This window comes from Neofelis nebulosa, chromosome 4, assembly GCF_028018385.1.
Source record: "Neofelis nebulosa isolate mNeoNeb1 chromosome 4, mNeoNeb1.pri, whole genome shotgun sequence".
Lineage (NCBI taxonomy): Eukaryota > Metazoa > Chordata > Mammalia > Carnivora > Felidae > Neofelis > Neofelis nebulosa.
The window spans coordinates 164,529,840-164,648,005 of record NC_080785.1 but is presented as its reverse complement, the minus strand read 5'-3'; the positions used below and the strand labels follow the sequence as shown (position 1 = coordinate 164,648,005).

The 118,166-nt window shown below is 51.4% G+C and overlaps 6 protein-coding genes across 17 annotated transcripts; 2 read left to right on the top strand and 4 right to left on the bottom strand.

Moving 5' to 3' along the window:
- The first annotated feature begins 394 nt into the window (after positions 1-394).
- ZNF414 (zinc finger protein 414) lies at positions 395-4,190 on the top strand. 3 transcript variants are annotated; one of them, XM_058728212.1, is made up of 8 exons: positions 395-546; positions 1,270-1,582; positions 1,914-2,021; positions 2,146-2,251; positions 2,798-3,141; positions 3,222-3,272; positions 3,725-3,898; positions 3,992-4,190. In XM_058728212.1, exons 1-8 carry the CDS (start codon positions 544-546, stop codon positions 4,063-4,065), a joined length of 1,173 nt encoding a protein of 390 aa, XP_058584195.1. In that variant the 5' UTR covers positions 395-543; the 3' UTR covers positions 4,066-4,190. The 3 variants fall into 3 exon arrangements, with proteins under 3 accessions (XP_058584195.1, XP_058584193.1, XP_058584194.1); XM_058728210.1 differs by having other exon boundaries at positions 3,222-3,282; XM_058728211.1 differs by lacking the exon at positions 395-546 and adding an exon at positions 737-947 and having other exon boundaries at positions 3,222-3,282.
- Positions 4,191-7,760: 3,570 nt separating this feature from the next.
- PRAM1 (PML-RARA regulated adaptor molecule 1) lies at positions 7,761-15,937 on the top strand. 3 transcript variants are annotated; one of them, XR_009261148.1, is made up of 10 exons: positions 7,761-8,298; positions 10,595-12,089; positions 12,184-12,250; positions 12,324-12,400; positions 14,817-14,871; positions 14,988-15,096; positions 15,211-15,373; positions 15,451-15,484; positions 15,579-15,664; positions 15,752-15,937. XR_009261148.1 is itself a non-coding variant. In XM_058728200.1 (10 exons), the coding sequence occupies exons 1-10, from the start codon at positions 8,296-8,298 to the stop codon at positions 15,610-15,612; spliced, it is 1,887 nt and encodes a 628-aa protein (XP_058584183.1). In that variant the 5' UTR covers positions 7,761-8,295; the 3' UTR covers positions 15,613-15,937. The 3 variants fall into 3 exon arrangements, 2 of the variants coding, with proteins under 2 accessions (XP_058584183.1, XP_058584182.1); XM_058728200.1 differs by having other exon boundaries at positions 10,595-11,011; positions 11,162-12,089; positions 15,579-15,937; XM_058728199.1 differs by having other exon boundaries at positions 7,762-8,298; positions 15,579-15,613.
- Positions 15,938-16,964: 1,027 nt separating this feature from the next.
- On the bottom strand, positions 16,965-57,248 carry HNRNPM (heterogeneous nuclear ribonucleoprotein M). 8 transcript variants are annotated; one of them, XM_058728209.1, is made up of 17 exons: positions 57,087-57,248; positions 47,276-47,445; positions 40,181-40,233; positions 39,260-39,267; positions 39,081-39,174; positions 37,704-37,742; positions 37,551-37,586; positions 36,148-36,301; positions 35,278-35,327; positions 34,380-34,440; positions 31,563-31,664; positions 30,265-30,309; positions 29,729-29,806; positions 22,523-22,576; positions 19,716-20,518; positions 19,071-19,122; positions 16,965-17,390 (listed from the first exon to the last, which is right to left on the bottom strand). In XM_058728209.1, exons 1-17 carry the CDS (start codon positions 57,197-57,199, stop codon positions 17,227-17,229), a joined length of 2,076 nt encoding a protein of 691 aa, XP_058584192.1. In that variant the 5' UTR covers positions 57,200-57,248; the 3' UTR covers positions 16,965-17,226. The 8 variants fall into 8 exon arrangements, with proteins under 8 accessions (XP_058584192.1, XP_058584191.1, XP_058584185.1 ...); XM_058728208.1 differs by having other exon boundaries at positions 37,551-37,742; XM_058728202.1 differs by lacking the exons at positions 39,260-39,267; positions 40,181-40,233; positions 47,276-47,445; positions 57,087-57,248 and adding an exon at positions 26,137-26,235.
- Positions 57,249-61,054: 3,806 nt separating this feature from the next.
- On the bottom strand, positions 61,055-73,283 carry MARCHF2 (membrane associated ring-CH-type finger 2). The gene is made up of 5 exons (XM_058728198.1): positions 73,127-73,283; positions 70,121-70,348; positions 65,079-65,274; positions 63,547-63,756; positions 61,055-61,648 (listed from the first exon to the last, which is right to left on the bottom strand). Exons 2-5 carry the CDS (start codon positions 70,294-70,296, stop codon positions 61,490-61,492), a joined length of 741 nt encoding a protein of 246 aa, XP_058584181.1. The 5' UTR covers positions 70,297-70,348; positions 73,127-73,283; the 3' UTR covers positions 61,055-61,489.
- Positions 73,284-81,319: 8,036 nt separating this feature from the next.
- RAB11B (RAB11B, member RAS oncogene family) lies at positions 81,320-92,058 on the bottom strand. The gene is made up of 5 exons (XM_058728197.1): positions 91,913-92,058; positions 84,469-84,664; positions 83,417-83,610; positions 83,009-83,089; positions 81,320-82,343 (listed from the first exon to the last, which is right to left on the bottom strand). The coding sequence occupies exons 1-5, from the start codon at positions 91,950-91,952 to the stop codon at positions 82,198-82,200; spliced, it is 657 nt and encodes a 218-aa protein (XP_058584180.1). The 5' UTR covers positions 91,953-92,058; the 3' UTR covers positions 81,320-82,197.
- A 7,013-nt stretch (positions 92,059-99,071) lies between these two features.
- ANGPTL4 (angiopoietin like 4) lies at positions 99,072-105,660 on the bottom strand. Its single transcript, XM_058728196.1, has 7 exons — positions 105,150-105,660; positions 104,843-104,953; positions 104,579-104,696; positions 101,957-102,070; positions 101,493-101,588; positions 101,115-101,396; positions 99,072-99,735 (listed from the first exon to the last, which is right to left on the bottom strand). The coding sequence occupies exons 1-7, from the start codon at positions 105,489-105,491 to the stop codon at positions 99,554-99,556; spliced, it is 1,245 nt and encodes a 414-aa protein (XP_058584179.1). The 5' UTR covers positions 105,492-105,660; the 3' UTR covers positions 99,072-99,553.
- Positions 105,661-118,166: the final 12,506 nt, after the last annotated feature.

The following is a 118,166-nucleotide window of genomic DNA, read 5'->3' as shown; positions in this document are numbered from 1 at the left end:
CCTGTCCTGAGGTCAGGTTTCTTGCCCTTGGCTTGTTTCTTGCCCTTGGCTATCACAAGGGGCCCATTTCAACTTCAGAAGTAAGTTCATTGACAATTTTGACGATCATTGGCAATTTCCCTCTAAAGAGGCAGCCCAATCATCACGACCTCTTCAAACAGAAGAACGGCTGTGTGCCCCCTTTCGAGAGCTGGTGACGGGAAGGGAGGGGATAAAGATACCCATTTTGCAAAGGAGAACAGAGGTTCCGAATGATTTTAAGCCAGGATCCCTGGGCACAGACTTTTAAAGGGGAACTCTTTGATAGGCCCGGGCTTGCAAACCCGTAGCGAGCGCCGCCTATACGGCTCCCCAGGAGGACCCAGATCCCAGGCTCCGCCCCCTCGGGGGGCGTCTTGCGCAGGGCCTGCCCCGCTCTCGCGAGAGCTGACAGGCGGAAAATGGCGCCGACGTGAGCGCGAGCCCGCGGCCGTCCAGGGAGTCGCCACAGCCTCAGCCGGAGCCGCCGGAGTCGCAGGAACAAGAGGCTGAGCCGGGTCGAGGATGGTGAGCGCGGCGCCGGGGGTTCGGGCGCGACGAACCAGCGGGTACTGGCGGGGCGCGGCCCTGTCGCATGCGCACCGTCCGGTCGACCCCGCCCCCACATCCGGGCACTCTCCCGCCGCTGGCTGTCACTTGGGGAAGCACCCCACCCCTGCTTCCTGGCCTGGCTTCGACTGGGCCACGCCTACAGCGCTTGGGCTCCGCCCCTGGTCCTTTTACATCCGGGTCTTAGCACCCCCAGGTTCGACTGCACAGCTGGAGCCGGGAGGGTGTATATTTCCGTCCTCACACGATCCCCTGGACCACTCCTGGCCCCTCCAGCATGTTCCTAGCGGCGCCCTATTCAGAGCCCCGTCTGTATAATCTTCGTCCCGCCCGCTCCCTGTAGGCCACGCCTCTGCTGTGTAAGGGACATCCCACCGGCCCTAGTTTGGGTCGAGGGACTTCTTTCACATGAGTAATTGTTGACATACCCCTTTCTGCGATTGGGTCACCTTCCAGTTCCCTCTCAGAGGGTGGAACGCAGGAGGCTCAATCCACTCTTTCCCTCCTGCCCTCCCTTGATGATGATTCCCTAGGATGGGGGCTGACCATCCAGGTGATGTCTCCAGGGCATTCGCTACTTCACAAATGTCCAGCGGTCTTGGCGGGGCGGGAGGGGTGACCCTGGCTGATCCAGGCCAACGTGGGCCCAGAGGGGTTCTCCCTGCTTTTTCCTTCCACTAGGAGGAGGAACCCTCGGGGCCCAGCCCGGACATGCCGGCCACTGCAGAGTCCAGCTTCAGTGAGACTGACAAGGAGGTGTTGTCCCCAGTCGCGGCTGCCGCAGCCCCCCCCTCTTCCATGGGGGAGGACCCAGGCCCTGACCGGGCAGCCACACCCCCAGTGTGGGACCGCGGAGGGCCTGGAGGGTCCCAGCAGGGTGCTCCTTCAGCCCCAGACAGTGGCCAGCCTGGCCCTGGATCTGGCCTTGGCCCAACCAGCACAGTCTCGGGGACCAGCGAGGACCTGAGGCCTCCCAGACGACGCCAACAACCAGGTGATCTGTGATGGAACCTTCTGCGGGGGGGGGGGGGGGGGGATTACAGGCCTTGGAATAATGGAGAGGAGTACAGAGTATCTCCAGACTTGGGGCTCATCTAGAGGGAATCACCATTGAGCACCAAGTGCGCCCCAGGCTGTGGCTACAGTGATGAGCCACGCCAGCTCAGCCCCTGCCCTCCGGTAGTTCAGTCTGGTGGGGGAAGCAGAGGGTAAAGGCCTTGATAGGAAACCAGTAGCGTCATTCCAGCCTCTCTGGGGCAGAACTCCGGACAGCGTGGATGGGGGAAGGGTGAGTGACACCCCCTCCACTTCTGTGCATCCTTCAGGGAAGCAGATACCCTGCTCCAGCCCTGGATGCTGTCTCAGTTTCCCCAGTGTTCGAGACCTGGCACAGCATCTGCGTACCCACTGCCCACCCACACAGTCCCTGGAAGGTAGGGCCAGAGCAGGTGGTGGGGAGGCAGTTGGGGTGGAAGGCAGGTGGAAGGCAGGCAGAGCCTCCAGGCCAGGCTTGGCCACCGGTCTCCACTCCTGTGTCCTTCATCCGTGCCCCGCCAGGCAAGCTCTTCCGCTGTTCTGCCCTGAGCTGCACCGAGACCTTCCCCACCATGCAGGAACTGGTGGCACATGGCAAGCTGCACTACAAACCCAATCGCTACTTCAAGTGAGACCCTGACCATCTCGACTTCCACCTGTGCTCCGTGACCAGGCCCCAGGCAGCTTCTCCCACCCCTGGTTTGATTGCCACCACCTGGGGTCCAGGCCTTTGTCCCTTTCTAGTCAAGGGGGTTGGTCCCGGCAGCGGGCGCAGCCTCGAGCAAGGCCTGCCCTTACCTGCGCTAAAGGGACTGGTTGCTGGAGCGAGTCCCAGAGACGCGGAGGCCCGAGCTCGGAAAGGGGCGGAGCATACGTGCTGTGTCTCCGCCCAGTCCCTCCTTCCCTGCCTGGAGGAAAACCGGCCACCTAAGTCAAAATTGAGACCTCCTATCTCGTTTTCCCAGGGCAAGGACTCGGAGGGGTCTGGAAGGGTCGCGGCCACACTGGGGGGCGCTTAGAGCAAGCTTCTCCCCCGCAAGTGGGGGATACGTGATTTGGGCTTTATGCTCCCTTCCTTACTTCCCGACCTCGCGCGGCGGCCCCCCAGGTAGTATCGGATAGGCCCTACCCTTGTCCCCCAGGAGACCCAGCCCAGCCTTGTGCCTGCCCCCAGGTGTGAGAACTGCCTCCTGCGCTTCCGCACGCACCGCTCGCTCTTCAAGCATCTGCATGTTTGCGCCGAGCATGCGCAGAGCCCAGCCCCGCCGCCACCCCCCGCCCTCGACAAGGAGCCCCCGGCGCCCGAACGTCCCCAGGAGTCAGACGCTGCGTCCGCGCCGGGCCTGCCGTTCCCGCTGCTCGAGCCCTTCACGACCCCCGCCCCTGCCCCCACCGGGCCCTTCCTGCCCTACTTGAACCCCGCGCCCTTTGGCCTAACCCCCCCGCGCCTGCGCCCCTTCCTGGCTGCGGCGCCCGGGCCGCCCGCCTCCAGCGCCGCAGTCTGGAAAAAGAGCCAAGGTGAGTGTGGGAACAGGGCCGCCTGAAGGGTGAACTGAGCTCGCGCGGACTTCTGACCTTGACCCGCCCGTTTACCTCAGGTGCCGGCGGCAGCCCGCGAAGACCCCAGGGCGGCTCCGACGCACCCTCAGGTGCGTGCAGGTGACCACCAGGGACGGGTGGAGGGGAATTTCTGTCCTGCGCCCTGCCAGGCCCAGGGGATGCTGGGAGGCAGCGTTGCCCACCCCTTCCCAGGTGGCCACAACTGCTACCCACGAAATACAAGATTTTGCCTTAAAAATTATTGGCCCCCGAGCCTTCGTCTGCGCCGGCGTTTCCGTGTAAAACCCGCGCCCGGTTCACGAGTCCTTCCCCCTGCGGTGGCTCCAAGGGGTAGGAGCGGGGGATTCGGATACAAGTTTAGTGTCCCCAGTTACGGAGGGGTGGGACGCGATCCGGGGAAGTGGATCGGCCAGACCAAACCCGCCCGTGCACGGGAGCCGATGGGGAGGCGGGGAAAGATCTGACCCGCACTCGTCCTCGTCCGCCATCCTTGGGGGTGGAAGGGTCTTCCGGGACTGACGGGGGCCCCGCCTGCCCGCAGGGCACGCGGCCCCGAGCCGCATCGTGTGGGAGCACACGCGCGGCCGCTACTCGTGCATGCAGTGCGCCTTCTCCACGGCCTCGCGGCCCGCCATGACACTGCACCTGGAGGACCACCGCCCCATCGCCCCCGCGGCCCCGGCGCCCGGGCAGCCGCGCCCCGACGCGCCGCCGGGTAAGGCCGAGGAGCGCGCGGGTGGGGAGGGCGGGGGCCCCGAGGCGAGGGGCGGGGCCGAGGCTCAGGCGCCCCCTCCTCTGCCCCACCCAGACCCGGCCCCGCTTGCACCCAAGGTGTCTCCGCTGCTGGCAGAGGGGGAGTGTCCGGTTTTCTCGCCGTTCTGAATCCGGCCGCGGGCGGGGGGCGGGGGGGAGGGGGGCTCAACTGTGGGTGTGGGTAGTTTTGTCGTTTTCGCGGGGCCTAAGATGGAGAGGGTGGGGGGGACAATAAAGGAGACGCGATGAGCCAGCCTGTGCTGTGTCTGGGTCCCTTGCCCCTCCCAATGCACAGTCTGGCAGCCCTGGAATGCTCATACCTTGGGAGGGGACAAGCTTCCCCTCAACCTCACCTCAACACCGGGACCCGGGTCAGTGCTACCCTGTCCAGCAGCAGTTAGGACTGCCAGTGTCCTGTCTTGTCCCACCATTTCCAGAAACCAGATGGGATGGAAATCCCACGTTTATTTTTTTTTTTTTTATTTTAAAAAAAATTTTTTTTTTTTTTCAACGTTTATTTTATTTTTTGGGACAGAGAGAGACAGAGCATGAACGGGGGAGGGACAGAGAGAGGGAGACACAGAATCGGAAACAGGCTCCAGGCTCTGAGCCATCAGCCCAGAGCCTGACGCGGGGCTCGAACTCACAGACCGTGAGATCGTGACCTGGCTGAAGTCGGACGCTTAACCGACTGCGCCACCCAGGCGCCCCAATCCCACGTTTATTTAAAAGTCCCAGGAATCAGTGGGGTAGGACAGGCTGGGAGGCAGGGCCTGGCCCAGCTGGAGCCACTCGCCAATCCTGAGGCTGGTGTGGACTCACAGGTGACAGGGCCCCCAGGGCTGGTTACTCAGGCAGGCTAGGCTCGGGTTTTGTCTTGGTCACTGTCCTGGGGACCCTCCTCTTTGGCTCTCTGCTTTCACCTCTCCCCCTAGGCCAGCTCTGAAGAGGAAGGTGGGTCAGAGCCAGCCCCGGGGGGCCTGGCTCCTCCCTCTTCACCACTTCCCTTTCAGTCTTCCAACCACAGGGATTTTCCCTTCCTTCCTGGGAAGTCAGTCCTGGGTCCGCGTTCAAACTCTGGGGCCACACTGCTGTCCCGGCCCTGTAGTCACCAAAACCCAGCGGGCCGAGCCTCCTGAATGTGAAAGCCTTCTGCGTTGTTGACAGCCACCCTTCAGAGGCTAGTTTTCCCTCCTGCGTCTTGCCTCCCTCCCGGCTCCACGGACCCCTAGCCCAGGCCTCAACCCTTTCCCTTCCTCAGGCACCTGAAGCAACAACCCTCCTGCCCTCCCCAACCCCCCAACAATCTGATCACCTCTGGAAACGGGGGTTTCTTCTGATGCCCACCCGGTACCCTTCCGTGGCTCCCCGCGGCTCTCTGGATGGAGACCGTGTTCTCCTAATAGCCCACAAGGCCCATCTTGAACCTCCCCATGCCCTCCCTCACCACCCTCCTCTTCCCCCTTATCCTCTCCTCCCGGGGAGCATAGCCCTTCCGTGAACAAGACCGCCCCAGCCTCCTTGCAGGTGAACAGCCCCAAACTCTAGAGAGGCCCTTCATCCTCTCCTGAAGGCAGGTGTGGGGGGTGCTCTGAGTGCCCTTAGGATCGGCCCACCTGCACCCAGGGGCCCGCCTGCCCACCTACCTGCCTGCCTTTGTGGCCACCCGAGATGTCACGGTGGGCTTCAGGGCTGTGATGCCCTTAATGGGGTTGTAGCTGAGACTCAGCTGGCTTAGGCCAGGTGTCTGTCCACCAGCACCTCCAGGCCCAGGCTGAGGCAGGTATCACCGAGCACCAGCTGTGGGGCCAGGTGGGCCATCGGGGGATCCTGGGGCTCCAGGCCCCCTCAGAGCTCTCCTCTTCTCCGCCATGAGCCTTGGAACCAGGACTCTGACCCTGGAGAAGATTCAACCTCCCCACCTCTTAGTTTGTTAGTCCTTAAGATGGGTGTCACGATGCTTGCTCACTCCCTGGCATCCTTGTGAAGATTCAGAGGGACCAGGTGAGGGGGGACACTTGGGAAATGTTTCTGAGTGATTTACATCCCTCTGCCCACCAAGCCCATGCGTCCAAACTGATTCCACAGATGGTTCCCCCTCCCCCAACCACAAAATGCCTGACAGCTGAGTCCTCGTGGGGCCCGGGCTCCGCCCAGCAGAGGGCACCCAGGAGTGTCCATCTGAAGGGACCGGGAAGGACAGCAAGTGCGTCCCTGCAGGCGTCCACTTGGCCTGGCTGCCCCCGCCGCGGGGACAGGTTGGTAAGAGACTGCGGGTCACGTGGAAACACTGAGCCTCTGCAGGCGGCTTATGTCAGCCGTGAGGCCGGCCAGGTACCCGCCCACCGCCCGGCAGTTGTCAACCATGCTCCGTCACCAGACTGAGAGGGGAAATGAAGGCTCCTGGGCACGCGTCCCGGAGCCCTGCCTCTGACACGGATCCAAACACCCCCATCCCGGGCCCCTGGCTCCTCCGAGCGCCCCGTGGCCCCAGGATGGGCCGCCCACATGCTCAGTCCTCTTCCACTGCGTGCACTGGGACCACGTGCGGCTCAGCCTGGCCTCCACCGCCGTGTCCATCCCCTACTCCACCCCCACCTCCGGCCAGGGCAGCCAGGTGCACGGCTGAACGTTGCCCACTCCGCCCCCGTCCCTGCCCCCGTGCCGTGAGCTCGGAACCGGTACCCTTCCTAAACCAGGGTTCCAGACGCTGGTCCCAGCAGACACCTCCCCACCCCCACAACTCCCCAAGGCGGACTGAGGCCCGCGTGTTCACTTCGGGGGTTGGTCCCCGCAGCTCCATTTGTGGACCCGCCTGTCCAAGTTCATGGCTTCGCTGTGCAGACCAGCCTACGGCCACCGGAAAGGCTCCAAACACCAAGGGTAGTTGGGGGAATGCCCATAAGGGGGGCTGTGGGAAAATAGGGCTCTCCAGGGTGGAGCCCTCCCAACTGCAAAATCCAGAGTCCCCACGGAGTGGCTGGCCCTGGAGCCTGGGGAGTCACCAGATTGTCACCAGTGTCCAGTCCTTTGGCTTTGCCCTGGATTGGGCACCTACTGTGTGTTTCTGGCCAATAATCGCTTTTTCTTTCATTCATTCGTTTCCCTCTCTCACCAAACACTGGGAGTGTCGGTCACCCGGAGACCCAGGGAGGACCCACATCTCATCACCCCTGATCCCCCAGGACTCCTGAGGGGACCCACATCTGGGAATGTGACCTAGGGTGCATGTCTGCCTGTGCAGTGGTGAGGATGGGCGGGCACAGAGGCTCCAGAATCCTCAAGCTGTGCATCTTAGGCACGAACGGAGTCCTTTCCGACCGTGCGGCCGGTGGCCTCCACGGCAGGGCGGCCACTGAACGGCTCCAGCTGGGAATGCAGCCCCCTCAAGACAAGCCTCCCGTGTCCTCCTACACCCTCGCTACTCTGGGACATCACCTAGGGTGTCTAGGAATCTGAGGCTCCACCACAGACCCGGGGCAGAACCTGCACTTTAATGGGGTCTCAGGGTGACCCGTGGGCACATTAGAATCCCCCTCGGAGTGTTTAAGAAACCCCCAGGCGCAGGCCAATTAAGTCAGAATCTCCAGGAGCTTCCTTCCATCTTTCTGTAAAAGCCATTCCCGTGTATTGACAAACAGAATCAGGGCTCTGCACTCTCCCAGGAGGGATCTTCTCCCCTGGTCTGCACGCCTGACCCTGACAAGCGCTGGCTTTGCTCCTCCCTTCACCCCCTCTTCACTGGTCTCCCCGCTGTCTCCATGTTCTTCCCACCCTCTTCTGGACACCTAGGGTGTCCGGGCCGGGCCCCCTGTCCACCACGGCGTCCATGGCCCATGTGACAGACAGCTGCCCCTACAATAGGGAAGTCCTGCTCAGAGCTGAGAATCCGTGGGGAAGTGTGGAAATGAGGCAGGCGGATGAGGCAACAAGAGCCGGCAGAAGGACCTCCCTCATCACGCTCCCCCAACTCCTCGGTCTCCCGGCCCAGAGCTGACCATGCCCCTTACCCACCGAGAACTCGCCCTCCCGAGGAGTCCTCCCTGGAGACCAGCAGTCAGCCAGCCCCCAGAACTACAGAGAGTCAAGAAACTAGTGACCGTGTTGGGCATGTGCTGACGGCCGATGCCCAAAGCATGGAGAGACAGCAGCGGGCAGGACGGGAACTCAAATGCCAGACAGGATCTGGGGGCAGGCAGGGGCTGTCTCCGCCTCCTTTCCTTCCTCCTCTGTCCTCCCCACCCCGCCATCAGCCCCCACCCCCGTGGGGCCCATGGAGCAGAAGCCACAGTCACTTCCTGAAGGCAGCGGCCCAGCTCAGGTCCCACTCGCCCTGTGGCCCATCACCCGCCTGTAGCCATGGTGAGTGAACCCCCATCCCTAGAAGAGACCCCCCCCCGCCCCGCCACTGGCCACAGGCAAGGGGTGCTGTGGTTGGAGACTGGAGGGCATATTCCAAGAGGTGAGTGGTAGAGGGGCTAGGAAAGCCACCCAGGTAAACAGCAATGACCATCTCAGAGGCCCAGAGGCGGGAAGCAGCCGGGACTCACTGCTGGGACAGCCGGGGCTCCAAGGGGCCTATGGCCCAGGCTGAGGTTTCGACTTTAACAGGAGGAACAGGTCAGCATGAAAAGCAGCCTGGTAACAGGAGACCAGCGTGAACACAGGGGCTTCCTACGGGTGACAAAGTGGGTCACGTACCCACTGCCCACCCTGCACCCCAGCAGTCACCCAAGTTATGACCCGCTGATGCCGATTTCTCTGGTCCTGTGGGTCACCCAGGGAATCCTTGGCCCCACCCTCTCCCGGAGGGGGGCTTTAATAGAGGTACTTCAGGCCCCGGGGCGGGAGTCACTACCTTTCCTCGTTCTCGGGATAGGGAAAGTGAGGCACAGACAAGAGAGCAAAGTCCACACGGTTCTGCCCTGCCCCCACCCCCACTCCCCAATCTCCTAGGCCCCGGGTGAAGCCAGGATTGGGGGCCTGCAGCAGGGCCACCTCTGGTCAGAGCCGGCCTGGCCTGTCCGCCTGTGTCTGTGACAGAGGGTACAGGGCCGGTCAGACTAGGTGTGCCAAGGTGCACGTGCCCGTGCTGCCGCGTGGGCCTGCCTGCCGGTCAACTGTGAGTGCCCTGACCGTCAGCAAAGGGTGTGTGGGACTGTGACCCTCAGCCCACATCTGCCGCCGGGCCTCTGTGTCTCTTTCTTCACGAGGCTTGTGACAGACTGGACGTGGCTGAGTATATGCCTTTGTGTATATTTATTTCTGCTGAGCCCCCACAGTGTGCCAGGCACTGGAAGGAGAGCAACGAATGAGCCAAGTCCCTGACCTGCCACGGGGTCTGGGGAGGGTAGAGCGAACAAAAAAACAGTAGTCAGGGCACATTTATGAAACAGTGTCAAATAAACTCTGTGATACTTTGCAGCAAGTACTAAAAGTAAAATGCAGGTCAGGGGGACGGGGAGGACCGGGAGGAGAGGGGGAATCGATTTTTTTAAAATATGGGTGGTCTAGGAGGAAGGCCTCTCTAATGAGGAAATATGAGAGATGTGGTGCCCGGGGGGCTCAGTCGGCTGAGCATCCAACCTCGTCTGGTTCGTGAGTTTGAGCCACGCATCGGGCTCTCTGCTGTCGGCACACAGCCTGCTTCAGATCCTCTGTCCCTCTCTCTCTCTCTGCCTTTCTCTCTCAAAAATAAACATTTTTTTTTTTAATTTTTTTTTTCAACGTTTATTTTATTTTTTGGGACAGAGAGAGACAGAGCATGAACGGGGGAGGGACAGAGAGAGAGGGAGACACAGAATCGGAAACAGGCTCCAGGCTCTGAGCCGTCAGCACAGAGCCCGATACGGGGCTTGAACTCACAGACCGCGAGATCGTGACCTGGCTGAAGTCGGACGCTTAACCGACTGCGCCACCCAGGCGCCCCAAAAATAAACATTTTTTAAAAAAAGAAGAGAAATTATCACGAGCAGAGACCTGGAGGTGGAAGAGGCGAGAAGCAGGCCATGGGGAGAAGTGTCACGGGCAAGGGGGCAGGACAAAGGCCCAAGACACTGGGGGACGGGAGGCGGGAGGGCGAGGGGGACGAGGAGGTGGCCAGGCGAGGAAGGATCCAGGTAGGAGAGGCCAATGGATGGTTCAGGGCCTTCATGAGGTCTTTGGCTTTTACCATGGGGAAATAAAGGAACATTGCTGGATTTTGAGCAGAGGGGATTCCTCTGGTTGCTGTGGGGGCAGGGCCTGGCCAGAGATGAGACTGGGGGGCGGTGGGGGGGGGGGGCAGGAGACCCAGGAGGAGGGCCTGGGTTCCTCCCGCCCGCATGACAGTGGTACAGGCAGTGACAAGTGGCTGCATTCTGGATGTATTCTGAAATTAAAACAGAAGGGACTAGGAACGGGGTATCTCAAGGACACCTGCAAGGCACCACCAACTGAGGGGGGACCGGGGGAGCAGCAGGCTGTGAGGGAGCAGCAGGAGCCTGGGTCCTGATGGGGGTGCGCCTGGGGGCACATATGCAGTGCCTAAGTGGTCAGGGCTCCGGGGAGCCTGGAGACAAATGTGGGAGTCCTCAGCCAACACTGGAGAGAGCCAAGGACACAGGGGAAGAGAAGTCGGCAGAGAGTCCCTGCCTGACTCTGGCTCCATGTTCCTTAGGGGAGCCATCAGGACTTCCGGAGCCTTCAAGCAAAGTTCCAGGCCTCTCAGCTCGAGACCAGTGAACTCCCCAAAAAACCCCTGAAGCCTGAGTTCCACAAACCCCTAAAGAAGCTTCCAACAGCTGAGCTAAGCGAGCACCCCAAAAAGCCCCCGCAGCCCGAGTTCAATGCAGTGCCCAGGAAGCCTTCGCAGCCCAGTTTCGCTGATCTGCCCAGGAAGCCCTCCAAACCCGAGTTCAGTGAACCCTCCAAGAAGTTCCCGCAGCTCGGGGCCCCTCAAAAGGCCTTGCCCCCCCCAGAGCCCAAATCCAGCGCCTTCCCCAAAAAGCTACAGCAGCCTGAGCCCAACGAGGCCACCCCAGACCCCTCACAGCCCAACTTCAGTACCCTCCCCAAGAAGCCCCCGCAGCCTCAGGTCGGTGAGCTTCCTAAGAAGTGCCTGCCGCAGCCTGAGTTCAGTGAGGTCCCTCAGACACCCCCTTGGAAGGTGGAGACCAGTGGGCCCCACCCCCACCCCTCAAAGCCTGACGTCAGTACCCTCCCCAAGAAGCCCCCACAGCCTGAGTCCGGTGGGCACCCCAAAAAGCCCCCGCAGCCTCAGGTCGGTGAGCTCCCTAAGAAGTGCCTGCCGCAGCCTGAGTTCAGTGAGGTCCCTCAGACACCCCCTTGGAAGGTGGAGACCAGTGGGCCCCACCCCCACCCCTCAAAGCCTGACGTCAGTACCCTCCCCAAGAAGCCCCCACAGCCTGAGTCCGGTGGGCACCCCAAAAAGCCCCCGCAGCCTCAGGTCGGTGAGCTCCCTAAGAAGTGCCTGCCGCAGCCTGAGTTCAGTGAGGTCCCTCAGACACCCCCCTGGAAGGCTGAGTCCAGTGAGCCCCACCCCCACCCATCACAGCCAGACTTCAGTACGAAACCCAAGAAGATCCCAGCCCCTCAGCTGAGTGACCTCCCCAAGAAGCTCCTGCACCCTGATTTTGGAGACCTCACCAGGAGGTCCTCAGAGCCGGAAGTCAGTGTGGTTCCCAAGAGGCCACGGCAGTCCGAATTCAAAGCACCTTCCAAGAAGCCCCTGCAGCCCGAGCCGGGGGGCCTACCCAGGGTGGCCTCAGAGCCTGAGTTTGGCCTACTCCCCAGCAAGTTCCTGCAGCCTGAGTGCCAGGGGCCCCCCCGCAAGTTCTCACAGCCCGAGCCCAGTGCTCTGCCCAAGAAGCGCCCGCATGCCGAGTTCTTTGGTGATCTTCCCAGAAAGCCCCCTCTCCCTGGCTCTGTTTCGGAGAGCTCGCTCCCCACTGCTGTCGCGGGCCCCGGCCCCAGGCTCCCACTCAGTCTCACTCACAGTGGACGGTCGAGGCTGGGCCTCAAGCAGGGCCACCCGCCCCGGCGGAGGCCTCTGCCCCCTGCCAGCAGCCTGGGACCCCCTCCAGCCAAGCCCCCGCTGCCCCCAGGCCCCAGGGACGTTCAGAGCTTCCGGAGAGCCGCAGCTGCAGCCACAGGTGGGTCCACAGGTGGGTCGCGGCAGCCCAGGCAGAAAGCCGGGGAGAGGCTCCCGCCAGGGCCCGCCTCCCTCCCGCTCTCCTCCCCCCACAGCTCTGAGGAGGGCTCGTTCCGCTGCTGCCATCCACTTCCAGGAGCAACAGACGAAAGACATCCCGCAGTGAGTGTGGGGGGCAAGCGGCCCCGGCACAGGCCCGAGGCCGCAAGAGGCCCTCATCTCAGTATCTCTGCAGGGACCAGGATGAGATCTACGAGCTGTATGACGACGTGGGGCCCACAGACCACTCCGGCCCCAGCGGCGAGGGCAGAGGTTTGTGGGTGGTGGGGCCTAGCCCTCAGCCAGACCCTCCGCCCAGGCACCTGACCATCCATCGCCAGGGCATATTCTGCCGCGCTGCTGGCTGAAGCCAAGTTACCACCCATCTCCCTGGCAACACTGAGGGAGAAAGCAGAGAGCAGGAAAGGCCCTCCGGAAAGGTCGGACCAGCCTCTGGTGGGCGGAGCAGCCAGTGGGTATGGTGTTGGCCAGGAGTGCGGCCCCGGGGCGGTGGCAGAAGGGGCGAAAGAGCCGCGGAAGACTGCGAACGAGGACTTGGTGGTGTGTGAGCCACCAGGCGGGTGAGAGCGAGCCCACGACGCGGATGAGGCCCGCGTTTCGAGCCCAACGCCTGGGTGCAGAGCCAAGGCACCCTGAGCTGGGGACAAGGGGTCAGGTTCCACACAGACCTGTTGTGTCGGAGGTGCTTGCGGGACTCGGGCCTGAACTCGGGTACGGGCTGGAGACGGAGACACCTGAGCCTGTGGTCCTCGACACTCTGTGCTCCGGGGTCCCAAAGGCCCCCTTTTCTCCCTTCTCCCCAGTCTCTGCTCCGAGAGAGCAGGAGGACAGCGGAGCCGACCCAACGTGTCCAGTCCACTGCAGGGTCAATGCCTTCACCAATTTCGAGTGGGGGGGAAAAAAGCGGCTCCCGTGCAGGCACCCTACGTGCACGTCACTGACCCTGCACGACCTCCCACCCACCCCCAAGGCCACATCATGCCCGTTCTACAGATGTGGAAGCCTGACCCAACTAACTTGCCCCAGCTCATTGTCAGTACAGAGGAGCCCAGGTCCTGTGGTCCCGGTTCCCCCGCCCCACCTTTGGAAGGGCTTCCTACAGGGCAACTTTTTATTAGGGGTGCCTTTGGGACGCGCCCGCTTCCTCCCCACCAGCCCCCGCACCAGGTCTGCTGCCTGCACTCCTCCTTCCCGAGCCCCTCCTGCTTCTTCTCCTGGGCTTTCCTCAGGGGCTGCTTGCAACACCCCTCTGTTAGCAGAGCTTCCTGGCAGGGCCCCTCCTGTTTCCGCTCCAGTGAGCCTCCCGTGGCTGGGGTTTGGGGGCCGCTCTTCGGGACAGGGACATGGGGAGAGAGGGGGTGACTCTGGTAACTGTCCAGCAGCCTTGCAGGCATGGCCCGCCCCCCTCCCCAGCCCCAAACCGGCCAGGCACATCCCCAACTCTGCTCACCATCCCTGCCAGTGGACAACTGTCTCTCCCCATTCCGGGTCAGTCGTTCTTTGCGATTCCAATCAAATACACTTCCCAAATCTTTCCCTTCTCAGACACTGTCGGGGGGCGGGGGGGGGGGGGGGGGGGCGACTCACTGTTAGTACCGGTTGTTCCAAAGGCTACTAGCCTCCCACTCTGCCTCACTCTGGAGCGGTGGCGGCCCTCCTCCAGAGGCTCCTCGCACACCAGGGGGCTTCCCTGGAAGGCGCTGGGGCCAGACCTAGGTGGTCCCAGGACCTGAAGGGGCCATCCTCAGAGCCCGCCTTACTTGTGTGGCCTGATTTGGGTCCCACTGCCAGGGAGCTTGGGCTACAGGTGTGCCAGGAGGGTAGGGGCCCCGGAGTGCCTCCGGGAGGAGTGGGAGCAGCGGGAGGGAGTGTCCTGGGTAAGACTATGGATGGCACCATCCGAGCACCAGGCTAAGGAGGCTGGAGTCTGAAGTGAAAAGGCGGGGGCTTCAGGTTCTGGATCCTTCACTCAACTGGTACTCACGAGGCTCTCGCTGTAAGCCAAACCCTCAGTCAGCAGGCTCCTGCCTGGAAGGCTGGTAGTTTGCCAGGAAGTCAACCCTGACCTGGGAGACTCACAGTATACAGTCTCAGCAGCAGCCAGGCCAGTCCAAGAACCCCACCCCACCAGCCCCTTCGCAGATGCCCACTTCATTTGCTCAAGGATATGCTTTCACCTTATGTTTGACCCAAATCCCATGACAATTCCCAGAAGCCAGCCTACCCTAGGAGACAGACATGAAATAGCCTTAAAAGCCCACAGACAAATCCTCCCTCTACCATTTACCAGCTGGATGACCCGGGGGCAGACCGCTTTTACCCCTCTCTGAGCCCTGATTTCCCTCCTCAGCAAGCTGGGAATGACTGTATTCTCCGCTACGAGGAAGGTTGTCATGAGGGTTGGAAGGAGTTACTGTGGTGAACGATTTCAGCCTTGCCGATCATGCAGTAACAGTTACGAAAATGAAAAGCAATGCACTAGAACTCACAGCCCAGGAGAAAGACCTGGGGAGAAGATGGGGCCGGTGGGCAGGGTGAGGGTTGGGAGGGGACTGACGTCCTGAGAACTGACACAGGGAAGTCTCCGTTCCCAATCAAGCCACCAGGGTTGAAAGGGAGGCCTAGCCCAAGAGTCCCTACCCTAACTCAGTGTTCTCCCCGCTCCCAGATGGGGTGCCATCTACCCAGCAACCCCCCAGGCCGCCACAAGACCCAGAGCTCAGGTACCACAGGGCAAAGGGTGTGTGTAGAACGGGGTGGGGCCGAGGTCTGGGAGGTCAGGAAGGGGACGGGGGTGGGGTGGGGGGCACATCTTGCTCAGGACCCTCCAATTCCTCAGGAAGGAGAAGGCCCCCCAGCCCCAGCAGTTGCCACCTGCAGACCTTAAGTCTCTGAAGCAGATCCGGAAGGCAGAGAAAGCCGAGAGGGAGTTCCGGAAGAAGTTCAAGGTGTGAACACCACAACTCTGTGAACAGGAGCCCTGGGAGATCTGGCACAGCCCTAGGTGACCAAAGCCCTGGGGTGACAGCACAAAACAAAAGCTCTAACTTCTCCCTCCCCAGTTTGAGGGAGAGATAGTGATTCAGACAAGGATGATGATCGATCCCAACGCCAAGACGCGTCGCGGGGGTGGCAAGTACCTGGGGATCCGGCGTGGGGAGATCCTAGAGGTGATCGAGTTCACCAACAAGGATGAGATGCTGTGCCGGGACACCAAGGGCAAATGTAAGTCAGGCCAGAAAGTCCTAGGGAAACGGGCCACCACCAGAGCCGGGAGCTCACCTATTCCACTCTTTTTGCAGATGGCTACGTGCCCAGAACAGCTCTACTGCCCCTGTGAGTACTGACTGGCCCTGGCTGGGGGTGGGGGGTAGGCGGCTGGTCAACGGGCTGAGGTGACCCTTACTGACCGAGCTGTACTTTCCGCCAGGGAAACGGAGGTGTATGACGATGTTGGCTTCTAGGGTATGTAGGTGCTCTAGGTGGGCTGGAAGGGATCACGGTGCCTGGAAGGAGGTAACCCCTCCCACACCCCGTTTCCCCAGGGGCTGCTATCTTCTTGGGGGGGGGGGGCAATGGAAGTCACCCTCCCTTCCTTGGCAGACCCTCTGGAGAGCCATCCATTCCCCAGGGGACAGTAAGGCCCACAGGTGTGGGTACCCAGGACAACCTGCCCGCCCAGCCACCTGCTAACCCAGGAGCCTTGGATCCCAGCTTGGCAGTCACAGAACCATCCAGGCTCGTGCCTGACTGCATACATGAACCACATAAAGCTCCTATTTAAAGCGATCCCTGCTTCTTGTCTTTTCTTTCTGCCCTGACTGGCACCCAATGGAGACATGATCTCCTTGGGGGTCTGTGAAGTCGACCCTGTACCCCCACCGTCTCACCCATCAGGGATAAACACCAGGAGAAGTGTGACGAGGAGGTGACAGCAAGGGTAGGACGCCACATCCAAACACAACAAGCAGTGGCTGCAGCTCCACGCGGGCTGCCAACAGCTGTCTAGCCCAAGTGGACCTATGTGTGAGGTCACATCCTGGTGGACGGGGGAGGGGTGACCCAGTTCTGACAGAGCCCAGGTATCACGCTCCGCCTGAGCTGCTACAGGACTAAACATGCTCAGAAACTCACACCCTGCCTGGTCTGTGGTAGCTAAGAAACGCTGCCTTGGACTGAACGTATACACCCCCCCAAACACACAAAAATTTCCACGTTGAAAGCCTAATGCCTAATGTGATGGTATTTGGGGGGGTGAGTGGAATTGGTGTCTTTATAAAAGAGGAATGAGAAGCCCTCTGTCCCTTCCCACCATGTTGAGATTATAGCTACAAAGTGTCGTCTATGAACCACGATCAGGTACCCTCACCAGACATGGAATCTGTTGGGTGTTTTGATCTTGGACTTCCCAGTCTCCAGGACTGCAGGAAATAAACGTCTGTGTTTAAGCCACCCAGTTTATGGTACCTTTGTTATAGCGCCCGAAGTAGACTACGACAAAAGCCAAACTGGAAATGAGCCTGACACGATGTCTACGCCCCAAAGAGTAACTGTAAGCAAGGAGGGGGGATGGCGGCTTTCAGAACCACTAACATCCAAGTGCATGCCAGCACTGGAGAATCCAAGTCCGCTCAGTTTCCAGAGAGTTCTCCTGAAGTGGCTGAGGCCCATGTCCTCCCCCCATCGGCGTCCACACACACAGCAAGGATGGGGATGCGACCCCCAGTGGCCAGAGCTCCAAGGGTAGAAGGAAGACTGGTTCTAGCTCCCCAAACCTCAGGTGGAGGCCCCACAACACACACGCAAAAAGCAAGCGTCTTTTCAGGAACTGGTATTTATTATCAAAGTCATATTCGATGTCAACAAGATGCCACAACTACAAAAAAAATTGCGCACATTGCAATCTCAATGCAAACAGTCAAATGGAACCCCAGTCATTAAAAAAGTAATTCAAATTACCCCAAAAAGCAACTGAATTTTTTAAACATCTTTATACATCCAGCCAACAAATTAAAATGGTTAACAAGAAAAAATACAAATTCAGAGGTCTGGTATCGATGTTTAAAAAAGGCAACTGCTTAAGCATTTCTATCAATTCGAACATCAATCTCTCGGCCACTCAGCTTCATCCCATTCATCATCCGGCAGGCTCTCTCAGCCACCTCTGGCGACTCAAACTTAACCACACCGCACCCCTTGGACTTCCCGTTCTCCATCTTGATGTCGGCATACAGCACGTGGCCTGGGCACAGGGAGGGAAGAAGAGACCACAACTCATCAGGCAAACCCAGAGCTCAGCCTCAGTCTGGGCTCCACTCAGTCCAGATCACCTGTTGGATTTCGGTGGACAGAGTCAAAAGGGAGAGCGCCCTGGCACATGAATGCTCAGAACGCAGCAGCCGGAACCCAGAGACGATGGCCCTCAAGCCACGTTGCCATTCTTCTGCCAAAGGACAATAATCGGACCGGCCCGTGACAAGACCTCCTGGCAGCTTCACACGCGCATACCCTTACGCTCGAGAAAGTTAAGAGGGGGGCCGTGTGCAGCCAACTTTATAGGTGAATTTTGCAGAGGCTTGGGCTTCAGGACCCCACGCCACATTTGCAAGGCCATCATGATACAATGGACACTCTGTACTGTTCAGATATAAGCTGCATCCTAATTAGGAAGTGGGTTGCACATATTTATTCATGCACTGATTAAGCATCCAGGTATGTGTCAGGCACCATGAAACAAGTCTGTAAGAGGGAAGAGCAAAGGACAGGACCATGCAGCCTGTGCTAAGGGAACAACGTTTCTAGAGCCATTAACTCAGCCTGAGGGAAGGTCAACATCTCCAGGGCTTCTCAGCAGAAAGTTCTGAAAGACCTTCACCAGAAGGAAGGCTCTTGCCATCCCAGCTCGAAAATAAAGCACTTCTGAAAAATGGCACTTGCAACTCAGGGTTCAGGAACAGGAAGGAGAAAGGAGATGAAAGAGGAGGGACTAAGTTGCAAAGGGGCTGGTGAGTTTCTCTTTTGGCAGCCGGGTCCAGTCTGATCCAGTCTGACTGGACCAGCAGCATGATCCAGTCTGACTTTTCAGACTGCCTACTGTACAATGTGGAAACTGAGGAGTGGGGAGAGGGCACGAGGGGGTGCTATGGCTCAACAGGTGCCCCAAGAGAAGAACCAGGAGCAGCAGCAAAGTGGTGCAATCTGAGCCAACACTGAAACAGGAAATGAGTAAAGACGCTGAGGAAGCCTTGACCCAGCAAACCGCCCAGACTCCTGGCTTAGGCCTGGGGCTCCCACTTGACAGGGTTAAAAAACCAGAGGTGATGTGAGTGAGGAGCAGGGGTTCACCCGGTGACAACTTCACTTCCTTTTGGCCACAAAGCGAACCAAATGGTGGCCTGGTGTGCCGGGAAACCAGAGCCCCTAGGCCTCATTCACACACACACACACACACACACACACACACACACACACACACACACACACACACTCTCACCCCTGGGAACTCCTGGGCAAGTGCTCTCTGAGGCATGAACCAACAGTGCTGAGGTAGAAAGCAACCTCAGATCAGTATTTGTTTTATTCAGCTTTGTCACTTAGAAGCCATGTGACTTTGGGAACGTGACTGCCTGACTCATCTGTAAAATGGGGACATCACCTCCTTTCAAAAACCATAGAAGAATGAGGTTGAAATGAGAACACAGGTGAGAAGTGTCTGACACATAAAAGGAAACCCAACAGCTGGCTTGACTATCTGCACAGGCAGAAAAATGGCAAGTCCCATCAGTCGCGAGTCATGGCAAGTGGCAGTGAAGACCAGGATGGGAGCTTTGCTTCACCCCTCAAATGCATCACTAACAAGCCAAGACTTCGGAGGCCACACAACACACGGAAGCACCTAGAAAGCCTTTTCTCAAACACTTACCACATTCGTTGAATTTGTCTTTTAGCATCTTCCATGTAAAATCAAATGGGAGCTAAAGGGAAAAGGAGAAACTGATGAGTGACACACCCTAATGCATAAACCTCAGGGTCTCTTGGGGGCGGGGGGAGTGGTTCTTGCTGCACCAAGAAACATCTCAAACTGAGACGATCAGCAGAGAACAAAACAAGCCTGCCTGGAATGAGGTTCTAAACCAGCACACCAAGTACACTTCCTTGTTCAACGTGCAGAAAATGCAGTCGCCTATGGTGAGCGGCCCACAGACCACTCGACAGTAGCTGAAGGTGGCCAATCTGGTAGGAAGAGAATTTAGATACAGCCCTTTATCCCTCGGTCTGCCACGCCCGGGTACAGCGGCCCTTCAAGCCAAGGGAATCAAGCAGCTAGGGTTCCTGAGCTCACGGTCGGTTCCACCCAGCAGTCCGAGAAGCCCCGGCTCCTGCTGCACATATACCGCGTGCTCTTACGTTCTGCCCTGATCCTACCAGCACCAAACTCTGGGACAGTGGCAAGGTGGCCTTCTGTGCTGCTACTCTGCTCCCCTTCTGGGGGCAACCCCCTGACTTCGACCCGCCCCCTCCCTCTCTGTGCGTACCACCACCAAGAATCTGCCCAAGAGCCACTTACATTTCTCACAAATATCTGGCAGGCCTTCCTGGCCACCCCAGGAGCATGGCCTCCAGCTCCGCCAAAGGAACCTGCGAAGCTTCCTCCAAAGTTGCCTCGCTCCATCTCGATGGCGCGGTCAAAGCTGGCACCGCCACCGCCACCCATGGCCAGGCCCATGCGCTCAATGCCAGCGCCTAGGGCCGGACCCATGGCAGGACCCATGCGCTCCAGGCTGTTGGCGCCCATGCGCTCCAGGCCCATGCGCTCGAGACTGTTGGCGCCCATTCGCTCCAGGCCCATGCGCTCCAGGTTGTTGGCGCCCATGCGCTCCAGGCCGGTGGCCATGCGATCCATCACAGGGCCCATGCGCTCCAGGCCAGCCCCCATGCCTGCGGGCACCATGCGCTCCATGCTGAGGCCCATGCGCTCGATGGCAGGGCCCATCCGCTCCACACCAGAGCCCATGCGCTCAATGGTCTGGCCCACGCGGTCGATGGGCGCGGCCATGCGCTCGAGGCCAAAGCCCATGCCGGCACCCATGCGCTCCACTCCGGAGCCGATGCGCTCCATGGTCTGGCCCATGCGCTCGATGCTGGAGGCCATGTGGTCGAGGCCCAGTGGGCCCATACGCTCGATGCCCGAGCCCATGCGCTCAACTGAGCCCATGCGGTCCATGACCAGGCCCATGCGCTCAATTTCGGAGCCCACTCGATCCATGCCATGGCCCAGGCCTGCGCCCATGCGCTCCATGCCGGCACCCCCAATGCGGTCAATGCCAGGGCCCATCCTCTCGATCCCAGGGACACTGCCTCCACCTCCACCTGAAACAAGGACACAAAACACAGGCAAATATCAGGGACTTGCACGCTATGTGCACCCACCACGCCAGAAAGGTGACCTGGGTACAGAGACCGGGGCACTCCACAAACTCAACCACAGTTCAGGAATTAAGTCCCACGACAATTTATCATGAGACACCCCTCAAATGTGGACAACTGTTAAGGCAGGGTAGCGAGGACACCATTCTTCCTATTTCTGTGCCACAGCTGAAATGTCCATAATAAAATTTAAAAAGGGAAAAAAATCCACCCTGGAGCACCTGTGTCAAAAAATGTTCTCCAGGTTACTTCGGAAGTTCTAGAACTCGTAAACTAGCTCTGTGAGCCACGGTGGTCAATTTCAGAGAACCTGAGCTCTTCCCACCACCAGACACTGAGAAATGCTCTCAAGGGAGGAAGCTCCAAAACCCCCCCTCAGTCAGCCAGTGTAATGGATTTACTTGAATTGTATGGGACAATTCAAATCCCTCACAACCTTTATCCTCTCCCAGCTCATCCCTCTCCCAGATGCATGCTGGTGGCCAGTCTGGCTGAATTTCCTTAGCACCTCTAGGCATAAAGAAGCTAGTAAATAAACGGCCACATAATTACTAAGAGATAAAGAAAACAAATACCAGTATAGATCCTCTATGTCTAGACGAACAGACACCCACTTCCGGGGAACCTTACTCTGTGAGGAAAACCACTGAATGACTTATGTGTAACTACTCTGCTGGCTTTCAAGGAAAGAAGTCGATGGCACTCCAGAGTGGATTCTACAAACAGCCTAAGGTCAGTTCTCAGTGCCATGGTTCAGCTGGACACATGCTGGCAGGTCCCTGCCAGCAGGACCCTGTGACGGCTGATAACTCTGGACAAGGAGGGTCTGGCATCACCACCAAGGCCACTGCCCACCACTTTTCCACATGCAGAGCCTAAGGATCCCCCCTCACCTCACCACCACCAGCACCACCTGCCTGTGATGAAGGGCAGCTGAGCCCACAGCCAGCCAATTACTGATCCGAGCAGCCCGGTGCAACATGTAAATCAAGAGGAAACTCAGTTTCTATAAGTGAGTCTCTAACGGACAGAGTGACCTCACGTCACTCCACTTCTCCATGCCCGTTTCCTTAGTAACAGTTAATAACAGCACACCGAGTGGCAAAACATAAACACGGTTTTACAAATACTGATTTCCAAAGCAGAAATTTCTTAGGAACTATTTTTTTTTAAAAAGTAAGATAACTAGAAAGGGTAGGCAGCATGCTCAAGAGGATCAGAAATCAGGCTGACTCCCCGGATGCCAACAGTAGCAGAGAACTAGGAAAAAACGGTGCCCACGTGGAGTTCTAGAATCAGCACACCACAGAAATAACCAGCAAGTGGAGTAACCAAGGAAATGTCAAAACACTCAGAGCCATGGGCGGGGGAAATCAAGCTGAAAAAGTACATTTAGTTTTAACTACCCATTAAAAAAAAGCACATTAATGGAAGCATATATTCCAAAATGCTTACAATACTCATCACAGGGCAGTGAAATTGCAGAGATTTACTTTCTTTATAATTTTTTGAATCTTAGTAAGAGTACATATAAATACTTTAGTAATTATTTGTTAGGTATGGAAGTAGTATAGTAGGCTTTTATAATTAAGTATTTACTTTTAGGAATTTGTAATTTTATAGTATTTAAAACCCCCAAATTACACGGACATTATAACGACAATGGCCAATGCTTACATAGCAGTTAGTAGGCACACTTTTCTATGCATTAATTCATTTACTCTGCACAACAACCCTATGAGGTAGGTACCATTATATTCCCATTTTACAGTATGCAAAACAGAGGTTCAGTAACTTGCCAAATGTCACACAGCTAGGAAGAGACAGAGCTGGTTCCCACCCAGGCAGTCTATTTTAGAGCCCGTGCTTTTCACCACTACACTCTACTATCCCCGTTAATAACAGCCTATTCTAAAAATCAAAACATCAAAACTAAGCGTTTCCTACCTCCTCCCTGCTTTGCAATGATCTCTCCTCTCTTCAGTGCATTACTTAGGATTTCTAAGGAAATCAGGAAGAAAAAAAAATTAGCCAAATTTCTCTATGGTAACAGAAACTTGTTTATTACAGATTCCAGAGTAAGAATATTACTAATTTAAAAATAAAACAAGGGACAGGGGAAGGGGTTAAGAAATACACACACAGAGACAAGATCATTTTACTGGAAAACTGTTAAGTCCTTGATGATGGGTCATGATATTAGGATCCCATGTAGCTCCAGAGTCTGAGGCCCAGTTGGCAACACCATCTGGGAATGCATCCAGCAGAGCTAAGGAAGACCAGGGTGCACCAATGAACTGAAACTGAGGAAGTCAGAGCAAGAATGGGGCCAGCAGCAGTTTTCTAAAGCAGTCCAGACCCTCAGCGCTCACACTGAAGCCTGCGCTCATCCTCCCAGATCCAACCAACACCTCATGGTTGTCCTTTAGAGCAAACTAAAGCTGTAGTTACTTACACTCGCTGCCCAAACCCTGAAACGCAGCCGCAACTGCCCGCAGCACTGAAGCGTCACCTCATTAAGTCGTGCAGGGACTCCAGCAAGCTGAGCCCACCAGCCCCACCTGGAAGGAGCTGGGGGTGATGCTGACTAAAGTGACACAGCTTCAGGAAAATAAAACCCCCAACACATCCAAAACTCATCCAACACCTCGTCCAAAGGAGAAAACACTGTCGCCTGCTTGCCAACAATTCATCCGAACCTCTTTAAAGTCTGTCTGCGCATCTCATTTTAGGCCCATGACCGCAGAGAGTAACCCTGAGCCCACAGCTGTTTCTGGTGCTACCTGCTAAAGGAAGGACACAGGGAAGCACACACCTCCAGCCTGCAAGAAACAACACACCTCCAGCCTGCAAGCACAGGGCTCACTTATTCTTCCGTGACACCTGTGATCCTGCTCAGCATACCCAGGCCTAGGTTCACCTTCCGAAAACGGCACTTAGATCAAACTATTCCTGCACACATCCTTCACAATCAGCCCACCACTGTTAAAGAGAAAGGAAAAATTCTTTTCATGGGCAAAGACCTCCCTGTCCTATAACTTGAACCTGTTCTCTCCACCCCAGGTAGACCCTCACCTCCAAACCTCTGCATCTGATGCTGTCAGCCCTCTTTATCTGCCAGCACACCCTCTACCTATGCTGAACCCTCTCAAGACACCCAGCCCCTCCAGCTTAAACCACATCTCCTGCACTCATCTTTTTGTATTCCTGCTTGGATCCCATGCTCTCTGAACAGAGCACTTCTATCAACCACCGAGAGCAGTGCTTTTTCAAATCTTAACACAGAGAGAAAATGATCACCTTTGGGTGGTGCTCACATGGCTGCCAAGGGCCAAGGAACCAACATTTCCACTGGCACCCTCACTAGGCCTCTTCTACCAGAGGGGCCTCTGGTGCTGCCCTGAGCCACTGGGCATCACCTCCACAGCTGCCATCACCTCCTTCGAGATCAAGAAACACACAACTATCTCCCTGTACCACCAAGTACAGTGGCCTGCAGAAACCAGGGCAAAGATCTACTGCCTTGATAGAAGGGACAATGAATGGGGAGGCCCTACAGAAAATACCACCAAAATTATTCCACTTGCGGGGGGGGGGGGGGGGGGAATCAAGAACTGAATATAAAAAAAAAAAAATCATAGTCTGAAAACCCAACTTAAACTTATTTGGTACAAAGACGCTTTTACTCAAGTGGGTCTGACCACAAGGAGCAACAGAAATTCCAGAACAAAGCCCTCTGCTCCTGCCCCTGTCACTGTGCAAGGCCTCAGCACACAGAGACAAGGGAGGGATGGCAAAGTAGCAGGAGACAGCAAGGCCTACAAGGTGACACTTCTATTCAGGTCAGGACAGAAGACTCTCCTGCTGCCACGAGAAGTAACGACCTCACCAGATCCACCTCCTGCACCTCTGCGAGAAACGAGGTGAAGGCTGCCAGCCTCATCACGGAGGTGAGAGGCACCACAGAGGGGCAAAGGATTAAAGGCTCAGGGCAGGAACAAGTGCCTGTGGGAGCAAAGCCATGTGCCATCTTGTTCTTCTCACCTCAGTATCCACAAATCGCTACTTGCAGCCAAAGGACTGTAAGTTTTCACATGTTTTTTAAACTACCCAGCCATTCTTGGGGAACCTGGGTGGCTCAGTCGGTTAAGTGTCCAACTTCAGCTCAGGTCATGATCTCGTGGTTGGTGAGTTCAAGCCCTGCATCGGGCTCTGTGCCGACAGCTCAGAGCCTGGAGCCTGTTTCAGATTCTGTGTCTCCCTCTCTCTCTGCCCCTCCCCCGTTCACACTCTCACTCTCTCTCTCTCAAAAATAAATGTCAAAAAAAAAAAATTATTTTTTAATAAAAAAATAAATAAAAACAAAACACCCGGCCATTCCATGACACAAAAAGCAAAGCCAGTCAGACAGTAAGAAACTTTTAACTGACCTAGTCGCATACAGATTATGAATTCATCCCCCAAGTTCTACAAATTTGAAATAATCTAGAATAAAGTTATAGACAGTCATATCAAACATACAAAAAAAAAAAAGTAAATCGTCACTACCCGCCTGGTAAGACACAAGAAAGTCAGTCCTTCCAGCTACTTCACATGCGGGGAGGGAAAAAGAAATAGAAGTCTCCCTAAACTCAGAGTAAAAGGAAAACAGTTTCTAATAGTTCCTGGTTTCCATGGAGAACACAAACACAAAGAGGACGGGAGTCCTAGAGATAATCCACAGAAGAATCTTGTCTCACTGATGAACTGGATGATGAATCTTTCTACAGCCTTCATAAATTCTAAGAATACAACTAACACAAATAAGACAAAAAGGAACCTAAAACCTCACACCTAACTCAATGGGTCCCCTAAAGACAGAGGCTGAGCCCTCTGCGGCAGCCACCTAGCAGCCTCACATCTGCACAGAATGAGAAGCAGGTAAAGATGGGGGAGGAGCGCGGACCGATGCTCCAACTCTGCTTGGACAGAAACAAACTTAGTGCAGAAATGGACAATCTCTTTGCGTCATACTAACAAAGAACTAAGCTGACAGATTCTCAGAAACATCTAAACTCAAAACAGCAGGGAAGGGAGAGACACTCCGGGCAATGCAACCAAAACTGAAACGAAAGTTTCTCTGCACTTAGGCCCAATACTCCAGGCCTTCCAGCACCAGAACACTTCTCTAGTTCCCTGAGGCCTCTTGTAAAGGCACCAGCAATCACACCACACCGTCCGCTAACCAGAGCACCATGGCGCCCTGGACAAGGGGACTCACACCCCGCTCGGCAGGACCTCAGAAGCCACTACCACCGCACTAGATAGCCAGCGTTGTGTAAATGCAGCAGCTCTAACTCCCTCGGCAAGCAAACACCTTATACCGATGCAGCCAAAGAAGCCATTTGAAAAGACTATAAAGGAAACTGGTGCTACTGATACGAATAAAAAATTTAAGGACCAAAAGCTTTTACCTAAGTCCAGAAAACAATGTTTTAAAAGACGATGGAAAGATAGCAGACTCTGCTTAAGAAAGAACCTCTGAGTTGAGCATGAGCCCCGCTCACGTGGGGCCTTCTTACCCATGCCTCTGCCATGGGGCTGTCCAGAGCTTCGCAACATTCCCATCTTGTTTCTGGCAAAGTCTCTCTCAAATCCTCCACCCAAGCCACGCTTCATCTCTGTGGAAGAAATCATTACCCTAGGCCTTTCCAGGAATCCCTCTGTGCTTCAGGCATGAATAAAACAAATTACAGGCACACAGCAGCCAGCACCAAGTCAGCACGCTTACTTTTTCTAGGAGAAACTATCACTCATCCCTTATTCCTTACAAAGGTCCTCTCACCTCAAGTGAGTCCCTGCAAACCACCTACCTTCAATCCACCAAAGACTAACTGATGACTTTCATTACAGTCACACGGTGGCTACACCAAGCCACTACAGCAATGGGCTGCATCCACGCTGTATCACAGGAAGCAGCAGCTCCAGCTCTCGGTTACTTCCCAAGCCCCTGCCCCACCCACAGCGTTCCGGGGGGCGCCAGCAGTCCGCGGAATCTGCCCAACAGCCTGCACACCTCTATCACCCCCCACCATCATGGCCCTTTTACACAGAAACTAAGGCTCAAATGACTTGGTAACCTGACCAAGGCCACCGGCCTGCTATGGGATGAGGCAAAGGCTGGAACCTATAAACCCAATGCAAAAACCCAAACTCTCCTAACACAACCACATCCAAGGAGAATCCAGAAACATCCCTGCAGTATAACATGCTTTCTCCAGGATCAACCGTAGTGGTCTCCTCTACAGAAGGACACTGGTAACTTCATTACTTTTTTCTACATTCACAGCAAGAGTTACGTTTTGCAATGCCTTAAAAAAAAAAAAAAAAAAACACAACAGGGGCACCTGGGTGGCTCAGTCGGTTAAGCGTTCGACTTCGGCTCAGATCATAATCTCACAGTTCATGAGTTCAAGAGTTCAAGCCCCGCATCAGGCTCTGTGCTGACAGCTCAGAGCCTGGAGCCTGCTTCGGATTCTGTGTCTCCCTCTCTCTCTGTCCTTCCCCCGCTCACTCTCTCTCAAAAAAGGAATAAATGTTAAAAAAAAAAAAAAAAAAAAAAAAAATTTTTAATTTAAAATAAAACAAAGGTCTTGGGACTCCTGGGTGGCTCAGTCAGTTAAGCATCCAACTCCAGGTTTCAGCTCAGGTCATGATCCCACAGTTCGTGAGATCGAGCCCTGCATCCAGCTCTGTGCTGACAGCATGGTGCCTGCTTGGGATTCTCCTTCTCTCTGTCTCAAATAGATAAACGTTAAAAATTAAAAACAAAACAAAACAAAACAAAAAACAAACCTAATTAATCTTGCTCCTTAGAAATCAGGCAAACAATCGCCTTCAATTGTGCAACTGCCAAAATTGGTTATATGCAGCTCAAGCCCTTATACTTTCAATGAAATAAGTCTACTGAGGATGTGGAAGCAGGCTAGCATTATGAATTAGAAATGCCTCATTCAGCAATGGCAGACGTGCTATTCATAGTGTGAATAGACCGAACTGAAGGTCACAGGTTGGTGGCATGCCATCTGCTGAAAAGGTAACTGACTTGTGTGAGCTTGCATGTGGCAGGCACAGCAGAGGTCCCACACTGGCACCGTAACAGACAGAGCTGGGCTGCACTCCTTTAATCCCTATCATAAGGGCATGAAGACAGCAGCACTCTGCCCCCTGGAGGTAAGGCAGTCACGTGCAGGCAGTGATATGACAACAGCCTCAGAAGTCATCTTCCCAACTGTCAGCAGTCTCTGCAGTTCAGGGAACTCCCAGTGAATTCCAATGTAATCCCCCCAAAATGGAAGTGTTTTCGTTGTCAAGTATTGCATCAAATCATTGTTTGGGATTTGGGTTTTTAACCTGTAATTCCTAAGCATCCATTCTATTAGGACTTGACGTCTACTTTGACTGATAAGAAATCAGAATCTCAGGGCCAGTCTGATATCAGCACCTGTGACCAGAACAGATGGATTATAGTCGCCAATTAAATATTAAACCCAAAACATCTTTATCCATTTCCCTCTGTGATTACGTTGACTCACTCAAATCCCAGAACACAGCTCAAGTGGAAGAAGTCCCTGTTCTCTGCTGTCGAGGATGACATGGAAGGACTGAGTATCTGTATGTGAGAACATCTAAGAGCACTGCATCACAACACATCCTCCACTGTTGCTCCCCACGAGAATCTGCACTCGGAACCCTTTGATCACCAGGCTCAGAACTGTGGCTGCTGCCTTCCACCTGCCAGGTTACCAAGGACTTTGCCCACACAGCTCAGCACAGCCCCAGCTCACTTCCGTCCGTCCGCCTCTAAGTCACATCACTCCACTCCTCAGAGCAACAATGTTACCTCCTTCCTGAAGACTCATCTGTTTTGAGCAAACACTAATTTACCAAGCCAGACTCCTCCAACTCTTTTTATTAAAATTCCCATACACATTATGAACTATAGGCTGGCTTGAAAGCACCCTGCAAACTCAGGCCTTTGTCCCTTCATTCCTGACTACTGGTGAGGACTTCCCTACATCTTTTTACCGTTATCTAGAACAAGACAACCCCATGGAGAAGGACAGTTTATTCATGAGAAATATCTTTCTTTCCAGTTTGATAGTTAGTAAGGTCCATCCTAGTAAGACTCTCAGTTGCTCTAATTCAAACTTCACATTAAATGACACTGCAGGTCAGAAAAGAAACATTTACATGCAAATCTTCAATGACCTTCCTCCTCAGGGAAGTTTACGTGTATAAGGGAAGCCTCATCCCCACAGGTGGGGGTAAAAGAGTCCACCAAGCCCTAGAGAATTTCAGAAAGACAGACTGTGGGGCTTCTCAAGGCACACTCTGCAGGCCCACTGAGGAGGGGCTGACGCCCACGCGGAAGGCGGTTCTGAAGGGCAGGATCCGCCAGATACCGGGACCCATCTCCCAATATCACTAGCCATGTGACCTTAGGCAAGTCACTCTCCGGGCCTCAGTTTCTGATGAAATGGTGATAAAAGTACCTACAAATCATGTGGTTCTTGCAAGGACTGAACAAAACACACGGTTACAATGATAATTAATACCACTGAATTTCTGTTAAGGGGTCGAAAGGGACAGAAGATCTGAAAATACACCAAAATTCTCACTATGGAAATGCTGAGCTCAATCACTGTCTCTGCTCACAACTCCAAGTTCTCAGAGCAGATGCTCATGAACTGACGCAGTCCAGCAGTCCAGGAGAGAGATGAACTTGATCAAAAACTCCAAAGAAACTAAAACTAATCCCTCACACTTGAAGATGATTTTAAAGTGTGCAAAACATAACCATAAATGTGTCTACAGGATGCCTGCTAGTGCTGGAGGCAATAAAAAAGCTCTAGAATTTTCTGGGTTAATTACTGGGGAGATTCAGAACACAGTTCAGTGGCTGAGGGGATTAACACTTACCTACCGGCAAGTCTAGCTTCTGAAATACAAACTTATGATTTCAAATAAGGCAATTCAAAGACACTGGATTCATCAAGAAAAGTGGAAGGGGCAAATCTTATTCATTAAAAATGGGTGTGCTGCCTCACAGTCGCCCAGGAGACAACAACCAGCAGAGGGCAGGTGCACGCAGGAAGGAAACCCAAGTCTTACCATTTATTCTGCCCATGTTCATCCCAGAGCCAAATCGACCCATGTTTTCCATACCGCCACCAAAAGGTCCCTCCATTCCTGCAAGAGATATCCACATTTGAGCACCATCCCAATGAGACCGCTTACACTCATCAGGAAAAGAAAGATGTTTTCATGAGTTTCACTTTGGGTGTTTTCTGCCAGGAACTTCCTTACCAAGTGTAAGGACTTTGGGGGAAAAAATGCTAGTGCCCTTGCCTGGAAATCACCACCTTCAAAACGCTAATCTGATCCACCCCCTCAACAGACAAGTAAAAAGAGGCCCAGAGAGATGGAGTGATTTGCCCAAGGTCACAGAGCTAGTTAGTGAGAAAGCCAGACCAAAAGCCAAGATACCCACTAGGAAAGACTGACAGGTAAAATTAATTTCTGGACTCAAACTTTTAGAAAACCGAAAGTGAGAATTCATGCAAGGCTTAAGGAAAAAGAAAGAGGAAAGGTGAGAGAAAACCATACCTAAAAGTGATTACATTTGTACTTCATTTTAAATCTCTTACCTCCCATTTTATTTATGCCAAATCCTATGCCTTCCATTCCCATTCCTTAAAAAGAAAAAGTCAATGCAAACTAAAATTATGTCAAAGTAGTAAGTAACGTTTGAACTTAAAAAGCACAGGAAATTCCAAACCATCAAATGAACAAAAAATATCCCTGATTAGGAGTATATTTTAGTTGTCAAGGAAAAGGGGGAAAGCGGTTCTACCATCTCCCCTGTCACACTATCACATTCTAACTAAAAAAACGTTAGTCTTTAACAAAATAATCACGTGACTCAAAATTCTGTAGGGTCCACATACAGTTTTAACAACTACCCAAATCAGACCACGTTAAACATGATATATAACTAACCAGGTACAAAGTGGAGAGCACTTTTTTATAAGCTTATTTTAGGGAACATAAGTAGATTTAAAAACCCCCTTCAAAGATAAAATTCTCTAAATAAAAAGCAGTTCCTAAAAACACCAGACTTTCTTCTTGGTGCCAGGGGAGTGGCCGTCAGACTGGCAGGGCCAGCTGAGGTGACGGCTGAGGGGCTGAGGTCAGCCCAGAGTTTAATCTGGGAGGGAGACAAGGGATACGCAGAACTGACAGAAGTGGAGTGAAGGGGCGTCCAGGCTGCAATTCAAAGGATTTCAAGAAAGACAGCCGTTAAGTCTGTGGTCATAAAAATGAAATCGTTCTTAATAGTATATAAACACCTCACTGCACAGAATGAAAATGCTGAACAGCAAAATATAAAGTATATTCTCCACAAAGTTTTTATTCATTAGCTATTTATCATCCTGAACAAAGACAACACTCAACACGATGTCTTTGTGGCCTGTGACAGCTACGCTGTCATGCAATGAGGCCCTCCTGTGCTTTTTTGTATCCGCCAATGCCCCCACCCCTACAAGCCACTATCACCATCAGGCAAGAGCCTAAGGGTGTCTGGGTAACAGACTGCGGCAGTGCTGTAGTCCCAGGTCAGGAGATCTACAGTGTGTCACTAACTGATAATGTGACCTTGAGCAAGACCAACTCTCTGGCCTGCCTCCTTTTATCGAATAGCGGAACTACCTCAGCTCAGAAGGTCATGCAAGGACAAAATGCAGAAGTATAACTTTAGAAAAGAGGATTCAATTCAGTAAAAACACAAAATACTGCTTTTATCAAAATAAATGAGAGAGGAGTAAGGAAGAAATTCTGCCCCAATTAAATCTTTATTCCATCTGAAGTACTCAACATCCAATGATCCCAATAATTTGAAAAACTAACTTCCCCAGAAATCTCCAAAGCACACTGTAGTTCTCACCTGCGGGTCCTATGTTTCCCATGCCAATGCCTTTATTCAGGTGATTGGCATCGATCGGCTGTCCTCCTGGGCCCAACCCCATGCCAATACCACCAAGCCCATCTGAAAGGAAAAGAGAAAGTCGGAAGTGTAGATTCCACTTAGAAAACCATGACCTTCCAAAGCAAAAAGAGTCTTTGTTTATACTGTGTTGTAAATGTCACACTCCATTCCAATCCACCCACCTCCAAGAGCAAACCCAGGGCTTTTGGGAGCTATCCCTTTCAAGGCGTAACTTTTCATATGCAATTGCAGAAAAGCAATTGAGAATTACAGAGAATTATGAACTCAAATGTAAGAATCACAGACACTTACTCATTTCCCCAAATCTCAAACTGAGAAATGTTTAATTAAAACAGGCAATTAAGGGGACACCTGGGTGGCTCAGTCAGTTAAGCGTCTGACCTTTAGCTCAGGTCATAATCCCACGGTTTTTGAGTTTGAGCCCCAAATCAGGCTCTCTGCTGTCAGCATGGAGCCCGCTTCAGACCCTCTGTCTCCCCTTCTCTCTGTCCCTCCCCCTCTCATGCTCTCTCTCAAAAATAAACATTTTTTAAAAGGTTAAAAAGGAGGGGCGCCTGGGTGGCTCAGCCGGTTAAGCATCCGACTCTTGGTTTCAGCTCAGGTCTTGGTCTCAACATTTCATGGGTTCGAGCCCTGCATCAGGCTCCGTGCTGACAGTGCAGAGCCTGCTTGGGATTCTCTCCCTCCCTCTCTGCCTGTCCCCTGCTGGCTCTCTCCCAAAATGAATAAATTTAAACAAACAAATAAATAAGGCAATTAAGGACATCGGGTGGCCAGCAGTGCAAATGTGCCCAATCACCACCTCACAACCTGGTAGCCCAAAGGACTTTCCCCAAGAAAAAACAATGGAATAAACCAGCCAGTTAATACACTGGGCATACACTATTCTGACTCTACAGGTGGTTGTAGCAACAATGAAACTACTGTTCTCTTCTGCCCAGAAAGCTTCCTAACCTGTGGATCAATACCCAGTCCGCTCTCAACTCCATGCCCACACACACAAGCAGGGATGTAAGAATACAGACTGGTCTCAAAAGAGCAAACAAGACCAGACAGTGCAAGACACTTGCGGTGCTCTGAGTGACCTTGGCCTGACGCTTAAACCAAGACCAGGTTTTAAATGGTAACCAAGTTCATTAAAAGTAGTAATAATACCTTAAAAAGAACCTTGATACCAGTTCCCAGATATTTAATCTGTTTTAACAGACTAGTGTTTTTAAACTGCATAGAAACAGCAAGCGAGAGATCACCAAGGTTACTTACTCCCTAAGGGACTGAAGATTTTGAAGTCAACCCTCTGAAATGTGTTGGGAGACCAAGAGTCATGGATAATGGGCTCCCTGGGGCCCAATGTGTGCCAGCCAAGGCTCTCAAACAGCCCTCATCCCACTTCCTCTAGGCACAAACGTCAGTAAGAGCCATCACTCTGATCCTGAGTGATCATGGCAAGTGACCACATTGATTAGGGCAAGGATATGTGGTACTTCTCTAAAAAATATTAAATTTTCAACTAAGCCATCTATTCTTGAAGCCTCTGACCTCCCCTCGAAATCTGCCTCATTTATGCTTCCAATAATGTTAAACCACAAAGGCACTCCTGTTAGTGTTCTTGTCTAGGCTCTCATTCAATCTATCTGATGCTGGGCCTTAGGCCTGAGTCCCCACTCCAGACCAGAGACACTCCCTGGCCCTCCAAACAGACACCCACCCCAACTGCCTCATCTGCTAGGAAGTTCTCCCAACACAGCACAAGCAAGCCCCTCCCCTCCCACTGCCACCTAACTCCCATGCTTCCTACGGACTCCCCAGCCCTTCTTGCTGCTGGAGGCCAGCACTCTCACTGCTGCCTATGCCCAGGCTCCGCACAGCCCTGTGGGCTTGTCAGAAAGAGGGCCTAAGGCTTCACTAATATGCACCACTTCCATCTTTGAGGTGACTGGTCACCTAGTCTTCCCTGTCACGGGACAGACCTTCACCTGGATGTTTCACGTGACCCCATATAAAAATATGGACCACCGTACTTCACATAAGATGCCCCCATTCAAAGTGTACAGTTCAGTGATTTTTCGTACATACAACTATCACCATCATCTAATTCCAAAACACTGTCATCACCCCAAAAACAACTCTCCACTTACCCCTCTCCCCTGGCAACCACTAATCTACTTTCTGTAGGTGGATTTGTCTTTTTTTGGACATTTCCTACAGATGGAATCAAGGTGCATCCACGCCGTGGCAGGTATCAGTACTTCGTTCCTTTTTATGGCTGAGTAATACTCCATCATATAAATTTACCACTTCTATCCATTTATCAACTGAAATCACGGCGCTAGGAACACCCACATGAACGTTTATGGAGACACAGTTTTCAGTTCTTCGACGTATACCTAAGAGTAGAACCACGCTGAGCCACACTGTGCTAACCAATCTCTTCTGATCCCACGGGCAACCTGATTTTAATTCCTTTCCAGTTTCTGGTTCTTCCTTCCACAGGACACTTTCAAAACACCCAACTACATCTTAGAGGATGTAGTCTGCCTCACCACAGAGTAACCCTAACCACCCTTCCTAAGTTGTGAATCTCTCTGCTCGTACTGCACCCTGAAGAATCTACAGGGGGAAAAAAATTACCACAAACCCCTTTTTGAACCTTTCCCTCAAGAATGATCAAGAGCACTGCAGAATCACATGGCACAAGCTCAAGGGTAAGTGTACTGATCAAATTCGAAAACTAAGCCATACTGAGACACTTACGGGGAAGTTGCTGTGGACGCTCAGGAGGGAAAAAATCTCCCTTTGGTAAGGCCCTCTCATCCTGAAAGAGAAAGTGAGTAAATCTCAGTATTAAAGCACAGCTTACAACAACAACAGATGGAAACAACTCCCAATGACAGAGAACTAGCTAAATTATGATCCACCCATGCCACGAAATAACATACAAGTACAAAAAGAAATACAGAGTACTTGCACCCTTATGTAAAAAGGAGGACAAAAATATGTATCCACATTACTAGGGGGGATGAAAGGGACCTGGGCACAAAGTAAGGGAAAGACTCTCACGCTGTATCTTCATGCTTTTTAAGCCATGTAAAGCAATAATCTATTCAAAAAACTAAACTGAATGCTTAAAGTAGCTAAAATATCCCTTTACAGTTCCCTTTATTTTCTTCTTGAATCTGAGCCCTCACCAGATTGCCCTCAGCATATTCTAGTCATGCTTGTATTAATTCACTATTATCCTGGCACAGCCAAAGCAGGGATAATGTTTATAAGGAAGCGCTTCAACAGAACCTGAAAGGCTGTGTGAATCAAAGACTTAATTACATTCACAACAGATAAAATGCTAAACACTATAATGAGATACCCTGAAGAGTAGAACCCCATGTACATAACCGTTCTTTGAACTTGATCACTTGCTTGAGCAGGGTACTCAACTGATCTCCTGACCATGTCAGTTAACAGGCAACTGTGCAAAAGGGAAATATATCTGAAGAGCTGTGTTTCTGCCATAGATTTGCTCAACATACTGCAACTTTTTTAACGTAGACTGATCCATAAATATAGTATAATAGCTATGTACACTCTTAATATTCCCATATTACTGCTAGACTTATTTGAATATATTATGGAGAAAGAGATCCTATTAACTTACCATTTTCACGTGCATTGGTCTATCAAACAGCAGTTGACCATTAAACATAGCTGATATTACAATTAAGGCTACTTCTCGCAATTCTAAAAACATGCACAGGAGAAAAACACAGAAGAGAAAAATGCTCCAACTGCTACCAGCCCCTCTAAGTAGTGAATTTATGAGCAATTTTGGTTCTTCATTAAACTTTTAAAATCTTTGTTTCTACATGAACCATAAAAGCAACAATAAATAAAGCTCAAGGGACGGGGAAGGAAGTGTCAGCTTACTCCTTAGGTGTAGAGCTCCACTCATAGAACCCCACACTTCTCACTAAACCGTCCTCTTAGGTACTGGCGTCAGTTTTTTGTATGAGTCCAATGGGCCAAGTACCATATATTTTTTCAAGTACCATGTTTTCTGGGTAAGACACACAGTAAAAGTCTTGTCCAAGTTTAATGACTGTGTTCATGTGTGGCATTCTCTGCTGTGACTACAAAGATAAAACTCCAGGGTAACCAGCTTAGGATCAGAGAGAGAAGTATTTCTAGAATGATGTCAATCCATTGGAGAAATACAGCCAAGGACTTATACGTGAAATATCAACCGAATTTCTCTCCAGTGGCGTATTCTTTAGACTTCTCCCTTCAAACCAGACTCTAAAAAGAGAACACTGGAAAAGACCACTCACGGGCATGTGCCTATTTTCTATTTATGCAGTACTGAATCAATTCCATCACAGACAACTTTTACATTCCACAGTAATGCAATCCCTATGGTCATTTAGGAAATACACACACAATTACCACTTCCTCCCCAAAAACCTGTGTTATTCATGCAATATTTAAGGCCAAACTGTTCACCAAGAGTTGAATTCTGATAAAAGGATACATATAGCTTGCACAGCTTCAATGGACTGTTCAAAAGTAACAGTGCCTATTCCACGACTTTTCCCATCTTTATCCTCAAGAATGTCTGCTCGGACCACCACACCAGCCATACTAAAAACTTCCTTCAGCTTCTTCCAGCCAACTTTATAATCCAGCTAATCAAGAGAAAGGAGAGAAAAATCTCAATGTAGACATCTCAAGAAAAAACATTTTGAACCCGTAACATATTGAACACAATATGCTCTGGTTGGAAACAAACATTTAAAAATAACGTCACGGGGTGCCTGGGTGGCTCAGTCAGTTAACCGTCCAACTTCAGCTCAGGTCATGATCTCACAGTTTGTGAGTTCGGGCCCCACATCAGGCTCTGTGCTGACAGCTTAGAGCCTGGAGCCTGCTTCAAATTCTGTGTCTCCCTCTCTCTCCACTCCTCCCCCGCTCATGCTCTGTCTCCCTCTCTCCTTTGAAAATAAATAAAAACATTAAAAAAAATTTTTTTTTATTTTATTATTTTATTTTAAATAATGTCACAGGAGCGCCTGGGTGGCTCAGTCAGTTGAGGGTCGACTCTTGATATCAGCTCAGGTCATGATCCCCACGGTCATGGGATCGAGCCCCTTTGCTGAGCATGGAGCCTGTTTGAGATTCTCTGTCCTTCTGCCCCTCTCCCCTGCTCGTGCTCGCTCTCTCTCTCTCTCTCAAAAATAAATAAATACAATAAATAAATAAATAAATAAATAAATAAATAAATAAATAGACAGACAGACAGACAGATAGATAAATAAAGTCACAAGGACTTATCCCACCACAGTAGAATTTTTCAGATACAATTATGAAGCCTGGCCTTAACTGTTAGTCACTGTCTCTTTTCTCCAGAAGAACAGGTTAAGTCACCTCATGCCTTTCAAATTAATGCTTACTCTGAACCAAAAAAAAAACAAAAACAAAAAAAAAAACAAAACTTTTTTGTTCCCCAGCTAAAGTTTACCATCATCCTTCCCAATGCATTTTTCTTTAAAAATATTTCCCTTTGCAAATGGCAAAGGCATTATCTTTCATCCCAAACACAAGAGGAGGGATGGAACGTCAGCTTGGTTCATATACTTTTTTGGCCTGCACCCGCAGGGAATGCAGACTCAGCTGCCACTTTTATAACCAGCAAAAGCCAGTGAACATGATGACCCCAGTGGGACCATGGTCAAGCCTGTGTGACTGATCACTACAGGGTCACTGTGGGACAAAGCCCAACTTCAAAGATGTTTGTTTTTTAAACAGAAGAAGACGACAGCAGAACCCTCTTTTCAATTGTTCTTCTCAAATATCAGAACTACTTTTATAACATATTAACAAAACTATCATAAAGCTCTGACTTTTCTACCTTAGACAATGTTTCCGTTTACTTACATTTGCTACAAATACTGTGCTTCCAAGTCTTCCAGCCTGTAATGCATGGATAATCTCATTTGGGATGTTAGGATTATTTAGGATACTGGGTGGGATATTAATCATTCCTGGGCCACCTGGTCCCATACCCATCCCACCAGTCGTAGCCATCACCTTTTGCATTGCTCTCCTGGCATGTTCACCATCAGGATCCTAAAACAAGCACAAAAGTGTTACATTTAACTGACCCAGTGACAACTAAGACCATGATCTCACAAAAAGTGATATTCCCAAAACTCCAGAGATTGAGAGGTTGTTTGGAAAAGTATTTCTTGAAATCTATAACAAGAAATTCAAACGAACTCAACCATCAGGTTAGAAGAATTCCAGCCAAAGCAATGAGGCCAAAAGGAAAGGTGTCAAATTTAGCTATCAGTTGAACTGAGTGGCAGATGACAAGATTAGTTGATAGAACACAGAACACTTCCAGACTGAAATAAGATCTTCACAGGCTTGGTATAGTTGAATCTCACTAATTTTCAACGGGGTTCTGTTAACCCCATCAGTGATTTTTCCAAAAGTTTGAAAACGCAGTTCTAGATCACCGAGGTACTCCATCCTTCATGTTATGCAGGCATCTGACTCGTGTAAGGTCTGGACAGGTGTATGAAACTCTGGCATTGACACTAGTCTTGAACTCTTTGCCCTTTCATGTGTCTCTTCAGCCCAAAGAAACCTTAGCCCCTACTGTGCTCTACTCTCTGAGCTCTAAATATATTAATCTTCCTCTAAGAAGGAAAGGTAAGGGGCGCCTGGGTGGCGCAGTCGGTTAAGCGTCCGACTTCAGCCAGGTCACGATCTCGCGGTCCGTGAGTTCGAGCCCCGCGTCAGGCTCTGGGCCGATGGCTCGGAGCCTGGAGCCTGTTTCCGATTCTGTGTCTCCCTCTGTCTCTGCCCCTCCCCCGTTCATGCTCTGTCTCTCTCTGTCCCAAAAATAAATTAAAAAACGTTGAAAAAAAAATTAAAAAAAAAAAAAAGAAGGAAAGGTAAAAATAAGGGAGGGATTTAATCATAAAAACTTCCCGCTTTCTCAAGGGAGAGAAGGTATCTGCTTTGGATTAAATACCAAAGTGGATTTGAGTAATGATAAACTCGCTTTAAAAAAGAAAAAAAGGTGGGCTAAGAAATCGGGTTCAGGCTGGGTAAAACTTTAGGTGTAGAATCCCTTAACACACACACATACACACCCACAAACACATACACCAACCAGGGGCTCAGTCCAAGTGCCCCTGATCAATAAAACAAGGTAGGCTGGCCTAAGACAAATCACAGACATCGGGAAGACAGCAGTTGCTCAGGACGTGCTCCATCATTATTCCAAGTTCCTACAGGAGTTGACTGCTGAAGCCTGTGACTGGCCCTCTTCATTTAAAAACAACAGGTTGGTCTGCTCCGTAAAATGCAGTCAAGGATTATTTTTGTCTTTTCCTAACTCCAAACGGGGACAACTCGACAATTATAAATGATATCCACATTGTTTCAAGAGCTTACTTCTTTGACTTTCAGTGGTCTTCCACTCAGACTATGCTTGTTTAGAACTTCCGCAGCCTTTTTCATGCTTTCTTCCATCTTGAATTCAACAACGCTATGAAGAGCCAAAAGGAGATGAGTGAAACCGGTCCTACAATTGAGAAGGCTCAATTGCCAATAAGTAACTAGACAATACTTACGCACATCCCTTTGGAGGAAGCCACAGACCAGTCAGAAGAGCAAGGAAAGAGGGGAAAAAAAAGAAAAACATAGTAAATACCAATGACAATTATATAAGTTAAAAATACGATTTATATAACAAGGTTAGTTTTTATATCAACCCTTCTAAGGGGAAGCTCACAGGAATGACTCGCCTAGCCTTCCTTATTAAAAGCTGGGCTCCTTGTTACCTCCTCTGCCTGCACATTACCAGCATTGCACTATAGCTGCTGAAGTTGTAATAAGCAGACCTAAATTCAGGTTCTCCAAGAAATCACACAAACTTTAGATCTGCTTCTCTCTGTACTCAAATCAATTCCTTATCATACTCCTCCTAAATCCATCCCTTCCGTAAATTAAAGCTCATCCTTTTGATTATTCTAAGCCATTCTATTGCACGACAAAATAATTTAATTTTCTCTTTAAACTAGGCCAATTTTAAACATTCAGGTTTTAATAATTGTTTTACAATTTACTGGCACAAAGGCAACTTTTCGGAATCTTTGGTTCACACAACTTTCAAATTCAGCAAACGACCAAGAGTAACATTTTCTAGACAAGAACACACGTTTTACATTAATATACCACCGCTAAAATTCCATGCATAATTCACACACAGCCAATTCCTCTGTTAACAAAGAGACAATGCTGCTATTGGTCCCCAGTTATCCAAATTGGGCATCCAAACAGAATACCAAAAAGCTCTTTGGCCAGCCATTTGGAAAAGCGGGACTCCCGTTTGCAAATCCCCTCCCACCCCACTCAAATGTTTGGCAAAAATCAAACATAGCTACTGTAACATGAGCACTCACTGCCTTCCTGATTTCATTCGATTCCACGCCACCATACAGTTACATTTTTCAAGTAGTAAATCCACAGAAGAAATTCTCTCAGACACTTACCCTTGACTTTCCTTCAGCGTCCATTAAGAGCTCCACGTATGTTACCTCACCAACTACAAATCAGTTTCCAGACGACACATAAACCAAGGGAGAAAAGCCAAGAAAACAATGGGAATTTAGAACAATCATCAGCAACCTTGTATGGAGCCTCTGCCTTATAAGAAAGCCCAGAAACACTCCATATTCTCTAAACCACCAAACTAGGCATTACAGGTGTGCAGTAAAAGTAGGTGAGACTCGTTAACAATTATGTCCTTGATTTTCCTCCCACCACAAACAAGCTATTTCCACAGATTTCCGTATCAATTTCCCTGTCTGAAATACTCATTCATGACTAGAGGCAATCCAAATCTATAGGAAAGAAGTCTGCGTGATTCACTTTTTTGGGGAAAGGAGGAAAACAGTTTTGCACGTACACTCTTACTGGTGAAAGCAGGTAAACAGCACACAGGCCGCAATGCCACTGAACTGAGCTCAACTGCTAAATCCAAGGATGTGCACGCACACATGCCCAAAGGGGCGGCTACAGGAGTGCACAAAGCCCTGCATTCAAGAGGGCCACGTGCATAGTTTAATGCTGCTGTTATCACAAAATTCTTAGTTTTTTAACGAGGCACCTCGCGTTTTCATTTTGCACGGGGCCCCACAAAATCTGTAGCTGGTCCTGCGCACAGCACTAGGCTCCATAGTGGTCAGAAGGAGGATGTTCGAGTATCCGATCGCAAAACCAGAGCAGCATCTGGATTCTCCTCGGTGAGTTAAGGCAGGCTTTTATTCCTCCTGCTTTTTCAACCTTCCCATTGAAAGACAAAGATAAATGTGAATTCAGAGCTCAGTTTGCAACTAACAGTTAAGACACAGGATTCTAATCTACACAAAGGTGGGGAAGGGGTTAAAAATGAAGCATTTCAAAAGGTTCCACAGATTTTCCTCAAGGTTTGGATTGCCAATTCATGACCACCATGACCAGATGTTAGAACCCATCAAGACGACAACCACCAAAATGGCTGCTGAACTTGAAGATGGCACAAAAAGAACAGAAATTTAAAGTGTTGACTTGGAGAAAAATCTCTAAGCGGGCTCTCCGAAGTCAAGCAAGTGGTTTTGTACTCAGGAATATCCTTTTTGAAAAAGGGTTATCTTTATGATAGTAAAGCCTTCTCCAATTCAGTGTTCAAGTTTGGTTTAACAGTACAAGGGTAAACGTAAGCCTCTTAATGGCCTTGACAAGTCCTGCCTATTCTAATTCATTTGTCTAAAGGAAATTAAAATTACAAGGAATTTAAAATACATCAAGGAATGATGTGAATGTAAAGTAGGATAAAATTACTTCTAAAAATTAACAACTTGAAGGGAGTATTTATTAGCAATATACTTGCATGGCAATTGACAACAAGAAGGCCAAGTGTTCAAAGTCACCTCCCCTTGTCTTTTTTTGGTACGTCACAGAACCAGACCAGCACTGTGCACAAAACAGGAAGGAGAATGAGTGCAAAGAAACGAGTGGAAATAGGGGCTGGTGTAATTTAACTTTTGGAGTATGTACTCCTGTGGGGCAAAATGAAAATGATCAGCCAAGGGACAGTCATACAAATTGGCTTTATTTCACCCTTACAAAAGGAAAGCAATTCCAAAAAAGTTGTGGCCATTCCTGAGGCCATGTTTTTAAACAGCCATTCATTTCAACAGCAGCAGCCATTTGAGGACCAACAGCCTTTATCTCCACTTTGATAAAAATGCCAAATAATGTCAAGACAGTGAAGAGACCTCAAATTTATTTTCTACAAGCGGGGACTACCACCTAGTGACCTTAAAACTAAATAATCACAATCTCTAACTCAAGACAACTATGTTGTCAGAATTCAAATACTGTTGCGTTTGATAAGTATCTAGTCCGTGTCCATAAAGACACTTTATCAAAACTGTCATTGCACCCTAGAAACCAAGTCCAAACCAAACTTTTTTCCAAAAAGCCAGGTTCAGAAATTAGGGCTTTGCCCACTTAAATTCTAGTGATGGCACACATCCAACTTCAATCCTTAGCACCAAAACTTTGTTTAAAATGTCCTTTCTTATTTTCCCCCCCAAATGGTATAGTTGTTCAGTAAAAACAAAAAAATTACATTAAAAAAACCCTCCACCCTGTCCATTTAGCCACAGATTAGGAAGTCATCGTGGCTCTAGCACGAGTAGTGCTGTTCCTGAGGACCGTTAAGAATAACCGTGTCCCTCGTCAATTCCCAATCTCTACCCTGAGAGACTGCCTTGATTCAGAGATGTAAGCAAATCAGTATACAAGATACGCAACAGGTGCTAGTTCGTACTTCCCTAGAGGAAGATATAATGAGGACCACCTCTCTTTTCAGTTCTACAGGATTAAAACAAAAACCTGTTCAGTCCGAACAACTAGCAACAAAACTCTGAAGGTAAAATCTGCCAACCATGCACAGTCTGCTCGCAGCCAATGAAACTACGTTTAAGAAAACAAATCCACCACAGCAGAGGAGCTAGGACTGAGAGGCAGAGGTAACAAATTGGCAGTAAGTAGCAAGTCTCTCTGAAATGGAACTCGCAGGTACTGATGAAAAATACAGTTGTTCCTCTCCCTTCCTGAACATGGATGGAATCCATGGAATCTCAAGAGGAGGTGCTAGGAAATCCTTCTGAGCTTTAAACACCAAAACATCTATATGAAAAAACTAAGACTTCGAAAAATCTGACAAACGTTATCACCTACCTTTAGTTTAAAATGCTCCAAGTCACCTTTAACCAACATTTACATGGATTATTAAAAGCATTGCCTCAAGAATAAAACACATCATGAGGATAAGCAGAATGAACACACAACCCAAAATGAAGTCAGGAAGTCCCTAGGAGCTACTGTGATTTAACACTCCCGCTCATATTTTTATCACCAAGAGTATTTGTTTCTGTATTCTCATTTACTCTGAAACTGACCCTCCCCCAAGAAAAGATGATGTATGGAGGCCAAAACTTCACTGAAGAGAATTCACATGTGAAAAGGCCTATAATTTAAAAGATGGGGTTGGAGGGGGAAGGCTCAAAAGTAGGGTATGTTATCAAATGCATTCCCCTCAAACACATTTCAACTCTCAGCTGGCTGCTCTCATAGAGGGGTGCACGGAACAAATGAGTATTTTAACTTGTATCCTTAATACATAGACAACATGAAACGTGGCAAAATAATTATTCTACACGATGTCTACTTAATTTAATGGACAAACTGGATACTTATGGAGCCTGTTCTTGCTACTTTCATAGCAAAAGCTGAAGAGCACTACTTCTCTAACTAAACCAAAACCTACCAAGTAAGCTGAGGCAGGCTACACTGTCCAGGTTCAACCCAAGTACCCCCAGATATAGATGTTTTAGCATAATTCTTTAAAAAATGCAGGCTGAATTTACAAAACAGGAAAACACAAAGGAACAAAAGGACTGGATATGGATTTTTACTTAAATTGAAAATAAAGTTCGGCTCCATAAATCCACAACACAGGTTGTCTTCAAGGGCCAAGGGAGACTTTCTTCTGGACTACACTTGCCCTCTGGGCCTCAGTTTTCTGTCAGCTGGAATCTGAAATTTACTTAGAGTGATGCATTAAATGAGGACAGGATTAAGTGCTTAAAGAAATCCTTGCTTACACAGGTCAACCTGACTGCTGATAAACTTGGGATTGATTGAGAGTAAACTCCATCATGGACTTTCCTTTATTCCTCCAACTGTGCTGTTTACTCAGGGCAGGTCCAACTCAGGCCTGTCTGGTTACAACCGCCCCACCTCGATGTGCCAACTACCTGGTCAGGCCAGGAGAACAAGAACAAGCAGCCCAATAACCAATAAGGAGCTTTTATTCATCCACACAGGACTTCCCAGTAACGCAGCACAGCACCAAGTGTAAATTCCCAAGAGCACCGTTTTTCACCCAGTCCTTAAGGTCAAACACCTGCAACGTGATTCCAATCTGTCAAGGGGTGAAAACTGGGTGACTGGGGCCTGGTGTGACAATCGCCAATTCACATTTCCTATTACCCTGACTCTCAATTTGGTTTCAACCCAGCAACTCTTTGGTGTCCACAGCAGCCATTTATTTGTTCCATGTAATATCTCCGTTAAAAATAAACATGGTCAAGAGAAAGGACAATAGAAACCTTTCCTTTGTTCCATCAGGACACTTAGAACAGGAAGAGGAAAGTTCAGCGTTCAATTCTATGGGCTGTGAAAACTGTTGAAGCCACATCCCTGACCAATATAGGGGGATGGGGATGGGTGGGTAGTGAGCAAAAGGCAGCCCGACTCAGGACAAAACAAGCTTTCCATGCATTTTCTCTTTAAACTCAGTGATGCTGACTTCATGATAGTGTCACCAAACAGCTGGGCACCAAACAAGCTTTGTGACCCCATCCAGGGGAAAAGGCAAAGTGACCAATTCACAGAATACACGTGTCATTAATAGGATGTCCTAGAATGTTGCCAAAGGCTAAAACTTAAGACGGACAACATACGCCCGGTGGCCATGTAAGGGGGTAAAGATCAGGAATCACGGAGGGGTACAAGAGGCAATCTCAGGCATGATTAGCCTTAGAAAAGCTCTGGTCATGCCACTTTAAAGCATCTAGTTTAGTTCTGAGAGGCGGCAATCAGACAGTGTTGCAGTGACAGGACATTTCCCAGACCTTTCAGTTGAAGACAACTAATGAAGCTTATTCCACTGGTTTCCTGAAACAGCAAAACTCTTAAAAGGCAGACCAATAAAAAGCGTCTGGGTTATAACAAGCCAGGTCTCTGCAGCTGGTCCACTGTGGAGATTACCTTGAGACTGACGCTTTTAGGGTGCTAACTGTCCCTAGCTGCGGCAACAGGCCTTCAAAAAATAAAAACTTACTTGCAACAGGTTTCAAGTAAATACTACAGATTTCAAATAAGCACCTACACGTTTCCAGCATACCAAGAAACGAATAAAACTGTAATTTTAAATCTCATAATAAAAATAAGAACATTTTTAAGGAGGCCTATGTACGTGAACAGCAAACTTCAGACTTCCCATGCTGAACAGAAGCATTACCATAAAAAAATTACCTTTCTCTTATGAATTCCCTTTACCCACAATACAATACTGCAAATAACTGAAACAGAAAAGTAATTAATTTAACCTATACAGGGGAGCTCTAAACAAGAACATTTTAAGATTTGTTTAAAATAACTGATTTACTGCACACCTGTAATTCTAAGTTACACCACCAAAAAAATACACTGAAAGGGCTGAGCCAGGGCATTCATAGCAGTATGCCAGGGGAATATGAGAACCAGTTTGGAAGTATCCGAATAAACCACCAGGCTGGCCCCACACTTAGTACAGTGCAAAATAGGAAATTGAGGTGAACTGCTTCTACATCCAGAAACGTCATGGCTGCTGCTGCTACCAGCTTTAAGGCTTCCAAAACTGAATTACTGAATGGTAAAGCAGTAAAAATGTCACCTACTTTATCCATCATGTCCCAAAACTGGTTCACACACTCCTAAAAATAAAAAATAATTTGGCCTGCCATCTCTTACAAAATTCTAACAATTGCGTTTTCAAAGCCACATTCCTGGTTCTTGGAACTACTATACCTTATTATCAATGGAAGTAGCAATTCAGCGGTTCAACCAAATCACAAAAACACAAATTTGGGAGTTATTCCAAAAACTAATTCGAATGAGACCCAACTGTACTGTACAGAAATTCTAAGCTTGTATTGAAGCAGCAGTCCCAAAAACCAAGAACACTGCATCTGGGATGCCACAGGACACGCCCTTCAGACAAAAAGAAGAAACTTCACTCTTGCCCTAGGAGCATTGGCAGGAATGATTTGGCTGATCGAGGCAGGAAAACAAATCTCACACCGAAACATTTTTCCCTCCGTGTTATCTGGAGAACTACTACACGGGAGCAGCCTACATGACTGTACAGAGAAGTTCACGGTGCCTAGTGCTTCTGGCACATCATGGATGGGACAATGACGGCAGTGGGCCAGTCATAATTTCAAAACCCGATGCTGGGAGCACCAGTACACATACCAAAATGGCCTAGCCAAGTGGCATCTCTGCCACTGAAATGTTAATCATTGGACAATTCAAACTTGCATCTCTTTTCGTTATGAATGCTCCAGAAAACCAGTAACTTTCAGTCCTTCAAAAAGACTCCATTTAAAGGTAATTTGATTCTAGTTTCCCTTGGGGGAGACCTCAAGGCATCAGACAAATTGTTCTCTATCAATAGTTTTGTCTAAACCAGGGCTGAGCAATCTCTTCAGCCCTGAGTGCCACCAGCAGGGCCAAGAATCAGGAAAGAAAGAAGACAAAAGCAGAACGAGAATGTGAAAAGGAAGAGGATCCGTATGGTGTGCACAGGGGGTGAGGCAGAGGACCACAGGGACAACCGGCCTCCTAGGACCTCCTGGTGGCAGCAGAGCTTCGGCTGCTCCCCCTGCCCTGGCCCGGGACACCAGGCCGCTACTACTGATGTTTGCCGGCAAGAACGGCATTGCCCGGCAGATGCCTTATTTTGAGCTCTCCAATTGCCAATCTAACCCGTGTTTCTTCCCAGGGTGGAAAAAGCCCAAGTTTAAATACAAGCTCATGTTTTAGAATTTAGAAGCTGAGCAGCGCAAGTTCCAACTACCAAATTTTGATCCCAGGAAGACATCCACAAAATTTAAACAAACTACCTTCCCTCCAGAATTAAAAAGCTAAAAAAAAATTTTTAAAGGAAAACCTCTCCCACCTAATATGAAGAAATCAAAAAATTTCCTTAACACAGAGGTTCCCCTCAAGCTTAATCAAAGTCCTATTAACCATATTAAGCCAGTAAAATCATTTGTAGGCCAAAGGACCATACAAACCACCCTGTTTGACACACAGGTGCATGACCACACAAAAAAGTAGGGTGGGTAAAGCGGCTTAACTCTCAAGCCTGGACAGAACACAATGCTCTACCCAGATCAACTTCCACTGACGAAAAATAACCAAGGAATTAGCCACAGAAAAGATGACGCGTCGACCTTCTTACCCTACTCGACCACCAGTACCATTACCTTTTTCTTTAACCAGGTCTTTAAGTGACTGCCATTTCACATCAAAAGGTATGTTTGTAATGAAGGCTCTGTATCTTTTAGTTGGATTGGCATATGGCTCAAAGCGATTGCCTCCTCTTTTTATGTTTTTCTCCTTCCTCTTCTCATTCTGAGTAGGTCGCTCTCCTTCACTGAATTCGAAGGGAAAAAAAAGGGTCCATATGTTAGCACAACATGAAAGACAGTATTCGATTTGCCAGATTTAGAATTCCACATAGTTACATCCATCACAAGACTAATCTTGACTTTGTTCTGAGACATTCAAACTTCAGTGCTCCTAGAGCAGAAAGGTACAGTAGCACACTCCTTAAACCCACATATCAAGAAGCCATTCCCAATAAACTGTGCTCTCCTCTGCCTTCACACATTCCTAGGGGATATAATAGAAATAGGAGCCAGGAGCCAACTCCCTGCCCAAGGTGTTTTCATTTCATGCCAGAAACAGGAAAAAAGAAGGGAAGATTTGCAAGATTTCATGGAACAGAAATGAGCTGGTGCACATAGGCCCAATCAACTTTAACTTCACAAATAAAACTACCTTTTTATTTTGAGGGGGGGGGGGAGGAATGTTTTTTAAGCTGGAATATAAAATGGTACAGCCACTACAGAAAAGCTTGGCAGTCACTCAAAAAGTTAAAACACATAATTACCATATGACCCAACAATTCTACTCCTGGGTACAGATCCAAAAGAAGTGACAGGAAGGAGGAAATACTTGTACACCAAATAGCGTTATTCATAATAGCCAAGAGGTGGAAACAACCCAAGGGTCCACCAACAGATGAATGGAATAAAGAAATGTGGTACAGCCATAAAGAGATTCTTCAGCCATAAAAAGGCACGGAAAGCTGATACATGCTGCAACACAGATGAAGTTTGAAAACATTATACTACGCAAAATAAGTCAGACATAGAGGAAGACAGAATAGAGGTTTCCAGAAGCTGGAGGGAGTTGGGAAAGGGGTTATTGTTTAATGGATGAGAGTTTCTGTTTGGGATGAGAAAGAAAGTTCTGAAAACGGACAGTGATATATGCTCAACATTGTACTTAATTCCCCTGAACTATACACTTAACATGGTTAAAACGGCACATTTTACGTACATTTTACCACAATTTTTTTTTTTAACAGTAAAGAAGTCATTCTCTATACAACCCTAGGAAAACCAAAGTCTGAGCAACCCAGGTAGGTAAAAAAGACAATATGCAGCCAACGATCCCACCTTCAGCAAAGGGTGAATGTTCTTCTGGCGTGGCTTTTCCTATAATACTCTCTACCTTTCTGTGTCAGGAGACTCCATGCCATAACACTTCGTTTCTAAGCTCTACAGATACAAATTCAGCTTAGATTAGAAAGTTTCACAAGCAAACCTCCAAAGCACAGAATCAGACATTAGGCTGGAAACTTAGGCGACAGCACAGAGAAACAGGCCAGTGTGTGCGGCCAGGGCAGGGCCCACACGTAGGCCAAGTGAAGCTACTCCATGAGCTGCCTGCCCACTCTTGTTCAGCCCCGTGACTACAGGCAGACACCGGTAAGAGGTGATCAGGAACAAATGGGGATCCAACAGACACAGGAAGTTCTCTTGCTTCCTACACTGGGTCCTGCACTTTCTGCTTACAGAGCCCTATGCTTTCCCCCAGTGAAAATGCAGAAAACTCCCAAACCACAGATTTTAGCAGACTTTGTGATCCATGACTAAAACGGAAAAAACAAAAAGCCAAGATTGTCTATTACTGATTTACAAACCCACCTTCGTTTAATTAAAGGGCTGACCTTTACTCTAGGATACGTCTTCCTTGCGTGGGAAAAGTAGTGTTCAAATACCAGATGATAGCTTAGAGAAGTATTTACTTGGGGGGGGGGGGATTTTTTTTTTTTTTAAATGTTTATTTATTTTTGAGACAGAGAGAAACAGCGCATGAACGGGGGAGGGTCAGAGAGAGAGGGAGACACAGAATCAGAAGCAGGCTCCAGGCTCTGAGCTGTTGGCACAGAGCCTGATGCGGGGCTCGAACTCGCGGACCATGAGATCATGACCTGAGCCGAAGTCCGACGATTAACCGACCGAGCCACCCAGACACCCCCAAAAAAAATTTTTAAGTAATCTATATGCCCCCCATGAGGCTTTAACTCATGACCCTGAGATCAAGAGTCACATGCCGTACCAAATGAGCCACCCAGCCACCCCCCTTGGAAAATTTTAATGTTATCAACTTAGCAACTTTTTTATAAACCCCAGAGTTTCTTCTGCTGGTCCCTCATATCCAAACACAAGGGTGCCAAGTGGTAACCCAGTGAAAGTATCCTCCTAGGCAAAAGTAAGGAAAGCAGCTTCCTCCATGATTTTAACTACACCAACATGCAATAAATAGACTTCCTTCACAGAGGCTGGCAGATGTGGAGGGGTATGGCCACTCTAGTCTCTAAATTCCTAGAATTCTACGGTCTACCCAGGTTCACACAAGATCCTTCTCAGGCTGACTGCACACCACAAGCAGATCTCAAAGGAATCCCTCAACCACCAGAGACCACCTGTCTATGCCATGCGAAAGTCCCACACCAAAGTCTGCCGAAGAGCGCATTTGCCAAAGTGTCTCTTGTTCCTAGCAGATAGGAGGAAAGTGTTAGTAAAAAATCAATAAAATGTAGATCAACCTACCTTCATGGACCTACAGGGAGGGTCTGTGCATTAAAAAGTATTTCAATATCTAGTTTCTTTTAAAACCTAAATACTCTATGATTTATGTTAAAAAACATCATCCTGACACAAAGTCCATGACACAGTAATAGCTGCATCTGTGTTTTCACAGACCTGCTCAGTTCATCTACTAGTTACAAAATGTATCAACAACTAATTACAGCCAAAGCAGGTAACAAAGTGTCTAGCCTACATTCTGCAGATCATTATGGCTGAGAATAAACTAGCTACCCAATCTAACCACAGAAGCTGGGTATTTGGTTTGGGGTTAATCCCTATCACATGGCTCACCATCAAGCAAGCAGCTCATATGGATTATGCCCAAGATGTGAGCACAGCACTCTGTACCCCAATCCTTCTCTGGCTCATCATTTTCACGGAGAAGTTTCATCCTAAGTAAAAGGGGTCAGAACTATCATCACTTCGAGCTTCCCAAAAAACTGACCTTTTCGTAAACCCAAAGATCGCTACCAATTCTTCTTTTTTTTTTCTTTTTTTTTTTTTTTTATAAATTTTTTTTTTCAATGTTTTTTATTTATTTTTGGGACAGAGAGACACAGAGCATGAACAGGGGAGGGGCAGAGAGAGAGGGAGACACAGAATTGGAAACAGGCTCCAGGCTCCGAGCTGTCAGCACAGAGCCCGACGCGGGGCTCGAACTCACAGACGCGAGATCGTGACCTGGCTGAAGTCGGCCGCTTAACCGACTGCGCCACCCAGGCGCCCCCCAATTCTTCTTTTTAAAAAATGTTTTCATAATCTCTACATCCAACATGAGGCTTGCACTCACGACCCCGAGATCAAAAGTCACATGTTGTAAGGACTGAAACAGCCAGGTGCCTGCCCCTTTGTAAACTTTTCTTTTGTCTTAAGTAATATCTACACGACCAACCCCTCTTGACAGAATTGCAGACCACCCTCAAAGAAATCCCACTCAAAATACACATTCAACTATGGAGAAAGTGAGGGTTTTAAGAGTGGTATCCTCGGGGTGCCTGGGTGGTTCACTCGGTTCAGCATCCCAACTCGTGATTTTGGTTCAGGTCACGATCTCGTGGTTCATGAGTTCAAGCCTGCATCACACTCTGTGCTGACAGTGCAGAGCCTAAGTGGGATTCTCTTTCTCCCTGTTCCTCCCTCGATTGTGCTCTCAAAATAAATAAACTTAAAAAAAAAGTGGTATCCTGAATGCCCAATTTGATTTTCTCACTTATCTTCAGAATAAAATTGGAGGAATATCCTTCTATAGCCCTAAGATATTTATAACATTTCATTCCGAAAACCTTTTAGAAATAAGTTTTTAGGGGCACCTGGGTGGCTCAGTCCATTAAGCGGCCAACTTCGTCCCAGGTCATGATCTCACAGTTGAGGAGTTTGAGCCCAGCATGAGGACAGCTTCAGAGTCACTGTCTCCCTCTCTCTTTGCCCTTACCCAACTCACACTATCTCTCTCTCAAAAGATAAACATTAAAAAAAATTAAAGAAAAAAAAGTAAATGTTTATAAGTGGATTATATTTTGAAATTGATAAACTGCTTACTCCCAGATACCCCAAATTTAGATTACAGACCTTAAAAATATTAAACACACACCTACCATATGACCCAATCATTCACAGCTACTTATCCAAGAGAAAATAAAGCATATATTCATACAAAAACTTGTACCTAAATGTTCACAGCAACATTTGTAATACCCTGAAACTGGAAATCTGTCTACTAAACAGGTAAATGAAAAACCAAATTGTAGTAGAACCATAAGCTGAAATACTACTCAGCAACAAAAAGTAAAAAACTATACACAACAAAAGGGAATCTCAACACAATCCTACTCGAACCAGACCAAAACAAGGAGTGTAACATAGGATCCCATCATATAAAAGTTTATATTTGAGAAAATCTAATCTGGCAAACTAATCCACACCAAGGTTTCTCAGCCTCAGCACTACGGGCATCCCCGCCAGAAGCTTTGCTGTGTGGGACTGCCGCATATGCATCCCTGACCTCTACCCAAGAGGTTCCAGTAGCAACCCCATCCCTCAGTCTTACAGTGAAAAACAAAGATGTCTCCAAGACACTTCTAAATGTACCCCGGAGAGGAAAAAAGTCAAGACTTTGTTGAGAACCACTGATGCATACTGAAGGAAGGCAGATCTAGGGCTGGGGGTAGGGAGAGAGAACTCCGAAGATTACAGAGGAGAGAAAAAACTTGTGGGTGTCATAGACGTACTTATTACACCGATTCAGTGAGGGATTCATAATACTGACACCAAGCTGCACGTTTCCAATACGTGCGCTTATTGTGCCAATAACGCCAATACAGTTTCTGAGGTTTATTTTTATTTACTTTGAGAGAGAGCACGTGTGCACAAACGGGAAGGGCAGTGAGAGAGGGAAAGAGAGAATCCCAAGCAGGCTCCGCACAGAGCCCATTTCGAGGCTCGATCCCACAAGCTGTGAGATCATGACCTGAGCCGAAATCAAGAGTCAAACAAGAGTCAGACGCTTAACTGGGCCACCCACGCACCTCAGCAATACAGATTTTTTATAAAGTTTCTACTTCTGCTTGTGGAATTTCAAACTAACTCTAATAACTTGATTTGTAACTCCAACATAAAGTAGATTTTAATTTTTTTAATGTTTATTTACTTTTGTGAGAGTGAGAGAGAGAGAGAGAGAGAGAGACAGAGACAGAGCATGAGCGGGGAAGGGGCAGAGAGAGAGGGAGACACAGAATCCGAAGCAGGCTCCAGGCTCCGAGCTGTCAGCACAGAGCCCGACGCAGGGCTCGAACCCATGAACCACAAGATCATGACCTGAGCTGAAGTCGGACACTTAACCCACTGAGCCACCCAGGTGCCCCAACATAGACTTTAAAGTAATCTTTCAGAGAGACTGAAGCCACAATAAGAGATATACCTAGACCAGCTAAACATCTTACCAATATTCTGCTTGCTAACTGGCTCTCAACTCCCAATGAACACTGTCTACTCTGGCACCCGATCACTCACCCTAAGTTCTAAACAGATGCACCATAAAATTTTTTTCTAACATTCCATCTATCTATTTCATGATACAACAAAAACCAAGCGTAAGATACCTGTTAAATACCTTCCAAGTCATTAAGATGAAGTATGTTTCCTATGGCTTATAGAACTGTTTCACTGCATTCTTTGAGCTAATCATTTTTCATGTCACTGCCCCACTGTGCTAGAATTATACTGTACCTAAAGACCACAACTAAAAAGACAGTGCCTGCTCCACAAAAAACTGCTACATTTGCTGAATCCCTACCCTCTCTTTCTCTTACGCCTCCTCCACGGCATTCAATGCTCTCATTGCTTTTAGTTTTTCAACAAAGAGTGTAGTTTGAATGGCAACCCCAACACCCTGAAAACCTGATCACATCTCCTGAGGGAAAGATTCCCTCCTCCCCCAATCCCTGCTCACATTAGGTCCTCAGCTCCTCTAATGTATTTACTGTTCACAGAACTACTCATGACTCTAGCTCTCTACCTGGCTGGTTTTTTAGCAGCAAAACCAGCATAACCTGTACCCAAGGTAGCTCACGGGGATGCTGTGAGAATCAACAAACAATCAAACAAAAAGCAGCTTGGTAGATGTTAAGCACAATATGCAAAGGAGCAGGACAGGTAACTAAGCATCACATATCCAGGTCTGAACCCCAACGACACCATCTCCTTGCTAGGCTTCAGTTCCTTACTAGCCACACTTACAGGTCTGAAGGAGACTCAGCACACAGTAACAGTGGCACTGACAGATTTCTGTAACAATCTTGACTGGGATGGATTCAGTCCTAGCCTTCTGCTGTTACATAGTGATTAAAAGTCCACCAGGGCGGTGGCTGAGGCCACCTAGGCACAGCCGCTACAGTCTACGGGAGGAGCAATTCAGCTTTCAACTCTGACTGTAAAACATGGTAATGGAAGAGCCCATCTGAGAACCCCAAAAAGAAACAACCTAATCTTTACAGAGGATCTTTGCCCAGCCATGAATAAAATCAAAGAAAAAAAGTAAAAGCAAGGAGCTGGCAGCATGCATTCAAATCACCTGGGGCCCCCATTCTAAAGTTGAGCTCACAATGTAATGTGCCTCAAAAATCCTTTTTATCAAGTATACACTTTTTAAAGTACAGCAAACACTCAAATCATTGCAAAGCAGAGAATTTGGTTTAAATAAAACACTTCCAATGACTATGTTTAGAGAGGTTACCGGGGTAGCACTGTGGAAGCAACAAGGCCCTTGGAATCAAGATGGCCACCCTAGTCTCTGGGTCAATTTCCTTAATGAGTTTTCTCAATTGTTAAAAAAAAAAAAAAAAAAAAAAAAAAAAAGAATCTTTTTCTCAGTTCTACAACAGAGTTAACGTTACCTCCCTGGGAAGCTATACTAAATACAGTTTCTTATTTTTGAAATGACCAGTCCATCTCTCAATTTTCTGATTCAGCCACAAGATTAATCTAGAAAAAGAATAGGTTAAGTCACTGATTTTAAACATATGGTGCAACCTTTACTTAACTGGGGGCGGGACACCTAAACCCACATGTAGTCCTCTAAAATGAATGCTTTTTCCCCAACAAAACATACTAAATATACTCTAACTCTGAATCTTGATTGCCTTTAGATGAAAATTTCTCATCAAAATAAAACAAGTCCTCCCACACCCAGGAGAAAAGGAACTGGAAAACAAGCTTTCCTATCCGGGGTCCTCAATCAAGCTTGCTTGCTCATTGCTTTTTTGCTGTCCAGCACACTCCACTCCTGCCTCAGACAGGCCTCAGACAGGTCAGAAGAACCGCTTCACTCAATTCCCATCCCTAAAAAGGCTTTCAAGATAAAAATCTGGATTCCTTAGCCTGGAATTCATTGCCCACCAGCTGGCCCCCAGTATTTTAGCATAAAATGCTAAAGCAGCTTCAGTTCCTTACAAATAGCAAAGCAAACACCTAAAATCCCTAGTCTTTAGACACTCTCCTCCCAGCCCCTCCCCATTCATCTTCTCTCATCCACCTCCAACAGCTCCCTGGGGGCAGGTTAAGGTTGGAGGGAGGGAGGGTGGACCCTCCAAGCTCCCAGCCGGATAATTCCTTTTACTTCTCACAACGTAATTACCCTACTACAGAAATGTAAATTGCCTCCTCTTCTGGGCAAAGACTTTATTCCAAAGAGCTCGGTTTCCTAAGCTTCCTCACACACACACACACAAAAAAAGTTTTCCACCAGCCACACGAAACCGATCTAAATGTTGCTAATTAATAGATCCTCTATTAAGCAGTCCTAAACTCTGGATTCTTTCCAACAAGGGGTATTTTCTCTCTAAAAGCCTTCAGGTTCTTCCTAATAGTCCACATCTTAAATGAATCAATCACAAAATGACCACTTGAAAATGCACAGGAAAATGGGAAATTTGAAAACTGTCCCCCAGCTGCTATAATTTATAATTTATCCAACTTCTCACCTAACATGGTTCCAGCAACACTCTGCCCTGTGATAAATGCTTTAAAAGATAAAATACGGGAAAAATATGTATCTTAAATGCCCCCAACTACGGCCCTCAAAAATCCTACAAAGCTCCCTAAACAGATGATGAAAAAAGTCCAAGTGAACATCTCTCTTTCCAGCTTTCAACAGTAAAGTATTGGAAAAACTTCCAGGATGCCTTTTCTGTTGTGATTTCTCAGGACCAGTAACCACGGTATTTTGTTCCTCTCCACCTAAGAAGAGAAAGTTTAACAAAGCTAGTGTTTACTGAATGCTCATTAACAAAGCAATTTCACTACATTCACGATCAAACTCTAGTTACGCATGTTAAAAATTTCTGGGAAGGCAAATTCACAAAGAGAAAAGTATATAAAAGTAACCAGAACCTGGGGAAAGGGAGAGAACAGGTTACTGTATAACGGCTCCAGTTTGTCTGGGAAGATGAACGTTCTGCACACGGACAAGGGACGATAGCTGCACAACATGGTGAATGCGCTTAACGCCACTGAATCGCACATTCAAAAATGGCTAAAACCGTAAATTTTATGTTATGCACGTTACCACATTTTTTTTTTTTTTTTAACTTGTGTTAAAATCAAATGTGTGCCCAGACTTCCCCCCTCCTGGCCGGACAGCTGGTGGTCACGGCCACGTCTTTCAGGTGACTGTAATCAGAATGGGTGGGTTTCCGGGGGGACACAGGATAACACTTCGAAGCTTTAATTAAACTTGAAAAACCAAGGACCCCGCACAGAGCCCCACGCTGGATTTAAAAGGTGACGAAGTTTGCAAGTGGTGAGCCCGCCTAGTGACGGAAAATCTTCCCCTGGAACACGGAAGAAGTTTCTTTCTTTTCCGCCACTCTTTCTTGTTTCTAAGGGCGAACACCGAGCAGCAAGGGCCGAACTCTCTACAAATACGTACTGCGCACCTGGGGAGGAGCGAAAGACGCGCCGAGGGACTCGGGCCGGAGCCACAGCGCAGGGCTAGCGCGGTTCTGGCCGAGGCACTTCCCGCGGGGCGGGGGAAGGGGAAAAGGAAGAGGAGGCGCCCCGAACCGGCCTCGCGGTCCCGGCCGAATGAAATCTACCCGCCGCGGCTGCCGTTTACCGAGGCTCACCGCGCGCGAAACCCTGCGCGCGCACTCCCTCCCCTCCCCCCACTTCACGGATCGGGAAACTGAGACCACGGACGGTGGGGGAGGGGGGTTGTGAAACCACTCAACCCAAGGTCACCCGACAGGCGAGCGGGCCACGGACTCTGCGACTCCCCGGGCCGCGCCATCATCCCCGTGCGCAGCGCCCCGGCCGCAGGCCTCGGCGTCGGGCCCGGCCTAGAGGGACCCGCGGAGCGGAGGACCGAGGCCTGCGAGGAGGGCGCGACCCTTGAGGCGTCCACGGGGTCGCCGGGCTTCACTCCTCACGGCCTCGGCCGCCCCCACCCTCGGAAGGCCCGGCGGGGAAGGCCCGGGCCGAGGCCGCGCCGGTGGGAGGCCGCCAACAGACCTAACGGAGCCGCCGCCGGCCGCCGCGAAGATGACCGGCCCGGGACAAAGAGCCGTGGAATACTCACCCCTTCGGGCCCGGGGCCCCGTTGCCACTTGGCACGCCGGGCGTGCCGCTCTCCTCCTCCATTTTAGGTTCCGTCGCCGCCACCTCGGCCGCCGCTTCGACCCCTGCCGCCATTTTCTCCGCGTCTGGGCTTTGTGTGAGGGTACGGGCTGCGCGGCGCTGCGCCTGCGCGCTCACGTGACTCGGCGCGACCAGTAACGCCTGCGCGCGCAGGGACCGGCTCCCGCCTCGTCCCCTCCCGCCACGGGCCACGCCCCTGCCCCGGGCCACGCCCCCGCCGCGCGCAAGCGCACACCGGCAGCTGTTATTCATTCATTACGGCGACGAATTTGCTTTAGGCACCTATTGGATACTCCACCAGCTCTCCAAGTCTAGCAGGAGAGTATCTCCCCACCTCCCCACCTGGACCTACTCATTCCCAGCTTTCTGTAATCAGAGCTGGCGCAGAGGCAGCGAGAAAGTTCTGTTTCCTAGAATATAGAGGAATTAGCTAGGCTAGGAGGGCAGGATACTGGTCAGGCCAGGCAGAACTGCTGTGCAAAATGCTGTCTCCCTAAGCAAGTATCATCCTGCACCAAGAATATCTGTGGCCTTTGTCTGGCCTGTCTCCCTACCACATTGGGAGCTCCTGGGTGCAGAGCTCGTGGCCTATGTTCCTCTCACTGAACCCATTAACCAAAAACCAAAACATGTAGCTGAGGACTTAGCATGTGCTCACAGATGTTTCTTTTTTTTTTTTTTTTTTTAATTTTTGAGTTTATTTATTTATTTTGAGAGAGAAAGAGAGGGAGGGACAGAGAGAAGCCCAAGCAGGCTCTGTGCTGTCAGCTCGGAGCCCAGCGAGGGGCTGGATCCCATTGGACGGAGAGATCATGACAACCCCAAATCAAGAATCAGATGCTCAACCGACTGAACCACCCAGGGGCCCGAATCACGGATGTTTCTTGAGTGAATGAAAAAGCAAGAATCCAAACATGATGGAAGAAATTAGTCACAGGCCAGGAGAGTCCCTTAACTGGGGCCCCTTTCTGCCTACCCCTGGATTCCTTTGTCCTGAAGGCTTGACTCTGTCCAGAAACAGGTTTTCAAGGGCTGTTACAGGATGTGTCATGAGGGAAACCACATTGGTTTGGGAAGAGGCCAGAGCCCAGGAGAGTATTTAGAGGCCTCAGGCTCCCTTTCCCCACAGCACCTCCCTCCCCAATGTCTCTGGAACTTTGAAGTGCTTCGCTGGATCTCCCAGAAGTTTCCATCCAACCATCAAGCTCTCTCTGGGCTTACAAAGGGAAAGTTCTCTTTACCCCTTCTCTACACGTCATCAAACTCTGGGGGAATATCTCATCTGCCACACCCTCCTAGCTGCTTAAATCTTCCTGGTGATTCTGACCCAGGCTGAGAATTCCAGGCCCAGAGAAGAAATCCAGTAGCCCAGCCTGACAGAGGGTAGGCCCCACTCCCACATGGTTCCCAAACTCCTGTGTCTCACAAAATTTCCTCCTATCACCCATCTTCAAGGACCTCCTCCTCCCACACCCCCTCTGCTCTACTAAAATCTCCTGGGCACACCCCCTTCTTCTGTGGCCCCACTGGAATCTAAGCTTTACCATTCTCTCCCTAGACTGTAGGGGGCAGAAGGAGCCTCACAAACCTCTGAAATATCCCCTTGTTCAGCGCGGCTCAGACAGGGTGGAGGAGACCATAACAGTCTAAGAGAAAGAGGGAGCAAAGTCCGAATCAAATGCAAAGCAACAGGGACAAGAAGCCACCTGGCTCTCCACTCCCTTCTCCTGCAGTGTGACTGGAAATCAGGGATAAGCCAGGCCCTGGTTGAAGAAACAAATTCTTCCAGGCCAAGCTCCTAGGGGCTGGGGGCTGGTTGACTTAACCCAACACTGCCCCCAGGAATTTTGCAGTCTCCTGAACTATTATCTTCTTCACACTTTCCTTTGGCACACATTCTTTCCCTTTAAAGAAAGAGGCTTTTGGGGGCGCCTGGGTGGCTCAGTTGGTTAAGCGTCCAACTCTTGACTTCAGCGCAGGTCATGATCTCATGGATCCTGGGATCGAGCCCCGTTTCAGGCTCTGCGCTGTTAGAGGCTCTGCTTGGGACGCTCTCTCTCCCACTCTCTCTGCCTGTCCACTGCACGCACGTGTGCAAGTACACGCTATCAAAATAAGCATTAAAAAAAATATATGCTTTTAAATTCTACTTTACATCACAGCACATACTGAAAACTTGCTAAAATAGCTTATTGTGAAAAATAAGAGGATGATGCTGTTAAAGTAGAAATTCAGTCATGCTCACTGCCAACAGCTCTGAGCCTGAGACTTGCTCTCTCTTTTGCAAGGGTTAAGGGTCATTAAAGACCACCTAGCACCAAACTACATACTTCTCCTCACTTTATATAAAAGTGTCAGAAGAGGGGTGCCTGGGGTGTCTGAGTGGCTCAGTCAGTTAAGCGTCTGACTTCGGCTCAGGTCGTGATCTCACAGTCTGTGAGTTCGAGCCCCACGTCAGGCGCTGTGCTGACATCTCGGAGCCTGGAGCCTGCTTCGGATTCTGTGTCTCCCTCTGTCTCTGCCCCTCTCCTGCTCATGCTCTGTCTCTCTCTGTCTCAAAAATAAATACAAATATTAAAAAAGAAGAAGAAGAAGAAGAAGAAGAAGAGAGGTGCCTGGGTGGCTCAGTTAGTTAAGCGTCTGACTCTTGATTTTAGCTCAGGTCATGATCTCACGGTTCATGTGTTCGAGCCCCTCATGGGGCTCCGTGCAGACGGTGAGGAGCCTGCATGGAATTCTCTCTCTCCACCCCACCCCCCCCAAAATAAACAAGTAAACTTAGAAAAAAAAAGTGTTAGAAGAGATTTGCAAAGGAAACGACTTTCTCTTTTCGTGATGGCACATCCTGGGGCTTCTGCACTACCTTCAGGAGAAGCACTCCAAAGTTGCCCTGAGAGAGCGGGTGCCAGACCTGTGTAGAGTAAAAAGCTGCAGAGGGCCCTGAGCACTGGCCGAGCTGAGACACTTGGGGACCATCCGTTCTGCAGACCACCAGAAGCCTACAGTCATGCTCACCTTTCCTGCTGCCTCTCTCCTGCCCCGCTGCCCCTCAATCACAGGACTCCAAGCGCGGCTCATCTGCCATTGGGCTCCTCCCACGGACCAGGCAGGTGTCAGCCTCCAGGCCTTTGCCCTTTGCTGTTCCTCCCCCCGCCCCCCTCCCAAAGGCCAGGCTGGCTTCCCCCTGCTGTTCATCTAAGGCAGAAAGGCTTTTTCTCCCTCTCTGGGTGACCCATACACCAGATGGGCATTCATGAAGAAAACAATAGAACACACCAGACACTAAGCCCGTCAGGGATGTGTGACCTTGGGTGAGAAACCCCACCGCTCGGAGCCTCCGTTTGCTCATCTGCAAATGGGATTAATTAAGGGAACCCCAGAACCCACCTTTCAGATCTGCTCTAAGTAATAAACGTGGCCCAATGCAGAGAACCCTCAAATGTACACAGTTCAGCAAGAGCTCAAGAAGTAGGTGCTGTTACTACCATAACCATATTTTTCTTCCTTTCCCGAGTCCTCCCGGAAGGGGAAGCAGAAAGCTCAGCACGGGGGGCCATGCGGACTGGGGGGTCAACCCTCACTCTACTTCCTAGAGCCGTGGGGGCCTTGGACACAGGCTTCCCCGCTCTGAGCCCCGGTCTTATCCGTAAGATGCGTGGTCCACTCTACGTGCAAAGTGGGAACTGTTCTTACATCTATTTATTTTAAGTCATTTATTATATAACCCTGCTCCCTGCTCTTCACTTGAACACTCAGGCTTTGCTGCTTCCGGTGTTGCGCAACAGATCCCTTCAAACCAGCTGAGGGTTCGGTTAGGTTTTTTTGAACCTCTGTATGGTCCCTAACTCCCTTCAGGTCCCAGGGGCCTCCCTTCGAGGCCTGGGTTCAGAAACGTAACTGACAAGTCCGTTTTGTCCAGCAAGGGCTCCTTTTATTCGTTCAGGGTGGGTTTTTGAAACGCAGTGCAACTTTATAAAGTCGAGGGTGCCAGGAAAGCGAGCCTGCTGGGTGCAGAGAAGCGCAAGAAGCTTGCGGAACCTCCCAGCCCCATGGGCGCCCTGGTTCACCTATGGCCACGGCTGCTGGCCCACAAGGGGCCGGGTGGACCTCAGGACGAGATCAGGGTGCCTGCTCCGTCCAAAGCTCAGGACCACGTCCATCTGTCCTCAGGTACGACGGTGTGCAAAACAATTGGAAAACATCTTCGTGTGGGATCACAAAACCAGCTCCGCCTGGGGGCTCTTGGCCTCAAAAGCATTCTGGCCGTGCAGGAAGGGTCAGGCAATTCCGTCCTTCCAAATACCAGGGCGTCGCCAGCTGTCTCTGGCCCTGCTGGCCCGGCCTTCACACGGGTGTCTCCTCTGCCACCTTCTTCAGGAGTCCAGCTGCCAGTGAGGAGTGCGGGGTGCCCTCAGAGCCGTCCGCGTCCCGGATCTTCAGGCGAACTTTCTGGTTGGTCCTTCTCCACTCGGAATACAGCTGGCAATGGTAGCGGAAGGAGACCTACGGGGCAGCGTGGGGGGGTGGTTGGGAATGCCAGCCGGCTGGTCTCCACCCCCAAGGGAGGAACACTGAGCCCCTGGGGCACCTGCTTTGGCCCAAACCAGGGCTGGGCTCATGCTTCCAGAAGCAGGGACAGCGTCCATATGTTTCTCATACAGACTGTGTACATACACCCATTCACTCTCCTTGGAAAGCTCCCCACTGACCTTCTGGACCCCTGCAAAAATGCAGGGCCCTGCAGCAGGGAGCAAGGAGCTCCCTTTCTGTTTCTCTCAGGATGGGACCCAAGTGGTACAGTCTCTCGGAAGGGATTAAATGTCAGTGGGTCATACAGTCGCCAAAACTCGGAAGCCATCAAGACGTCCTTCAGTGAGTGAATGGACAAAGAAACTGGGGGGCATCCGGACAAGGGAATATTACCCGGCGCTAAAAAGAAATGAGCTCTCCAGCCATGAAAAGACACGGAGAAACCTTAAATGCATATTACTAAGTGAAAGGAACCAGTCTGAAGGGCTACGCGCTGTAGGATTCCAACTCTATGACGTTCTGGAAAGAAGAATCTACGGAGACAGTAAAAGGATCAGTGGTACCAGGAGTTGAGGGAAGGGAGGAATGAACAGGCGGAGCACAGAGGATTTTTAGAGCAGCGAAACTATACACACACTGTAACGTATATAACTACTGTTTATAACTACTCTGTACGTATGTTATAACTATGTAACTACTGTATATAACTACTGTATATAACATACGCCATAATGATAGATGCATTTACTACCCATCTGTCCAAACCCCGTAGAATGAATGTACAGCTCGAAGTGTGAAGTCTAATGTAATCCGTGGGCTTTGGATGAGAATGATGTGTCAATATAGGTTCATCTCTTGCGACAAACGGCCTGTCGTCTCTGGTGCCATGTTGATAGCAGGGGAGGCCGTGTATGGGGATGAGGATATCCGAGAACTCTCTGGATATTCTGCTCAATTTTGCTGTGAACCTAAAGCTGCCCTAATACATAAATAGAGTCTATAAAAATTTTTTTAAATCAATGTCAACGGTTCACAGTCTTTGATCAAGCAAGTTCTGAGAGGCATTTGCACACGAGGTGCCCAAAGCAACACTGCTGATAACAGCAAAAAGAAAAAGAAAAAGAAAAAGAAAAAAAAAAAAAAAAGGAGGAGGAAGGACAGAAGGAAGGAAGGAAGCGGGGAGAAAAACAGATGGGAAAGAATCCAGTGTCCATTAAAAGGGATTAGTTCAATAAATACGGTACATCCAGACCATGAATCCCTGTTGGGCAGCTGCCTTTCTTTTTTAAAGGACGTTAGCAAAGTGAAAACAAGCAGACTGCAAAGCGATACCTATGGTTTCATACTATTTGTATGTTTAAAAAAATGCAAGTGGATGCCATGGAAAACAGTGTTTGCGGTGGGGGGGGGGGGGGATGCCCCCACACCTAGACACAAGTGGTCATACTTAAGAGGGAAGACCAGGGATCCTCTCTGAGCGAGGGTCCTCATGGCTGCTGGAAGCCTGTTCCTGTCTATCTCTCTCATTCTCCTGCTCTTTCTCTCCCAGTCTTCTGGTCTCGCTCTCCCTCTCACCCTCCCAGCCTCCCTTTCCCCTAACCCCAGCCAGTCTTGTTGGGCTCGTGTATGGCAGGGCTTACACACAACGGAGCCGATCAGGTGCCCTCACCTCCTTGCAGTGGAGGCTCACACTTGACTTGTGGCTTTCCTGGACCTTGGTTGGGCTCGGAATCCGGAGCGCCACGAGATGCTCCCACCCAGGCAGAGGCAGAGGCGGGCAGGGAGGCCCCCGAGCCATTGACCAAACTCCTGGCCTGACTGCTCTGAGCCACAGCCCCCCAGATGCCTGCTCTCCGGCTGGCAGCACTCACCAGCGTCCAGAGGACATAGATGGTGAACAGGGCGATGGTGAGCGCGATGAGCCCCACGGCCTCGAGCCGGCTGTGGAGCCGGAGGTGGTCCTGGGCCCCGCGCAGGCACAGCCAGCCCGAGATGGCAGCCAGGGGCGTGATGAACAGGAAGCACAGCATGTCACAGCACAGCGTCCGCTTCTCCGTCCGAGGCCCCGGGTCCTTCAGCCACTGCGGGGGTGGGGGAACGAGCTGCCGAGGCGGGCTACACGCGGCAGCCCCACCAGTCCCCGCCTGGGGATGGGGTGCAGGCCCATCTTGACTGGTGGGGCCTGCGGGACCAGCCCCCCGCCTGGCGCCTCCCTCTGCCCTTCCCTTCTTCCATATACTTACTGAGCCTGCATATGACAAGACACTGTACAGGCAGGGGGAAACTGGGGGCACAGGGGGACTGACTCATCTGTGCAAACTCACGCAGCTAGTCACCCACAAAGCCAGAACCGGACCCCAGGAAGTCTTGCCCCAGGGCCTGCGTGCCCTTGGCCGCTACGCTACACTGCCCGCCACAGATGAAGGGGCAAGAGAAATGGGCTTCGCTCGTGGTGGTTCTGGTGCATGGAAGGTCCCCACCTTCCCAGAGCTTCTGGGCTGGTGCGGGAGGGATGAAATGGGGTGGATGGCCAGGGAGGGGATGACCTTGCTGAGGAGGCGACAGTGAGCTGACCCGATGAGCGGAAGCAGCCATGTGAAGAATGGGGGAGACGGGGCCCCAGGCCGCAGAACAGCAAATGCAGAGGCCCTGATGTCGGAGCCTGCGGCCTGGACGAGGTACAGCAGGGAGGAGGCCCACGTGGCTGGAGCACAAGAGCGAGGGGGCGGGGGGCGGGGCAGGCCGGGGCTGCCTCCTCCACCTAGTGTTCTCCTAAGAGCCCAGCTCCCAGGTGGGGCCAGGGGCCTTTGCAGGAGCCCAGAGACCTCACTCTGCAGCGCTCTGCTGCCCCCTTCCAAGCCAAGCCCAGAGGAGCCCGAGGGCATCCATGCGGCCAGCGGTACTCTGGGGAGCAGTGTGGCAGCCACCGCGTCCGACAGTGCTCATCTCAGTCCCGACCCATGCCGCTCACGCTGAAGTCTAAGCTCCTAGGCACAGCCCACTAAGCCCAGAGTGGCTGCCGCCACCTCCTTCCAGGTTGCTCTCCTCCTCCTGTACCTCGCTTCACTCCAGCCGCCTAGGCTTCCCCACGAACACCAAACTCGTCCTGGCCCCAGGGCCTTGGCACTTGCTCTGCCCTCTGCCAGGACTGCCCTTCCCCAGGCCGGGTGCCTGGGCATCGCCGGCTCCTCATTCTTCAGGTCTCAGCTTCAGGGGTGACCAAATGAGGGAGGGGGCACAGGGTTCCCCACCCCCATCAGCTGAATCCACCGTGGGGGCGGGGCGGGGGGGCAGAAGGGAGGTCCATCCCATAGAGAAGGATCCTCCCATGCAGTTCCCTCCTCCGGCCCCATCCCTGCCCGCCTTCCCTCTGCCCACTCCAACCTCAGGCTCGCAAGCATACCTCTGTGAGGGGCCGGGGCCGCTTCTCCACTGCAAACTCCGTGTGGCACAGCTCGCAGTAGCTGGTGTTGGACGAGGAGAGCCACTTCTCCAGGCAGCTCTTGTGCACGGCGCCCAGCGTGCCAGTACAGCCACAGGGAGACAGCAAGCTCTCCCCGTTGGCTCCCTCATGGCAGATCCGGCAGAAGGGACCATCACTAGACACAGAGATAAGGCACATGAGCAAGCTGCCTGCCTATGCCTGCTTCACTACCCACTGGATCACGAGCCGGGTGGCCCCTCTCCTGCCACTCGGCAAACTCCTACTCATCCTTCAACGCCCAGCTCCAAACTCCTTTCCTTCATAAAGCCTTCCCGGATTCCCAGAGGTGTGGCGATGTGCTCCCTCCCCGGGGTTCCCGTGGCACGTTTTTAGCCCCAAGGTGAGCACCTCTTGCTCCTATGCATCCAGCCTCCTTTTCCTGCCAATACTCTCCTAATTGTCCAAAGCAACCAACCCACTCTCGACTCTTGGTCCTCCGGGACTGGAACAGAGCTGACAACAGCCCCGATGACCTCAGGCCTCATCAGTTAGAACACCACACACCCCTGGTCGTTGGGACTGATTCAGGGAACGGCATGTGTGATGAAATCAGAGTCACTGGAGATTAATTCCTGAAATTCTTTTTTCTTTTTTTTTTTTTTTTTGTCGCCCCTAAACTCCCAGCTATAGACAGCCAGGCTGATGTAAGTCTGGAGCGGCTGGCAGCAGTCTGGTCTCCACGTGGAGTCTGTGAATGATGCCAAACAGAGGAAAGCTGAGCCGGGCAACAGGAAAGACCCTGCTCTCTCAAAGACACCATCGGAGGCTCTGGATCGAGCCATGCCTGAAGACCGTGCTACCTGAGAAACCTGTGTATCCAGGGAGAGTGGTTCCCCTGCTCCCGTGTCCTGGGCTCAGAAGACGCCACTTCAGGGAAGTCTCAGCGCCAGCCTGGTCTCTGGGGATACTGGGGCCTTCCTGGGGCAGCTCAGGACCGGGGGTGTGGCCTTGGTGGGCGCAGAGGTTGTCCAGCACATGAGTCATTGTTTTCCAGACATTTCTGCCGAGAGACAGGACTGCAGGAACACACGAAGGAGGCGGAGCAGGGAGGCTGTTTTCCAGAGAACACCAGTTTCCCCTCAGAAACTGTTTTTTATCCTTTGCTCGGTGTCTCCTGCTGGGGGGGCAGAGCCTGGCTGCCTTGAAGCTGAAACCCTGCGCGGACCCTCATGGCTACTTTCTCATCAATCCTGTGCCCGGCGGCTGCCTTCCCCGACGATGTCAAAAGGCCGTTCCCAGCTCCACCCTGACCCCACACTCCCCTTGCCCAGAGTTAACAGGAAAAGGAATCCCTGCTCCGGAAAAACCAACTCCAGGAAGTGGAAGGGACGAGAACCTTGAGGAAAAGAGCCACATCAGTTGCGGGGGGGGGGGGGGGGGGGGGGGGCGGCGTCTGTCCCGGGGAACCCTATTTTGGAAGAGCCAGTTTGGAGGAGACAACACAAAATGAAACCTGCTTTATCACAGAGGGCTTATTGCGGACTGTGAGGTATTCCAAGCACAGCACATGGGCCAATCTGCTAGTCTCGTGGGGAGCCTGTGAGGACGGTGCTGGTTTTGCCCTCCTTTCACAGATGGGGAAACTGAGGCACCGCGGGGTGACCCCGCTTGTGGGAACTCACACAGCTAGCAGCCCATGAAGCGGGGATTTTTCAGGAATTAATTCCCAGGACGTCCTGGACCTGTTTGAGCTCCAGGGCCCGTGCACCCTGAGCAGCTACACTGCCTGTTCCAGATGGCAGGGCAAGAGAAATGGGCCTTGCTCATGAAGTCCTGGCAGGAAAAGAACACATATGACACAGATGACAAGGGAACGGACTGGGGGAGTGGCGGGGGCGGGGGCCTCCGTGGGGCTGCCCAGAGCACATGCCAAGAGCAAGAGAAGGGAGAGAATGAGCAGGGAAGCAGGCAGAAGCCATGCGGAAGAGACGGCAGGGGATGGCTAGGAGGAAGGGCTGGGGAAATGCTCTGGGAAGCTTCGAGAAGGGCCTGGGCTTGCTCACAGACTGGTGGGCAGAGGGCCAAAGGCTCAGGATGATAAAAGCCCTTTAGACAAACAGCAGCCTCCTCTCTGGGAAGGTGACTGTGCCCTGGTCTTCGGCCCGGACGGGCTTGGGCTGAGCTGTATCAAACATCAAAGGGGAGGGGTGCCTGGCTGGCTCAGTTGGTGGAGCATGCGTGCAACTCTTGATCTCAGGGTCGTCAGTTCGAGCCCCGTGCTGGGTGTGGAGATGACTTAAAAAAAAAAAAAAAAAGCAAAAAACAAAAACAAAAACAAAATCAGGGGGAGAAGCTATGAACAGAGAGGCCAAGGGGCAGATCAAGAGGGACAAGTGGTCTCCTGACCATTAGTGGGGTCACAGAGGGACTCTTTACTGCCTGTTGCTTGCCCCACCTATGAGGACCGCAGGACTGGCTGGAACCAGCTGGCAGGAACCAGCTTCTCCCCCTGCTCCCCCAACCCAAGCAGGAGTCCCGGGTTCAGGCCTCGGCAACGCTCAGTGACACTGGCAGGTGCCTGCCTCCCTCTGGGCCTCGGTCTTCCCAGGTGTCAGGAGGGAGGGTGGGGTGAGGGAGGCACTCTGTGCCTCTCAGAAACCCCACGGAGGGAGACCCCAGCTTTGGTCAGCCTTTTCCTAGGCCCCCAACCCCACCAAATGTCCCCGGCCCCCAGCCTGGCTTGACCAGCACAGACTCTGTCCTGCCTTCAAGGGGGCTTGTGGAGATGCAGACATAAAAACCCACGCCCTGGAGGACACCCAGGGCACTCTCCACGTCATCTGGGCTCAGGTAAGGCTTCCTCAGGAAGTGACGTCAGGCGGAGACTTGGAGGGTGAATGGCAGTGAGCCTCCTCCAAAGCACTGTGAGGCTCCCATCTGCTTCTTTTTAGGTTTGAATGAATGACTTATGAATTAATTCTGACACACCCTACGACACGGATGAGTATGGAAAACACTGAGTTCAGTGAAACGAGCCAGTCACCGGAAAAACTACTGTACGAATGCATTTAGATGAGCTCCCTGGAGGAGTCAAGTTCACAGAGAAAGTAGATGGCAGGTGCCAGGCAGGGTGTCATGGGGACAGACGTTCAGTTTGGGAAGATGAGAAAGTTCTGGAGATGGATGGTGGGGATGGGGGTACACCCGTGAGTGTGCCCAACGCCACTGAACTCGACTGTTTCTGGGGCGCCCGGGGAGCTCAGTCAGTTAAGCGTCCAGCTTCGGCTCGGGTCATGATCTCGCGGTTCACGAGTTCGAGCCCCTCGTCAGGCTCTGTGCTGACAGCTCGGAGCCTGGAGCCTGCTTCGGATTCTGGGTCTCCCTCTCTCTCTGCCCCTTCTCTGCTCACACACTCTCTCTCAAAAATACATAAACATTAAAAAAAAATTTTTTTTTGGTAAAGTATTTCAAGGCTGGGCACCTGGGTGGCTCAGTCAGTTGAGCATCCGACTCTCGACTTCGGCTCAGGTCATGATCCCAGGGTCGTGGGATCAAGCCCTCCACACAGAGCGTGGAGCCTGCTTGAGATTCTCTCTCTCTCTTCCCCTGCCCCTCTCCACCTCTCCCCCTCTCGAGTGCTCTTTCTCACTAAAATTAAAACAACAACACAAAAGTTAAAAAATAAAATAAAATAAAAAGTATTACAATGGCATATTTTATATTATATATATACACATATATATATTTTTTACCACAATAAAAAAAATTGGAGGGGCACCTGAGTGGCTCAGTCGGTTGAGCATCCGACTCTTGATTTTGGCTCAGGTCATGATCTCACAGATCCTGAGATCAAGCTCCGAATCAGCTCCACACTGACAATACGGAGGCTTCTTGGGGTTCCCTCTCTCCACACTCTCCCCCCACCTCCCTCTACTCTCACTCTCTCTCTCAAAATAATTAAATAAACTTTAAAAGGACTAGAAAAACACATGAATTAAACCTTATTAAGAAAAAGATGTCATTTAGACTTTTGTTTCCTTAGCCAACTGCTCAGCTATTTTCAATCTAAATGAGTTAAAATGGGGTGGCTGGCTCAGTCGGTGAAGTGTCTGATTTTGGCTCAGGTCATGATCTTGAGGTTCATGAGTTTGAGCCCCATGTCGGGCTCTATGCTGACAGCTCAGATCCTGGAGATTGGTTGGGATTCTGTGTCTCCCTCTCTCTCTGTCCCTTCCCTGCTCATGCTGTCTCTCTCTCTCTCTCTCTCTCTCTCTCTCAAACATAAATAAACATTAAAAAGAATTTTCTTGAGTTAAAATGGATTCGAGGCAGACACTCTCTCCTTTGCTGTCTTACCCACCGCTCCCTTGTGGCGTATTCAATAAACTTCTATCTCCTTTTAAAATAAATAAACAAATGAATAAACCAATTAATTAAATTAAACTAAATGGATTTGAATTTGTGTGGGGTTTACTTCAGACGCTTTTCCTTGGGAATGATGACAAGTTGGCAAACCAGGCAGGGTCAGCTCACATATGGGTCTGGAAAGCCGGCACTGAGGCTTAAATCCTTTTATCGAACACATACACATTGGCAGACCCGCGAGCAGACGCTTTATGTGAACCACGGCAACGACCTCTCAGAACAACGCAATGGGGAAAGTGTCCCCATCTCGGAGACGAGGGTAGAGTGACCTGTCCCGGGTCCCCAAGGGAGACAGGCTGGCAGCAGGATCTGAGCCCGGCCTGCCCTGCTAGCCACTTCTATATAACGCCTCTCCAAAATCTGAGCTACTCACCCACGGACGTCTAATCTTCAGACGTCAGCTGACAATCTGGAATTTCCACTTTTCCTGAAGAACCAGAAACCAGACCTGGCCAGCCTGGGCCTCTGCTTCCACATGGCGGTTATGATCGGGGGCCCCCACTCTCTGCCCACCTGTTCCCTCTAGATGATTCTGACCCCAGGCTGGGAGGAAATCGCTTGGCCCAGGCAAAGACACCTGCTCGGTCACCACTCACCTTGACGTGTCTAAGGCTCGGATCACGGTTGAGAGGAGCCGGCCGTCCCTTGAAGTCACCTGCGCCACATACTGAGGTGGCCCGAGGCCAGTGGCCTCCACGACCTTGGAGAAGGCAGGGCTGCCAGAGCAGTCACACAGGGAGCCAGGGAGGTGGCAGCAGTCACCAGTCGTCATGGCCACAGGGAGCCCTGCGTCCTCAGGGCCCGAGGCCCATGGTCCCAAGAGCCTGGGGAGAGGCCCGGCAGGGAAGTTAAGGGAAAGGTTTTCGAGCCGAACATTGAGCGGGGCTTCAATCCAGCTCTCTGAGCCTTAGTTGCCCAATCTGTAAAATGGGGCTCTATCGGGGGGCTGTGAGGATTCAAGGAGATGCCACTTGCCCTGGTGCACGACAGGGGCTTGGTTATATTATCTCTGACTCCCCTGAGAAAAGTCAGCCAAGCCCAGCCCTCAAAGCCAATCACCTCTCTAGACACGGTAACAGCACCTCACAGTTAGAGTGCCTGGTGTGTGGCTGGCCCCGTGCTTGGTGCTTCCTCGGGCTGGAACCATGCCCGCCAAGCACATAGACGCTTGTCCTCCATGGACTGGATTTCTGGGGCTTGGCTCAGAGCAGGTGAGCCTGCCTTTGAGTTGGGCAGAACTGGGCTGGAAACCTGGCCCCACAGACCAGGACGGTGCATCATCTGATACCTCCTTGGTACCTCAAGCCATCGGGAAAATGGCCCAGGCTGGAGAGAGCTACGGCAGGCCTCTGTCCCCACCAGGGCGGCTGTCCCGAGCCACGCCTGTGTCCTCGAGGAGAAGCAGTGGCCGATGGAGCCCTCCTAGCCCATCATGCCCTTCTGGGGCCTCCACACTTGGGCCACTGCCGGCCAGATAAGCAAGTATCAGCCCAGAAGCAGGAGGAGCGGGAGGAAGGCTGTGTGACCTAGATAACATCCTCAGGGCAGCGGAGGGAGGGCCGTGGTGTTGTCCTGTGGTGTAGGCTCCTGTCCCTCCCGGGTGCCTGCAACCAGAACCTCCGTCAGGCTCAGAGGTCAACAGGGAAGCCTCTGGGCTACCCGAGAGAATGCACACAGAGGGGAATCCGTTCTTCCAGCCCCGCCCCAGGCATCAGCCTTAACATTCCTGCAAGTGATTGGGCATTACAAGAACCAGCACGGCTCCTGGATGTTAAGTTCTGCATTTCAGTTACTATTGGGGGTTAAAGGTCATCAGGAAATCCGCTAAAGCAAGGCCTGAAAATCACCCAAATTCCGACAGCAGCTCCGTGGAGGGCCTACCACACGGGGCGTACTGAGAAGCTCACTGAACTCCAAATAGCTGCTGTTAAGTGTCCCCTTCAAAGGTCGCCTCCCTGGAGAGGCCTTCCCTGAACTCCCTGGCCAAAGGGCCGCAGGCATCCATATTACTGAGCTCGTCGAATGTGTCCCTCTCTGAAGCGTTCTTATTTATTTCTTCATCTACCTGTGGACCCACATCTGCCTTCCGTCCTTCAGTGAGTTCTGGGAAGGGGGGACCCAGTCTGACATGCACTCCATCGTCCCCAGCGCCTGCCCTGGGTCTGGCACAAAGTTGCCGCATTAATTTCTCAGCCCCCCAATCGGTGGGGAGAATCAGCCCTCTTGACCCCCATACCTTGGTCCGCCAACGCCCATGGTGGGAATCAGAGATGGTTAGAGGCTAGAGGTTTGTGCAAACCACAGAGGCCCGGGCTTGGAAGGGGCCAAAACTCAAGGCTCGACTCAGCTCGGGGGCTGCTGGGCTGGGAGCGTGAGCCAACGTCCCAAGCGAACTTGGCCCAGTGCCTGGGGGATAGATTTCACTGAGTCTTTCCAACAAACATACGACAGAAGTGTAATATTTACCCCCATTTGACAAGTGAGGAGACTGAGGCTCAGAGAGGGGCAGCTACTGACCCAAGGTCGCACAGCGAACAAGGGACAGTACCCAGATTCGAATTTAATCCAGTGAGTGCGTCTGGGACTCAAAAGACCTGGATTCTTTTAAGTCTTGACTCCATCACTGATGCTGTGTGTCCTGGGACAGGCCACTCTGCCTCTCTGGGCCTCATCCTTCTCTTCTGTCAAATAAGTTGAAGAAGCCGGTAGACTGTTTGCTGAGAAAACTTCTTGAGAAGGAGCCCCCAGGCTCAATTCCTCCAGAGAAGCGTCTAGGCCCATCTGGGGTGGTGCTGGGGCATTGCAACCTGCCCAGCCTTCTTTTCCCGAGAGCAAGAAACTAAAGGAAGAGGAATCAGAGGGCCCCTAACTCCCTACGGTGTCAACTCGGGCAAACTGCTTCACTCTCTGGGCCTCAGTTTTCTCATCTGTAAAATGGGGGTCATAATGATATCCAGCTCCTACACGCATAATTATTAAGAAGGGTTTACTCCCTGCTCTGCCCTCATTTGCTGTGTGGCCCCAAGGGAAAGGACTTGCCTTCTCTGAGCCTCAATTTCTTCATCTGTATAACAGGGAACGTTTCTAGTACTTCGACCTCTTATGGTCCCTGGAGGATTAAATGAGCTAATCGTATCAATTCTGACCACCTTGTTTTGGGCATCCCCTAACAGCCAGGCACTCTGCTAAGCAAGTCCTTTGTATCCAGTGCCTGGGTTATTACAATATTTACTATTTTCCAGGCAGAGCCCCACTGAGAAGGAGGTTGGGGAAGGCACTTAGTGACCGCCTACTGTGTGCAGGGCTCTTTCCTCATTCACCACCTTCTGAATTCTCCTAACAAGCCCCCATTAGGTTGGCGCTGGGATGACCCGGTTTCACAGACGGGGAAATCGAGGCGCGGAGAGGCACCTACTGTGTGCCGGGCCTCAGGGACCTCACGCCGACCCCGAGACCGGAACTGCGATCCCCTCGTTCCAGGGAAGGCTGAGGCCGAAGAGTCTGAGCCCGATCGTCCCGCTCGGGAGCCAGGCTCGGGCCTCGAACCCGGGGCCACCCTGCGGATCCGCGCCCCCCGGCCCCACCCGCCCGCCCGTGCCTACCTGATCCGCGGCCGGGCCGGGCGGCCGCGCAGGCCCCTTCGCTAGCCCCGGCCCTGGTCCCGGCCCGGCCGGTCCCCTCAGCGCCGCTAGCTTCGCTCGGGCCGGCACCTGCGTCCGGACACCGCCCGCCGAGCCGACGGTGCGGCGGACCAATGGCGACCGCCTCTCGCCCGCATGAGCCAATCGCCGTGCACGTCCCGCCCTAGGAGGCGGGGCCGGAGGCGACGGGGACGTCCTGGGCCGCACAGGCCCCGCGGCGCCGCGGCTGCTGGCTCCGCCCCTGCCGCGTCCTAGCTCCGCCCCCAGTCCCGGCTCCACCCCCAGCCCTCTCCCCGCCCCATCTTGGCAGGGGGCACGAGCGGGGTTGGTGGCGCCACCTGCCGTCGACCGGTGCCAGCTAATAAATAAAACCGTTACAGAAATGAACGTGACTCATAGCAGAGGGATTTGTAAGTGTTCATCACCTCCCTTATGTTTCTCATTAATTCTGGGAGAGAAAGTGAGAGGAACCGAATGATCACACTTTACAGAGGGAAAGCAGCCCAGAGAGGATGGGGGCCATGGAAGAGCCTAAAGCCAAGGTCATGTACTCATCATTCACTTATTCATTCCCTCATGCAATAGGTTCATTCACTGGATGCAATAAACATCAATAAGAGGGCCTGTTATGTGCCAAGCACTGTCCTCGGCGCTGAGGACACAAGGTTGAGTAAGACAAATACTGTTGCCTTCACGGACCTTAATCCAGGGAATTAAACAACCAATTGTATAGTTAATTATTAATTATAAAAGCAATAAATTCTGGCAAGTGAGAGGGGGCATATCATGGAATAATTTGGAAAGTCCAAAAATATTTCCTTGAAAAAGAAGCAATTGAACTGAAAACTAGGAGTAGAGGTGAACTAGGAGAAGAGAGGGAGGAAGAATCCCAGGCAGAGAGTTCAAGCACATGCAAAGAGCTGAGGTAGGATGGAGAATTGCCTCAGTATTTCCTTCCTCTCCTGCCCTATCTTTATGGAATACACAGGCCAGTTCAATGACCTCAGTTACATTCTGTTGTGTTGTACTGGCTTTATTTGTCAAAAGTGAAAAGATAAATCATAACATTGTTTAAAAGGTTAGAGGGAAGAGGTAGAAGGAAGGGGACAAAGATACAAGTTAGACTCTTAAAAAATATACCCTGTCTTATATATTTGGTTTTACAACCATGTAAAAATTTTACATAATTATAAAACAAAATTTAAAGCGTAAAGATAGCCCTGAAAACAAAAATAAAACAAAGGAAACCCTGTATCCAGTTGGTACAAAATGACACGGAGATGAACTCCTACTGACTTGAGACCAGGACAGTTTGTCTGCATACCACTACTATATTGTTGATGGTGATGTTGCAATTGTTATTCTGAACTTGTGGCATATTTAGTTTGGGATAAAGCGAAAGCAAAGGAGTACTTACACTGATGTCAAGGACTGGGATTTTCAGAGGGAGTGAAGGAAGTAGGGAGTATAAAGTTGATCACATTAATAAAAACCCTGCAGTCTTGAATTTGAATTGAGAGTCTTGCGATACATTTTACCTATATAAAAAGCAAACATTTCTTTGGTTGGTTGATTGCCCGACTCTTGATTTCAGCTCAGACCACGATCTCACAGTTGGTAAGATCAAGCCCCATGTGGGGCTCTGCACTGATAGCTCGGAGCCTGCTTGGGATTCTTTCTCTCTGCCCCTCCTCTGCTCACGTTGTCTCTGTCTCTCTGTCTCTGTCTCTGTCTCTCTCAAAATAAATAAACAACATTAAAAAATACATTTCCTAGCTCTGTCCACTGAAAAGTTCTGAAACAAAGACTGACTTTGTTGCAATGAGCACTCCTTAAGCCCAGATCATGGTCTCTAAATACCATTTCCAATTGAGTGAGCCAGGGAACCTAGGCAAATATCTGATTCTGGGTCTGAAGCAGGGAATGTACAAGATGAACCTGGTGTATTCTGGTATATACCAGAAAGCACAGGCATTATCAAAGACATTACCTAGTGAGGCAATGTCAGTGGGAGCCCAACCAAGAAGCTCTCACTGGCCACAAATGGGATTATTTGCCCTGCAATAAGGGGAATGGTTGCAGTTGATCAAAACAGGTCAAATGTTTAAAAAAATTTTTTTTCAACGTTTTTTATTTATTTTTGGGGCAGAGAGAGACAGAGCATGAACGAGGGAGGGGCAGAGAGAGGGGGAGACACAGAATCGGAAACAGGCTCCAGGCTCCGAGCCATCAGCCCAGAGCCTGACGCGGGGCTCGAACTCACGGACCGCGAGATCGTGACCTGGCCGAAGTCGGACGCTTAACCGACTGCGCCACCCAGGCGCCCCTGAATCCTTTATTTTTTTAAATATTTTTTCTTGTCTGTGTTTTTGTTTTTGTTTTTGTTTTTTTTAGTAATCTCTACACCAATGCGGGGCTTAAACTCATGACCCCAAGACTGAGAGTCTCATGCTCTGTGGACTGAGCCAGCCAGGCACCCTTCCAGTGTATATTTCTCAAGTATAAGCACACTCTTCCACATAAACACAGTACCACCTTCAAAACCAGGAAGTTAATACTGATCCAAGAGTACCATGTAATTCCCAAATCCCATTCAAAGTTTCCAAGAAAGTCCCAAAAGTTTGTTTGTGTGTGTGTCTACGAGACAAAGGGGAAAGCAAATCTTAAGCAGGCTCCATGCTCGATATAGAGCCCGACACAGGGCTCGATCCCACAACCCTGGGATCATGACCTGAGCCAAAACCAAGAGTAGGACGCCTAACCGACTGAGCCACTCAGGCACCCTTCCCACGAGGTCCTTTAAAGCTGCAGCATCTATTCCAGATCATACACTGTATTTTTCTAATTTTAGTGTCCTTCATTCGGTAACAATTCTTCAATCTTTGTCTTTCACGACCTTGATGCTTTTGGAGAGTATGAGCTAGCCATTTTGCAGAAAGTTCCTCAATGTGTGTTTGTCTACTGTTTTGTCATGATTTAGGCACTTGGAACAAGAACTACAGAAGTGATAAAGCGTTCTCAGTGCATATATCCGGAGGCATAGAATGTTGATTTCTTCCATTACTGCTTATGCTAGCCTGTTGAAAATCGTGTCTGCCGGGTGTCCAGCCTGAGCTAGTATGTTCCACTTGTCAATGGTGCTTTATGGGAAAAGACTTTGAAATTAATGAAATATCTGGTTCCTCAACAAACTTTCACCCACTAGATTTATTATCCATTGATGACACACCAATTTTTTTTTTAATTTTGTTGTTAACGTTACTTTAGACAAAGAAGGTTTTATTTTTAAAAAATAAATAAAGCATTCTGGAGGAGGATGGCTGCTGGCATTGGCTTGGTCAAACGATGATAATAGGGTCAGCGACTCTGAGAGTTTTTTGGTCTTTTCCTCATGGTAGTGAAGATGGCTGCTGGGGTTCCAGGCATCATATCTTCAATCAAGGCAGAAGAAGGGAGTGGCATGGAGGTGTCAGCCTTTTTTAAAACCAGATTACGGTTGCCAAATAACTTTTCTACCTCCGTCTTCGAGCACTTCCTTAAATACTGGCTCAACAAAATGTTCCAAGGTGGCATTTTCTTGTTATTTTTACCTGCCCCAGCTCTGGAAGCAACCATTTCTCCCAAGGAGCCCTGGTTTTCATGGGGAACGACATTTAAAAAGCAAGAACTGGTTGCTAGGTGTGGTCACTGTTACTACAGTGGTTATCAATTCTTACTTTTCTCATTGTCATACGTGTGTGTATGTACCTATTTAGAGACATTTACCTGCCTGTCTATCATCTGTCTGTCCATCCATCCATCCATCCATCCATCTTTAAAACCACGAGTGCACACCCATACCTCTAATTCTAATCTAACACCAAACTTTATCCCAGACACTTTGCATATTTCTAACTTCCTCCTCTGACTGAGAAACCTATGTCTCATGATCCCCAGTACATCTACTCTTTTCCACTCCCCCACCCCGTGTATAGCCTAACTCCTAGATACATTGGTCGAGACTCAGTCCCAGATATATACCTCCTACTCAATTCCACCCCCATTGGGCACACTGGTTGAAAGCGTGGCTCCAACAAAGGAGTTAAATTCATGCACGTTAACTAAAAAAACAAAAACAAAAGCAACGCAACAGTGACTGAAGGCTTCTTGGGCAGCCTTTGAGTTGGTACTCAAAATCTCGAAAATTACGAAATTCCAAAGCGGACAAAGAATGAAGTATTTATGCTGGCCCGTACAATCCACACCTCAGGGTAACTACGTAGATGAAGGGAAACTTCTCTTTACAGATGTATTCTAGAAATAAGTGAGGAAGGCTAGATTTCGAATATCGCCATTCTGTAACCCTAACGGGTTGTGAACCTAAGCGATGCTTTGCAGCAGCTACAAAGGAGACACGCACCACAAATGAGACATGCTGACATCATCTGCCTCCTAGCGCGTGCCCACATCACCTCCGAAGTGCTCAGTCCCAAATCTGATCACGCTCCACATCTATTAATTTACAGGAAATGCAGGGGACAAAGGGACATGTTAAATGATACCCTAGAGGTCCCTAGAGACAGAAAGCAGATTGGTGGTTGCCAGAGACTGGGGAAGGAAGGGGAAATGGGGAGGAACTGCTTAATGGGTACAGGGTTTCTTTTTGGGGTGGTGCAAACAATTCCGTTGTAGAGTGTGATGATGTTTGCACAACCTTGTGCATATACTCGAAACCGCTGGATGTGCATTTTTAAGTGCTTCGAACGGAGAGGTTTAGGTTAGGTGAACTTTATCTCAAATTTTTAAAAAACAAAAAGGGAGAGATCACAGGAATGCTACCAGCAAAATTCAGACGGAGTGACCACAATACAAGTTTTAACTTAATTTACTTTAATTATTTTATGAGAGAGAGTGCATGTGCATGCATGCGAGCAGGAAAGGGTCAGAGAGAGAGAGGGGGAGAGAGCGAGATCCCAAGAGGCTCCACACCGCCAGTGCAGAGCCCGACCCGGGACTTCACACAGGGCTGGATCCCATGACCATGAGATCACTCACTGAGCCAAAATCAAGAGTCAGACACTTAACTGACTTAGCCACCCAGGCACAAGTCTTTGTATTTTAGAGAGAGGTACTGAAATATTAGGGCTGGAATGTGTCTGGAATTGGCACACAGGAAGAGAATAGGGTGAAACCAGATTGGCTGAAGTTGGGTGATGGGCTGATAGGGGTTCTTTAGACTATTCTCTCCACTTTTATGTGTTTAAAATCTTTTGTGGGGCACCTGGATGGCTCAGTGGGTTAAGCATCCAACTCTTGATTTCGGCTCAGGCCATGATCTCACAGTTTGAGCTGATAGCACAGAGCCTGCTTGGGATTCTCTCTCTCTCTCTCTCTCTCTCTCTCTCTGTCCCTCCCCTGCTTTCTCTCTCTCTTTTTTATTAAAAAATTTTTTAAATATTTATTTATTTTTGAGAGACAGAGCATGAGTGGGGGAGGGGCAGAGAGAGAGGGAGACACAGACTCCAAAGCAGGCTCCAGGCTCCGAGCTGTCAGCACAGAGCCCAACGCGGGGCTCGAACTCACAAACCACGAGATCATGACCTGAGCGGAAGCCGGACGCTTAACCAACTGAGCCACCCAGGTGCCCCGCTCTCTCTCTTTCTCAAACAAACAAACAAAAATATTTCGTAATAAAATCTCCTTAATTAATGTAAAAAAAAAAATTCTTCCCCGTCTTTTCTCTCGGGCATTTTCTCCATTTGTTAGGGCTTTCTGGCCCCTGGTAGACACTCAATAAACACTGGGTGAGGTCTCATAGCTTAGTGGTTACCAACAGCTCTGATGTTAAAAGTTGTTTGCTTCTTACTAGTTGTGGGACCCAGGGCAAGTCCCTTGCTTCCGTTTCTCATCTCTAAATCAGGGCTAGTAAGCTATGCCCGCCTCCTAGGGTCATTATGAATACCATGACATGTCAAAGACTCACGTTGTGTGGAATGTTCTTGTCTTTTTTTTTAAGTTTTTTTAAATGTTTTTATTTTTGAGACAGAGAGAGACAGAGCATAAGCAGGGGAGGGGCGGAGAGAGGGGGAGCCACAGAAGCGGAAGCGGACCCCAGGCTCTGAGCTGTCAGCACAGAGCCCAATGTGGGGCTCGAACTCACGGAGTGGGATACCATGACCTGAGCTGAAGTAGGGCGCTCAACCGACTGAGCCACCCAGGCGCCCCTGGAGTGTTCTTGTCTTTTATGTCACAATTTATTTAAGTTGATACAGTTCCTCACAAAATTAAACACAGAATTACCATAGACCCAAGCAGTTGCATTTCTGGGTATGTACCTGAAAGGATTGAGAACAGGGACCCGAACACATATCTGTACATCCATGTTCACGGCCGCGTTATCCACAATGGCCAACAAGTGGAAGCCATCCTGGTGTCCATCGATGGAAGAATGGACAAACAGGAAGAGGAATGAATATCCATACGATGCACTATTATCATTCAGCCTTTTGTCAAAAAGGGAATTCTAACACCTGCTACGATGTGGACGGACCTCGAAGGCCTTATGCTCAGTCAGACACAAAAGAACACATACCGTAGGATCCCACTCACAGGAGGTCCCCAGGTCCTCAGAGGAGTTCCATCCACAGAGACAGAAGGTAGATAGATGGTGGGAGCCGGGAGAGTGGTGCAGGGGCAGGGGAGCCCGTGTTTCATGGGGACAGTTTGGGGAGATGGAAGGTTCTGGAGACAGATGGTGGGGGTGGCTGCTCAACACTGAATGTACTTAATGCCACTGACCTGTATGTTGAAAAATGGTCAAGATGGCCAATTTAATGTGTTTATTTTACCATACCAAAAAAAAGAGAGACTTAAGAACAGCGCCTAGCACTGAATGAACATGCCACACTTATTAAATCACTGAAATCTGAGTCATCGAAACAGCATCACTGGACTGCGTGACCCCCCAAGGGAACAGTGTCGGGTTAGTCTTGTTCCCCGGTACGTGCCTCCGGCCTGGCCAATCACAGGGGCTCAGGAAAGATCTGATCTCTGGACTACCTGAAACCCGCCAGGGTGCCTCATTACCTCACCTGGCCCACCCGAAGTCCCCACCCACTCTCTGCCCCCCTCCCCCATGCCCACACTGCCCAAATGGATTCAGCACCCCCGAGGTCTGTGTGAATGGCCCCTGGAGTGTGTGGCCCCACCAGATCCCCCCCACTGTCCCACTGGTGGCCTTGGCCCACGCTGCTCCCTGGCTCACTCCAACTCTATAGGAACGGCTCCCTGTGGCTCAGGGCTCTTCTGGAAGGCCTCTCTGGGTTTGCTCAGCCCTCCAGGCAAGGTGGCCAAAGCCTGAAATTGGGAGAGACTAGACCCCCTTCTCTGGTGGCTCTTCTAGGGGTCAAGGGTACAAGGGGCCTCATGCCAGAGGGTGGAACTTCTATAACAGCCCCCTGCCCTCACCTGAGGGGCCACAGTGGGTCCCGTGGCTAGTGCACGGATGGGCTGGGGGGTCCACACAGGCCTGGGCTGGGGGGGGAGGTGGATAGCCACACTTCCTATATAGTGGGAAATGGTCCTCAGGCCAGCTCTGCCCACAGGGACCAGGGGAGAAGCTGGATCCTGGGGAGAGGCAGAGAACTCCGGGCTACCTGCCTCCCTCCCACTGGGCCCTCCTTAAAGGTCAGTCTGGGATGGGGAGAGCCGGGGTGGCTCTGGTACCACCAACGTTCCCCAGAGCAGCCCCTCTGGCCTGTCCTTGCGGGGACCCCAGGTGATGAGGCAGCCGTGGACAGCAGGGATGAACAACCCCAAGGCTGCGAATGGAGGGCAGTGGACACGGCTCACGCCCCCCTCCTCCCCCGCCAGGAGGCACCCTTGGATCCTAGGCCAGGAAATTTAATACACCACCACCACCACCACCCCAGCCACAGGGGCAGCTTAGAGAGGATCCGATCCTCTCCCCCCCCCCCCCCCCCCCCGCCCACCCCCAAGGCCCCTGGGGTCAGCTCGTGGGCCTCCGCATTGTCCCGAGCGGGGCCTCAACCTGGTCTTCTAGCTCCCTGTGGGGCCGGGCCAGGGTGAGGCAGCCCGCAGCAGGGCGTGGGCAGCGAGGAGGACCCAGGTGTGGCCGCCTGGCGGAGAGAAAGAAGACAAAGGCGCAGCGGCAGGTTTCTGTACAGGAAGTCGGAGTATACATTTTAGTAACGGGCTGAAGAAATGAGGCATCCGGGGCAACAGTGCAGGGGCCACAGGGAGAATAAGAGATCGAGAGCTGGGGTTTGGCGTAAATCTTACAAAGTGTATAAAGAATCTGTGTTTCTCTACAATAACAAAAAACCAAAGGCTACAAGAGCGGTTGTATATACAAAACACGGAGATATTGCTTCACTTGCAAACAGGTTCCGGACCAGACGGGAGACAAGACAGAGGGGGGCACAGGGAAGGGCCGGAGAGCGCGCCGCGTGCAAAAGGAGGGGGAGGGGGAGAGGGGGGTCTTCTCCCAGCATAAATCTACAGGCGGGAGCTGGAGTCGCGCACGCACGGGAGAGGTCGAAGGCGTGTGCCGGTGCTGGCTGTGCGTGGGGGGACAGGGGTGCCGAGAGCCGAGAGTGTCCGCCTGTCCCGGCCCCCTGGCGCCTTGCTCTTTGAGCATCAGCCCGGAAGGGGGTTCCGGATGGGGACCGCGGACCAGCTGGGCCAACTGGCCACAGAGGGTGGGAGGCAATCGCTCCCTGGAGTCTGCCGTGGAAAACCGGAGAAGCCCGCTCGGTGCGCCCATCCTCCTGGCCCATGCGCCCCGCCCCGCCGAGATGCACACCGAGGCCCCAGAAGAAACCGGGGCTTCCAGCTTTCCTCGAGCGAGCGGGCCGGCAGGTGCCGCCCACTCCTGTTCTTCCGGGGCCACGGCCGGCCAGCCATGCGGAGCTCGATGGGAGGGCAGGAGCCAGTCACGGAGGGGGCGGAGAGGGGAGGGCAGGGAGGACGGCGGGGGGAGGGGCGGGCGGAGGACGAGGACGTGCACGCACGCGCGGGGCGGCGCGGGGCGGTCACAGGTTCTGGCAGCACTGCAGCTTGGTGGGTTTCTGTCCGTCGGTGGTGGGCGGCACGCTGATGTCCACCACGTTGTTGCCGGGGGACTCGTCGTGGGCAGCGCGGTCTGCAATCTGCTTCTGCGACACGATGCGGTAGATCTCTGCGGTGGGGGGGGAGTGGGGGGAGCAGGGGGTGAGCGTGCTGCGCGCCCCGCCCCCCTGCAGGGCTCATCTAGACCTCGCGCCTTGCCCCCGCCCAGGCTGAGCCCACAGCCCCCACTGTGCCCCCCATCAGGTCAAGGGGCACCGTGGCAGGGGTTGGGTTCCTGGAGGCTTCCACCCTCACTCAGTGCTGGCTGTGTGCTCAGCAATGCAAGACCGTATCGGGTCACATATAGCCCTCCCCCCCCACCCCACCCCCCCTGCCCGGCCTCTTATCCTGTAAGATCAGAGCTCCCCTCCCCCCCCCACCCCCCCAGAATAAACTCTCAGAAGCCCGAGGGCCCTGCGCCCCTGATGCCGCCTGCTCCGCAGCTGCCCAAGCTGGCTGTTCTCTGGTGAAGCCAGGGAGGGCCCCCCCTGGAGAAGCTGGGTGGAGGGAGGGTCTCTATGTCCTGAGTGCCAGCAGGGCCGCGATCTGGCCTGAGCCCATGGAGCACGCCAAGTCTGTTCTCAGTCCAGACCCACTCACAGGTTTAAAGAATAAAGCTCCAGAGGTTATGTTCTGGAGCCTGCAACCCAAGTGGCCGGTGCTCCCGTCACGCCCACCCTCCCCAGGCACGCGGGGGGGCCACTGTGGCTTCAGCCAGGCCCTGTGACCACCTACCTGTGAGGATGTTCTTGAAAGCTTCCTCTACGTTGGTGGAATCCAAGGCTGAGGTCTCAATGAAGGACAAGTTGTTCTTTTCTGGAACAAAAAGAATAATGCCCAGGTGAGCGGGGAGGTGGTGGAAGGTGCTGTCCTGCACCCTCTCGGGGACCCTGCTTGCCTGGCCCAGGAAAAAGAAGGGTCGGGGTCAAAGAGAGAGGACTGAGATGCCCACGCATCAGGAAGGGGAACCTGGCACTGAGGCCGTGGGCGCAGACAGGGAAGATGGCAGGGGCCGGGGTGGGGGTGCTGCCTGACTTCCAGATGCTTCTCCGATGCCTCAGTCACATGCCTTTCAGGAATGTGGCCCGTGGGGGAAGCCCCGGCAGCCCCCAGCCTCACCCGCTCCGGCCCAGCGTGACTCACCTGCAAAGGCACGAGCCTCGTCAGTGGGCACGGCCCGCAGGTGGCGCAGGTCACTCTTGTTGCCCACCAGCATGATGACGATGTTGCTGTCGGCGTGGTCCCGCAGCTCCTTCAGCCAGCGCTCCACGTTCTCGTAGGTCAGGTGCTTGGCGATGTCATACACCAGCAGGGCACCCACCGCGCCGCGGTAGTAGCTGTGGGGCAGGACGCGGGGCCCAAGCCTGAGCCGGCCGCCAGTTCCCTGCACCAGGCTCCGGGGGCGGCATTCCTCAGCCCACACACAGAGCAGGAGGCACAGGGCCCGCCCGAGGGGCAGCCGTGGCCGAGGTTCAGGCTCTGCTCCCCAGGTTCAGCTCGGGAATACGGGACCAGAGGAAGTAGTCTGGGACCCAAAGTCAGAAGACACCCTTGGGGTCAGCCACAAAAGGGGAGAAGGAAAGGGCCACTGCTGGGCAAGAGCTCCAGCGCCCACCAAAGGCTCGGCCAGCCTGACCACCAAGGAGGCTGACAGACACACACCCATCCCGAGGGATTAAGGACATGAGAAGGTGACCAGCGGGGGTAGTCCGGAGGACGCAGCCGACTGACAGGGAAGGTCTGGGAAGAGGCAGCCCCAGTGGGTACTGGTGGCCGGGGAGCACCGGGAGCCGCGTGGGAGGACAGGACAGGTGTGGGACCAGGTGGGAGCTGAAGCGCAGAGGGAAGCTGAGGGAAGGCAGGCAGGGCTGGCGAGCGGCCACAGGGGCCCAAGCCGGTCTGGGGTAACAACTCTCATCGTGCAGCCAGCTCCCAGCAAAATCACAGGGCTTCACGGGACTCCGGGGGCCAGAGACACTGCAGGACATGCCTGCCCCGGGGTCACAGAGTGGCCGAGACTGGGCACATGGGTCTTCCCGAGGATCCCCTAGCTCCTGGGGGTCTTGTCCCTCCACCGCGGGCCCCCCACCCTCAGAGATCTGCTCTCTCCTCCTCCAACGCGAGTCCTACCCATCCTTCTCCCCAGGGGCCCCCCCACCCACGGCTGCCTGCATCACCCCGGCCCTGTCGCTCACGCAGAGGTGATGGCACGGTAGCGCTCCTGGCCGGCGGTGTCCCAGATCTGCGCCTTGATGGTCTTGCCGTCCACCTGGATGCTGCGGGTGGCAAACTCCACGCCGATGGTGCTCTTGCTCTCCAGGTTGAACTCGTTGCGGGTGAAGCGTGATAGCAGGTTGCTCTTCCCCACGCCTGAGTCCCCAATGAGCACCACTTTGGGGGCAGGAGGGACACGGGTAAGACTCTGCGGGCCTCCCCAAGCCAAGGCCCACACACCACCCACATCCACCTATAGAACGGTGGCGTCCCAGGTGCGGAGCCGACTTGGAAACCGACATCGGGGCGGTCGGAGCCCGAGGCACCGCGTTTCCCGGGGCAGAAGCAAACAGAGGCTCTGGGCTTCCAGAAGCACAGCCACTGCGGACAGCACGACACCCCTGCCGTCTCTGGTCTCTTCAGAGCAGAGCTGCCTCAGCTGCGGTGTAGGGACCCAGACATTCTGGCAGGCAGGCAGGGTGGGGATCCCACTCGGAACCCCTGAACCTCCACGGCAGCCCGGTGGCCAAGAAAGCTCCAGGGCTGGGCAACCTTGGGCAAGTCACTTAACCTCTCTGGGCTGCCTTTTCTGCAAGAGGGGGACTCGAGGAGAAATGGCAGGATCAGAACTCCGCTAGCATCTAGCGTGCTAAGACAGGCAGGGGAGCGGTTATTACTACAGTTCCCCTAGGTTCTTACCTGCAGGGGTCTGTCTCTGGAGCTGTAAGTAACAGGAAATGGGAAGCCTCACTACCCCCCCCCCCCCCACGCCCACCCTCTGCTTCCTTCTGGAGAGCTGCTGCGAGCCAATCCACATTCCACATTCGGGCCCCAGCACAGTCACAGCTGGTTCATGCGGAACAGGAATGTGCCCTCTGGATGCAGCTGGGAGGGGACAGAGACCGCCACCCCACAGCCCCAGAGTCAGCCCTTTCTGCAGACATCCAGAGCAAGAGTTGTCCTGAGGAGGGCAGAGCAGGCTCCTCCAGTCTCTGCCTTTATCCCTCTCTTTCCCAAGTTTCCTGCCCCAGCCATAGAAGCATTGCCTCTAGGGGCCAAGGCATCCCAGGCTCTGTGATAGGGCCACATGACATGGTCCAGGAGTCTGAGCCCAAGAGGCTGTCCTTAGACCCAGGTAGTCTCACGTCTGTGTGTGCACAGTGTATGTGCCGCACACACACGCGCGGCTATACGTACAACGTAGAAGAAACAGTACGTGGCTGTCTGGCCAGAGACCCCAGGCGGAAACCACACGTGGGGGCCTTGGGCTCTGGCACCCAAGGGTGGGTCTGTCCAGTGGAAAGTCACGGGGGCTGTAGGCTTGGTCACCCACAGCCCTAGTTAAAAGTTTTTCCTCGGTGGAAAGTTGTCTATGTGCATGCCCAAATTCCCACGGCTTCTGACCGACGTCACTGCCCCCACTCTGGTCCGCAACACACTCGTCCCTCCGCAGCCCTGGTGGTTACCCTCGTACCAACAGGCTGTTTTCCTGGAGGCCACCAGAGGGCGCCTGTGAGCTGCCAAGCCAGGCCCCGCCCTCCTCTGCCCACAGTCTTCCAGGGCGCCCACCTCCCTGGGGTAAAAGTCCAAGTCCAGGCCCACCCACAGAGCCTTGCATGACCTGCCCCGTGCCCTCCCTGCCCTCCCTTCCTCCCTCTCTCCCTCTCGCCCACTCTGCTCCTGCCACACGGGCCTCCTCACCAGGACTAGGAGATATACAGGGGCACGTTGCACTTCGCCTGGACCATTCTTCCCCAGGTACCTGCCTGGTGTCTGCCCTCGTCTCCTCGGTGTGGTCCCTCTGATGGCACTCGACCAAAGAGGCCTTCGCTGCCATCCGCTTAAAAGCCCACTCCCTGCCCCGCCTGACTTCCTCCACAGCTCTCCCCGCTCTCTCACACTGCAGCCTTCACTTATTTATTTAGTCTTTCCCACTGGGCTACAAGGGCAGGAACCTCAGACAGTCTCCTTCCCTGCTGGGTCCCAGCCTGGTGCGGCGCCCAGCACGCCCGAAGCACCTGATCCACGCCTGCAGAATGAACCAATGCCAAGGCGGCCGGTGGAGTGTCCCAGCCTCCCTGCCCCCTGGAAGATGCCCAGGTTACCATCGTCAGGCCGCAGGTGAGGAGGCAGGCAAGGCACCCAGGACCCAGCACCCTCTCTCGGCCGGCTACTTTAGAGCCAAGAACACTAAGAGCAAGAATGTTTACTGAGCCTGTACTGGGATGACTCGGTCGGTTAAGCGTCCGACTTCAGCTCAGGTCATGATCTCACAGTCTGTGGGTTCGAGCCCCGCATGGGGCTGTGTTGACAGCTCAGAGCCTGGAGCCTACTTCGGATCCTGTGTCTCCCTCTCTCTCTCTGCCCCTCCCCTGTTCATGCTCTGTCTCTTTCACTCTCAAAAATGAATAAATGTTAAAAAAGATTATTTTTTTAATGAGTCTGTACTAAGAAAGCCCTTGGTGGACCCCCCCTCACACACACGTCTCATGTAACCTTTACGGGTTAGGAAGCGGGAGAATGCCAAGCCTAACGTGGGCTCGCTCCTACCTCCCAACCATGCTCACCAGACAGTGACTTGCCCAGGTCCTCCTGGCTGGAAAGGTGTCCATCAGGATTTGAACCCGTCTTCTGCATCCAGGGCTGAGCTCAGGGGCGGGGGGGGGGAGGCCTCCTGACCCTTGGAATACATGGCAAACTCCTGCTCATCCTTCAAAACCCCTCAAGTCAGGCCTCTCCTCTCCCCTCAAACCACCATGTGGCCTGGCCCACGACACCTGTGATAACAGGGCCAGTGTTCTCTTGTGACACTGGGGGTGCCCAACAGAAGATGGCGAGCTGACATCAGAGAAAGGTGGAAAGAGTGGGGACGGACATGGGCCCGTGGCTCTCAGCCATGCTGTGGGGCCCACCACCTACACGCCCAAGCCCTCTCCTCCTTCCCACGCGGCCAGGGGGACCTGGGCAAGGCTGGAGGGGTGTGCTCACAATTTTTATACCCTTAGGAAGAGGACAGGAAATGACCAAGAGGGTGCCTTTTGGGCCCTGCCCTGTATCCCCACCCCTACCTGCCCTCTCCCTTCCCAGCCTTGGCACAACTATACAACTTCAGAGTCCCCTTGGCCCCACCCACTCTGCTGTGGCCTAGCCAACAAGCCCCTTAGCACCTCAGGCCAGGCTCAGCCCTAAAGGCTTTGTGACTGTGTTCTCAGGGCCACCCCTGGGAAAAATGTTCATACTATCATTCCCCTTCTACAGTTGGGGACACTCAACCCAGAGTGACAAAGTTCCTGGTCCAGGGTCCCCCAGTGAGAAAGTGGAGGCCAGAGCAGGATGAGAGCCACCAGCCACGGCCCAGATGAACGACGGGAAGGCCAGGCTGCTTGGACAGTCCCTGGCACACGGTGCCCAATGCAGAGAGGTGGCCGGTGGGGCAGTGGCCAGGCTGGCCCCTTGTGCAGGCTGGGAATGAGAACGGCATTGTCCAAGGCACAAGTGATCTACTGTCTTGGGGGAAATAAAGGGCCCTTGAGGACACAGCCCGTAGAATTTCCACAGAAGTTGGTGGCACCAATGGCCAGGGAAACTGCCTCCCTGGACATGCCATTTGGCTGGCAGAGCAGGCAAGCCCAGTTGGCAAAAACAAAGAGTTGGCACCTCTTAAAGCCCAGGGTCCTCTGACCTGCCCCATGATAGCACGGCACCCCTGGAGCCCGCACTCAGGACATTCATGGACTGAGTGGCCATTTGCGGGGATAGGGGAGCTGGCTCCCCTACTCCAGCAAGAACAGGACCCTGCCTCTCCTGCAGGAAGCCAGCCCTGACCATCCCAGGCCCCAGGGACTGGCGCTTGGGGGCAATCTTGCCACAGCCATGTCCTGGGGCATCAGAGTAGACGACGGACAGGTGCCCAAAGCCAGGACACAGGGAAGGCTGCTCACTGGAGGAAGATGGTGTGCTTGGGTCCTTCCCGGCGGGTCTGGTGGGGGGCCTGCCCGGGCTGGAGAGCCAGGAGGCTGCCTCGGAAGCACTCAGCAGAGGCGGGTGAGCACTGGGGCCTGGCCTGTTCCCTGGGTGCCGGCTGCAGCTCTCTGCTCGACCCCTTTCCCAAAAGGACTTGAAGATGGTCCAGGGGTAGACAAAGCCTGGAGGACAAGGTCCTGGGCTACCTCAGCAGCCCACATCCTCACAGGCTAGGTGAATGGCCAGGGGCTCTAGGAAGTCCTCGGCGGCCCTTGGGGACATAGCTGCTCCCACTGTGGATCCCGCAGCCTGGCCTACCAGAAGAGAGGTCAGAGGTGGCCCCCAGGGATTGATCTGCAGGCTGGGAAAATAGCCCCATGGCTGACAGGATAAAATGTTAGCAGGATAAACGTGCAGATCTATAATTAGGTACAAATAAACAACCTTACTCCCGCGGGAGGAGGGGAATGTGCAGTGAGGAAAACACCCGGGGGGATTCTATTGGCCTTGGTCTTGGAGGTCAAGGGAGCTAACGTGATGTGGCTGCCAACATAACCAAGGCGGTGGCAGGAGGGCTAAACAAGGGGCAGGCTGTGTCCCGGGTGAAAAGTGTGGCCTCTCCGTGCCAAGGGAAGGGCCAGAAGGTGACTAAAGCCTGGGGGAGGCTGAGCACAGGGTTGGGGGCAGGAGGATCATTGGCCCCCCTGCTCCTGAACGGCCCCCTCCGACCAGGAAGCAGGGCTGGCAAGCCTCGAGGTCAGAAAGTTGGCCCCTGTGGGGTGCCTGGGTGGCTCAGTTGGTTAAACATCTGACTCTTGGTTTTGATTCAGGTCATGATCTCACGGTTCATGAGTTCAAGCCCCTCGTTGGGCTCTGTGCAGATGGCATGGAGCCCACTTGGGATTCTCTCTCTGCCCCTCCTTTGCTCATGCCCTCTCTCTCTCTCTCTCTCTCTCTCTCTCTCAAAAAGAAACAAAACATTTGATAAAAAACAAACAAACAAACAAACAAACAAACAAAAAAGAAATTTGGCCCCTGTCACCCTTTCTGGTACACTCTTACCTTGTGCACTTGTCTAATGCCCAGACCTGCCCCTCTGCAGGCCACAGGGGTCTTAGGAGGGTCCGGGGCGACAGTATATTCATGTTTCTGTCTCAGCTGTCTTGTCACTGGCAAGTGATGGGACAGTGGTGGCTTGCCTACCTGCTGGCTTCTTTTCCTTTCTTCTGTATGTGCCAGACCCACCCAGTTTCCTTTTCCCGTTTAAGTGAGTGAAAAACTGAGTGGATTTAAAGAGATACATGAAAAGACAATGAGGAGACCTCCAATAAGGCATCCGTGTGGATAGGTGGTCTCAGATGACCGCAGTCTGGGAAGTACTGACCTTGTGGGTTAGACTTTCACTTCTAACTCTGCTTGGAAAGGTCAGCAGGGCACCTGCCAACTCAGGAAACGAGGCTAGTGGGAGAGGAAAGCAGGACAGGCAACCTCCCCACCCCCACCCCTGCCAATTACCGCAGAAGCCAGATCTGTGTTTCCAGGAAGCAGACTCTGGAGATTGTGTCCCGGGAAGGGCGCAGCCGCCCCACTGCCCCTGACCCAGTAACGGTGCTTCTGGGAACGTACTTCAAAGAAATAACCCAAAGGGCAAAAGATGACTGGGAAAAACACTGAGCTGAGTTATTTATAACAGCAAGTGCTTGAAAATAACAAGTGGGAAAGGACCATCAAAACCTGGCGGTGACTCCTGGGGAAACGCCCCCTGCCCTGGGGGTCCCCATCCAGGTGGGTGACCAGCCAGGACCTGGGGAGCAGTGGCCTCTGGGCACCAGCTGCAGCAGGATGGAGTCCGATCCACCTGTCGCCAGTCCCCAAAGCCCTGATTGAGCTTCCCCGGCCCCTAACGTGAGACCCCCAAGGCTCAGTCAGGCCTTGGACTGATGCTTGCTGACCACACAGCTTCACCTGCCAGTGACGTATCAGCCTGCACACAGCTCCTTGGGCCCACGGTGCTGTGTGCCAACTCTGGGCCTTTGCATGGGCCCTCCCCCAGCCCAGAAGCCTCTCACCACATGGATATCTCAGGTAGGGAGTGCTCCACCTGGCTCTCCACAGCCCCAAGACCCCCAGGCTCCCAGCCCCAACGTGTTAGAGGAGACCACAGACACAATGGTCAGCGACGGACACAGACTGCACTCCCAGGGATCTCCAGGCTTGCCCAACGAGGGGGAGATACCAACAGGTGGTGTGGGAGGCAGACCCTCAAGCGGCAGGCGGCAGGACAATGGTGTCTCACGGGGCACCAGGGTAGCTATCAAGGGCAACCACTGTCGTCCAGGGAGCCCAGGACGGACAGCACAGGACCTGGCCAAAGCCCAGGTTGGCACCGTGAAGCCAGTGACTCTGAAATCAGTGCACAACGCCAGCGATGTGGATGGCGGGAGGCTTCCCAGCTGGGGCTGCAGGCTGAGGGAGCTAGGCCAGCAATGGCTGCCTGACCTGCCGAGGCCTCACTCGAGGCTCTAGAGCCCTCTGTCCCTTGGGCAGGGACGATCCTCCAGCAGGTTGGCGGAAAGCAGGCCTACCAGTGCGCATGTGTGGGGAGAGGTGGTCTGATAGGCTTATTAGTCCCATATATACTCAGGTGGTAAAGCCCACAGCTGACCTGGATTCAAATCCTGCTCCAACACGTGCCCTCTCTCTCTGGGTCTGTTTCCAAGTCCATAGAGAGAGGCTGGAGAATATCGACGACTTCACAGGGCTGGGGTGAATTCATGTAACGAATTCATGAGCGGGAATGCTTGGGAAAGGGCGGGTACTTCGATAATTCTATTAAGAGTTCTGAGAGTTCAAAGATAATTGTTGCGGTTAACCACCGAGCCTGGCACACACAATCCCCCCGCGAGGCGCCCCTCCAAACAATTCTGGGTCAGCACCCCACTCCTGGGTCCCCTACCATACACCTCAACCCCTACCATGCCGTCTCTTCCCGCCCCCAGACATGCTGCTACCAATCAGGGCTGGCTCCTCCCACTCCGCGAGAGCACCACCCCCACCTGCCCCGTCCCAGCCCACTTCTTGGGCACGCCCACCACGCCCTAGCCCCGCCTCTGGCGGCCCCGCCCCCGTCTCGAACGGAGCTTTCCATCCCGCCCGGCCCGCCAAACGCTGGGGAGGCCCCGCTCCCGGAGGCCCCGCCCCTAACGGCCTCTCCCACCGCTTCGGGCCCCACCCCCTCTCGGCCCCAGCCCCGCCTCGGCGCATCCAAGGCCCCCAGGCCTCTCTGGGCCGCCGGTCCGGTCCGCAAAGCTGACTGAGCCCAGACTTCCCTGGCCTTCCCGGCTGCCTGACCCGCCGGGCCCCAAGTCCCGGGCTCCGGCCTGGGCCCAGCGGTCTGGAGCGCAGCCTCGGTCCGCCACCTCCCCGTCGTCCCCTCGTCCGTCTGTGTCCCACCGACCGCACCTTTGAATAGGTAGTCGTACTCGTCGTCCCGGGTCCCCATTGTCCTGGCGCTTCCGGCGGGATCGGCGACTCCGCAGCCCCACCACAAACACCCGACGGGGGCGGAGCCGGCGCCGCGCAGAGCGGCGGATGGATGACCAATAAGAGGCGGGTGGCGTAGCGACCGGCACCCAGGGCAACCAATTACAGGCGGAAGCAGAGCCTCAGGGGTGGGCGCTGCCTGGGATCCACCCCTCTCGCCCTCGGTCTCCTGGAGAAAGGCGGAAGGAATGCGGACCTTTTTGAAGTGACGGCCGCCTCAGCCTATCAGAGGTGGGCTCTGGAAGGCGGGGCGGAAGACTGTAAGAATGAAACAGATTGATGGAGCGAGTAACCAATGAGAGGCCTGATTCAGGAGATTCCGGAGTACCAGAGGACCTGTCCGGGAAGGGAAATGGGTCTACGTCCAGGTGATGTTACGCTATTTAACGTCCCGATGACGTCATAGGTCAATACGCTCTGCTCTGCCTCCTCCGCCCTGGCAAATGACCGTTTCCGGGGGCCTCTGAGCTGGTGGGGGAGGGGGGATTTCCACCTAGTGTTTCCCTGTCCTCGCTTGGTTGGGTTTCCATCTCTACGTTTCTGAGTCATTAAGATACCCCTCTACCTCAGTTTTCTCCGCTACATAACGGAAGGAACTCACCTCCTGGAATCTTTTGAGGATAACTAGATCAATTCCCTAAACACTCAGTAAGTCAACCATCCACTTTCTGTCATTAAGTCTTTAACAAATATTTATGAAATCCTTCCTGGACGTCAGACTCTCTCCAACATGATCTCCCCTTCTCTAAATCCTCGCCTTGTTTTATTTCGCATCCCCACCTCCCCACCCCGAGGGTTTATCACTACTTGACATTAGATTATGTATTTCTGGGGGTGTCTGGCGGGCCCAGTCGGTGGAGCCTATGACTCTTGATCTCAGTCAGGGTGGGGAGTTTGGGCCCCACGTTGGGCGTAGAGCTTATTTAAAAAAAAAAAAAAATATATATATATATATATATATATATATATATATATATATATATTTATATTTATTTATATTTATATATATTTATATATTTATATAATCTCTTTAGTCCCCTGCCAGCAGAACATTAGCCCCATGAAGGCAAGGACTGTCTGTCACTGTGGGTGTTGTGTCCCCAGTGCTCAACGTATAGTTGATCAGTGATGAATAATATAACCAGAGAGCTCTGTGCTAGTTATTTTGTTATGACCATAATTGTAATTATTATAATTGCCTCCTAGCCCTCATCCCTGGATTGTCCAACAGGCATCTCAGACACTAATTGGGTCTCTTCTTCCAGGTCTCCTCCTCCCCCTGTGACTGTGTTCTCCCCACACCACCCCCTACTTCGTGCTGCTCCAATGCCCATCTCACAGCCAAAGGTCATGGACTCCTCTCTCTCCTCCTCTCTTAGTCCCCTGCTTCTTCCTCCCCTCTTTTCCCTCAGTTGCGTTATTCTGTTCCTCTTCCCTCCTAAATTTCTGACCACTTCTCACCCCCTCAATCCTAGACCTGTCGTTACTCCCTGGTCCAGTACAGTTGTCCAGTACACAATCTTTTTCCTGTACTCAAACTTGCCACCCCAAGATCAAGAGTCATACATTCTACCGACTGAGCCAGCCAGGCGCCCCAGTCAGAGCAGTCTTTTATTTTATCTTATCTTTTAAAGTTTATTTACTTGAGAGAGAGAGTGCATGCGCAATCAGGAGAGGGAGAGGGAGAGAGAGAGAGGGAGAGAAGGAATCCCAAGCAGGCTCTACAGGAGGCTCAGACTCAGGAACCCATGAGATCATGACCTGAGCCCAAATCAAGAGTCAGATGCTTAACGGTCTGAGCCACCCAGGAGGCCCCTAGGGCCATTTTTTAAAACATAAGTCAGATCGTCTCACTCTGCTGTTTAAAAACCTTTCGGTTCTTCCTTTAGTAAACATTTACTCAGCACATGCTAAGTGCCAGGTAGGACTCTAGGTGCTAAGGATGCAGTATCGAATGAGACCAGCCCTCACAGAGCTGACAGTCTGATGGGGTCAGGCAGATGAAAAACCAGTAAACAACACAACACGCACAAGGTAGTTTCAGAATGGGAGGCGTGCAGTGAGGGGAATGACCCACATTATGTGATTGTGGCGTTCCTTAGCTAGGGACCCAGGGAAGGCATCCTGGAGCAGATGGCTTTTGCCCTAAGTTTGGGGAAAGGGGAGGAAATGGTGGGAACAGCATTTCAGGGCAGACACAACAGCAAGTGAGAGACTCTGGTGGATCTGAACAGCCAGATGACCGTGGTGGCTAGAGAGTTGGATCCAGGGACCAAGAGCTCAGAAGAGGTGAAAAAGCCGAGACCGGAAGCCAGACCAGAGTGGCCCCTCCCAGGCTTTGTCGGCACACTCCTGGGTGGCTGGCTTGAAGAGCACATTCCTGCTCAAATCCCCTCCCGCCCCCAGTTCACCATCCCCACTTCCTGCCCAAATGCTGCAGACAGGGGGCGCTATGCGCTGATTCCCCCAGCGAGCTTCACTTTCTGATGACGTCACTAGGCTTTTGATGTCACTGTGTCCTCTTCCTGGAATGTCCTCTCCCTCCCCCACCTTCTTGGTGGAATTTTCATCCTTCTTTGAAAATTGCCTGAAAAGTCATCTTCACCCTGAAGGTTTTTCTCCGGTCTGAGTCAGGGTCCCTTCTCCTTCCCCCAGCATAGCTCAGAGTAATAATAGTATTTGTAATGACGACTGATGTTTATATTGTGTGCTCACTACTAGCCAGACACTGTCTGGACTGCTTTTCATTTACTGCTGCATGAAATCCTCACAGCACCAGGAGAACAGAAAGGGGTGGGAATGGGGGGGGGGGGTACCAGTGCCCCCCCCTCCCATTTTCCAGATGCAGGAGCTGAGGACACCAAGCTTTAGTACACAGTCTCTAGTCAACCAGGAGAATGACATCACTGAAGAGCTGAATGGGTCTGGATTCACATCCTGGCTCTTGTTTGGTTCCCAGTCATGGTGGTTGTTCTTTGTGTTGTTCCTGGAGACGGAAGAGAGGAGGAGAAGGGACAGTTTGGGCGGGATGAGCTTTCTTGGCAGAGCTTGAGAATTAAAATGGCATAGGTGGGGGAACCCCCTCCCTGCCAACCTCCACAGACGGGACTTCCCACCAGTTCCAACCACAACGGGCTCAAGGGAGACTATGCAAGCCCGCCTGGTATAGGACACCCCCAGACAAGGAGCCTGGAGGGAGTCTGGCCTCCAGCTGAGGAGTTCATCACCCGTCCTCAGCCAGGCCCCCAGGGAAGTTACTGTGTCCCAGCATCATCCAGGAAGAGTCACAGGAGAAGAAAGTCACAGACTTTTCTTCTACCAAAAGAGGCCCCCCTACTACCTTAGGAGCACTTAGGAGGCATATTAGAAAAATATATTCCCCTGTTAAAACAGCAGCTAAGGGACACCTGGGTGGCTCAGTGGATTAAGTGTCTGAAGTTTCCGACCCTTGATCTCAGTGTTGTGAGTTCAAGCCCCATGCTGGGTGTGAAGCCTACTTAAAAACAAAAACAAAAACAACAAATGAACAAAATACACACACACACACACACACACACACACACACACACACAGCAGCTGGGCCCTCAGGACACAGACAGATGTTGCCTTTCCCTAACATGTGTCCTGGAGATAAGGCATCACATATTCCAAGCCATAAGATATGAGTGACAATTGTAGGCAGTACATTAAATAGCATTGACCCACATGCTGAGAAAGTCTTAACTTTTTCTCAGTTTTGAAGTATTTTATCATCTATCAAGGAGAAAGACTTCTTTCTTGCTCATCCATCCATCTTGAACAGTTTTCTAGCCCCATCTCCCCTTTTTATACAGAGCCCCGAGGCAGGCTGAGAGCCTTCAGAAGGCAACAGGATCTGGCTAGAATTTTCTTGCCCACATTTTACTGTGAAGTTTGAAAAATACGTAGAAAAATGGAAAGAACTGTACAGAGAATACCTAGATTCCGCTATTAACATTTTGCTTTATTATACATCCATCTCTCTATCCAACCAGCCATCATCTTATTTTTTGATGCATTTCAAAGAAAGTTGAAAATTTGGAGGACTCTAATGTATAGCATGGTGATTTTAGTTAGTACTTGAAAGTTGCTAAGAGAGGAGACATTAAATGTTCTCACCACAGGGGTGCCTGGGGGGCTCAGTCAGTCGAGCATGCAACTCTTGATTTTGGCTCAGGTCATGATTTCATGCTTCTGTGAGTTTGAGCCCCACATCCGGCCCCGTGCTGGCAGTATGGAGCCTTCTTGCGATTCTCTCCCCCGCTCCCCCCCCCCCAACAACAACAAAAAGAAAGAAAGAAAGAGAACTATGTGATGTGATGGAAGTGTTAGCTACCACTAGGGTGGTAATCATTTCACAATATATAGGTGTATGAAATCAACACATTGTACACCTTAAACTTACACAATATGTCAGTTGTATCTAAAAAAGCTGGGGGGAAAAATAAAAGAAAGTTGAATACATTAGTCTACTTCCCCTGTAAACACTTCAGCATGCATGTCGTCAACTCGAGTTCAATATTTGTTTATGGCTCTTTTTGTGTTTTCTTCTTCTAAGGTGAAAATTACATATAATGCAATATAGATCTTCAGTGTCCATTCACAGAGACAAAGGCATATGGCCGAGTAACCCATCTCTAGGAAGGCTCAGAACGTCACCGTCACTGGAGAAGGCTGCCTCATGCCCACTTCTCAGTCAAATCCCGCCCATTTTTCCAGTGTCAACCACTATTTGTATTTTTCCCCCCACTCAAAAGTGCCTCACTTTGGACCATCAATTACAGGCCAAACTGTCTGTGATAGGAAGGGCTTTGAAGGTGAGCTTGGTGAGAGCAGGAATCTTTTGGTTCACTAGGATTTAGTTTCCAAGCACTTACTACAAGGGTTTGGCATGTAGTGAGAACTCTATAAATATGAGTTGAATTTCTATACATATTTTTATGTACGTAAGGCCAACTTTTAAAAAAAGCCAACTTAGGGGCACCTGGGTGGTTCAGTCAGTTAGGCCTCTCTCTCTTTTTTTTTTTTTTTTTAAGCTTATTTATTTACTTTGAGAGAGAGAGAGAGAGAGAGAGAGAGAGCAGGGAAGGGGCAGAGAGAGAGAATTCGAGAGAATTCCAAGCAGGCTCCACACCGTCAGCACAGAGCCCGATGTGGCGCTAGAACTCATGAACTGTGAGACCGTGACCTGAGTCGAAACCAAGAGTTGGATGCTTTTTTTAATTTTTAAATTTACATTTATTTATTTATTTATTGTTGAGACACAGAGAGAGACAGAGCACAAGTGGGGGAGGGGCAGAGAGAGAGAAGGAGACACAGAATCCCAAGCAGGCTCCAGGCTCTGAGCTGTCAGCACAGAGCCTGAGGTGGGGCTCGAACTCACAAACCGTGAGATCATGACCTGAGCCGAAGTCGGACGCTTAACTGACGGAACTACCCAGGCGCCCCCCCAGGAGTTGGATGCTTAACCAACTGAGCCACCAGGCCTCTGTGTGGGCTGTGCAGAGCCTGCTTGGGATTCTCTCTCTCTCTCTGCCCCTTCCCCTCTCAAACTAAATGAACATTTTTTTTCTTTTTCTTTTTCCTTTTTTAATTTTTTTTAACGTTTTATTTATTTTTGAGACCGGGAGAGACAGAGCATGAACAGGGGAGAGTCAGACAGAGAGAGACACAGAATCTGAAACAGGCTCCAGGCCCTGAGCCGTCAGCACAGAGCCCGACGCGGGGCTCGAACCCACGGACCGAGAGATCGTGACCTGAGCCGAAGTCGGCCGCTTCACCGACTGAGCCACCCAGGCGCCCCTAAATGAACATTTTTGAAAAATAAAAAATAAATAAAAGAGCCAACTTAAAGGAAAACTTTGGCTGATGTGGCAAAAAATGTAAAGAATCTACCCAAAGCACTGCTTTCATGTAAACACTGGAACTATACTGGCCAATATGGTGGTCATTAGCCTCTTGGCTACTGAGCCCTTGCAATACGGCCAGTCCAAATTGAGATGTGTCATAAGCATAAATGCTGGATAATAAATAAATGCTGGATTCCACAGCCTTAGTACAAAAAACCAGCAGTGTCAAATATCTCATTAATGGCTTGTATATCACTCACATGTTGAAATGATAATATTTTGGTTACATTGGGCTTGATAAAAATGCCTTTCTAAAATTAATTTCATGGGGCGCCTGGGTGGCGCAGTCGGTTAAGCGTCCGACTTCAGCCAGGTCACGATCTCGCGGTCCGTGAGTTCGAGCCCCGCGTCGGGCTCTGGGCTGATGGCTCGGAGCCTGGAGCCTGTTTCCGATTCTGTGTCTCCCTCTCTCTCTGCCCCTCCCCCGTTCATGCTCTGTCTCTCTCTGTCCCAAAAATAAATAAAAAAAAACGTTGAAAAAAAAAAAAAAATAAAATAAAATAAAATAAAATTAATTTCATGTTTCTTTTTTTTCTGTTTTTTTTCTCCCTTTTCTTAAATGTGACTATTAGAAAAAAATTAAAATGCATGACCCACATTATATTTCTATCAGATGGCTGGGTGCTAAAAAGTTCATTGTGATTCACATGTGTTAGTATGATGAAGAAGGCGTTCTCAGGGCGCCCGCATGGCTCAGTCAGTTAAACATCCAGCTGTTGATTTTGGCTCCGGTCACGGTCTCAGGGTTTCGTGGGTTGGTGCCCTGCGTCAGACTCTGTGCACTGACGGGAACGCAGCCTGCTTGGGATTTCCCTCTCTCCCTCTCTCTCTGCCTCCCCCCGGTGCTCATGCTCTAGCTCTCTCAAAATAAATAAATAAATAGATAAACTTAAAAAAAGGGGGGGCGGGGTTCTCATTTTCTCTATTACCTGCTTCTAGAAGGACTCAACGAGGGTCTTGGTTTTTGAAAAACAAAAATTGAGATCCACATCGTGAAATAATAAATGGAGGAAATTGAAATCAGTTGTAGGACCAATCGGCATTGTCCTCGAAGGACCTGGGAGTGTTCACCCTCTACCCTGGGAACATATTTATGTGGACTTTGAAACTGCCCACTTTTAAAACAAACCGAAGGACACAGGAGAACGAAATGTGCTGAGGTTGCTTTTATTGCAAGAATTTGGTGAGCTCCACCCAGATGTCATTGGCACCGGCTCATCCCACAGCACCCACACACGAGAGCACTGTGAGGGCACTGGGGGCCCACGGGAGCCCTGGTCCCCCAGCCAGTCAATGTGACTGAATCCGCCGTCGAGGGCTGGCTCGGCTGCCCCCGAGTGGTCCCTCTGTGTCCTCGACTCCTTAGGCGGGCAAGGAGCAGGCCTCAATGCCCCTCCGTCTCACGCTTCCTGGCTCTGTGCCCTGCAACCCTGTAGCTCTGCCCTCAGAGGGTATCATTTGCACCCCGCCACTCAGAAAGGGGGCATCTCCAGTCGTGAGCATCTTCTCTGTCCGTGAGGCTCCAGATGGCCCCCGTCTGGAGCCCCTGCCTGAGCAGGGAGTGGCCACACGCTGGGCCAGAGTCAAAGTCACTGCTGTCTACGAGCCTGGGAGCCAGGCCCCAGTGGGGAGGCTAGGAGGCTGCTTCAGCCGCTGTCGGCTGGATCAGCATTGTGGTGGCCTGCAGCGGGTAGTGGCGGCCCCTCCAGGTCTTCCAGAAGATGCCCTTCTTACGCTGCTGCCGCTGGTGTGGGATGGAACGGAAGTACTGTCCATTAAGGTTGGAATGGCCACAGCTGCCAAACCACCAGCCACCTGCCGGGGTCAGAGGAAAAGGAACTGGTCAGGCTGGGGTCCCTGTGCCTCCACGGAGGCTGGGACCGAGAGGAGGCTGGGTGTTGGACTGCACAAACTTTTTATTTTCTTTTTAATCTGTATTTTTGAGAGAGAGACAGAGCGTGAGCAGGGGAGGGGCAGAGAGAGAGGGAGACACAGAATCCGAAACAGGCTCCAGGCCCTGAGCTGTCAGCACAGAGCCCGACGCGGGGCTCGAACCCACGAACCGTGAGATCATGACCTGAGCTGAAGTCGGACGCTCAACCGACTGAACCACCCAGGAGCCCCGGACTTTATAAACTTCAGAGGGGAAGACTTTTCTAGTGACGGTCACACGACGTCCTGAGGGACCCCAGGTTGTGACAAAGGAGTTTCAGGGGCTCTGGACCCCTTCCCAGTAACTACAGCTTTTGTGTCTGTGACTGTGACGAGTTACTGTTCTGTACCTGACACGTGGGAAACGTTTATTAAAGACATTCTGGGGTGCCTGGGTGGCTCAGTCGGTTAGTGTCTGACTCTTGATTTCAGCTCAGGTCACAGGGTTCGTGAGTTTGGGCCCCACATCTACACTGACAGTGTGGAGACTGCTTGGGATTCTCAGTCTCCCTTTCTCTCTCTGCTCCTCCCCTGCACATTCTCTCTCTCTCTCTCTCTCTCTCTCTCAAAATTAAACAAATATTTTAAAAAAAAGACTTTCTATGATCATCGTCCATTTCTTCAACTTATATTTGATCAAACCATATAAAATTACTAGTATTCCATCATTTTTTGACCCACCAAAAAAGCAATGTCATATATTTCACTTTACAGAGCCTGGGTTCTGCCTCCAATTTCATTACAACAGGGTCGGGGGGCCTGGGTGGTCAATCAGTTAAGCACCTGACTCTTGACTTCAGCTCAGGTCGTGATCTCATGGTTCATGAGTTCTGGCCCTGGGTCAGGCTCTGAGCTGACAGCAAGGAGCCTGCTTGGTATTCTCTCTCCCTCTCTCTCTGCCCCTCCCCCACTTGCTCTCTCTCTCGCTCTCAAAATAAATAAACTAAAAAACAAAAACAAAAGCCAACACAGGATTTATCTTGGTGGCTGGGCCACATGCCAGCCACTATCCCACAAATGTCATCTCAAGGTAATCCTATGGAGTGGGCATTGTGGTCATACCCAGTTTAAAGACGGGGAAACTGAAGGTGAGACAGGGTAATAAGTCAGTTGCCCAAAGACACACAGGAAGTTAGGAGAAAGGGGGGCAGAGAACGGACGACACTTGGCACTGAAGGCAGGACAGGGAAACACAGAGGCAGAGAGAGGAGGTCTCGACCTCATGGTGCAAGGCAGGACAGGGAGGCACAAAGCTTGCTCACCGGAGAGGCTCTTGGCACAGTTCTTGTCCCCACGGAGGTCGTGGTCTTGATCCCAAGTGGAGAAGGGCAGGGAGAGGCCATTGGGTGCCACAGTGGTAGCACCCAGTTCACTGGCCACGGGAGCTGTGAGCTGCAGGCTGTAGGCTGTGTCCTCACCACCCAGATAGACGGGGAACTGCAGAGACTCAGCATTGCCCTCCCAGTCCTGCAACTGCACAGCCAGGCGGCTGCCACGGTCCCCCGTGATGCGGTGAACCTTCTCCAGGCCCAGCCAGAACTCACCTACAGGGGAGAGAGAGGCCCATCGGTGAGTCAGACCCACCTCCTCGCCCCCTCCTCCCCTCTCTGCCTCCGGCCCCCCCGGCTGGAAACACCCACCTTGGGGGTCTCCGAAGCCAGCCTTATAAGCTTCCCAGGGCTGGTTAAAGTCCACGGAGCCATCCTGGCGCCTCTGAATTACAGTCCAGCCTCCATCTGCCCAGAGAGGTGCAATGACATCAGGAGGCCGCTTTTTGCAGGGGACCCCAACTTCCCATCTGGCTCTCAAACCCTAAACTGCCTCCAAACCCAGCGAGGGCCAAGGTCTTCTCATTCACCCCAGCAGGACTAGAGGAAGGTGGTTAAAGGTGGGCTGGCCAATGTGCAAGGGGCTCAGCCTAGACATTGTCCCAAGGCCCCAGGAGGGAGGAGAGGAGGGAGGGAGCATTAGAAATCTAGGAAGTTTCTCTAGGTCCACTGAACCTGGCTCAAGTCTGGGTGGTGGTGGGGAGCTGCATTTGATTGGAATGGCAATAGGGCCCATGACAGGATGCAGGGCACCCCAACGGGCCAGCACATCCTACCCGAGGTCATCTTGCAGTTAACCAGGAAGGGTGGGGACCCCTGAGGCTGGATCTGGAACAGTCCACTTTGTCGCTCTCCCTCTTCAAACAGCTCTTGGCAGTCCCTGGGCAGTCCTGAAGGGCAGGCAAAGAGAGGGGCGGGGAGACTGAAGCAGGAGGGGCCTCAGGAAACAGGCATGTTAGGGGCTGGGCAGTGGGTGACAGGGGACATGAGGGGGTAATCCTGGGTTCACAGCATCCCCTGTCCTGGATGGCCCCTGAGCCACCCACCATCCTTCCTCCTCCCACACTGCATTCTCACCTCAGGCCACACAGCCAGCCTTGTATCACACACCCTCCTGCCACAGGGACTTTGCACATGCCCGTCTCTATGCCTGCACATGCCAGTCACATGCCAGAGAGATCTTCCCTCAGGACTTTCTTGCCTCATTCTAAAGATCCCAACTGCTAAAAGGGATGCCTTCCCTGACCCCCAGACCAGGCCAGGCTCCCAAAAGAAGCATCGGGGACTTCCTGCCCACAACACTGGAGTCATCCAGTGGTCTCCCCGCCACTGAATGAGGATTCCATGGGGCCAGGGACAGAGTGGCTCTTTGCCCACAGTCTGGCACCAGTGCCCAGGTTAATCCTGGCCCACAGTAGGTGTTTAATAAAGACTGGAGGCATGAGTGATTGAGAAGCCGGGCCAGGGTGGAGAAAATAGGGGTGGGGCTGAGCAGAAGCGCTCTGTTGGGGGTGGGGGTGGGGGGCGGCGCTCTGCATGAGGCTTGCAAGGCCAGGGGCCCCACCTGGGATCCCAGGTAAAGGGGAAGGCAGGACTAAGGAACCTAGGAGGAAGACAAGGGAGGGAAAGAGGAGGGAGGGATGGCTGGGCTGTGCCCAAAGGCTGTGAAGTCCCCGCCCCCAGTCGAGCCTGGAAAGTAGGGAAAAGGTCGCCCGGGGGAGGGAAAGTCCGCGCTGAAGGGTGGGGGTAAGGGGGATGGGGGCGGGCCCAGAGTGACTGGAGACATTTTCCGGCCCCTGGAGCAGCTCCCCTTTCCCCTACTTTCCTCCCTTCCAATCGGGGGACGGCACCCGGCCAAAACCACCAATGTGGCTTCCATTAGAAGGAGCTGTTTGTCTCTCCAGCTCTGAACCTTCCCCTACTTGGCAGGGCTGAGCCCCAGGTCTGGGAGTCCCCAAACCCACGCATCCCCCACCGTCACATCCCCCAGCCCAGACCCGCGCCTGCTGGCCTGCTCCAAAGCCCCTCAAGGCACAGGGGCAGGGAGGGGGTTGGGACGGTGTATGGACCCTTACAGGCCCAGTGAGGGAAGGAGGAAGAGTGGGGTAGGGCAGGGGGGGGAAGGAGGAAGAGTGGGGGAGGGCAGGGGGAGGGGCAGCCCTCAAGACTAGGGAGCCGGCAGCGGGCAGCCAGCCAGCAGCCAGACCCAGGGTGTGAAGGGGGAATCCAAACTTTTACCCAGTTGGCTGCACACAGCCCCGGATGCCAGGCGGGGTGATGGGGTAGGAGGACTACAGGGAAGCCAGCCGGGTCTGGAGCCCCGAACTAAGGGTGGGGACAGAGACACCAGGAGCTGTGAGCCTGTGTCAGACACACGGAGACATGCTGGGGCGGGGCGGGGGGGGGGGGGGGGGGGCGGGGGGGGGTGGTCGACAGGCAGGAGGTCCAGGGCGATCTGGGATGCACAATGAAAGACCCAGAGCTTGTGCTGATGGCAAAGGTTCATTCTCTGCAGGAATCGGGGTGATCAGGGACTTCGGGGACCAAGAGGGGAGTGAGGCACCAGGTGTGGGGGGCAGGAGCCCTGGATTTGTTAGAGATTCAAAAGCGAGTGGTGTGTCTGGCCAGGGAGATGGGGGTTACCTGCCTCCTAGAGTTACACTCCAAGATACCATTGGGGGGGGAGCCCCAGCTCAGAATCCCCCTCCCAGGAAGCCATCGCTCTTCACCGTCAGAACTCCAGGCTCCATAGCTGTCACCCTCCTGTCCACCAGTGTGCCCTCAGAGAAGGTTCCAACCTTCAGGAAGGCGTCTCTGAGCTGCACCACCCCCTTCCCACACCCCTGCAGCTCAAGTCCCTCCTGGACCCTCTTAAAGACCCCAAGCCCTGCTCCAGTTAGTGGCCAGCAGGGCTCCGGGGAAAGCCACTGGCTTGCCAGGAAGAAGGGTGGGGTGGCCTACCTGGTCAGGGTCAGGGATGATGAGGTGGGATGTGCCCTCATCAGCCCTTTAAAATTTTTTTTTAACGTTTATTTATTTTTGAGACAGAGAGAGACAGAGCATGAACGGGGGAGGGTCAGAGAGAGGGGGAGACACAGAATCAGAAGCAGGCTCCAGGCTCTGAGCCATCAGCCCAGAGCCCAACGCGGGGCTCGAACTCACGGACCGTGAGATCGTGACCTGAGCTGAAGTCGGACGCTTAACCGACTGAGCCACCCAGGCGCCCCTCATCAGCCCTTTACCAGAGACTAGTGAGCCCACAGGAACCCAGGGCCAGGTGGACAGGACAAGGAGGGGGACAGGAGTGGTGTGTGTGTGTGTGTGTGTGTGTGTGTGTGGTGGTGGTGGTGGTTGGGGGGAAGGAATTGCCAGAGGACAGCAGAGGGCTGGACACTCACTGTGCAGGCGGCTGATATTGTGAGCAGGGCCAACGAGCTGTGCCATTTTGGGTAGCCTCTTCTTCCTGCCAGGCTTGGCCATCCTGTGGCCCAGGTGCGTGGGGGCCAGGAGGCTCACCTGGACAGGACAGGAGGAGGATGTCAGGTCTGGCTGGCTCCGGCCCCTCAACTTGCCTGGCTCTAGGTCCCCCCCCTCCCCCCCCTCCCCCCCCCCACAGGACGAGCTTCGGCCTCCCTCCCAACCCCGGGGCAAGCATCAGGCACCTGGCTCTGCAGATTCTGGATTTTCAGGTGCTGCTTCTCCAGGTGCCGCTGCTGCTGGGCCACCTTGTGGAAGAGTTGCTCAATCCTGCCGTTCTGGGTCTTGAGCTGAGTCTGGGAGAGCGTGCGCACAGCACCGCGGTGAGGCCCCGGCCTTCTGCGGCCAGCCTCTCCATTCATCGTCACTCGTCTGGCCTTCCAGCTCTCCCTCCCGAGAGACCCGGGCAGGGGAGCCCAGGGAGTCCCGGATGCGTCCCCCTCCCGCCCACACTCTCCGAGACCCGCAGGAGGGCAGCGGGAGCCCACGTACCTGCAGGCTGCCGAGGGTCTCGGGGGCAGCCTCGCCACTGGGGCCCAGACCCTCGGGCGCGCGCGGGGGCGCGGCGGACCCCCCGGACTCCTTGCAGGCCGCCCCGCACGCGCCCAGCCGCCGCTCCAGCGCGCCCAGCCGCCCCTGGGTGCGCTCCACGTGCTCGCGCAGCCCGTGGCCCAGCTGCAGGAGCCCGTGCGCCAGCACGTTCACCTCGTCCCAGGACGCGAAGCGCGGCGGCTCGGGAGGCTCGGCGGGCGCCGCGCGGCCCTGCGCGCTCAGCAGCCCGGCGGTGGCGGCGCACAGCACCAAGGCTGCCGAGGCCGTCGGCGCACGGCGCATCCTTCCGGGTGGCCTGGACGCGGGAGCGCAAGGCGGAGGCGCGGGCCGGAGAGTCGAGGGCTGGCGACGCGGGCGTCCTGGCGGAGACTCACTGGCGTTCAGAAGCCGCAAGGAAGGCTCCGATCACAGCCGCCAGCCTTTGGGGCTTGGCTAGTCCCCGCGACGCCCCCTTTTTATAAGCCCGCGGAGAGAGGGAACGGGGAGCCTCGGAGGCGGGGCGCAGGGAGTGCCGGGGGCGGGGCGTGCGGCCGGGGGTAGGGTTCTGGGAGCCAGCGGCCGGGGAGTTGGGGGCGGGGGGCGCCCTCGGGGTGCAAAACTCTGGCTCCTCCAGCAGGCCCTGGAGCGTCTCCTCTGCGGACCGTGGAAGACGTGACCCTCACGGGGGCCCCCTTCCAAACACCGGAATCCCAAATCCTCCACGCTGCACCCGCCGCGCTCAGCGGTACCCGTGACCCCCCACCCCCCTCCCCAAGTCAAAAGCTGGAGAGAGAGACGAATAAGAAAGGGCCCCGGTGCGCTGAGTCCAGCCAGGCCGGGCAGGCCCGGGACACCTGAAACATCCCCGCCCCCGGAGACTTCTCGGAGAGCAGCTCGCGACCAGGCTGCACGACTGGGGCGATGACTCTGGGCTCTCACGCTCCTTCCCGCTCAAGGATTCGTCACTGCAGATGTGTTTGTCGGATCCCCTGACGTCCCTCATCCCGCTTCCCACAACTGAGTGCCCCTTCGGGGTGGCTCCCGGTCTATCTTGTTAAGACTCCAGCTCAGGGCTCACTCCCCCGCTTGCCCCCCACCCCCACCCAGGGTCTGCAGTGTCGTGACCCTTTTCCTGTATCAAAGCAGAAACCTCAGAACAGGAAGAGGTGATACACGGAAAGAAGGGCTCCTAACTCCTTATTCATTTATTCACACATTCACTCATTCACTCATTCAACAAACAGTCCCTCTGTTCTGTAAGAGAGAGCCCAACACTCTGAGCCTGGGGTAGGGGCAAACTTGGAACAAAGGAAGAACTAAGGCTGTGGGGCCGACCATGTTCATTCCAAAAGGCTAAGCATTCGCTTAACAAACGTTGACTAAATTCCTCCCCTCCCTCCCGTCCTGCTCCACTATACTCTGTTGGGAAATTGAGGCTGGCAAAGAAAAACTTGCCTGCCAGGAAGAACCCCCAGGCAGGTTGGCTTGGCACACGGGCGAGAAGAACAGAGTTGACTCAGCAGCGCTCAGAGCCAGCTCAGTCTCTGGAATCTGAAACTGCATGCCCCGGGGCTGACGTGCGGGTCACCACTCATACACTTGGCCGGGCTGGATGCCAGGACGGCTGATCCCGGCAGCAGTGACAGGCAGATGGGAAGGGCGGCAAGGAAAACCTCTGCATGGAGTAGGTCCAGACAGCCACCATCTGCCCTGGCAGCCCGCCTGTCCACCCCCGACACCCTGGCCTCTCTCTGAGGCGGTGACATAACTCTCAGGGTGTGCTCTTTTCTTCCGTGGCTTCTCGCCCTGAAAGAAATGATCAGTTACCTTCTCAACCTGACGGCCTTTTCTCTCCACTCACTTTTCAGGGGCTTCTTCCTTTGTGCCATGTTTCACAGGGCACAGAACCCGCCAGAAGCTTTTAGAGGCACCTGATGTGAACATGGCCCAGAAGAAATTTTCCAGGGACCCGGAGCTTGCTCTGGATTGCATTCTAAAAACTGTTCTGGGCTGCCTGGGTGGCTCAGTCGGTTGAGTGACCAACTTCTGCTCAGGTCATGATCTCACGATTTGTGGGTTCGAGCCCCGCATCGGACTCTGTGCTGACAGCTCAGAGCCTAGAGCCTGCTTCGGATTCAGTGTCTCTGTCTTTCTCTTCCCCTCTCCCCCCCCCCCGCCCCGTCTCTCAAAAATAAATAAATACATTTAAAAATTGTTTTAAATAATAAATAAAAACTGTTCTGTGGAACATACTCTCTGACCCAGCAGTGACACTGTTGCTCTGATCAATTGTTTCTTTTTTTAAGCTTACTTATTTATTTTGAGAGAGAGAGAGCATTCTAAGCAGGTTCTGAGGTATCTGCAAAGAACCTGACATGAGGGTCGATCCCACAAACCGTGAGATCATGACCTGAGCTGAGATCACCCAGACACCCTGATCAATTGTTTCTTGAGTACCTATTGTGACGGCTGCTGTACTGGGACCATAATGGTGAGTAAGACGGTCCTATCCATCAGGTTGGCTACTTTGGTCAAAGCAAATAGCATTAGAAAGGTGACATACGAAACAAAAGAAAAAAAGGAAGGTGACATAGGGCCTGGAATCTCTCACCAAACCTGGGAAGCAGTGAAATGGACTTTTTTTTTTTTAATATTTTTTTTATTTTTTAATATATGAAATTTATAAAATGGACTTTTTTTTTGCCTATCTGTGGGCAGTTGAATCTCTTGACCTTTGGGAGATTTCAGTCTGGCACCGTACATGCTCTCATGAAGAGTGTCTTTAAGGGGCACCTGGGTGGCTCAGTTGGTTAAGCCTCCGACTCTTTAAGAAAAATTTTTTTTTACATTTATTTATTTTTGAGAGACAGAGTGAGACAGAGCACAAGCAGGAGAGGGGCAGAGAGAGAAGGAGGCACAGAATGTGAAGCAGGCTCCAGGCTCTGAGCCACCAGCACAGAGCCCGACGCGGGGCTCGAACCCACAAACCGGGAGATCATGACCTGAGCTGAGGTTGGACACTTAACGCACTGAGCCATCGAGGTGCCCCTTGGCTCAGGTCTTGATCTCAGGGTTGTGAGCTGGGGCCCACACTGGGCGTGGAGGCTACTTTAAAGAACAAAAAAAAAAGGAAGAAAAAGAAGTGTCTTTCCATCTGTGTCTCTAGAACCTGAGTTAGTAGGGGCCCCTCAGTCCCTCTTCACTAATCCCCAAGCATTGGGTCTCCTGGTGGGTGAGTCAGGAAGGGTTGATCTGTTAGCAGACAGGCCGCTTAGGATAGAAATAGCAAACACCTACTGTGTCCTTCATTTATGCCGAGTATTATGCTTTGTCCTAAAGTGATTATATGTTCGCTTAATCCTAATAGCAACGCCAAATGAGTTGGGAACTCTTATTCTATTTTATAGGTGAGGACTAGATAAAAGAGAGATTAAGTGCTTGTTCAAATTCTCACAATTATCCAGACAGAGCTAGGATTTGAAGCCGGGCTAGCCGACTCCCAACTGTGCTCTTGGCAGCAATGCCACTCTGCTGCCTCCTAGTAGCCCAGTGATCCTTGCCTAGTAGCCCAGTGATCCTTGCCTCCTGATATCCATGCTCTTCTATACTTCCCCCCTCTGGTGTAGGCGATAGGATATTATTGAGACGATGGTGTGTGCAACTTCCTAGGTTAGATCATAAAGAACACGTGGCTTCTGTCTTGTTCTTTATTTAAAAAAAATTTTTTTAACATTTATTCATTTTCTTGAGAGACACAGATCACGAGTAGGGGGAGGGGCAGAGAGAGAGGGAGACACAGAATCCGAAGCAGGTTCCGAGCTCCGAGCTGTCCGCGCAGAGCCCCACGACGTGAATTCATGAACCGTGAGATCGTGACTGGAGCTGAAGTCGGCCGCTTAATCGACCGAGCCACCCAGGTGCCCCTCTTTTTTTTTTTTTTTTTGTAAATTTTTAAATTTTGAAATCATTTCAACTTACAGAAATGTTGCAAGAAGACGTCATGGGCGTCCTATATACTCTTCATAGAGATTCACCAATTGTAAACTTGTTCTACTAAGTTTATTGTTCTATCTATAAATTCCATGTACATATATAGATATGTAACACACACACTATGTGTGTGTGTGTGTGTGTGTATGTATATATATATATATATATATACATGTATGTACACAGTGTGTGTGTGTATATATATGTATACATATATACACATATACATATATATGTATACATATATATACACACACACAAATATTTTGAGAGATGCATATAACAAACCTTTATGGAGACATATTATAATATACACGTTTATCTGTAGAGAGCTACATATGTATATAGATAACATAAACAGAGACATATATAATGCACATATATAATACACACACATATATGTAGGGATGTATTCCTATACACAGATATATGTATAACACAAACTCATATGTATATGGAGAGAGTCACCTGCACCCCAACACTGTTTGCGACGTCAGGAAATGTGACCTTGACACATTGCCGTTATCTAATCTATAGTCCATATTCCACCATATCCTTTACAGCCGTGTTTTCCACCGGGATCCCATCCAGGATCATGCACAGCATTTTATTTCTGTCCCTTTAGCTCCCTTAATCTGGAACGGCTCCAGGGTCCTTCTCTGTCCTTCACAGCATTGACATTTTGAAGTGTACACACCAGTTATTTATAGACCATCCTCACTTGCATTTGTCTGATGTTTCCTCCCGATTAGACTTTTTTTTTTTTTTGACAGCTACATTTTGTCCTTCCTCTGTGCCTAGCAGGAGGCCCGTGATGTCTGTCTGCCCCTTATCGGCACTGTTAATTGTGATTTTTAAAAATTTGTTTATTTTTGGAGTGCCTGGGTGGCTCAGTTGGCGAAGCGTCCAACTTCGGCTCAAGTCATGATCTCGGGGTCCGTGAGTTCGAGCCCCGCGTCAGGCTCTGTGCTGAACAGCTCAGAGCCGGAGCCTGCTTTGGATTCTGCGTCTCCCTCTCTCTCTGCCCCTCCCCCGCTCATGCTCTGTCTCTCTCAAAAATAAACATTACAAAATTTTTTTACATTTTGTTTGTGTTTAATGTTTATTTATTTATATATATATATTTTTTTTTATTTTTTTTTCAACGTTTTTTATTTATTTTTGGGACAGAGAGAGACAGAGCATGAACGGGGGAGGGGCAGAGAGAGAGGGGAGACACAGAATCGGAAACAGGCTCCAGGCTCCGAGGCCATCAGCCCAGAGCCTGACGCGGGGCTCGAACTCACGGACCGCGAGATCGTGACCTGGCTGAAGTCGGACGCTTCACCGACTGCGCCACCCAGGCGCCCCTATTTATATATATTTTTTACAGTTTATTTATTTATTTATTTGAGACAGAGAAAGCACAGGCAGGGGAGCAGCAGAGAGAAGGGGGAAAGAGAATCCCAAGCAGGGCCCAAACTCAGGAATCCTGAGATCATGACCTGAACCCAAATCAAGAGTCGGCCACTCAACCGACTGAGCCTCCCAGGGGCCCCTAAATGTTTATTTGTTTTTGAGAGAAAGACAGAGCGTGAGCGGGGAAGGGGCAGAGACAGAGAGGGGGACAGAGGAACTGAAGCAGGCTCTGTGCCGACAGCATAGGGTCCAATGTGAGGCTCGAACTCACGAACCATGAGATCATGACCTGAGCCGAAGTTGGGCACTCAACCTGCTGAGCCACCCAGCTGCCTCCCAGGTTTGTTTTTTTATTGAGGTATAATTGACGTATAACCTTATCTTAGTTTCAGGTGTGCCACATCATGATTCCATATTTGTATCTATTGTGAAATGGTCACCACTGTAAACTGATTACCATCCGTCACTCTACATAGTTACAAAAACTTTTTGTTCTGGCGATGAGAACTTTTTTTTTTTTAATTTTTTTTTTTTCCAACGCTTTTTATTTATCTTTGGGACAGAGAGAGACAGAGCATGAACAGGGGAGGGGCAGAGAGAGAGGGAGACACGGAATCGGAAACAGGCTCCAGGCTCTGAGCTGTCAGCACAGAGCCTGACGCGGGGCTCGAACTCACAGGCCGTGAGATCGTGACCTGGCTGAAGTCGGACACTTAACCGACTGCGCCACCCAGGCGCCCCGCGATGAGAACTTTTAAGATCTACTCTCTTAGCAGCTTTCAAATATGCACTACAGTGTTATTAACTATAGTCACCATGCAGTACCTTATATCCCCAGGACTTATTTATTTTATAACGAATTTATTCTAAAACTGAAAGTTTTCTCTAATTGTGATGATTTTAACCACTTAAATTTTCTAACTTTACTTATTTATTTTGAGAGAGAGAGAGAGAGAGTACACGCGTGGGCAGAGAGAGAGAGAGGGAGAGAGAGAATCCAAGTAGGCTCTGCAGCATCAGCACATGTCCCGACGTGGGATTCAAACTCATAAACTGTGAGATCATGACCTGAGCCAAAATCGAGAGTCAGATGCTTAACCCACTGAGCCACCCAGGAACCACTTAACCATTTAATTTTAATACTGGGTGGTCAGTCATGGGGGAAGCATGAGAACCTAGGAGAGCCCAGAAAAGGGAGCAGTCCCATCGGGCAAGGCTTCCTGGGGCAGAGGCCCGGAAGCTGACGATAGTAAGATCAACCCGATGGGAGACGGTAAGGAATGAATGACCCAGATTGGGGGAAGAGTGTGAAAAATGCACTATAGCCTGGGATACGTGCCCAATCCGTCCCAGATGAGACCAGAGGGACACGGGAGCTATGTATGCGGACCCCCCCAAGGGAGGTTGCTGGCCTGTGTCTGGGAAATGACCCCCACCACCTCTAGCCCCTGTTCATGCCCTTTCCTGCCAGCCTCTAGTCATATCCAGGTCACCAGGAAAGGTCAGCCAGAGAGCAGCAGGCTCAGAGGCTCAGGGAAAAAAGGATGAGTCAGATTGTGGGCTGGGTCCCCAGAAAGGGCTGGGGCAGACTGCACCCTGCCTCACAGTCCTAGTCTGGGAGCTTGTGTGCACATGAACCTGGGCAGCCTTTACATCGAGGGCCAACAACTTTGAACTCCCTAAAGAAGAAATAATAAACATAGCAGTGCATGTTTATTTAAAGATTTCATTTTCTGGGCGCCTGGGTGGCTCAGTCGGTTAAGCATCCGGTCCGACTTCAGCTCAGGTCCTGCTCTCACGGTTCAAGGGTTCAAGCCCTGTGTTGGGCTCAGGGCTGACAGCTCGGAGCCTGGAGCCTGCTTCGGATTCTGTCTCTGTCTCTCTCTCTGCCCCTCCCTCTGTTCACACTCTCTGTCTCTCTGAAAATCAATCAATCAATCAATCAAAAAAAAATTGTTATGAGGGGAACACCTGGGTGGCTCAGTTGGTTGAGCACCTGACTTGATTTTGGCTCAGGTCATGATCTCACCATTGTAAGACTGAGCTCTGCATTGGGCTCCAAGCTAAGCACGGAGCCTGCTTCGGATTCTCTCTCTCCCTCTCTCTCTCCTCCTCTCCTGCTCATGCTCTCTCTTTCTCAAAATAAGTTAATAAATATTTAAAATAGTTGTTATGGGGATGCCTGGCTGGCTCACCAGTAGAGCCTGCAACTCTTGATCTCAGGGTGGTGAGTTGAAGACCCATGTTGGGTGTGGAGCCTACTTTTAAAAAAAGGGGGGGGGGGCGCCTGGGTGGCTCAGTTGATTAAGCATCTGACTTGGGCTCAGGTCATGATCTCCGACTCCATGAGTTTGAGCCCCATGTCGCGTTGTGCACTGACAGCCCGGAGCCTGCTTCAGATTCTGTGTCTCCCTCTCTCTCTGCCCCTCCCTGACTCATGCTCTCTCTCTCTCTCTCTCTCAAAAATAAATAAACATTAAAGAGAGAGAGAGAGAGAGAGAGAGAGAGAGAGAGAGAGAGAGAGAGAGAGGTCCCGGGCAGCTCAGTTGGTTAAGCACCCAACTTCAGCTCAGGTCATAAACTCATGGTTTGTGGGTTCAAGCCCCACATCAGGCTCTCTGCTGTCAGCACAGAGCCCCCTTCAGATCCTCTGTCTCCCCTACTCTTTGCCCCTCCCCTGCTGCGTGGAGGGCTCTCTCTCTTCCTCTCAAAAATAAGTAAACATTTAAAGAGAGAGAGAGAGAAAAAAAAAAAAAGAAATTGTTACAGACAGAGGCCCCTGGGTGGCTCCGTTGGTTAAGCGTCCAACGTTTGATTTTGGCTCAGGTTGTGATCTCACACATCAGGAGTTCAAGCCCCATATTGGGCTCTGCACTGACATCGCGGACCCTGCTTGGTATTCTCTGTCTCCCTCTCTCTCTGCCTCTCTCTCTGTCTCTCTCTCTCAAAAATAAATAAATAAACTGAAAACAGTTGTTATGGATAAAATGTTGTGTTCCCTTACAATTCATTTGTTGAAGCCCTAACCCCCGCAGTGTGATCAGTGTTTTGGTACTTGGGGTTGGGGGCTTTCCCGGGTGATTAGGTTGTGAAGCATTGGTGCTCTTATAAAAAGAGATACAGGGGCGCCTGGGTGGCGCAGTCGGTTAAGCGTCCGACTTCAGCCAGGTCACGATCTCGCGGTCCGTGAGTTCGAGCCCCGCGTCAGGCTCTGGGCTGATGGCTCGGAGCCTGGAGCCTGTTTCCGATTCTGTGTCTCCCTCTCTCTCTGCCCCTGCCCCGTTCATGCTTTGTCTCTCTCTGTCCCAAAAATAAATAAAAAACGTTGAAAAAAAAAAATTAAAAAAAAAAAAAAAAAAGAGATACATAGAGACACACGTGAGGAGGAAGGGAGGAAGTGGTTGCCTACAAGCCACGAAGAGAGCTCTCCCCAGGAACCGAATTCACCAGCATCTTGATCTTGGACTTCCAGCCTCCAGAACTGTGAGAAATAAAGATCTGTTGTTTAAGCCACTCATCCTGTGCCACTTTGTTATGGCAGCCAAAGATGATGACTACAGCATGCTGAAGTGTAATCAACGTGCCACAATCTGGTATGTTTCAAGGGCACGAGGTAATTGACATTGATACATATACATATACACACAGGCCTGTGAGACTATCACCATAATCTGGGTAATGGACGTATCTGTCACACCCAAAACCTTCCTTGTGCTTCTTGGGAACCCTTCTCACTGGCTCTTCCCACTTTTCCCACATACTCAGGACCTGTTTTCTATCGCTACAGGTTACATTGCTTTTTCTAGAATTTTGTATCACTGGAATCACATAGAATAATTTTTTTTGAGGGGGGTCTGGCTTCTTTCACTCAGCATGATTACTTTGAGATTCATCCTTGTTGGAGCGTGTATCAGTAATTTATTTTTTTATTTAATTTGTAGGCTCCAAACACAGGATGGAGCCCAACGCAGGGCCTGACCTCAGGACCCTGAGATCAAGACCTGAGCTGAGATCAAGAGCTGGACGCTTAACCAACTGAGCCACCCAGATGCCCCTGTAGTGTATTTATTTTTAATGCTAATGCGAATAAAGCACAGTATCATTATCCATTCATCTGTTGAAGGACATGCGGGTTATTTCCCACTAAATAAAGTTGCTATGGACATTCATGTACAAGCTTTTGATTGGATAACGCTTTCATTTCTTTTGGGGGAATTTTTTTAAGATTTTATTAAAAAAATTTTTTTAATGTTTATTTATTTTTAAGACAGAGAGAGACAGAGCATGAACAGGGGAGGGGCAGAGAGAGAGGGAAACACAGATTCTGAAGCAGGCTTCAGGCTCTGAGCTGTCAGCACAGAGCCCGACACGGGCTCTGAACTCACGACCATGAGATCATGACCTGAGCCGAAGTTGGACGCTTAACCGACCGAGCCACCCAGGCGCCCCAAGATTTTATTTTTAAATAATGTGGGGCTCTACTGACTGAGCCAGCCAGGTGCCCCAGGGAATTTATTTTAATTTCAAATTTGAATTTGAATTTCCGTAGAACTCCTGTTCCTTATCTGCTCAGTTCCCCTCCCTACCACATACAATCACTGTCAGCAACAACATTTTGTACTCTATCTTTCTTGTGTTTATTTAGACAGATATAAACAACACCTCCAAGCCCTTTTTACACAGAAGATAGTACATTGCATGCACTGTTTTGTATCTTATTTGTTTTCCTTTATTTATTTATTTACTTATTTATTTATTTTTATGTATTTAAATGTTTATTGATTTTTGAGAGAAAGATACAGAGCATGAGCGGGGGAGGAGCAGAGAGAGAGGGAGACACAGAATCCCAGGCAGGCTCCAGGCTCTGAGTCGTCAGCACAGAGCCCAGTGGGGGGCTTGAACTCACAAACTGTGAGATCGTGACCTGAGCCAAAGTCGGACGCCCAACCGACTGAGCCACCCATGTGCCCCCAAAATAAAACCTTGTAAAAGAGAGAGAGAGAAAGAGAATTAAAACACATTTCAGAAGGCCTTGGGGGAGGAGTTAAGATGGGCTAGAAGTAGGGGGACCCTGGGCTTTTCTTGTCCCCCAAACACAACTATATTGGGGTCAGATCACTTGGAACACCCAGGAAATTGATCTGAGGACCAGCAGAAGGTTCTCCACGGTTACAGGGTGACGGCATGGCAGGTATGGGGCTTATTCTAACAAGGAATCAAAGCACACCCAGGTAAAGATCCAAACACTCCCCGCTCCAAGCAAGGAGGAGCTGCGCAGAGGACCGACCAGTGGGAAAGAACAGCCAAAACACACAGCATAGAGCAGAAACACTTCCTGGAGTGTTTGGCCCCCTTCCTGGACAGTGTATGGCCCAATGACCCCCTTTTTGAAAACTTTAAATTCAAGTTTAAGCTTTTTTTCAGAAAGAGACAGAGCATGTGAACAGAGGAGAGGGACAGAAGGAGAGAGAGAGACAGAGAGAGGGAGAGAGAATCCCAAGCAGGCTCCACACCCAGAGAGGAGCCCGACGCGGGGCTCAATCCCATGACCCTGAGCTGGTGACCTAAGCCAAATTCAAGAGACAGACGGTTAACAAGCTGAGCCACCCGGGTGCCCCGACCCCTTTTTGATATAGCGCTACTCTCAGGTACGGGACACATAACAAGCTTTCAAAACATGCAAAAGACAGAAACCTAGCCAAAATGACAAGATTGAAGAATTCTCCCCAAAAGAAAAGTCAAGAGGAAATTACTGCCAGGGACTTGCTCAAAACGGCCATAAGCAATAAACCCGAACAGGAATTTAGAACAGTCATAAGACTATTAGGTGACCTTGAAAAAAAGCATACAAGACACCAGAGAAACCCTTGTGGCAAAGATCAAAGGCCCAAAAACTAGTCGGGATGAAATAAAAAAGAAGTGTTGTAACTGAGGTGCAAAAACGACTGGACACAATCACAACGAGGATTGAAGAAGCAGAGGAGACAATATGTGATATAGAAGATGAAATTATGGAAAATAATGAAGCTGAAAAGAAGAGGGAAAGAAAGGTGTTCAATTGTGAAGGTAGACTTAGGGAACTTAGTGATTCCATAAAATGGAACAATATCAATATCATAGGAGTCCCAGAAAAATAGCAGGAAAAGGGAGCAGAAAAGTTATTTGGACAAATTATAGCTGAGAACTTCCCCAATCTGGGGAAGGAAACAGGCATTCAAGTACAAGAGGGACAGAGAACTCCCCTCATAATCAACAAAAACAGGCTAATACCACAACATATCACAGTGAAACTTGAAAAATACAAAGATAAAGACAAAAATGGAAAGCAGCTAGGGACAAACGGTCCTTAACCTACAAGGGTAGACACATAACGTTATCAGCAGACCTGTCCACTGAAACTTGGCAGGTCAGAAGGGAGAGGCAGGAAATATTCAACATGCTGAATGGGAAAAATATGCAGCCAAGAAATCTTTATCCAGCAAGGCTGTCATTCAGAATAGAAGGAGAGATAAAGAGTTTCCCAGGAAAACAAAAACGAAAGGAGTTCATGACCAGTAAACTAGCCCTGCAAGAAATTGTAAGGGGAACTCTGAGTGGAGGGGGAAAAAAAACAACAACAACACCAAAGCAATAAGTCTAGAAAGGACCAGAGAACATCATCAGAAACACCAACTGTACAGGTAACACAAATTAATATCTTTTAATAATCACTCTACATGTAAATGGACTAAATGCTCCAGTCAAAAGACAGAAAGTATAAGAATGGATAAAAAACAAGATCCATCTATATACTGCCTACAAGAGACATATTTTAGACCTAAAGACACCTGCAGGGGAGCCTGGGTGGCTCAGTTGGTTGAGCGTCTGACTTTGGCCCAGGTCACGATCTCATGGTTCATGACAGCTCAGAGCCTGGATCCTGCTTCCCATTCTTCTCCCTCCCTCTCTGCCCCTCCCCTGCTCACACTCGGTCTCTTTCTCTCAAAAACGAATAAATGTTAAAAAAAAAAATTAGGGGCGCCCGGGTGGCTGAGTCAGTTGAGCGTCCAACTTCAGCTCAGGTCATGATCTCACGGTTCGTGAGTTGAAGCCCCGCGTCGGGCTCTGTGCTGACAGCTCAGAGCTTGGAGCCTGCTTCAGAATCTGTGTCCCCCCCGTCTCTCGGCCTCACTCCTGCTTGTGCTCTGTCTCTCTCTGTCTTTCAAAAATGAATAAATATTAAGACAAATTTTTTTAAATAATAAAAAAATTAAAAAGACACCTGCCGACTGAAAGTGAGGTAATGGAGAACCATCTATCACACTAGTGGACATCAAAATGAAGCTGGAATAGCCATACTTATATCAAACAAACTAGATTTTAATACAAAGACTGTAACAAGAGATGAAAAAGGGCATTATATCATAATTAAGGGGTCTATCCATCAAAAAGATCTAACAACAGTAAATATTTATGCCTCCAATTTGAAAGCACCCAAATATAAACCATATGATCCTGTCAATAGATGCAGAAAAAGCATTCGACAAAATATAGTATCCATTCTTTAAAAAATTTTTTTTAATGTTTATTTATTTTTGAGAGAGAGGGAGA

Coding starts and splice junctions, on each gene's coding strand:
- ANGPTL4 (XM_058728196.1), bottom strand. CDS start 105,491: ATGCGCCGTGCGCCGACGGCCTCGGCAGCCTTGGTGCTGTGCGCCGCC. Junction 102,071..104,578: donor CAATATCAGCCGCCTGCACA/GTGAGTGTCCAG, acceptor CCTGCCCTTCAG/GACTGCCCAGGGACTGCCAA. Junction 101,397..101,492: donor TGGCTTCGGAGACCCCCAAG/GTGGGTGTTTCC, acceptor TCTCCCCTGTAG/GTGAGTTCTGGCTGGGCCTG.
- PRAM1 (XM_058728199.1), top strand. Junction 12,090..12,183: donor AGCCGCAGCTGCAGCCACAG/GTGGGTCCACAG, acceptor CTCCCCCCACAG/CTCTGAGGAGGGCTCGTTCC. Junction 15,485..15,578: donor AGAACAGCTCTACTGCCCCT/GTGAGTACTGAC, acceptor ACTTTCCGCCAG/GGAAACGGAGGTGTATGACG.
- MARCHF2 (XM_058728198.1), bottom strand. CDS start 70,296: ATGACGACTGGTGACTGCTGCCACCTCCCTGGCTCCCTGTGTGACTGC. Junction 63,757..65,078: donor GGCCCCGGCCCCTCACAGAG/GTATGCTTGCGA, acceptor CCACCCCCGCAG/TGGCTGAAGGACCCGGGGCC. Junction 61,649..63,546: donor TCTATGTCCTCTGGACGCTG/GTGAGTGCTGCC, acceptor GCTGCCCCGTAG/GTCTCCTTCCGCTACCATTG.
- RAB11B (XM_058728197.1), bottom strand. CDS start 91,952: ATGGGGACCCGGGACGACGAGTACGACTACCTATTCAAAG. Junction 84,665..91,912: donor GTACGACTACCTATTCAAAG/GTGCGGTCGGTG, acceptor CTGCCCCCAAAG/TGGTGCTCATTGGGGACTCA. Junction 83,611..84,468: donor TACCGTGCCATCACCTCTGC/GTGAGCGACAGG, acceptor CCTGCCCCACAG/CTACTACCGCGGCGCGGTGG.
- ZNF414 (XM_058728210.1), top strand. Junction 2,022..2,145: donor ACCCACACAGTCCCTGGAAG/GTAGGGCCAGAG, acceptor GTGCCCCGCCAG/GCAAGCTCTTCCGCTGTTCT. Junction 3,899..3,991: donor GCGCCCCGACGCGCCGCCGG/GTAAGGCCGAGG, acceptor TGCCCCACCCAG/ACCCGGCCCCGCTTGCACCC.
- HNRNPM (XM_058728208.1), bottom strand. CDS start 57,199: ATGGCGGCAGGGGTCGAAGCGGCGGCCGAGGTGGCGGCGACGGAACCT. Junction 40,234..47,275: donor AGACCTGGTTAAAGAAAAAG/GTAATGGTACTG, acceptor ACTGATTTGTAG/TTGGTGAGGTAACATACGTG. Junction 36,302..37,550: donor GCACAGTATTTGTAGCAAAT/GTAAGTAAACGG, acceptor TCTCTTGATTAG/CTGGATTATAAAGTTGGCTG.